A 122995-nucleotide genomic window follows, 5' to 3' on the forward strand; every position below is an offset into this window, starting at 1 on the left:
AGAATTTGTTCTTTACTGACTTGCCTAGTTAAATAAAGGTTAAATAAAATAAATAAAAATGCAGCTCTAATCCTTTTCACAGTTCAGTAATTCTGGTGGCTGGTGAAGTTTGAAGGCCTGTCCACTAATCAGTGTGTTGTCACTGGGTCAGAGACAGGCCATGTAATGGACTCCTAATGACAGTATTGAGCTAAAATTAGGGCTGGTAATTGCCAGGGTCCCAATGGTATGATATTATCATATATGATATGTATTACGATTCTCACAATTTTCTATGTAGTACAATTTGTTGTTCCAAACATATCTGCTACTCTGCTGCAGAGAGACAAAATAGTTTGGATTAATCATGGAAATAAAAGTACTGAAAACATGTTGGCTCACTTTTTAAAAAGAAGATGGAGAACAGCCTATAGGGATGTAAAATACTGTAGTTTTGGTACAGATACAGCCGACTGCTGCTAACGCTACCTAGCAAAAATATATACATGACCACGTACAGCACCAGTCCAAAGTTTAGACTACTCATTCAAGGGTTTTTGTTTATTTTTTACTATTTTCTACATTGCAGAATAATAGTGAAGACATCAAAACTATGAAATAACACATTAATCATGTAGTAACCCCAAAAAAAGTGTAGATTTGAGATTCTTCAAAGTAGCCACCCTTTGCCTTGATGACAACTTTGCACTCTCTTGGCTCAACACTTTTTTGGTTACTACCATGATGTGTTATTTCATAGTTTTGATGTCTTCACTATTATTCTGCAATGTAGAAAATGGTAAAAATAAAGAAAAACCCTTGAATGAGCAGGTGGGTCTAAACTTTTGACTGGTACAGTATATGTATTTATTTCATGTATTTATTTTTTGCAAATCAATACTTACAGTCAAAGTATCAATATAATATAGTCCAAAATAATTTGGCGATATGTACAGTAATCTCCCTCCATCACTACCAGAATTCACTGCGCTAATAGGACTTTAATGTTAGAGCTGCGAAGGTATGACAGACGATTAGCCCAGTTGTGTTTGGGACTAATTCATGTTTAATGAGCTTGACGCAGGCACGGTGTGTGTGTGTGTGTGTGTGTAAATAACAATTCTAATTAAGTGAATGATTAGCTTCATTATACAATACACCTCGACAAACTTGACCGGAAAAACAAAAGGAATGGGAGATATGATTTCCCCCTAATTAATTTCTGACATCTGAAATGGACTGATAAATATATGATAATTATGTGTTTACATTACATCATCTTTTGTTACGTTCGATTGTTTTTTCATGAGGTTTAAGGAGCTACAGCTACTGATCTAGGATCAGTTTATGCTATCTGAATAACCTTTTGGAGTAGGGTACTCTGATTTTAGATCTGTCGCTGGAGACAACTTCTACCTCGAGCTGAGGAAAGCAAGCTACAGCTGCCATTTTGGACATAGAGAGTGCTTTCTCATATGCCATTCGGGATCTTGGCTAGTTTCCCTCATTCCCAGTGAAGAGAGGGTGATATTTAGAGCCAATTAAAGTAGTGAGATATATGCTGATTTAAAGGTGTGATCAGGACTGGAGCCAGGACTGATCTGTTCACACTCTGTCTGTACTGCTAGTACTGCTTGTACTGGGCTGGTCTGTCTACTGCTAGTACTGCCAGGACTACACTAATGACCTGGTGTATTTAACCAGTGACAGATGGATTCACAACCAATACAACATCATCAACTCATCTCTCTCTCTCTCTCTCTCTGTCTCTCTCTGTTGTTCTCTCTCTCTCTCTCTCCCCGTCGCTCTCTGTCTCTCTCTGTCTCTCTCTGTCTCTGTCTCCCTGTCTCTCTCTGTCGTTCTCGCTCTGTTGTTCTCTCTCTCTCTCTCTCTCTCTCGCTCTCTCTCTCTCTCTCTCTCTCTCTCTCTCTCTCTCTCTCTCTCTCTCTCTCTACTCTCTCTTTCTGTCTCTCTCTCTCTCCCTGTCTCTCTCTGTCACTCTCCCTGTCTCTCTCTGTTGTTCTCTCTCTCTCTCTCTCCCCGTCGCTCTCTGTCTCTCTCTGTCTCTCCCTGTCTCTTTCTCTCTTTCTGTCTCTCTCTCTCTCCCTGTCTTGCTCTGTCACTCTCTCTCTTTCTCTCTCTGTCGTTCTCTCTCTCTCTTTCTCTCTCCCTCCCCTCGTCTCTCTCCTTCCCTCTCTCCTCCCTTCTTCAGAGTAATGGTAACCACCAAGTGGAAAGTTACATCAGGAAGAAGCTGGACTCTCTGTTGAAGGAGTCTCAGATTGGAGACAAGGAGGACACAGACAGCTCCAGCATCAGAGCTCTGCTCAGAGCCACACACGTGGGCCTGCAGAAGAACCTACCGGTACAGACACACACACACACACACACACACACACACACACAGCTGATCCCAAAGGGAACTTCTCACCCGAGCTGGTAGGTCTTTCATTGAATGCAGAGAAATAATACATTGTTAGTGAGAGAAAAATGTCTGCAGTGTCTCTTTTATTAATATTTAATTTCCTCTGCTGATTGTATTTTCAGATGAACAGGTCTCTAAACATCCATTTTAATGCAGTGTGTCCAACAGTATGAGCAGGGAGTTCCTATACTCCTCTCCCTCTCCCTCTCTCCCTCTCTCCCCTCTCTCTCTCTCTCCCCCTCAACCTCTCTCTCTCTCTCTCTCTCTCTCCCTCCCTCTCTCTCTCTCTCTCTCTCTCTCTCTCTCTCTCTCTCTCTCTCTCTCTCTCTCTCTCTCTCTCTCTCTCTCTCTCTCTCTCTCTCTCTCTCTCCCTCTCTCTCGCTCTCTCTCTCTCTCTCTCCCCCTCTCCCTCTCTCTCTCCCTCTCCCCCTCTCCCCTCTCTCCCTCTGCCCCCCTCCCCCTCTTCCCTCTCACTCTCTCTCTCTCTCTCTCTCTCTCTCTCTCTCTCTCTCTCTCTCTCTCTCTCTCTCCCCCTCTCTCTCTCTCTCTCTCCCCCTCTCCCCCTCTCCCCTCTCTCCCTCTCCCCCCCTCCCCCTCTTCCCTCTCCCTCTCTCACTCTCTCTCCCCCTCTCTCTCTCTCTCTCCCTCGCTCTTCCTCTCTCCCTCTCCTTCTCCTTCTCCTTATCCCTTCCTCCGTCCCCCTCTCTCCCTCCTTCACAGATGTACCAGTTTATTGCTTGGTGTCTGTCAAGGGTTCTCTAGCTCCAGGCTAAGAATGAGGCTGTGATGAATCGAGAGACACACACACAAAAATCCAAATAAAATATGTTGCATACACATATTTTGCTAAATGTTATTGTGAGTGTAATGACATGCTTATTTTGCAACCGTGCAGTAATAGATAACAATACACTCAACAACAAGGAATTAAGAAATATACAAATATTAGAACAAGCAATGTCAAAAATAGTGTACATGACATGTGTGTTTGAATGTTATGGTCATCATTTGAAAGGTGTTTCCTCATTGGTGCAGCTGGCTTCCGGGTTAAGCGGGCGAGTGAATATGCATATCAAGAATATGCATATCCTTGCTTCAGGTCCTGAGCTACAGGCAGTTAGAAAAAGGCCATACTTTCAAATAGAAGTCTAGGTGTCATTTAGATTTTGGCCACCAGATGGCACCAGTGTGTGTACAAAGTTTCAGACTAATCCAGTGAAGAATTACATTACTGCACAATATGTTCTATCAAGTCTGCCAGGTGTTTGCCAAAATCTGCCAAATTGGTCATTTGATACTTGTTCAAGTACTTAACTATAGAGAACATACAACAATGCTATGGTAATGTATATTTTTTAGTTTACACACTCCCATAAATGTCATACATGATGGATCATACACTAACTTTCACACATTTAGATGGCCGGGCGGGGTGGGTGTGGAGCCAGAGACAGCAGTGGGGTCAAACTGTAGAACCCAGTTTCTACATTTGAACATAAACATGTATTTTATCAAACAAAACTATGTGACATTGTATCTCTGGGACCCTCAAGATGACAAATCAGAGCAAGGTTACTGAATGTAAGTACATTATTTACCTTCAGAGGTGAATGTATCAAACCAGTTGCTATGATAAAAGTTGTTGTTGTTGTACACTCTCCTCAAACAATAGCATGGTATTTTCTCACTGTAATAGCTACTGTAAATTGGACACTACATTTAGATTAAGAATAATTTAAGCTTTCTGCCCATATCAGATATGTCTATGTCCTGGAAAGTTGGCTGTTGTTTACAAAGTCATTCTAGTTACATTAGCTCACGTTAGCATCAACCGTCCAGGTTTAGCGACACCCATCGTGTAGAGGTTTAAGAAGAGTGGTTTGGCGTGTACATTTTTTGGGAGGACACATGCCTCTACATTCACCTCTCCTAAGCCCGTCGGGGAGATGCAGGATAAAATAAACAATCAAGATATAATGGTGTGTACAGGACGGTGTGTGTATAGACATTATGGACAGTATATGAATATAAAAGGTGTGTACTGCACTAGTCTCTCAGCTCATCTTGTGTATTTTTTTTGTCCCTCTAGAATCCCAAAGAGGGACTTAAAAAATCCCAAAGTCGATCATTCATCAGCAACATCAAACAAAAGGTGAGATCATCTCTGCTCTTTCACTATAATCTTTGTTCGTTACAGAAATCAAGATGTCCTACTCCGATGGGCATGTCTCTATTGCTTGTCAAATAACTTTGTCCACAATGTCCAGATCGTAACTCAGCAATGTTTGTATTGTCTCAGGTCTGCCAATGGGAAAAGTCCTTTCTATGTCAAACTAAACCGTTGGTTTACTAGTGATGGCGTTTAGATGTCGAGCTTTAGAAGTCAGGATAGTGATCTGTTGACACAGGGTCCAGTTTGTGAGGCTGAAGAAAGTCTGTCTGTCTGTCTGTCTGTCTCTTCTCCTTGAAGAGCACTTCTCATGTCTCATCTCCCTCTCTTACATTGGTCCAGTCTCAGATAGATTTAATTAATATTGTTTTACTTATTTAGAGACAATCGGAAAGGTTTAATTGTCTAGTTGGTGTGTGTGTGTGTGTGTGTGTGTGTGTGTGTGTGTGTGTGTGTGTGTGTGTGTGTGTGTGTGTGTGTGTGTGTGTGTGTGTGTGTGTGTGTGTGTGTGTGTGTGTGTGTGTGTGTGTGTGTCACGCTGTTGCTAATCCCCACCACATGGAGGAAATGGCTTTTTCATGTTAACAGTCATACATGTTGCTACTAGTGGTGTGTGTGTGCACTGTCTGTACTACCCACTGAGCAGCCTAAAGACTGTAATTACTGGCAACATTATCCTCCACTCCTCCACTTGAACTTTCATAGATATGTTATGCTACCTCTTCCTCTACCACACACACGCACACGCATGCACGCACACGCACAAGCACACGCACACGCACACACACACACTCACACACGCACACACACACCACTAGTAGCTTATGTTTTGAGCGTGCAGAATCACATGCTAAATGTGGGACTGCTAAATGTCAGACTGCTAAATGTGGGACTGCTAAATGTGGGACCGCTAAATGTGGGACCGCTAAATGTGGGACTGCTAAATGTGGGACTGCTACATGTCAGACTGCTAAATGTGGGACTGCTAAATGTGGGACTGCTAAATGTGGGACCGCTAAATGTGGGACTGCTACATGTCAGACTGCTAAATGTGGGACTGCTAAATGTGGGACTGCTAAATGTGGGACTGCTAAATGTGGGACTGCTAAATGTGGGACTGCTACATGTCAGACTGCTAAATGTGGGACTGCTAAATGTCAGACTGCTAAATGTCAGACTGCTAAATGTCAGACTGCTAAATGTCAGACTGCTAAATGTCAGACTGCTAAATGTCAGACTGCTAAATGTCAGACTGCTAAATGTCGGACTGCTAAATGTGGGACTGCTAAATGTGGGACTGCTAAATGCGGGACTGCTAAATGCGTGACTGCTAATTCCGGGACTGCTAAATGCGGGACTGCTAAATGCGGGACTGCTAAATGCGGGACTGCTAAATGCGGGACTGCTAAATGTGGGACTGCTAAATGTGGGACTGCTAAATGTCAGACTGCTAAATGTGGGACTGCTAAATGTGGGACTGCTAAATGTGGGACTGCTACATGTGGGACTGCTAAATGTGGGACTGCTAAATGTGGGACTGCTACATGTGGGACTGCTACATGTGGGACTGCTACATGTGGGACTGCTAAATGTGGGATTGCTAAATGTGGGACTGCTAAATGTCAGACTGCTAAATGTAGGACTGCTAAATGTCAGACTGCTAAATGTGGGACTGCTAAATGTGGGACTGCTAAATGTGGGACTGCTACATGTGGGACTGCTAAATGTGGGACTGCTAAATGTGGGTCTGCTAAATGTGGGACTGCTAAATGTGGGACTGCTAAATGTGGGACTGCTAAATGTCAGACTGCTAAATGTCAGACTGCTAAATGTCAGATTGCTAAATGTGGGACTGCTAAATGTGGGACTGCTAAATGTGGGACTGCTAAATGTGGGACTGCTAAATGTGGGACTGCTAAATGTGGGACTGCTAAATGTGGGACTGCTAAATGTGGGATTGCTAAATGTGGGACTGCTACATATGGGACTGCTAAATGTGGGACTGCTACATGTGGGACTGCTAAATGTCAGACTGCTAAATGTGGGACTGCTACATGTGGGACTGCTAAATGTGGTACTGCTAAATGTGGGACTGCTAAATGTGGGACTGCTAAATGTCAGACTGCTAAATGTCAGACTGCTAAATGTGGGACCGCTAAATGTCAGACTGCTAAATGTCAGACTGCTAAATGTCGGACTGCTAAATGTCGGACTGCTAAATGTCGGACTGCTAAATGTCGGACTGCTAAATGTGGGACTTCTAAATGTGGGACTGCTAAATGTCAGACTGCTAAATGTGGGACTGCTAAATGTGGGACTGCTAAATGTCGGACTGCTAAATTTGGGACTGCTAAATGTCAGACTGCTAAATGTGGGACTGCTAAATGTGGGACTGCTAAATGTCGGACTGCTAAATGTGGGATTGCTAAATGTGGGACTGCTAAATGTGGGACTGCTAAATGTCAGACTGCTAAATGTGGGATAGCTAAATGTGGGACTGCTAAATGTGGGACTGCTAAATGTGGAACTGCTAAATGTGGGACTGCTAAATGTGGGACTGCTAAATGTGGGACTGCTAAATGTGGGACTGCTAAATGTGGGATTGCTAAATGTGGGACTGCTACATGTGGGACTGCTACATGTGGGACTGCTAAATGTCAGACTGCTAAATGTCAGACTGCTAAATGTCAGACTGCTAAATGTGGGACTGCTACATGTGGGACTGCTAAATGTGGGACTGCTAAATGTCAGACTGCTAAATGTCAGACTGCTAAATGTGGGACTGCTAAATGTCAGACTGCTAAATGTGGGACTGCTAAATGTCAGACTGCTAAATGTGGGACTGCTAAATGTCAGACTGCTAAATGTCAGACTGCTAAATGTGGGACTGATAAATGTGGGACCGCTAAATGTCGTACTGCTAAATGTGGGACCGCTAAATGTGGGACCGCTAAATGTGGGACCGCTAAATGTGGGACTGCTAAATGTGGGACTGCTAAATGTCAGACTGCTAAATGTGGGACTGCTAAATGTGGGACTGCTAAATGTGAGACTGCTAAATGTGGGACTGCTAAATGTGGGACTGCTAAATGTGGGACTGCTAAATGTGGGACTGCTAAATGTCAGACTGCTATATGTGGGACTGCTAAATGTGGGACTGCTAAATGTGGGACTGCTAAATGTCAGACTGCTAAATGTCAGACTGCTTAATGTTGGTCTGCTAAATGTGGGACTGCTAAATGTGGGACTGCTAATGTGGGACTGCTAAATGTGGGACTGCTACATGTCAGACTGCTAAATGTGGGACTGCTAAATGTCAGACTGCTAAATGTCAGACTGCTAAATGTCAGACTGCTAAATGTCAGACTGCTAAATGTCAGACTGCTAAATGTCAGACTGCTAAATGTCAGACTGCTAAATGTCGGACTGCTAAATGTGGGACTGCTAAATGTGGGACTGCTAAATGCGGGACTGCTAAATGCGTGACTGCTAATTCCGGGACTGCTAAATGCGGGACTGCTAAATGCGGGACTGCTAAATGCGGGACTGCTAAATGTGGGACTGCTAAATGCGGGACTGCTAAATGTGGGACTGCTAAATGTGGGACTGCTACATGTGGGACTGCTACATGTGGGACTGCTACATGTGGGACTGCTAAATGTGGGATTGCTAAATGTGGGACTGCTAAATGTCAGACTGCTAAATGTAGGACTGCTAAATGTCAGACTGCTAAATGTGGGACTGCTAAATGTGGGACTGCTAAATGTGGGACTGCTACATGTGGGACTGCTAAATGTGGGACTGCTAAATGTGGGTCTGCTAAATGTGGGACTGCTAAATGTGGGACTGCTAAATGTGGGACTGCTAAATGTCAGACTGCTAAATGTCAGACTGCTAAATGTCAGACTGCTAAATGTCAGATTGCTAAATGTGGGACTGCTAAATGTGGGACTGCTAAATGTGGGACTGCTAAATGTGGGACTGCTAAATGTGGGACTGCTAAATGTGGGACTGCTAAATGTGGGACTGCTAAATGTGGGATTGCTAAATGTGGGACTGCTACATATGGGACTGCTAAATGTGGGACTGCTACATGTGGGACTGCTAAATGTCAGACTGCTAAATGTGGGACTGCTACATGTGGGACTGCTAAATGTGGTACTGCTAAATGTGGGACTGCTAAATGTGGGACTGCTAAATGTCAGACTGCTAAATGTCAGACTGCTAAATGTGGGACCGCTAAATGTCAGACTGCTAAATGTCAGACTGCTAAATGTCGGACTGCTAAATGTCGGACTGCTAAATGTCGGACTGCTAAATGTCGGACTGCTAAATGTGGGACTTCTAAATGTGGGACTGCTAAATGTCAGACTGCTAAATGTGGGACTGCTAAATGTGGGACTGCTAAATGTCGGACTGCTAAATTTGGGACTGCTAAATGTCAGACTGCTAAATGTGGGACTGCTAAATGTGGGACTGCTAAATGTCGGACTGCTAAATGTGGGATTGCTAAATGTGGGACTGCTAAATGTGGGACTGCTAAATGTCAGACTGCTAAATGTGGGATAGCTAAATGTGGGACTGCTAAATGTGGGACTGCTAAATGTGGAACTGCTAAATGTGGGACTGCTAAATGTGGGACTGCTAAATGTGGGACTGCTAAATGTGGGACTGCTAAATGTGGGATTGCTAAATGTGGGACTGCTACATGTGGGACTGCTACATGTGGGACTGCTAAATGTCAGACTGCTAAATGTCAGACTGCTAAATGTCAGACTGCTAAATGTGGGACTGCTACATGTGGGACTGCTAAATGTGGGACTGCTAAATGTCAGACTGCTAAATGTCAGACTGCTAAATGTGGGACTGCTAAATGTCAGACTGCTAAATGTGGGACTGCTAAATGTCAGACTGCTAAATGTGGGACTGCTAAATGTCAGACTGCTAAATGTCAGACTGCTAAATGTGGGACTGATAAATGTGGGACCGCTAAATGTCGTACTGCTAAATGTGGGACCGCTAAATGTGGGACCGCTAAATGTGGGACCGCTAAATGTGGGACTGCTAAATGTGGGACTGCTAAATGTCAGACTGCTAAATGTGGGACTGCTAAATGTGGGACTGCTAAATGTGAGACTGCTAAATGTGGGACTGCTAAATGTGGGACTGCTAAATGTGGGACTGCTAAATGTGGGACTGCTAAATGTCAGACTGCTATATGTGGGACTGCTAAATGTGGGACTGCTAAATGTGGGACTGCTAAATGTCAGACTGCTAAATGTCAGACTGCTAAATGTGGGACTGCTAAATGTGGGACTGCTAAATGTGGGACTGCTAAATGTGGGACTGCTAAATGTGGGACTGCTAAATTTCAGACTGCTAAATGTGGGATTGCTAAATGTGGGACTGCTAAATGTGGGACTGCTAAATGTGGGACTGCTAAATGTGGGACTGCTAAATGTGGGACTGCTAAATTTCAGACTGCTAAATGTGGGATTGCTAAATGTGGGACTGCTAAATGTGGGACTGCTAAATGTGGGACTGCTAAATGTGCGACTGCTAAATGTGGGACTGCTAAATGTCAGACTGCTACATGTCAGACTGCTACATGTGGGACTGCTACATGTGGGACTGCTAAATGTGGGACTGCTAAATGTGGGACTGCTAAATGTGGGACTGCTAAATGTGGGACTGCTAAATGTGGGACTGCTAAATGTGGGACTGCTAAATGTGGGACTGCTAAATGTCAGACTGCTAAATGTGGGACTGCCAAATGTGGGACTGCTAAATGTGGGACTGCTAAATGTGGGACTGCTGAATGTCAGACTGCTAAATGTGGGACTGCTAAATGTGGGACTGCTAAATGTCGGACTGCTAAATGTCAGACTGCTAAATGTCAGACTGCTAAATGTGGGACTGCTAAATGTGGGACTGCTAAATGTATGACTATGACTGCTACATGTATGGGCTTGGGCAATGCTAATGGGAATTATCTGTAAATTTGTGTGTGTGTGTGGTGTGTGTGTGTGTGTTTCTCTCCCCCTGCAGAGACACTCTAAATCCAGGCTGAAGTCCCAGAGTACGGATGGAGAGGAGGAAGGACAGGAGACCTCTGGGAGAGAGGCGGGAGGACAGATCACCAGGTCAGCTCTCAATGGCTCTCTCGTCATATTGACCCTCCCACCTTGAGATTGGCATGGAGATCTCAAACATTCACACATAAATCATGTGTTATGTCATAGTGAAATTACGTGCATGGATTTTAAATGAGGATTAATGAGTTAGGTTCTTCTGTTCTGTCAGCTCAAATCCTGCTATACCTGACAGAACAGCAAGCTGCAGCCTGGAGCATCTTCCACTCATGTGTTTAAAGGGCCCTAAACCATTTTTACGCGCCCTTAATCTTCTTTGAAGTGCCCTAAGTGTCTATTTATTTACACCCTGTCTGTGTGTGTCCCATCTTCTTCAAATAGTTGATTACGTCTGTTTGTCCCCCATCTTCTTCAAATAGTTGATCATGTCTGTGTGCATCCCATCTTCTTCAAATAGTTGATCACGTGTGTGTGTCCCATCTTCTTCAAATAGTTGATCACGTCTGTGTGTGTCCCATCTTCTTCAAATAGTTGATAATGTCTGTGTGCGTCCCATCTTCTTCAAATAGTTGATCACGTGTGTGTGTCCCATCTTCTTCAAATAGTTGATCACGTCTGTGTGTGTTCCATCTTCTTCAAATAGTTGATAATGTCTGTGTGTGTCCCATCTTCTTCAAATAGTCGATCACGTGTGTGTGTCCCATCTTCTTCGAATAGTTGATCACGTGCGTGTGTCCCATCTTCTTCAAATAGTTGATCACGTGTGTGTCCCATCTTCTTCAAATAGTCGATCACGTGTGTTTGTAAAGTGTGAAATGTTAATACATTATGTACAGTGGGGAGAACAAGTATTTGATACACTGCCGATTTTGCAGGTTTTCCTACTTACAAAGCATGTAGAGGTCTGGAATTTTTATCATAGGTACACGTCAACTGTGAGAGACAGAATCTAAAACAAAAATCCAGAAAATCACATTGTATGATTTTTAAGTAATTGATTAGCATTTTATATCATAACATAAGTATTTGATCACCTACCAACCAGTAAGAATTCCGGCTCTCACAGACCTGTTCGTTTTTCTTTAAGAAGCCCTCCTGTTCTCCACCTGTATTAACTGCACCTGTTTGAACCCGTTACCTGTATAAAAGACACCTGTCCACACACTCAATCACACAGACTCCAATCTCTCCACAATGGCCAAGACCAGAGAGCTGTGTAAGGACATCAGGGATAAAATTGTAGACCTGCACAAGGCTGGGATGGGCTACAGGACAATAGGCAAGCAGCTTGGTGAGAAGGCAACAACTGTTGGCGCAATTATTCGAAAATGGAAGAAGTTCAAGATGACGGTCAATCACCCTCGGTCTGGGGCTCCATGCAAGATCTCACCTCGTGGGGCATCAATGATCATGAGGAAGGTGAGGGATCAGCGCAGAACTACACGGCAGGACCTGGTCAATGACCTGAAGAGAGCTGGGACCACAGTCTCAAAGAAAGCCATTAATAACACACTACGCCGTCATGGATTAAAATCCTGCAGCGCATGCGGTCCCCCTGCTCAAGCCAGCGCATGTCCAGGCCTGTCTGAAGTTTGCCAATGACCATCTGGATGATCCAGAGGAGGAATGGGAGAAGGTCATGTGGTCTGATGAGACAAAAATAGAGCTTTTTGGTCTAAACTCCACTCGTCGTGTTTGGAGGAAGAAGAAGGATGAGTACAACCCCAAGAACGCCATCCCAACCGTGAAGCATGGAGGTGGAAACATCATTCTTTGGGGATACTTTTCTGCAAAGGGGACAGGACGACTGCACCGTATTGAGGGGAGGATGGATGGGGCCATGTATCGCGAGATCTTGGCCAACAACCTCCTTCCCTCAGTAAGAGCATTGAAGATGGGTCGTGGCTGGGTCTTCCAGCATGACAACGACTTGAAACACACAGCCAGGGCAACTAAGGAGTGGCACCGTAAGAAGCATCTCAAGGTCCTGGAGTGGCCTAGCCAGTTTCCAGACCTGAACCCAATAGAAAATCTTTGGATGGAGCTGAATGTCCGTATTGCCAAGCGACAGCCCCGAAAACCTGAAGGATCTGGAGAAGGTCTGTATGGAGGAGTGGGCCAAAATCCCTGCTGCAGTGTGTGTAAACCTGGTCAAGAACTACAGGAAACGTATGATCTCTGTAATTGCAAACAAAGGTTTCTGTACCAAATATTAAGTTCTGCTTTTCTGATGTATCAAATACTTATGTCATGCAATAAAATGCAAATTAATTACTTAAAAATCTTACAATGTGATTTTCTGGATTTTTGTTTTAGATTCCATCTCTCACAGTTGAAGTGTACCTATGATAAAAAAAATACAGACCTCTACATGCTTTGTAAGTAGGAAAACCTGCAAAATCGGCAATGTATCAAATACTTGTTCTCCCCACTGTATGTGTCTTCAGGAACAGTCAAGGTGGATGTAAGGCTCTTCCTGTGTGTGCGTTGTTGGCCTGCCTCCATAACCCTTTAGTGTGTCAATGAAAGCTGTTTGATCTGCTCTGTGTTAGGTATTTCCCTGTGATGCTGTGGGGTGTAAACTGTGATGCTGTGGGGTGTAAACTGTGATGCTGTGTGGTGTAAACTGTGATGCTGTGGGGTGTAAACTGTGATGCTGTGGGGTGTAAACTGTGACACTGTGGGGTGTAAACTGTCACTTTTATGGACACTCCGCTTTACTTCCCATGCTGTTGTCACTGTGCATGTTTCCATCCTACTTTCTCAATTCTACTCAATTCTATCCATTCAACTCTCTCTTTATCCATTCTACTCTGCCTCTTCCTCCATTCTACTCTGCCTCTTCCTCCATTCTACTCTCTGCCTCTTCCTCCATTCTACTCTCTGCCTCTTCCTCCATTCTACTCTCTGCCTCTTCCTCCATTCTACTCTCTGTCTCTTCCTCCATTCTACTCTGTCTCTTCCTCCATTCTACTCTCTGTCTCTTCCTCCATTCTACTCTCTGTCTCTTCCTCCATTCTACTCTGTCTCTTCCTCCATTCTACTCTATGTCTCTTCCTCCATTCTACTCTCTGTCTCTTCCTCCATTCTACTCTCTGTCTCTTCCTCCATTCTACTCTGTCTCTTCCTCCATTCTACTCTCTGTCTCTTCCTCCATTCTACTCTCTGTCTCTTCCTCCATTCTACTCTGTCTCTTCCTCCATTCTACTCTGCCTCTTCCTCCATTCTACTCTCTGTCTCTTCCTCCATTCTATTCTCTGCCTCTTCCTCCATTCTACTCTGCCTCTTCCTCCATTCTACTCTGCCTCTTCCTCCATTCTACTCTGCCTCTTCCTCCATTCTACTCTATGTCTCTTCCTCCATTCTACTCTCTGCCTCTTCCTCCATTCTACTCTGCCTCTTCCTCCATTCTACTCTGCCTCTTCCTCCATTCTACTCTCTGCCTCTTCCTCCATTCTACCCTCTTCCTCTTCCTCCATTCTATTCTCTGCCTCTTCCTCCATTCTATTCTCTGCCTCTTCCTCCATTCTACTCTCTGCCTCTTCCTCCATTCTACTCTGCCTCTTCCTCCATTCTACTCTCTGCCTCTTCCTCCATTCTATTCTCTGCCTCTTCCTCCATTCTACTCTCTGCCTCTTCCTCCATTCTACTCTCTGCCTCTTCCTCCATTCTACCCTCTGCCTCTTCCTCCATTCTATTCTCTGCCTCTTCCTCCATTCTACTCTCTGCCTCTTCCTCCATTCTACTCTCTGCCTCTTCCTCCATTCTACTCTATGTCTCTTCCTGTATTCTACTCCATGTCTCTTCCTCCATTCTACTCTATGCCTCTTCCTCCATTCTACTCTGCCTCTTCCTCCATTCTACTCTGCCTCTTCCTCCATTCTACTCTGCCTCTTCCTCCATTCTACTCTCTGCCTCTTCCTCCATTCTACTCTCTGTCTCTTCCTCCATTCTACTCTCTGCCTCTTCCTCCATTCTACTCTATGTCTCTTCCTCCATTCTACTCTCTGCCTCTTCCTCCATTCTACTCTATGCCTCTTCCTCCATTCTACTCTCTGTCTCTTCCTCCATTCTACTCTCTGCCTCTTCCTCCATTCTACTCTATGTCTCTTCATCCATTCTACTCTGCCTCTTCCTCCATTCTACTCTGTGTCTCTTCCTCCATTCTACTCTGCCTCTTCCTCCATTCTACTCTATGTCTCTTCCTCCATTCTACTCTCTGCCTCTTCCTCCATTCTACTCTATGCCTCTTCCTCCATTCTACTCTCTGCCTCTTCCTCCATTCTACTCTCTGCCTCTTCCTCCATTCTACTCTGCCTCTTCCTCCATTCTACTCTATGTCTCTTCCTCCATTCTACTCTATGCCTCTTCCTCCATTCTACTCTGCCTCTTCCTCCATTCTACTCTCTGCCTCTTCCTCCATTCTACTCTGCCTCTTCCTCCATTCTACTCTATGTCTCTTCATCCATTCTACTCTGCCTCTTCCTCCATTCTACTCTATGTCTCTTCCTCCATTCTACTCTGCCTCTTCCTCCATTCTACTCTATGTCTCTTCATCCATTCTACTCTGCCTCTTCCTCCATTCTACTCTATGTCTCTTCCTCCATTCTACTCTCTGCCTCTTCCTCCATTCTACTCTGTCTCTTCCTCCATTCTACTCTGCCTCTTCCTCCATTCTATTCTCTGCCTCTTCCTCCATTCTACTCTATGCCTCTTCATCCATTCTACTCTCTGCCTCTTTCTCCATTCTACTCTCTGCCTCTTCCTCCATTCTACTCTCTGCCTCTTCCTCCATTCTACTCTCTGCCTCTTCCTCCATTCTACCCTTTGCCTCTTTCCCCATTCTACTCTGTCTCTTTATCCATTCTACTCTCTCTTTTCCTCCATTCTACTCTCTGCCTCTTCCTCCATTCTACTCTCTGCCTCTTCCTCCATTCTACTCTCTGCCTCTTCCTCCATTCTACTCTCTGCCTCTTCCTCCATTCTACTCTCTGCCTCTTCCTCCATTCTACTCTCTGCCTCTTCCTCCATTCTACTCTCTGCCTCTTCATCCATTCTACTCTCTGCCTCTTCCTCCATTCTACTCTCTGCCTCTTCATCCATTCTACTCTCTGCCTCTTCATCCATTCTACTCTCTGCCTCTTTCTCCATTCTACTCTCTGCCTCTTCCTCCATTCTACTCTCTGCCTCTTCCTTCATTCTACTCTCTGTCTCTTCCTCCATTCTACTCCATGTCTCTTCCTCCATTCTACTCTCAGCCTCTTCCTCCATTCTACTCTGCCTCTTCCTCCATTCTACTCTGCCTCTTCCTCCATTCTACTCTCTGTCTCTTCCTCCATTCTACTCTGCCTCTTCCTCCATTCTACTCTCTGTCTCTTCATCCATTCTACTCTGCCTCTTCCTCCATTCTACTCTCTGTCTCTTCCTCCATTCTACTCTCTGTCTCTTCCTCCATTCTACTCTATGCCTCTTCCTCCATTCTACTCTGCCTCTTCCTCCATTCTACTCTCTGTCTCTTCCTCCATTCTACTCTGTCTCTTCCTCCATTCTACTCTGCCTCTTCCTCCATTCTACTCTGCCTCTTCCTCCATTCTACTCTCTGTCTCTTCCTCCATTCTACTCTCTGCCTCTTCCTCCATTCTACTCTGTCTCTTCCTCCATTCTACTCTCTGTCTCTTCCTCCATTCTACTCTGTCTCTTCCTCCATTCTACTCTCTGCCTCTTCCTCCATTCTACTCTATGTCTCTTCCTCCATTCTACTCTCTGCCTCTTCCTCCATTCTACTCTATGTCTCTTCCTCCATTCTACTCTCTGCCTCTTCCTCCATTCTACTCTATGTCTCTTCCTCCATTCTACTCTGCCTCTTCCTCCATTCTACTCTGTATCTTCCTCCATTCTACTCTATGCCTCTTTCTCCATTCTACTCTATGCCTCTTCCTCCATTCTACTCTGCCTCTTCCTCCATTCTACTCTGCCTCTTCCTCCATTCTACTCTGTATCTTTCTCCATTCTACTCTATGCCTCTTCCTCCATTCTACTCTGCCTCTTCCTCCATTCTACTCTGCCTCTTCCTCCATTCTACTCTGTATCTTTCTCCATTCTACTCTATGCCTCTTCCTCCATTCTACTCTGCCTCTTCCTCCATTCTACTCTGCCTCTTCCTCCATTCTACTCTGTATCTTTCTCCATTCTACTCTATGCCTCTTCCTCCATTCTACTCTGCCTCTTCCTCCATTCTACTCTGTATCTTTCTCCATTCTACTCTGCCTCTTCCTCCATTCTACTCTGCCTCTTCCTCCATTCTACTCTGTATCTTTCTCCATTCTACTCTATGCCTCTTCCTCCATTCTACTCTGCCTCTTCCTCCATTCTACTCTGCCTCTTCCTCCATTCTACTCTGTATCTTTCTCCATTCTACTCTATGCCTCTTCCTCCATTCTACTCTGCCTCTTCCTCCATTCTACTCTGTATCTTTCTCCATTCTACTCTATGCCTCTTCCTCCATTCTACTCTGCCTCTTCCTCCATTCTACTCTGCCTCTTCCTCCATTCTACTCTGCCTCTTCCTCCATTCTACTCTGCCTCTTCCTCCATTCTACTCTGCCTCTTCCTCCATTCTACTCTGCCTCTTCCTCCATTCTACTCTGCCTCTTCCTCCATTCTACTCTGCCTCTTCCTCCATTCTACTCTGTATCTTTCTCCATTCTACTCTATGCCTCTTCCTCCATTCTACTCTGCCTCTTCCTCCATTCTACTCTGCCTCTTCCTCCATTCTACTCTGTATCTTTCTCCATTCTACTCTATGCCTCTTCCTCCATTCTACTCTGCCTCTTCCTCCATTCTACTCTGCCTCTTCCTCCATTCTACTCTGCCTCTTCCTCCATTCTACTCTGTATCTTTCTCCATTCTACTCTGCCTCTTCCTCCATTCTACTCTGCCTCTTCCTCCATTCTACTCTGTATCTTTCTCCATTCTACTCTATGTCTCTTCCTCCATTCTACTCTGTATCTTTCTCCATTCTACTCTGCCTCTTCCTCCATTCTACTCTGCCTCTTCCTCCATTCTACTCTGTATCTTTCTCCATTCTACTCTGCCTCTTCCTCCATTCTACTCTGCCTCTTCCTCCATTCTACTCTGTATCTTTCTCCATTCTACTCTGTATCTTTCTCCATTCTACTCTATGTCTCTTCCTCCATTCTACTCTGTATCTTTCTCCATTCTACTCTGCCTCTTCCTCCATTCTACTCTGCCTCTTCCTCCATTCTACTCTGTATCTTTCTCCATTCTACTCTGCCTCTTCCTCCATTCTACTCTGCCTCTTCCTCCATTCTACTCTGCCTCTTCCTCCATTCTACTCTGTATCTTTCTCCATTCTACTCTATGTCTCTTCCTCCATTCTACTCTCTGCCTCTTCCTCCATTCTACTCTGTATCTTTCTCCATTCTACTCTATGTCTCTTCCTCCATTCTACTCTCTGCCTCTTCCTCCATTCTACTCTGTATCTTTCTCCATTCTACTCTATGTCTCTTCCTCCATTCTACTCTCTGCCTCTTCCTCCATTCTACTCTGTATCTTTCTCCATTCTACTCTATGTCTCTTCCTCCATTCTACTCTCTGCCTCTTCCTCCATTCTACTCTGCCTCTTCCTCCATTCTACTCTGTCTCTTCCTCCATTCTACTCTCTGCCTCTTCCTCCATTCTACTCTATGTCTCTTCCTCCATTCTACTCTCTGCCTCTTCCTCCATTCTACTCTGCCTCTTCCTCCATTCTACTCTGTCTCTTCCTCCATTCTACTCTCTGCCTCTTCCTCCATTCTACTCTCTGTCTCTTCCTCCATTCTACTCTGCCTCTTCCTCCATTCTACTCTGCCTCTTCCTTCATTCTACTCTCTGCCTCTTCCTCCATTCTACTCTGTCTCTTCCTCCATTCTACTCTCTGCCTCTTCCTCCATTCTACTCTCTGTCTCTTCCTCCATTCTACTCTGCCTCTTCCTCCATTCTACTCTGCCTCTTCCTTCATTCTACTCTCTGCCTCTTCCTCCATTCTATTCTCTGCCTCTTCCTCCATTCTACTCTGCCTCTTCCTTCATTCTACTCTCTGCCTCTTCCTCCATTCTACTCTCTGCCTCTTCCTCCATTCTACTCTCTGCCTCTTCCTCCTTCATACTCTTTGTGTCTTTTCTTCTTGCTGTAGGGGAGGGAGGAAGAGGAAGACGATGAAGCTGAGTAGAGATCTGTCAGACCTGGTTGTTTTCACTAACTCTGTGGCCTCTCAGGAGGGACTGGACGACAGTAAGAAAACACACACTCTTAAAGACAGTATCTCTCTCTGCTAAGCCCTTAACCAATCCAAAAACAACCCCCACCCCACCCATCAGGCTCTCTCTCTCTTTCTCTTCTCCTTCTCTCACTTCCATACCCCCTCTCTCTCGCTCTCGCTCTCTCTCTGTCTCTCCCTCTCTCTCTCTCTCTCTGTCTCTCTCTCTCTCTCTCTCCCTATTCTCCTTCTCTCACTTCCATACCCTCTCTCTCTTTCATCTATCCATCTCCTTTTACACTCACTGCTCAGCTTTTTACTCTCCTCCAATTCCTCTCTCATCCCTCTTCTTTCGTCTGTCAGGTACTCCGGGGAATGTTCTGTCGTTCAGTGAGACTCGTGCCCAGCAGCTAGTGAACCACAGAGCTGAGCGCTTCCTGTGTGTCAACCAGCGACAGCTGTCTAGAATCTACCCGTCAGCCTACCGTATAGACTCGTCCAACTTCAACCCTCAGCTCTACTGGAACGTGGGCTGTCAGCTGGGTCAGAAACAACACGTCTGAACGATCTTATTGTCATGTTTTGCTGATACTTGTTAAGTAATGCATGTCATGCAAATTCAGACTCTCTCTCAAAATCCAATTCCATTCAAATGACTTGAAATACACAATAAAAAATGAACAGTAAACATTAGACTCACAAAAGTTCCAAAGGAATAAAGACATTTCAAATGTCATATTATGTCTATATATAGTGTTGTAATGATGTGGAAATAGTTAACCTGTCTAGCCCCGGGGTGCCGCTAGCGGCACTCCTCCCACATTCCACTGAAAAGGCAGAGCGCGAAATTCAAAAAAAAAATATTTTTTAAATATTTAACTTTCACACATTAACAAGTCCAATACAGCTAATGAAAGACACAGATCGTGTGAATCCAGCCAACATGTCCGATTTTTAAAATTGTAACGTTCCTGACCTGTTTTATGTTGTTTTTGTATGTGTTTATGGTCAGGGCGTGTGTTTTGGGTGGGCAGTCTATGTTTTCTGTTTCTATGTTGGTTTTGGGTTGCCTGGTATGGCTCTTAATTAGAGGCAGGTGTTTTACGTTTTCCTCTAATTGAGAGTCATATTTAGGTAGGGTGTTCTCACTGTTTGTTTGTGGGTGATTGTCTTCCGTATCTGTGTTATGTCTTGCACCATACGGGACTGTTCGGTTGTTCGTTTCGTTTCGATGTAGTCTGTTCCTGTCCGTGAGTTTTACGTTTTAGTTAAGTAAGTTCATGTTCAGGTTTTTTCGTCTACGTCGTTTTCTTGTTTTGTAATTTTGAAAGTGTTTTGTTTTTCGTGTTGCCATCGTCGTTTATAATAAAGATATGGCTTATTTCCCGAATGCTGCATTTTGGTCTGATGATCCTTCTCTCCTCTCCTCGTTCGAGAAAGAGGAGAACGACAGCCCTCACAAAAATGTTTTACAGGGAAGACACAATATGTAAATCTATTAGCTAAACACCTTAGCAAAAGACACCATCTTTTCTTTGTCCACCAACACCAGTAGCTATCACCAATTCGGCTAAACTAAGATATTGATAGCCACTAACCAAGAAAAAACCTCATCAGATGACAGTCTGATAACATATTTATGGTATAGGATAGGTTTTGTTAGAAAAATGTGCATATTTCAGGTAGATATCATAGTTTACAATTGCACCCACCGTCACAACTAGACTAGAATAAATACATAGAGCAAAGTGTATTACCTAATTACTAATCATCAAACATTTCGTAAAAATACACAGCATACACTAATCGAAAGACACCGATCCTGTGAATACAGACAATATTTCAGATTTTCTAAGTGTCTTACAGCGAAAACACAATAAATCGTTATATTAGCATACCACATGTGCAAACATTACCAGAGCATTGATTCTAGCCAAAGAGAGCGATAACGTAAACATCGCCAAAATATATAAATTTTTTCACTAACCTTCTCAGAATTCTTCAGATGACACTCCTGTAACATCATATTACAACATACATATACAGTTTGTTCGAAAATGTGCATATTTAGCCACCAAAATCATGGTTAGACAATGACAAAAGTTGCCCAGCTGGTCAGACAATGTCGTGCGCCATATTAGACAGTGATCTAGTCGTATACATAAATACTCATAAACGTGACTAAAAAATATAGGGTGGACAGCGATTGATAGACAATTTAATTCTTAATACAATCGCTGATTTACATTTTTTAAATTATCCTTACTTTTCAATACAGTTTGCGCCAAGCGAAGCTACGTCTAACAAAATGGCGTCATAAGCGATTAACATTTTTCGACAGAAACACGATTTATCATAATAAATTGTTCTTACTTTGAGCTGTTCTTCCATCAGAATCTTGGGCAAAGAATCCTTTCTTGGGTCTAATCGTCTTTTGGTCGAAAGCTGTCCTCTTTCCATGTGGAAATGCCCACTGCGTTCGGCATGAACTGGAAACGTGTCCAGAGATTCAAAGTGTCTCAGAAATAAATGTCCCAAAATCGCACTAAACGGATATAAATTGCTATGAAACGGTTTAAATTAACTACCTTATGATGTCTTTAACACCTATTACAAGTAAAAACATGACCGGAGAAATATTACTGGCTACACTAATGCTTGGAAAAAGAGCAGGTCGGTGTCCACCGCGCGTCCGGCGCAGCTGGAAAAGAGTTACTACCTACACGTTGATCTGATTTATAGAGGCTGTGATTGCGCAATCGACTCCATTCAAATCGTCATCACGTAAAGACATCCAGGGGAAGACGTAAGCAGTGTTAGTATCCTCATAGCATTCACAGCGACCTTTAAACTGACTCCAGATCAGGGGCCAAGATGTGTGAAATCTGACTCCATGTCAGGGAAATTGCTGTAGAATGAGTTCTGTTCCACTCAGAAACAAAATTTCAACGGCTATAGAAACTAGAGACTGTTTTCTATCCAATAATAATAATAATATGCATATTGTACGAGCAAGAATTGAGTAGGAAGCCGTTTAAAAATTACACGATTTCCAGAAAAAGTGACAACAGCACCCCCTATCCTAAAGAGGTTTTAAAGTACAAAAATAAATATAGATTGATTTTACAATGGTGTTTGTTCTTCAATGTTTGCCCTTTTCTTGTGGCAAAAGGTCACGAATATTTCTGCTGTGATGGCCCACTGTCTCTCTCTTTCTCTCTCGCTCTTTCTCTCTCTCTTTCTCCTACTGTCAACAACAAGAGTTTGTGAAGAATAGGTTTTGATTGCCAGGTCCCATTGAGGACCTTTGACCTCTACTGTGAACTCTTGTCTACTGGAATCTCCTCTCCTTTTCTGTGTTTTCCCCCTAATCCCTTAACACAGTGTTCTGTGGTGGGATTATTGCCACATTCATTGAGATCACATTTCTCGGTCTAGTTGTGTTGTTCAGACCAGACTGACCATCAGTGGAAGTGGAAATGGGGAAACATTGTCTGGTCTGTCTGTCTGGTCTGTCTGGTCTGTCTGGTCTGGTCTGTCTGTCTGTCTGTCTGTCTGTCTGTCTGTCTGTCTGTCTGTCTGTCTGTCTGTCTTCCCAGACAGAACCCCTGTGTGTATTTGATCAGAGGATCAACAGACAGATAAATGCTAAATGCGTTTTCCTCAGTGGCTCTGAACTACCAGACGGAGGGAAGGATGATGCAGCTGAACAGAGCCAAGTTCATGGTGAACGGTGGCTGTGGTTACGTCCTCAAACCTCCACCCATGTGTAAAGGTACTGACACACACACACACACACACACACACACACACACACACACACACACACACACACACACACACACACACACACACACACACACACACACACACACACACACACACACACAGGGAGAGATGAGGAGTTAATGTGATTCTAGGCTATTGAGGATACACTCTGTCGTAGTACTGTTCTGATTGGTTGTTTTACTCAGGCTCGTTCAACCCGTTCAGTGACGACCCCCTCCCTGCCTACCCCAAGAAACAGCTGGTGCTGAAGATCATCAGTGGACAGCAGCTTCCCAAACCACCAGACTCTATGCTGGGGGACCGAGGAGAGGTACACACACACTCATTTTCTGCCAACATAATGGATAGTTTGCTCAATAATCTCTTTGTCTTATAAATGTGTTGCCACCTGTTAGCATAGTGTTGCTAAACCCCAATGCTGCTGTAACTCTGTTCCCTCTTCTGCTTCAGATCATTGACCCGTTTGTAGAGGTGGAGATCATCGGCCTGCCAGTGGACTGCTGCAAGGAGCAGACTCGAGTAGTGGACGACAATGGTAAAACACCCACACGCACACACGCACACACGCACACACACACACACGCACACTATACAATTTATCATACAGACACTCCACTCATCCATAGAACCAGATATGACATTCAGTCAAGTCATCTCTGCACCATGTCATGGATCAGTGCCTCCACACAGTGATCTAATAGTACTACCACCACCTCCAGAGATCCATAACCTTTCCCTCCTCTCTCTCTCTCTCTCTCTCTCTCTCTCTCTCTCTCTCTCTCTCCCTGCTGAACCCTCCTCTCTCCCTGCTAACCCTCCTCCCTCTATCTCTCTCCCTGCTAAACCCTCCTCTCTCTCTCTCTCTCTCCCTGCTAAACCCTCCTCTCTCTCTCTCTCTCTCTCCCTGCTAAACCCTCCTCTCTCTCTCCCTGGTAAACCCTCCTCTCTCTCTCTCCCTGCTAAACCCTCCTCTCGCTCTCTCCCTGTTGAGTCCTCCTCTCTCTCCCTGTTGAGTCCTCCTCTCTCTCCCTGTTGAGTCCTCCTCTCTCTCCCTGCTGAGTCCTCCTCTCTCTCCCTGCTGAGTCCTCCTCTCTCTCCCTGCTGAGTCCTCCTCTCTCTCCCTGCTGAGTCCTCCTCTCTCTCCCTGCTGAGTCCTCCTCTCTCTCCCTGCTGAGTCCTCCTCTCTCTCCCTGCTGAGTCCTCCTCTCTCTCCCTGCTGAGTCCTCCTCTCTCCCTGCTGAGTCCTCCTCTCTCTCTCTCCCTGCTGAGTCCTCCTCTCTCTCACTCCCTGCTGAGTCCTCCTCTCTCTCTCTCCCTGCTGAGTCCTCCTCTCTCTCTCTCCCTGCTGAGTCCTCCTCTCTCTCTCTCCCTGCTGAGTCCTCCTCTCTCTCTCTCCCTGCTGAGTCCTCCTCTCTCTCTCTCCCTGCTAAACCCTCCTCTCTCTCTCTCCCTGCTGAGTCCTCCTCTCTCTTCCTGCTGAGTCCTCCTCTCTCTCCCTGCTGAGTCCTCCTCTCTCTCTCTCCCTGCTGAGTCCTCCTCTCTCTCTCTCCCTGCTAAACCCTCCTCTCTCTCTCTCCCTGCTGAGTCCTCCTCTCTCTTCCTGCTGAGTCCTCCTCTCTCTTCCTGCTGAGTCCTCCTCTCTCTTCCTGCTGAGTCCTCCTCTCTCTCCTGCTGAGTCCTCCTCTCTCTCCCTGCTGAGTCCTCATCTCTCTTCCTGCTGAGTCCTCCTCTCTCTCTGTGTGTGAGAGTCAGTGTGACTGTGACCTGACCCGACCTGCCATCCAGACCCAGTCATCTATTATAAACATAGATGGCAGGCAGCAGGGCAGTACTGGGCCAAACACACCATAGACACATGACCATTGGACTTGAATCAATGTTGTATTTGTCACTCAGTTTGTTAGATCCTGTTGTGAGTGTGTGTTCCCACAGAGACAGTACCCTTTGCATATGCCCCAAACATAGCTGAGGCATGTGCGTGTGTGTGTGTGTGTACTCTGACGCAGTGTGTGTTGTCCAGGTTTTAACCCCGTGTGGGAAGAGAACCTGTCCTTTACCCTCCACATGGCGGAAGTGGCTCTGGTGCGTTTCCTCGTCTGGGACCACGACCCCATCGGGCGGGACTTTGTGGGCCAGAGGACAGTCGCCTTCAGCAGCCTGATGCCAGGTTAGTGAGTGAGTGTGTGTGTTTGTGAGCGTGTGTGTGTGTGTGTGTGTGTGTGTGTGTGTGTGTGTGTGTGTGTGTGTGTGTGTGTGTGTGTGTGTGTGTGTGTGTGTGTGTGTGTGTGTGTGTGTGTGTGTGTGTGTGTGTGTGTGTGTGTGCAGCATGCCTGTAGTTGTGTTGTAATAAAGCAGAATACTGTATTGTAGAAGCCAGCATGTTGTCTTTAATGAATGAGTGTATCATGTCACTTTGTATCACATCATTGGAAGTGCCAGAGGCTCCTGGGCAAGTGTCTGTACATATAGGCAACAGTGTCTTACATTTACATTTAAGTTATTTCTTCTCTTGTGAACTATGATACATGGACCGTATGTATGACTTACTGCTTATTCTGGTCCACTCACATGTCTGTCTGTGACAGAGTTGTCCCTGAACTCCCTCACACTCGCCTCTCTCTCTCTCTCTCTCTCTCTCTGCACCTCCATCTCTCTCTCTCCCTCTGTCCCTCTCTCTCTCCCCCTCTCTCTCTCTCTGCCCCTCCATCTCTCTCTCTCCCTCTGTCCCTCTCTCTCTCCCCCTCTCTCTCTCTCTCTCTGCCCCTCCATCTCTCTCTCTCCCTCTCCCTCTGTCCCTCTCTCTCTCTCCCTCTCTCTCTCTGTCCCTCTCTCTCTCTCTCTGTCCCTCTCTCTCTGTCCCTCTCTCTGTCCCTCTCTCAATTCAATTCAATTCAAGGGGCTTTATTGGCATGGGAAACGTGTTAACATTGCCAAAGCAAGTGAGGTAGACATTACACAAAAGTGAAACAAACAATACAAATTAACAGTAAACATTACACATACAGAAGTTTCAAAACAATAAAGACATTACAAATGTCATATTATATATATACAGTGTACAAATGGTTAAAGCACACAAGTTAAAATAAGTAAGCATAAATATGGGTTGTATTTACAATGGTGTTTGTTCTTCACTGGTTGCCCTTTTATTGTGGCAACAGGTCACAAATCTTGCTGCTGTGATGGCACACTGTGGAATTTCACCCAGTAGATATGGGAGTTTATCAAAATTGGATTTGTTTTCGAATTCTTTGTGGATCTGTGTGATCTGAGGGAAATATGTGTCTCTAATATGGTCATACATTGGGCAGGAGGTTAGGAAGTGCAGCTCAGTTTCCACCTCATTTTGTGGGCAGTGTGCACATAGCCTGTCTTCTCTTGAGAGCCATGTCTGCCTACGGCGGCCTTTCTCAATAGCAAGGCTATGCTCACTGAGTCTGTACATAGTCAAAGCTTTCCTTAAGTTTGGGTCAGTCACAGTGGTCAGGTATTCTGCCACTGTGTACTCTCTGTTTAGTGCCAAATAGCATTCTAGTTTGCTCTGTTTTTTTGTTAATTCTTTCAATGTGTCAAGTAATTATCTTTTTGTTTTCTCATGATTTGGTTGGGTCTAATTGTGCTGTTGTCTCTTGGGGCTCTGTGGGGTGTGTTTGTGTTTGTGAACAGAGCCCTAGGACCAGCTTGCTTAGGGGACTCTTCTCCAGGTTCATCTCTCTCTAGGTGATGGCTTTGTTATGGAAGGTTTGGGAATCGCTTCCTTTTAGGTGGTTGTAGAATTTAACGGCTCTTTTCTGGATTTTGATAATTAGTGGGTATCGGCCTAATTCTGCTCTGCATGCATTATTTGGTGTTCTACGTTGTACACGGAGGATATTTTTGCAGAATTCTGCATGCAGAGTCTCAATTTGGTGTTTGCCCCATTTTGTGAAATCTTGGTTGGTGAGCGGACCCCAGACCTCACAACCATAAAGGGCAATGGGCTCAATGACTGATTCAAGTATTTTTAGCCAGATCCTAATTGGTATGTTGAAATTTATGTTCCTTTTGATGGCATAAAATGCCCTTCTTGCCTTGTCTCTCAGATCGTTCACAGCTTTGTGGAAGTCACCTTAGGTGCTGATGTTTAGGCCGAGGTATGTATAGATTTTGTGTGCTCTAGGGCAACGGTGTCTAGATGGAATTTGTGGTCCTGGCAACTGGACCTTTTTTGGAACACCATTATTTTGGTCTTACTGAGATTTACTGTCAGGGCCCAGGTCTGACAGAATCTGTGCAGAAGCTCTAGGTGCTGCTGTAGGCCCTCCTTGGTTGGTGACAGAAGCACCAGATCATCAGCAAACAGCAGACATTTGACTTCGGATTCTAGTAGGGTGAGACCGGGTGCTGCAGACTGTTCTAGTGCCCGCGCCAATTCGTTGATATATATGTTGAAGAGGGTGGGGCTTAAGCTGCATCACTGTCTCACCCCACGACCCTGTGTGAAGAAATGTGTGTGTTTTTTGCCAATTTTAACCGCACACTTGTTGTTTGTGTACATGGATTTTATAATGTCGTATATTTTTCTCTCGACACCACTTTCCATCAATTTGTATAGCAGACCCTCATGCCAAATTGAGTCGAAGGCTTTTTTGAAATCAACAAAGCATGAGAAGACTTTGCCTTTGTTTTGGTTTGTTTGGTTGTCAATTAGGGTGTGTAGGGTGAATACATGGTCTGTTGTACGGTAATTTGGTAAAAAGCCAATTTGACATTTGCTCAGTACATTGTGTTCATTAAGGAAATGTACGAGTCTGCTGTTAATGATAATGCAGAGTATTTTACCAAGGTTACTGTTGACGCATATTCCACGGTAGTTATTGGGGTCAAATTTGTCTCCACTTTTGTGGATTGGGGTGATCAGTCCTTGGTTCCAAATATTGGGGAAGATGCCAGAGCTAAGGACGATGTTAAAGAGTTTTAATATAGCCAATTGGAATTTGTTGTCTGTATATTTGATCATTTCAGTAAGGATACCATCAACACCACAGGCCTTTTTGGGTTGGAGGGTTTTTATTTTGTCCTGTAACTCATTCAAGGTAATTGGAGATGATTGAAATTAGTGGAGGTGAGGATTAGAACAAGAAGGCTAGATAGGATCTATGTCAGTAAGGGGAGCTGGAACGGGGTTCTGGAGCTGGAACGGGGTTCTGGAGCTGGAACGGGGTTCTGGAGCTGGAACGGGGTTCTGGAGCTGGAACGGGGTTTTGGAGCTGGAACGGGGTTTTGGAGCTGGAACGGGGTTCTGGAGATGGAACGGGGTTCTGGAGCTGGAACGGGGTTCTGGAGCTGGAACGGGGTTCTGGAGCTGGAACAGGGTTCTGGAGCTGGAACGGGTTCTGGAGATGTAACGGGTTCTGGAGATGTACCGGGTTCTGGAGATGTAATGGGGTTCTGGAGATGTAACGGGGTTCTGGAGATGTAACGGGGTTCTGGAGATGTAACGGGGTTCTGGAGCTGGAGCAGGGTTTTGGAGCTGGAACAGGGTTTTGGAGCTGGAACGGGGTTCTGGAGCTGTAACAGGGTTCTGGAGCTGGAACAGGGTGCTGGAACAGGGTGCTGGAGCTGTTACGGGGTTCTGGAGCTGTAACGGGGTTCTGGAGCTGTAACGGGGTTCTGGAGCTGGAATGGGGTTCTGGAGCTGGAACGGGGTTCTGGAAATGGAAGAGGGTTCTGGAGATGGAAGAGGGTTCTGGAGCTGGAACGGGGTTCTGGAAATGGAAGAGGGTTCTGGAGATGGAAGAGGGTTCTGGAGATGGAAGGGGCTTCTGGAGCTGGAAGGGGCTTCTGGAGCTGGAAGGGGCTTCTGGAGCTGGAAGGGGCTTCTGGAGCTGTAACGGGGTTCTGGAGCTGTAACGGGGTTCTGGAGCTGTAACGGGGTTCTGGAGCTGTAACGGGGTTCTGGAGCTGTAACGGGGTTCTGGAGCTAGAACGGGGTTCTGGAGCTAGAACGGGGTTCTGGGCTGCTAGTGGTTTATCAGGACCAATGACAGTAAGGGGAGCTGGAACAGGGTTCTGGGCTGCTAGTGGTTTATCAGGATCTATGTCAGTAAGGGGAGCTGGAACAGGGTTCTGGGGTCCTAGTGGTTTATCAGGATCTATGTCAGTAAGGGGAGCTGGAACAGGGTTCTGGGCTGCTAGTGGTTTATCAGGATCTATGTCAGTAAGGGGAGCTGGAACAGGGTTCTGGGCTGCTAGTGGTTTATCAGGATCTATGTCAGTAAGGGGAGCTGGAACAGGGTTCTGGAGCTGGAACAGGGTTCTGGAGCTGGAACAGGATTCTGGAGCTGGAACAGGGTTCTGGGCTCCCAGATCTGCCACAGTGTGCTCAGGAGATTCTACAGAGACTGTCTAAGCTCAGGCCTGAGCAGAGTGCTAGGCTGGAGGGGGATCTTAAGCTTCAGGAACTAACAGCGGCTGTGCAGCAGGTCTCCCCAGGTTGTGCTCTGGGGGTCGATGGACTGACAGCTGAGTGTTCTAAATATTTCCTGGGTGAATTGGGGAGGGACCTCTTAGAGGTCTTTTGGGAGTCCTTTGAGAACTCTATACTACCAGTCAGCTTGCAGTGCTGTCACTACTGCCGAAGAAGGGGCACTTAGCTCTATTGAAGAACTGGAGGCCAGTATCATTTCTCTTAGAGGTCTTTTGGGAGTTCTTTAAGAACTCTGCCCTACCAGTCAGCTGCCAGCTGGCAGTGCTGTCACTACTCCCGAAGAAGGGGCACTTAGCTCTATTGAAGAACTGGAGGCCAGTATCATTGTTCTTCTTGGATTACAAAATACTGTCGAAGTGTCGGCTGAAAGGTTGTTTGGACACAATAGTTCACATGGCGCAGGCATACTGTGTGACTGGGCAAACAATAATGGACAACTTGTTTCTTTTGAGAGATGTGATAGACATCACTAGGATGTGTGATCAGGACCTGGGACTCATTTAGATAGACATCACTAGTGCTGTGACGTATTAGTTAATGTGACGACAGCTGCTCATCGAATGAACTCATTGGTTTTGCCTGAGACAGTAAACCATTAACCTCTACCACTTGCTCCCTGCCTGACAAGTAGGACTTTACCCAGCCTTGAGGGATACTGCTTAACCCCAGTGCCTCAAGTTTGGAGATTAGGAGACAGTGGTTAACTGTATCAAAGGCCTTCTGTAGGTCAAGCAGTACCATTCCACACAGATTTCCCTCATCAATCTCTTTCCTGATGAAGTCAGTCAAGTAAAGAAGACATGAATCAGTTGTAGGCTGAGGGAGAGGTTGCACGGGGTTGTAGGCTGAGGGAGAGGTTGCACGGGGTTGTAGGCTGAGGGAGAGGCTGCATGGGGTTGTAGGCTGAGGGAGGGGCTGCATGGGGTTGTAGGCTGAGGGAGGGGCTGCATGGGGTTGTAGGCTGAGGGAGAGGCTGCATGGGGTTGTAGGCTGAGGGAGGGGCTGCATGGGGTTGTAGGCTGAGGGAGGGGCTGCATGGGGTTGTAGGCTGAGGGAGAGGCTGCATGGGGTTGTAGGCTGAGGGAGAGGCTGCATGTGGTTGTAGGCTGAGGGAGTGGCTGCATGTGGTTGTAGGCTGAGGGAGAGGCTGCATGTGGTTGTAGGCTGAGTGAGGGGCTGCATGTGGTTGTAGGCTGAGGGAGAGGCTGCATGGGGTTGTAGGCTGAGGGAGAGGCTGCATGTGGTTGTAGGCTGAGGGAGAGGCTGCAGGGGTTGTAGGCTGAGGGAGAGGCTGCAGGGGTTGTAGGCTGAGGGAGAGGCTGCATGGGGTTGTAGGCTCAGGGAGTGGCTGCATGTGGTTGTAGGCTGAGGGAAGGGCTGCATGTGGTTGTAGGCTGAGGGAGAGGCTGCATGGGGTTGTAGGCTGAGGGAGAGGCTGCATGGGGTTGTAGGCTGAGGGAGAGGCTGCATGTGGTTGTAGGCTGAGGGAGGGGGTTCATGTGGTTGTAGGCTGAGGAAGTGGCTGTATGGGGTTGTAGGCTGAGGGAGAGGCTGCATGTGGTTGTAGTTGAGGGAGAGGCTGCATGGGGTTGTAGGCTGAGGGAGAGGCTGCAGGGGTTGTAGGCTGAGGGAGAGGCTGCATGGCGTTGTAGGCTGAGGGAGAGGCTGCATGTGGTTGTAGGCTGAGGGAGAGGCTGCATGGCGTTGTAGGCTGAGGGAGAGGCTGCATGGCGTTGTAGGCTGAGGGAGAGGCTGCATGGCGTTGTAGGCTGAGGGAGAGGCTGAGGGATAGGCTGCATGGGGTTGTAGGCTGAGGGAGAGGCTGCATGGGGTTGTAGGTGGGGAGTTAGTTTGCTGATGATATCACAGTGTTTGGTAGAGGGGAGGGAGATGTAGAAGAGGCTGGCTTTAATGTTGTTCATAAGCTGAGGTGAACTGGGAGATGAGTGCGTGTCTGATGGCGAGATGGGTCAGTGCAGGATCTCCTAGTCTTCCTGGGGGGCTACAGTGGGGCAGAGGATCTCCTAGTCTTCCCGTGGGGCTACAGTGACTCAGAGCAGGATCTCCTAGTCTTCCTGGGGGGCTACAGTGGGGCAGATCAGGATCTCCTAGTCTTCCTGGAGGGTTACAGTGTGGCAGAGCAGGATCTCCTAGTCTTCCTGGGGGGCTACAGTGTGGCAGAGCAGGATCTCCTAGTCTTCCTGGGGGGCTACAGTGACTCAGAGCAGGATCTCCTAGTCTTCCTGGGGGGCTACAATAACTCAGAGCAGGATCTCCTAGTCTTCCTGGGGGGCTACAATAACTCAGAGCAGGATCTCCTAGTCTTCCTGGAGGGTTACAGTGGAGCAGAGCAGGATCTTCTAGTCTTCCTGTGGGGCTACAGTGGGGCAGAGCAGGATCTCCTAGTCTTCCTGGGTGGCTACAGTGTGGCAGAGTAGGATCTCCTAGTCTTCCTGGGGGGCTACAGTGGGGCAGAGTAGGATCTCCTAGTCTTCCTGGGTGGCTACAGTGTGGCAGAGTAGGATCTCCTAGTCTTCCTGGGGGGCTACAGTGTGGCAGAGTAGGATCTCCTAGTCTTCCTGGAGGGTTACAGTGACTCAGAGCAGGATCTCCTAGTCTTCCTGGAGGGTTACAGTGACTCAGAGCAGGATCTCCTAGTCTTCCTGGGGGGCTACAGTGACTCAGAGCAGGATCACCTAGTCTTACTGGGGGGCTACAGTGACTCAGAGCAGGATCTCCTAGTCTTCCCGGGGGGCTACAGTGACTCAGAGCAGGATCTCCTAGTCTTCCTGGGGGGCTACAGTGTGGCAGAGCAGGATCTCCTAGTCTTCCTGGGGGGCTACAGTGACTCAGAGCAGGATCTCCTAGTCTTCCTGGGGGGCTACAATAACTCAGAGCAGGATCTCCTAGTCTTCCTGGGGGGCTACAATAACTCAGAGCAGGATCTCCTAGTCTTCCTGTGGGGCTACAGTGGGGCAGAGCAGGATCTCCTAGTCTTCCTGGAGGGTTACAGTGGAGCAGAGCAGGATCTTCTAGTCTTCCTGTGGGGCTACAGTGGGACAGAGCAGGATCTCCTAGTCTTCCTGGGTGGCTACAGTGTGGCAGAGTAGGATCTCCTAGTCTTCCTGGGGGGCTACAGTGGGGCAGAGTAGGATCTCCTAGTCTTCCTGGGTGGCTACAGTGTGGCAGAGTAGGATCTCCTAGTCTTCCTGGGGGCTACAGTGTGGCAGAGTAGGATCTCCTAGTCTTCCTGGAGGGTTACAGTGACTCAGAGCAGGATCTCCTAGTCTTCCTGGAGGGTTACAGTGTGGCAGAGTAGGATCTTTTTGTCTTCCTGGAGGGTTACAGTGGGGCAGAGTAGGATCTCCTAGTCTTCCTGGAGGGTTACAGTGTGGCAGAGCAGGATCTCCTAGTCTTCCTGGAGGGTTACAGTGTGGCAGAGTAGGATCTTTTTGTCTTCCTGGAGGGTTACAGTGGGGCAGAGTAGGATCTCCTAGTCTTCCTGGAGGGTTACAGTGTGGCAGAGCAGGATCTCCTAGTCTTCCTGGAGGGTTACAGTGTGGCAGAGCAGGATCTCCTAGTCTTCCTGGAGGGTTACAGTGTGGCAGAGCAGGATCTCCTAGTCTTCCTGGAGGGTTACAGTGGGGCAGAGCAGGATCTTCTAGTCTTCCTGGGGTGCTACAGTGGGGCAGAGTAGGATCTCCTAGTCTTCCTGGAGGGTTACAGTGGGGCAGAGTAGGGGTGACATTTTTAGGGTTGTTCTTTAGGGGAGTTTCAGGAGAAAACCTGGACGTTCTGGTGGATAACGTTGCGGCTAAGTTGTCTAGATGGCGGTGGTTGTCAACCATTACGGCGTTCTACCACGCTGTGCTTTGGGCTCTGTTTGTTCACTCAGTATAGTGTAGCCAATTGGTCTAGTGTTGGGGTTGTCTGTGAACCTTTATGTTGGGGGGCCTCAGTATAGTGTAGCCAAAAGGAGTAGGGACTGCCTGGTAAACTACCTGGTGGGGCAGGTAAACATGTCAATATGGAAGACCGGGAAACATGAGATGCTGGGGTGTAGGGACCCCTGAGCTGTGTTGCTGGGGCTGCTGCAGGATGAAACTGGAGCATGTATATGGGGGGGCTGGTGAACTGTCTGGGGGAATTTGTTGGGGTTTAGGGCATCAGGGGTGTTCTATGTGCTGGATGTAACTTTCTAGTCTGTTAAAATGAAATAAAGTTTGTTTTAATGATGTAAGTATTTGGGTCATAAAAATTCTCTCTTTCTCCCTCTCTCAATTTATTTTTTCAATTTAATGGCTTTATTGGCATGGGAAACATGTTTACATTGTGTCACGATCGTGTTGACATGAATGAGAGGACCAAGGCGCAACATGATATGAATACATCTTCTTTATTTACAATGATGAAGATGAACACGAAACACTTATTCAACACTAACAAAACAACAAACGATCGTGAAACTTCAAACGCAAGTGCACACACAAACTACTTACGTCGACATATACATATACAATGACCCACAAACAGCTAAAGCCCATGGCAGCCTTAAATATGGCTCCCAATTAGAGACAACAGAAATCAGCTGTCTCTAATTGAGAACCCATTCAGGCCACCATAGACTTTCCTAGAAAACTACACACCCATAGACACAGCTAGATACATACACTCAACACAAAACCATACACTACAACCAACACCCCCTCTACCATATAATACCCCAAACACACACATACCCCATGTCACACCCTGACCTAACTAAAATAATAAATAAAACAAATAATACTAAGGCCAGGGCGTGACACATTGCCAAAACAAGTGAAATAGACAACACAAAATTAACAGTAACCATTACACTCACAAAAGTTCCAAAATAATAGACATTTCAAATGTCATATTATGTTTATATACAGTGTTGTAATGATTTTCAAATTTCCAAAAGGAAAATAAATAAAGCATGTATTTATAATGGTGTTTGTTTTTCACTGGTTGCCATTTTGTTGTCGCAACAGATCACAAATCTTGCTGCTGTGATTGCACACTGTGGTATTTCACCCAATAGATATGGGAGTTTAGCAAAATTGGGTTTCTTTTCAAATTCTTTATGGATCTGTGTAATCTGAGGAAAATATGTGTCTCTAATATGGTCATACATTGGGCAGGAGGTTAGGAAGTGCAGCTCAGTTTCCACCTCATTTTGTGGGCAGTGCGCACATTGCCTGTCTTCTCTTGAGAGCCAGGTCTGCCTACGGCGACCTTTCTCAATAGCACGGCTATGCTCACTGAGTCTGTACATAGTCAAAGCTTTCCTTAAGTTTGGGTCAGCCACTGTGTACTCTGTTTAGGGACAAATAGCGTTCTAGTTTGCTCTGTTTTTTGGTTAATTATTTCCATTGTGTCAAGTAATTAACTTTTTGTTTTCTCATGAATTGGTTGGGTCTAATTGTGTTGCTGTCCTGGGGCTCCGTGGGGTCTGTTTGTGTTTGTGAACAGAGCCCCAGGACCAGCTTGCTTAGGGGACTCTTCTCCAGGTTCATCTCTCTGTAGGTAATGGCTTTGTTCTGAAAGGTTTGGGAATCGCTTCCTTTTAGGTGGTTGTAGAATTTAATAACCTCTACCGCTTCTCTCTCCCGGATCCGGGATCCTCCTCATCAAAAAAGCTGACTAGGATAGCCTAGCCTAACGCGACAGGGATATCATATAATATAATTTTCATGAAATCACAAGTCCAATACAGCAAATGAAAGATAAACATCTTGTGAATCCAGCCATCATTCCCGATTTTTTAAATGTTTTACAGCGAAAACACAATATGTATTTCTATTAGCTAACCACAATAGCAAAAGACTCAACCGCATATTTTCACCATTTTTCTACCGCATAGGTAGCTATCACAAAACCGACCAAATAGAGATATAATTAGTCACTAACCAAGAAACAACTTCATCAGATGACAGTCTTATAACATGTTATACAATACATTTATGTTTTGTTCGAAAATGTGCATATTTGAGGTATAAATCTTAGTTTTACATTGCAGCTACCATCAAAAATATCACCAAAGCAGCCAGAATAATTACAGAGAGCAACGTGAAATACCTAATTACTCATCATAAAAAATTTATGAAAAATACATGGCGTACAACAAATGAAAGATAAACATCTTGTGAATCCAGCCAATATTTCAGATTTTTTAAGTGTCTTACAGCGAAAACATAATATAGCATTATATTAGCTTACCACAATAGCCAAACAGACAAATGCAGTTATAAGCAGCAAAAGGTAGCAATCGCAAAAACCAGCAAAAGATATAAAATTAATCACTAACCTTGACCAACTTCATCAGATGACAGTCTTATAACATCAGGTTATACAATACACTTATATTTTGTTCGAAAATGTGCATATTTTGAGCTGAAAACCGTGGTTATACATTGTGAATATATAGCATCGATTCACCAAATTGTCCGGAGCTAATTTGGACACTCACCTAATCTGACCAAAGAACTCATCATAAACTTTACTAAAAAATACATGTTGGACAGCAAATGAAAGATACACTAGTTCTTAATGCAATCGCCATGTTAGATTTTTAAAAATAACTTTACCATAACAAACAGCTTACATTATAGCGAGACAGCGCCCGCAAAAAGGGCGGAAATGAGGACTCAACATTTTACACAGAAATACGAAATAACATCATAAATTGTTCTTACTTTTGCTGAGCTTCCATCAGAATCTTGTACAAGGAGTCCTAGGTCCAGAATAAATTATTGTTTGGTTTTAGAATGTCCTTCTCTCCTGTCGAATTAGCAACCTTAGCTAGCCATGTGGCACGAACATGCCCATCTTCTCCTGACGCAAAGAAAGGAAAATTCCAAAAGTCGCAATAAACGTTGAATAAACTGATACAACTCGGTTGAAAAAAACGAATTTATGATCTTTTTATCACATCTATCAAATAAAATCAGAGCCGGAGATATCCACCATGTATTCCGAACGCTTTTCAGAAGCCAATGTCGATCTACTTCGCGCGCCAGAGAAGACAAAGAAATTTCCAGACCTCCCACTCCAAGAACTCTTGTTCAACCTCAGATCAAGCTAGACACCCCATTCCACCTTCCACTGCCTGTTGACATCTAGTGGAAGGCGTATGCAGTGCATGCAAATCCATAAATATAAGGCAATTGAATAGGCAGGCCCTGGAACAGAGCATCGTTTTCAGATTTTTCACTTCCTGTTTGGAAGTTTGCTGCCAAATGAGTTCTGTTTTACTCACATATATAATTCAAACAGTTTTAGAAACTTGAGAGTGTTTCCTATCCAATAGTAATAATAATATGCATATTGTACAATCTAGAATAGAGTACGAGGCCGTTTAAATTGGGCACGATTTTTTCCCCAAAATGAAAACAGTACCCCCTATTCACAGAAGCTCTTTTCTGGATTTTGATAATTAGTGGGAATCGGCCTAATTCTGCCCAGCATGCATTATTTGGTGTTTTACGTTTTACACTGAAGATATGTCTGCAGAATTCTGTATGCAGAGTCTCAATTTGGTGTTTGTCCCATTTTGTGAATTCTTGGTTGGTGAGTACACCTCAGACCTCACAACCATAAAGGGCAATGGGTCCTATAACTGATTCAAGTATTTTTAGTCAGATTCAAATTGGTATTTCGAATTTTATGTTCCTTTTTATGGCATTGAAGGCTCTTCTTGCATTGTCTCTCAGATCGTTTACAACTTTGTGGAAGTTACATATGGAGCTGATGTTTAGGCTGAGGTATAGTTTTTTGTGTGCTCTCGGGCAATGGTGTCTAGATGGAATTTGTATTCGTGGTCCTGGCAACTGGACCTTTTTTTGGAACACCATTAGTTTTGTCTTACTGAGATTTACTGTCATGGCCCAGGTCTGGCAGAATCTGTGCAGAAGATCTAGGTGTTGCTGTAAGCCCTACTTCGTTGGGGATAGAAGCACCAGATCATCAGCAAACAGTAGACATTGGACTTCAGATTCTAGTAGGGTGAGGTTGAGTGCTGCAGACTGTTCTAGTGCCCTCGCTAGTTCGTTGATATATATGTTGAAGAGGGTGGGGCTTAAGCTGCATTTGTGTGTTTTTTGCCCATTTTAACCTCACACTTGTTTGTGTACATGAATTTGATAATGTTCTATTTATTTCCCCCAATACCACGTTCCATCAATTTGTATTGCCCTCATGCCAAATTGAGTCTAAACATTTTTTAAATCAACAAAGCATGAGAAGACTTTGCCTATGTTTTAGTTAGTTTGTTTGTCAGTTAGGGTGTGCAGGGTGAATATGTGGTCTGTCACACAGGATAATTTGGTAAAAAGCCAATTTGACATTTGCTCAGTACATTGTTTTCGCTAAGGTAAGGGAAGACCCCCATGAAATGGACAAAATTAATGGCAACTTATTGCCATTGGGCGAACCATATATACAATCGCAAATAGCACTCAAATGGAAGGCAGTTCATCCGAACCATATGGCAAGTGGAACATGGCAAATGCCAAGTGTCATACCCCCAAAATCACAAAGATGGCGAGCACGCTCAACTTTAGATTTTCATATGGAAAATGGTCAAAGTCAAGACACAAGGGTAAAATTATGAAAATCTCAAAATGTTTTCAAAATTTTAAAACCTCTAAAAAAGTGCTTTTTGGACTGTTTTTCGATGTATTAATTTTTTGGGTCAATTATACATATGTAATAACCATATGAACACAATATGTTTTATTTTATTGAGTTTGTCCATTAGGACCATGTATTGTCCATTTGCAGTATATGTTTATAGGAAGTCGGCTTCTGAACCAAAAAGTCAGTGAACCATGTCCAAATGGCATAAGAAATGTCCAAATGGCATTTATACTGACCAAAAGATAACATATATCACTATATTAAGCCCAGAATCAACCTAAAAGTTATATTTGTCATGTTTCATCATAGGAAGTCATAGGAAGTAAGAATTTGGTGCAATAAGAGAGCAGTAGGACTCAGTTGTTTTTTACAATATATTTTTTTAAACGTCCAAAATAACCAGGGGTGCCCCCTATTGGATGGGCACGGATGGGGGGTGCTCTCTACCCAGCCATGGACCCCTTGCACCCCCTAAAGACATTAAAAAATATTTTACAAATTTGCTCCCAGTAACCCGTTCAGATTACCAAGTGCACGGCTGTCCATTTGCGATGTCTGACGATGGGCATTTACCATCACGAATTTGACATGCTCTAATATACTGCAGAAATGCCCAATTGACTAGCCCGTTGAACTCCGGATGGCCGGGCAGTGATAGTGGTGCCTCTCCATCGCTTGTTGGTGTTGATTTCAACCTGTCAATTTGGTGATGGTTCATCACTGTTTAACTTCACTAGGGTAGGGGGCACTATTTTCACTTCTGGATGAAAAGCGTGCCCAAAGTAAACTGCCTGCCACTCAGGCCCAGAAGCTAGGATATGCATATAATTTGTAGATTTGGATAGAAAACACTCTAAAGTTTCCAAAATCCATCCAGGAAGTGGGATTTTTTAACGTTTGTAGTTTTCTATTGAATGCCATTACAGTATCCATTGACTTAGGACTCAAATTGTACCTCCTATGGCTTCCACTAGATATCAACAGTCTTTAGAAATTGATTCAGACTTGTATTCTGAAAAATGACGGAGTAAAACCACTCTGAATGAGTGGACACTGCAGTGTCCCAGAGTTTTTTCATGCGTGCGACCGAGAGCGCGCCTTTCTTGTTTACCTTTTATATTGACGATGTTATTGTCCGGTTGAAATATTATCGATTATTTAGGCTAAAAACAACCTGAGGATTGATTATAAGCATCGTTTGAAATGTTTCTACAAACTTTACGGATACTATTTGGATTTTTTGTCAGCCTGTTGTGACTGCGTTTGAGCCTGTGGATTACTGAACAAAACGCACAAAAAAAAACAAGGTTTTTGGATATAAAGAGGGACTTTATCGAACAAAACTAACATTTATTGAGTAAATAGGAGTCTTGAGAGTGCAACCATATGAAGATCATCAAAGGTAAGTGCTTAATTTTATCTCTATTTCTGACTTGTGTAACTCCTCTACTTTGCTGGTAACTGTTTGTAATGATTTGTCTGCTGGGGGCAGTTCTCATATAATTGCATGGTATGCTTTCGCCGTAAAGCCATTTTGAAATCTGACACCGTGGTTGGATTAACTAGCGTCCCACGTACCCTAGTGAGGTTAAACTTATTGCAAATGGACCAAAGTCAGCCATCAAGTCAGCGTCCATCAGTCAATAAGATATCATTCTGACACCAAACGGACACAGACTGACACCAAACCCCCTTTGTCCAACACGTTTAGAAGCCAACTATCACAGTTCAGAGCAGGCCCAAAATTCACAGCGCCTTCTGTTTTAACCATAATAAAAACTTAAAACACATAGTTACATTCTAGCTGCGGGTCCAGTTCTGACATTATGTGTAGGCCTAGCTGAGGCAACCTCAAATCCCAAGTTTCAGTTCGATAGTAATTCGGAGCCCGAGCAGCGACCTTAATTAGTGCTGAAAATCTACTTTTTCTGGGCGTTGCTATGGGGTCCCTGAATGAGCTATTGTACAGAAACTTTAGGGTCTGTCTCTATGGGCCCAGGCGGTTTCAATGCACCTAGTCCTGTGATTCTGGGACTTATCTAAATGTCATTTTCACGACATTCATAATTAATTGACGTCATTGCAAATGGACGAGGCTGCTGCTGGTTCTTTTTTTCCTTACACCATAGGTTCATGTACTTTGATGTGAAGCGGTCAAATTTCGCTCTATTACCGTTTTTGACCTTTAATCCCAGAAAATGGGCCTTAACTCAAAAAGCGTTGAGGACTCGATGCCATCTTGTTTCTGGGCTAAAAGCTAATTTGGCCAAACCCGTGCTCACCGAGTTTTGTCTTCGAAGTCTTTTCCATTTAGGAGAAATGGCCATGTCCGTTTGGTGAAGTTTTGTCCATTTGCAATAAGCAGCCAGTCACCATCTGGTGGAATCTTCTGGAACAGCGGAAAAATAACCAAAAATAAATGTAAAAAATATAAAGGAAAATTGTGCGAGAGACTTTATTTGATGACTTCCCGGAAGATCCGGCACTGGGGCACGACCTGAGCCCATCGGCCTATTTTAATAGCACTTGCAGACATCTAGTAATGGACCATCCATTTGCAAAATGGAGATCCTCATCAACCATACGGGTAATGCCATCGGCGTCCCTTATGTAGGAAATGTACGAGTCTGCTGTTTATGATAATGCAGAGGATTTTCCCAAGGTTGCTGTTGAAGCATATCCCACGGTAGTTATTGGAGTCAAATTTGTCTTCACTTTTGTGTATTGGAGTGATGAGTCCTTGGTTCCAAATATTGGGGAATTTTCCAGAGCAGAGGATGATGTTAGAGTTTAAGTATAGCCAATTGGAATTTGTGGTTTGTATATTTTATCATTTCATTTAGGATACCATCAAGCCCACAGGCCTTTTTGGGTTGTTAGGGATTGTATTTTGTCTTGTAGTTCATTCAGTGTAATTGGAGAACCCAGTGGGTTCTGGTAGTCTTTAATAGCTGAATCTAAGATTTGTATTTGAGTCAAAAGTTTGGACACACTTACTCATTCAAAGGTTTTTGTTTCTTTTTGCTATTTTTCTACATTGTAGAATAGTGAAGTGAATAGTGAAGACATCAAAGCTATGAATAAACACATGAATCATGTAGTAACCTAAAAAGTGTGAAACAAATAAAAATATATTTTATATTTGAGATTCTTCAAAGTAGCCACTCTTTGCCTTGATGACAGCTTTGCACACTCTTGGCATTCTCTCAACCAGCTTCATGAGGTTTGATTTTCCAACAGTTCCCACATATGCTGAGCACTTGTTGGCTGCTTTTCCTTCACTCTGCGGTCCAACTCATCCCACACCATCTCAATTGGGTTGAGGTTGGGTGATTGTTGAGTCCAGGTCATCTGATGAAGCACCATCACTCTCCTTCTTGGTCAAAAGCCCTTACACAGCCTGGAGGTGTGTTTTGTCCTGTTGAAAAACAAATGATAGTCCCACTAAGTGCAAACCAGATGGGATGGCGTATCACTGCAGAATGCTGTTTTAGCCATGCAGGTTAAGTGTACCATGAATACAAAATAAATCAAAGAGTGTGTCACCAGCAAAGCACCCCCACACCATCTCACCTCCTCCTCCAGGCTTCACGGAGGGAACCACACATGCAGAAATCATCCATTCACCTACTCTGTGTCTCGCAAAGACCATGTGTTTGCACCCATCATCAGACCAAAGTACAGATTTCCACCGGTCTAATGTCCATTGCTTATGTTTCTTTGCCCAAGCAAGTCTCTTCTTATTTCTGGTGTCCTTCAGTTGTGGTTTCTTTGCAGCAATCCAACCATGACGGCTTGATTCACACAGTCTCCTCTGAACAGTTGATGTTGAGATGTCTGTTACTTGAACTCTGTGAAGCATTTATTTGGGCTGCAATCTGAGGTGCAGTTAACTCTAATGAACATATCATCTGCAGCAGAGGTAACTCTGTATCAGTGCAGACTGTGTTGAAGTAACAATGTTTATTGCAACAACAGGGGCAGGTAAACGACAGGTCAAGGCAGGCAGGGGTTGATATTCCAGAGCAGTTGGGCCAAGGTACAGGACGGCAGTGTCACGATCGTCTTCGTGAGAGAGAGAGGACCAAAGCGCAGCGTTTGCAAAATACATCTCTTTATTTTGGAAGAGAGAAAAACACGAAAACGAACAATATACACAAACTAACAAAACAACAAACGACCGTGAAGCTAAATAACGTAAGTGCACAGACAAGCAACAAACGTTCAACATAGACAACACCCCACAAAAGCCTACTGCCTATGACTGCCTTAAATATGGCTCCCAATCAGAGACAATGAATGACAGCTGTCTCTGATTGAGAACCAATCTAGGCAGCCATAGACATAACTAGACAACACTACTCTAACTCTGCCCCATACACATACAACACCCCTAGACTTACAAAACACATACCTTCCCCATGTCACACCCTGACCTAACTAAAAAACATAAAGAAAACAAAGAATACTAAGGCCAGGGCGTGACAGGCAGGCAGGCCCAGGGTCAGGCAGAGGTTGTTACTCCAGAGTAGGGGCAAAGGCACAGGATGTTAGGCAGGCTCAGTCAAGACAGGTAAGGGTCAAAACCAGGAGGTCGAGAAAATAGATAGACTTGGGAAAAGCAGGAGCTGAGACAAAACACTGGTTGACTTAGAGCAGCCAGCTCTCTCAGACAGCCGTCCATCTCCACCTTCTGCCCTCTGGGTCTTGTTGGGGGGAATTGTTATGTCTGTATTGTGTGGACTAGTTCTCTGAGCTCGACCATGTCTCTCCAGCTTTGTCAATGTATCCCTATCAATGATGGAGGAGCAGTGCAGTTGTGGGACCTGGGTGTGTTCAGTGCTGGGGGGGTGACTATCTATGTCTACAGGACAGTTTAAAGAGGTGTGATCAGACTCCCTCAGGATGGGGGAGTTGTCACAGAGAGAGAACCTTTCCTGCTGTGCTCTCTCTCTTTGATCCCGTAAAAGTCCTGCTGGAACTGCATGAGGAGGCCCTGCACCATTACTGTCCCAGACTTGTACATGTTGACAGAGGTTGTTTCAATTTCCTCAATGTCTGGTATTCTGAGTTTCCACCCTGGGCCAATACCCTCTCTCTTGCCATAGGGGTAGTGTGCTCTTATAGCACTGTGCCATGCCAGGGGATGGTCTGTGTTAATATACCACTGTGCCATGCCAGGGGATGGTCTGTGTTAATATACCACTGTGCCATGCCAGGGGATGGTCTGTGTTAATATACCACTGTGCCATGCCAGGGGATGGTCTGTGTTAATATACCACTGTGCCATGCCAGGGGATGGTCTGTGTTAATATACCACTGTGCCATGCCAGGGGATGGTCTGTGTTAATATACCACTGTGCCATGCCAGGGGATGGTCTGTGTTAATATACCACTGTGCCATGCCAGGGGATGGTCTGGTTAATATACCACTGTGCCATGCCAGGGGATGGTCTGGTTAATATAGCACTGTGTCATGCCAGGGGATGGTCTGTGTTAATATACCACTGTGCCATGCCAGGGGATGGTCTGGTTAATATACCACTGTGCCATGCCAGGGGATGGTCTGTGTTAATATACCACTGTGCCATGCCAGGGGATGGTCTGGTTAATATAGCACTGTAACATGCCAGGGGATGGTCTAGTTAATATAGCACTGTGCCATGCCAGGGGATGGTCTGTGTTAATATACCACTGTGCCATACCAGGGGATGGTCTGTGTAGAAAGTGAAGTTGCTTACGTTCCCCTCTTTGTTGCAGTCAGCAAATAGAGTCTCTAGATTGTCCCTAAGGAGCTTTTTTGTACTTATTCCAGTGTTGTTTTTAATGTACATGGGGTACTGCATTGTAATGACCTCTCCACAACGATAACTCTCTGTCTCTCTCCATTTCTCTCTCTTCAGGTTATAGACATGTGTACTTGGAGGGGTTGACTGAGGCGTCAATCTTTATCCACGTATCAGTTCATGACATCTATGGGAAGGTAGGTACAATACATTGCAGTGAGATAACCCTTCTATGGTAAGATAGGTACAGTACAGTCTGAGACATTCCTAGTATCCCTGGTCCTCTTCTCCACGTGTCATCACTGACCCTAGCCTGGGTACCAGTCTGTTTCTAGTCTCTTTAATAAAGCCTGGGTACCAGTCTGTTTCTGGTCTCTTTAATATAGCCTCGGTACAAGTCTTTTTCTAGTCTCTTTAATATAGTCTGGGTACCAGTCTGTTTCTAGTCTCTTTAATATAGCCTGGGTACCAGTCTGTTTCTAGTCTCTTTAATAAAGCCTGGGTACCAGTTTGTTTCTAGTCTCTTTAATATAGCCTGGGTACCAGTCTGTTTCTGGTCTCTTTAATATAGCCTCGGTACAAGTCTTTTTCTAGTCTCTTTAATATAGCCTGGGTACCAGTCTGTTCCTAGTCTCTTTAATATAGCCTGGGTACCAGTCTGTTTCTGGTCTCTTTAATATAGCCTGGGTACCAGTCTGTTTCTAGTCTCTTTAATATAGCCTCGGTACCAGTCTGTTTCTGGCCTCTTTAATATAGCCTGGGTACCAGTCTGTTTCTGGTCTCTTTAATATAGCCTCGGTACAAGTCTTTTTCTAGTCTCTTTAATATAGCCTGGGTACCAGTCTGTTCCTAGTCTCTTTAATATAGCCTGGGTACCAGTCTGTTTCTAGTCTCTTTAATAAAGCCTGGGTACCAGTCTGTTTCTGCTCTCTTTAATATAACCTGGGTACCAGTATGTTTCTGGTCTCTTTAACATAGCTTGAGTACCAGTCTGTTTCTTGTCTTTTTAATATAGCCTGGGTACCAGTCTGTTTCTGGCCTCTTTAATATAGCCTGGGTACCTTTCTGTTTCTGGTCTCTTTAATATAGTCTGGGTACCAGTCTGTTTCTGGTCTCTTTAATATAGCCTGTGTACCAGTCTGTTTCTAGTCTCTTTAATATAGTCTGGGTACCAGTCTGTTTCTGCTCTCTTTAATATAGCCTGGGTACCAGTCTGTTTCTGCTCTCTTTAATATAGCCTGGGTACCAGTCTGTTTCTGGCCTCTTTAATATGGCCTGGGTACCAGTCTGTTTCTGGCCTCTTTAATATAGCCTGGGTACCAGTCTGTTTCTACTCTCTTTAATGTAGCCTGGGTACCAGTCTGTTTCTGGCCTCTTTAATATAGCCTGGGTACCCGTCTGTTTCTAACCTCTTTGATATAGCCTGGGTACCAGTCTGTTTCTGGTATCTTGCCATGTCCTTATGGAACTGCAAAACATGATTTGCTTGACAATGCCAATGGAGTAGGCAAACGCACAAACAGCTTTGGGACCAGGCTAGTGAGATCAGATCTGGATACCAGGCTAGTGAGATCAGATCTGGATACCAGGCTAGTGAGATCAGATCTGGGTACCAGGCTACCAGGCCAGTGCTACTCTGACCCTATAGAAAAGTAGTGGTCTGAAGGGGAAAAATCTGTTTCAGCTTTTACATACACGTATTTATTACAGTTCATTGTCATCTATATAATTCTCCCAAGCTAAGCTGATACATTCTTCCTTTCCAGTGGAGTCCACTAGTCCTGAACCCCAGCTTTACCATAATGCACTTTCTAGGAGCCAGCAAGGTATCCTGGGTAGACTATGTATGCTGCATGGCATCTGCACGACTGTCAACTGTTTCCACTGTGTGTGGTGGAGTGTATATGGTTTCAGATGTATTTCTTTGTGTATGCTACTGTACATCTCAGATTGGTGTATTGTGTGTATTGTGGATGTGTTTTCTTGTTAGGTGATTTTCTATGCATTTTATCAGTAATTATTGGGTTCATAAAATCAGAGCTCATGGCATTACTAACTACACAGATAATGGTAAAAAGAGGGACTATGTGCAAGGATTGTGAGTGAGAGAATGAGATGGTTGTTTGTCTGTGGTTAGTAGTTTACCGTTATGCTATAGTGCCATCTAAGGGCATGTCTTTGGCCACGGGAGAATCTCAATTGCATTGCCTTGATTCCCCATGTCCGCTCTCCTCGCCTCCTTCTCGAGACCTATTGGATGAGGAGGTTAGACGGGACGGACCTCTAACCTAAAGGGTTTTGAGAAGGAGACGAGGAGAGACGATGCAAGCAATCAAGGAAATGCAATTGAGATTCTCCCCATGCCTGTGATGAACCTGAGTGGGAGTGGCAATGACAGCTCAGCACTTAATTAATGTAAAGAAGTGTTGATTTGCTGAAAATATTTTGTTTTGTGTAGAGTGAAGTGTGTTAATGTTTTCAGTCTATATTGTTTCTCAGGCATGTTTGCATTGTGGTGGGAAGACTGTGATGTGATTGAAAAGCATGACACATCTTATCTAACCTTCCTCACACGATGCAATTCATATTTTCATGCAAAATACTAAACACTATTTCTCTCTCTCACCCCTCCCTCTTCATTCTTATTTCCTCTCCCCTCCTTCTCTCCCCCTCCCTCTCTCCACCCACCAGGGTCGTCAGCTGCGAGGCATCAGAGGCTTGTTCAACAGGTCCTCTAAGTCGTCAGTAGACACCAGCTGTGGTTCGGCCCTCAGGAAACGCTCCGTCAGTGACCACCTCCTCCGACGCACCGCCAGCGCCCCTGCCAACCGACGCAAGAAAACCAAGATGAAGCTCGCTGAGTCCTCCACCTCCATATCGGACCGCAAGGCCTCCATATCAGACAGCAAGGACAGAGTGTGGGCCGGGGCAGGGGCTGGGGGGGAGGGGTCCCGGAACAGGGAAAGGGACATGGAGGGGGTAATGGTGGAAAGATGCCCAACACCCCTCACCCACAGGCCCATCTCCATGCCCCTGGAGAGACTACTGCAGGGACAGCTCTCCCTCTGCTCCCCCAACCAGGAGCAGACTGACCTGGGTGCAGACACACTCATCGGTGGGTAGACTTCCTCAGTAGACCTCACACACTCTTACATCAACCATAACAATTAACGATATGCCATGTAACAAGCAATATGTTATAATAGATATCTAACATGTAAGAAGAAACCAACGCAAGAAACCAACCGACAGTGTAACAGCATCATGGTGCCTATTTCTCAGCGCAATACATGACTATAGGCTTACCTGTAAAGGCAGAACAACTGGCTTTGTTTGCTATATGTGACACGATGCTTAGAGTGGTTGTCCTGCGTTCTCAGTGAAACAGTGGGTCTTCTGTGAAATGTAAACCGTTGCCTTGTTTCTCACTTGTCATTTTCTAAAATATAGAAATAAAAATGTGTTTTCATGTCAATTGGCACATCCAGGTTCTCTATTCTTCCTCACTACTTTAACTTGCCTTTTCTGTTCCTTCTTCACTCTGTAGTAGAGAACTGACTAGGATATCCCGCCAGGTAAACCAAAACACCTCCTAAGGTTGCCTCATCCTAAAACATCCCAGTATTACATCATGCCACTGATGTAACTTTGTAAACAATACTATTTCAAAATGTACATTTTCCATTTTTTTTATTTTTTATTTTTAAATTGATCCCATTTGACCATCTGTTATGAAATTTGAAGTTCCCCCTAAAAAATGGATGTTCCTTCTGTTACCTGCACAGCCTCATTCTCCAACACCCCTCTCACAGTCGTATTTGGTGGTACATTCCATTGGTCTCTGTGTTTTGCTATTGGCTCGTATTGGACGGAATGTGTCGGTTGGTTGTTGGTTGGCTTGGTGTTCTACGTACGGCTGTGATATGTTTGAACCTTTACTGACTGTCTAACTTGTCTGTTTCCATAGGAACCTCCCCCTTTAACCAGCCCAGGTCCCACTCTGTGGAACTCATCGTCGAATCCTTCGCCTCACTTGAGCACAAAGTGTCCACCCCTTCCACCAATCACAACAACGCACAGGATAACACCACAGAGTCTGACCAATCCGATGAGACCTACCTGGTCATTGGCCGAGGAGGAGGAACTGTAGAAGATGACTCCAAAGACCAATCACAGGACAGAGTCAACCCACCCAGTAAAGCTGAGGATGTTTCTTCTCGCCAAAGGACGTTGTGTCACCTCAGCAGCTCAACAGAGACAGAGAGCAACTGTTTACACATACCTACTGAGAGCAGACCAGAGACAACATTACTTAGTACAACAAACACACCAGCTACTTCCTCATCTCCTTCATCCTCTTCCCCTGAGCCCCCCATCTCCCTACTGAATGTGGACCTGTCCGATCTGCAGAGCCCCGTCCCCCTACAGGACAGCATCATCTCACAACTCATTGACACCGTATCCCTTGGCAACGACACCACCTACGGGTCTATTTCCGCTCTGATTGGTCAGTTTGACATCACCGGCGACCAGAATGATTTCACAATGAACTCTGACCCCCACGCCCTCAGTGTCATGTCCTGTCTGTCCCATCATGCTGTCTGGGACTCCAGCACACCCTATAAGGTCACCATAGACTATGCCACCCGATATAATGACCCACAGACCACCACCTCCCCCCGCAAGGCAATGAACGGACCTATCACTCCTCGAAAGGCAAGCCAGACCCCTAACCACGCGAACCAGAACCTACTCCCACCCCACCCCAAGACCTCCCACACAGACCCCTCTGCCCCCCTTCTCTTCTCCAGTCCTGAGACCACGGAGCTGGAGGAGGTCTATACCATCCTGGATGAGGAGGTCTTGTCTCCAGTCTCTGTCTACAACCTGAGGAAGCAGACCATCGGCAACATCCAGGCTGACTCTGAGGAGAGCACACCCATGGGAAGCCTGGAGCCTTCCCCAGCCAAGGTGCCGCCTCTCCTGGGGGTAGAAGGCAATGGCAGCTGGGTGGGCTCATGGAGGGGTGTGGTGGAGGAGACAGGAGAGGGTTACGGGGGTGACTGTGATCCTAAAGGGTTGGGGTCAGTGGGAGAGTGGGGGTTGTCGTGGGGTTACGGGTTCCCGTCCAACAACAGCACAGTATCTGACCAATTCCTGTTGTGCCATGACACGGAAGGAAGTAGTCTGATGGAGGTGGAAATTAACGTGGACGAGGATCCACTGGAGACGACCCTGACATTACCGAGACACAACCATACCTGGGGCGCTACCAGCCCAACCAAATGCTACACTGCTCCCCAAAGCCAGCTTACCCAACTATACCCCTATCCCCGGCATGCACCCCAACTCCAGCTCTCCCAGTGTCCTTCACCCCTCAAACAGCCATCAGACCAGCCCTCCCCTCGCCAAGCCCCATCAATAACCCCTCAAACTCAGCCCTCCCCGTGCAAAGGGCCCCCCCTCCCCAGCCCCCTCCTCCTGAACAGCCACTCCTCCACCCATTGCAAACACATTACCAGAGCCTTCACCCAGCAGCACAGTTACAGTGGTCCCACCCAGTCCCAGACCAGGGGCTACCAGGGTGGGACAGGGGAAGGACATGGTCAGGGAGAAGCGTCAGCCTGCTTCCAGAATGTGTTCTCCTCCTCAGGGTGTCTGTCTGTTGTGTCTGGTCCAAGGTCTGTTAGCCTCCCCAGAGACAGAGGCCTGTACTCCCTCAGCTCAGACTGTAGTGTGGACTACAGCCAGCAAGACTACGACTGCTTCAGACCCTCCACTGCCTCGGCCTCCCATTACACCCAGCCCCAACCCCAGCCCCAATCACACACCCAGCCCCTTCCCCAGGCCCAACCCCAACCCAAATCGGACACCCAGCCCCAACCCCAGCCCCAATCACACACCCAGCCCCTTCCCCAGGCCCAACCCCAACCCAAATCAGACACCCAGCTCCAACCCCAACCCCAATCATATACCCAGCTCCAACGCCTGACCCAAGCCCAACCCCAATCAGACACCCAGCCCAAGCCACAAACCCAGCTCCAACCCCAATCTGGTCGCCCATCACTGCCCCTTTTGGGCTCCACCCTCACCCCTCCTCTACCTATCCTCAGACCATCCACAGCCCCCAGCCCCTGCAAGTCCAAGTCTCTGGGTGACCTGACATCAGAGGACATCTCCTGCAACTTCCACAGCAAGTACAACATTATCAGCCGCAGCTTTATCACCCCCTGTATGAAGGAGCGGAGGAGGATGAGGGGCCTGGGGGGTCTGTCTCAACGGCTGCAGTCTGCAGACCCCCTCACTGAGCAGTTACGCAAACTAGTCACCCTAGAGGGGGATGACAGAGACCGGGACAGACCCCAGTCTCCCCAGCTTACCCAGTTACCTCAGTTACAGATACCTCCCAAACCTTTCATACCCCCATCAGGCTCCTGCCGCTCCTCAAACTTTGTCCCTGACTCCCAGGAGGACTCCCCGCCCCTCCTCCAGCGCCGTCTCTCCTCTCGGAGCCAGAGCCGTGTGCGTCACATCAACAATCGCGCTCGAGAGAGGCAGCGGGAGGCTCTGAAGTCCCGGGACATGAGCGCCCCCTCCAGCGTGGGAGGGGTAGTGCTGCGTGCTAAAGTAGCAGCAGGTCAGAACCCCCCAGCTAACAGACACTCCACAGGCTCCTACATAGCGGGCTACCTGGACCAGCTGGAGGACAGGGGGCTGCCTGAGGGGGGGTGCACCACACTGGGGTATGGATTTGGAGATCACTATGGTGATCATTATCATGATGACTCTTTGCTGCCCACAGACTTCTGTATACAATCAGAACCGGAGGTCTACTTCCTGCTCAGACTCTGAACCCACTTCCTGGTTATCACCTACATAGAATGATGTATAATGTACTTCCAAAATGCAGCAAATCAGCTTCCTGCTTAGGACAGAGGAAAAAAACATATATCCTGGTTGGGCTGTCCAATAATACTTTCAGATATAAAGTCAACTACCTGATTGGGTCTGACAGTCTTGACTGTAAATGTAAATGTTTTTTGTTCTTCTTCATGTCCTGATCAGAATGTTCTTTAAATGTAGTTTGGAACAGACTGTTATTAAACTACTTCTTACTTTGATTGTACCCATTTCCTGTCCTGTCTGTTCCTGTAATTCTACTTCCTATTCAAGCTAACGCCATCTACTATAAAGCAGAAAATAAGGGAACTTTACAAATGTGTTTAACTCTGAAGGGAAGTGTTGTCTTGGTCTTTGTACATTTTAAATGTGTATTAGTATTATCAGAGGCCCACAGACATCAATGCAATGTCTATTCCACGTTAGTTCAACATTGAAATAACGTGGAGACAATGTTGATTCAACCAGTGTGTGCCCAGTGGGGGACGGACAACTTTTAGGTGATGGGATCTGTTTCATCAAAGATCTTCCTCAAGTGTTCCTTCTCCTCTGACTGTCCTCTGTGTGCTGGTGTTGTTGGTACTTATTCTACTGTAGATTCGTTTTTAATTTAAGGTGTTGTCATTTAGTTGTGCTGTTTTCTGCATGTTAAATGTCCAGCATGACTATGCATCGATCTGTAGACATCACAGTGTACTACTATCTTTTCACAGAATAAGTAATAGTGGGATTGGATGAAATACTCTGACTTCTTGCTTTCTAAGCTCTTAAACATGATCACATATTTTTAACTTTTTTGAGTTTAAATGCTTGAATTGTTTTTACAGTTAATTTCATACAGGCTGCAAAAAAAAGGGGGGAAATTGGGGGCTGGTTATTAAAAAAATGAGAAATGTTTACAAGAACTGAAACACACAGTGGAATAGGTAGATAAGGGTTTTTCGACTGGCCCAAGTTGCATGTTTTTATTCTTCTTTTCAGTGTTAAACGCATCCTTTTTTCTTTGTATGGTCACATGGAACATTACTGTGAGCATTTTCCTACTGATGTAATAAAATTCATAAAACATTTGACTTGAATGCAGCATGTCGTCTGTTTGATTACTGGTCTTCTATTTGCTTATCTTGATGTTTGTTTTTGGTCTCTTTCCTTCTCTCTATTTTCCACCATCTTTCTCTCCATTTCTCTCACTCTATTTTCCACCATCTTTCTCTCCATTTCTCTCACTCTATTTTCCACCATCTTTCTCTCCATTTCTCTCACTCTATTTTCCACCATCTTTCTCTCACCGACACACTCTCTAATTGTATTCTACTTTTATCGGTGTTGTAGTCACTGGGGTATGCAACTGCTCTTGCCATAGCATGTCCACACACACACACACACACACACACACACACACACACACACACACACACACACACACACACACACACACACACACACACACACACACACACACACACACACACACACACACACACACACACGTACATACATGCACACACACACACGTACATACATACACACACACACACACACACACACACACACACACACACACACACACACACACACACACACACACGTACATACATGCACACGCACACACACACACACACACACAGACGTACATACATGCACACACACACACACACACACACACGTACATACATGCACACACACACACACACAGTCCCCCCTCCTTGCCTGTGTTTTTGTATCTTGCTGTGTGTGGATAATGGGATGTAATTGTTTGTGAAATGAGCAGTAAGGGAGATGAGAGAAAGAGCAGCTGTGACCATCTAAATTCTCAAACTATCATTTGGAGATTAAGTCACACTATCCCTTTAGTCCTGGTCCTTGTACCCCCATCACCCTCCTTCCTCACCCCTCCATACTTCCATGATTGGTGCAACACAAAACTAAAAACATATTTTTCAAAATGTGAAGTACCCCTGTCACCCTTACTTGTCTCTAATCGTTTTGTGTCAAGCCATTATCCCTAACAGCAACACTCAGGAGACCTGTGATTTAGGGTCTGAGTGTGTCATCTTGTTTACTCCATGTATTCTCTATGATCTCTGGTCATTATAAATGCCCTCCCTTACCCTGCACTGGGCCAGATCAGAGAAGGCTGCTGCCAGACCAAACGCTGGGAGATAGAGACTGGTCGACCACCCAAGCAGCTCAAGCTTGTGTTCACCTGACGGAGAACCACTGAGGCTGATCTGTGCTACAGAAATCATCTGGGCGCATCTTAACAGGTAGGAAGTCTATGAACTTTCCCCCACCAGGCTGGATGTAAAGACAGGGAGGATTTCTGATCATAATCTTAACACTCTTTTGACTCATCTGTATGTTTCATCATTACAACTGTGCTGTAGTTGTTCATGTTTTTATCAGTATTTATAAATTACATTGGGACAGGTTTTGGGCTGGTCTGGTCAACTTCCTGCCTGCCTGTGCATCCAGAGGAGCTCCCCCCATGTCCCCCTGGTTCAGCTGGCTGACACCGGCCATTCCCCTGCTACTGCCCTGGCTGGGCAGGGATTGGTCAGGGATGGTTCAGGCAACTGTGTGTTCACGGTGGGATCGTTCGGTTGGTCTGGATGACCGTGGTCTCTCCCAGGAAGGTGAAGTCGTGATCGGGGGTCTCATCCCCTTCCATAACCTCGCTCCTGCTCCAGACCTGAGCTTCAGCCAACCCCTTGACCTGAAGTCCTGTGTCAAGTAAGTTCCTTAGTTTACATCCCCCTGACCTGCAGTCCTGTGTCAAGTAAGTTCTTTTGTTTATTTCTGTTCTCTAACTTTTTTTTATCGCACTTTGATAATTTCTTGCGTCTTTCTTTTTAAAGCTTGTTGAAATGAGATTTTAATCCTTGTTCATTCTTTTGATGTAAGTATTTTTTTTTCATTTTGGAACAGCATTTAATTTTAGCAGGACACTTTTCTTTATTTATTTTCAAAGCCTTATTTTTGTTTCATGTCAGATTTTATCTAAATGTTGTTCTCTTCCGAAGACTGTTAGGTACTGTACTGGAAAATGGAACATTGGTCTTTTACTTTTTACACAGAATCTTAATCAAGTCAAATTGAAATGTTAAATGTTTTGCTTTTTACACAGAATCTTAATCAAGTCAAATTGAAATGTTAAATATTTTGCTTTTTACACAGAATCATAATCACTTCAAAATGAATTGTTAATTGTTTTGCAGACAATTTCAAATCTGAGTTTTTGTCCAACAATTTTTGTCCAACAATTTCCATCTTTGTTTTTGTCCAACTTCTCACCTCAATACTACTGTGTATCATCTCAGAGAGACTGTATTTACTGTAGTACAACGCTCTATTTCTCTGAGTACAATGAGGCACGGCATATTTATTGTAAATGCAAACACCGAAATAATATTCCTGGGGTATTTTTCCGTCGTGTTAAGCATGAAATATATTTTTGTTGGGCTGTTTTATGTTGAATGTTGTTTCTCCTCACAATAACTTACATTCATCTGATTACAGGCTTACATCATGCTCAATTACACATGTTGAATGTTTCTCTGTCATTCTCACTCTCTCTCTCCTTTCTCATGTTTCACATCCCTGCTCTCAGTTTCCAAGAGGAACCATTGCAATGGGCACATGCGCTGGTGTTTGCGGTGGACGAGATTAACCGTAACCCCTTCCTGCTGCCGGGGGTCCGGCTGGGCTACCGTATCCTAGACAGCTGTAGTTTGCACCCCTGGAGCCTGCGAGGGGCACTGTCCCTGGTGTCAGGGGGGAACATCAGATGTGAAACTACAGAGCTTTCTAACCTCAAATGTGATTTTAACCACTAACCTCAACCTCATCTTTACCTAAAATTAAAATGTTTTGAAATGTATTTGCCAAATAGCCAATAATATTGTGGAGATCCTACACTAAATTATTAACAAATACTGTAGCTTATGTACTTGGTATCATGTAGGTTCTGATTAAACAACCCTGTTATGTGTATTCTGCCCTGTCCAGCACGGACATCTAGTGACTGCCCTGTACCTCTGGTCATTGGTGATGCATCGTCCACTCAGACCATCATCCTGGCTAGGACCCTGGGGCCGCTCTCTGTGCCTGTGGTCAGTCTCTCTCCACACAACCAGGAAGTGCAATGGCTAGAACAATTGCCATAATACGTTAATTCATCATATTTCAGATAGTCTAGTATTTACTGAGATATTTTTTGAGGGTATTTAGTACTTCATAAAAAAAAAGATTGATGTGATTGTGTCCTTAGTCGCTCTCTCAACAACCAGGTTACATACTGAGTGGACAAAACATTAGGAACACCTGCTCTTCCATGACATAGACTGACCAAGTGAATCCAGGTGAAAATTAAGATCCCGTCTTGATGTCACTTGTTAAATCCACTTCAATCGTTGTAGATGAAGGGGGAGGAGACCGGTTAAAGAAGGATTTAAAATCAGTTTATTAGGCCTTGATAAAATTGAGACATGGATTGTGTATATTGACCATTCAGAGGGTGAATGTGCAAGACAAAATATTGTGAACGTGATATGGTAGTAGGTGCCAGGCACACCCGTTTGTGTCAAGAACTGCAATGCTGCTGGGTTTTTCACACTCAATAGTTACCTGTGTGTACCAAGAATGATCCACCACTCAAAGGACATCCAGCCAACTTGAAACAACTGTGGGAAGGAGTCAACATGGACCAGCATCCCTGTGGAAACGCTTTCGACACCTTGTAGAGTCCATGCCCCCAACGAATTGAGGCTGTTTTGTGGGCGAAGGGGGGTGCAACTCAAGGTGTTCTTAATGTTTTGTACACTCAGCTAGAAGGATTGCGATAATGCTTTAACTAATTATAATTCATCTGGTCTGGTATTTAGTGAGAAATGATTGATTCAATGGCGGTGTCCTCAGATCAGTTACCAGGCCAGCTGTGGCTGTCTCAGTGACAGACAGGAGTTCCCTAACTTCTTCAGGACCATCCCCAGTGATGTCTACCAGGCCCTCACCATGGCCCGGCTCACCTGGCTCTTGGGATGGACCTGGGTCGGGGCTATCGCTGTAGACAATGACTACGGTCGTCTAGCCATACAGGTCTTTCTTTATTTTACTTTGAATTTTGTCGACGATATTTATAAATTCTTGCTCAGTTTACAGAAAAAGAAATGCAGAATTGAAGTTACATTATGAAACAATTGTATAGAAAACTGAATTTTGTTCATTTACATTATTTCTAATACTGGATACTTAAAAAATATATTTTCATCAACTTAATATCAGTATTGTGACCATTTCTCAAGCTCCCTGTGCTTCATATTTGATCCCAAGGTGTTTGAGGAGGAGATTCGGGGAACGGGGGTGTGCCTGGCGTTCTTTGAGACCGTCAACCGGGCCAACCTGGTGAGGGATGTGGTGCGAGCAGCAGACACGGTCCAGGCCTCGACAGCACGGGTGATCCTAGTCTTCCTCTGGTACACTGACATGGGGGCGTTACTCCTGGAGCTGGGGAGGAGAAACGTGACGGACAGGCAGTTCCTGGCCAGTGAGGCATGGAGCACCAGCGGACAACTCCTACGAAACCCCGCCCTCTTTAACGTCGCTCAGGGCGTCGTGGGTGTGGCTATCCGCAGTGCACCTATTCCTGGCTTTGAGGCCCACCTTCGAAGTCTCCACCCCTCTCGTCGTCCCGGAGATGTCCTGTTGAAGGAACTCTGGGAAAAGGAGTTTGGGTGTAGCCCTGGAGCAGCACATGGACACAGCACGTCTCTGCTCCCCTCTACCCTTCCTCCAACCCCCTCTGTGTCACTACCACACACCCCTCCTCCCACCTCCAGTGCCCCTCGTCCACGCCTGGCCTCCTGCAGTGGGGCAGAGACTCTGGAGGGGGTACAGAGCCCTTTCACAGACACATCCCAGCTGAGAATAACCTATAACGTGTACCTGGCTGTGTATGCTGCAGCCCACGCCCTCCACAGCCTGCTGTCCTGCTCCCAGAGAGACAGCCCTACCTGGGGCAGCAGCTTCACCTGCTCCCCTCCTCACAACATCAGCCCAGCGGAGGTACTCTCATCTATTGCCCGTGTTAATTAGAGATGATTTGCAAACAATTCAATAAGTCAGGAGGGGATTTGGTCATGCCAATGTAATCTTTTTTGTTATTTAATATCATTAAATATTCATGTCCACTTAATAGTCACTATGGGGATATGTTTTGAGTTATTACATCATATTAACAGTGTGATGGTCATGTTTGTGTCTCCTCTCCTCCAAGCTGTTGCAGCACCTGAACCAGGTTAACTTCACCACTCCACTTGGGGAGCCGTTCTACTTCCGAGGCGCGGACGTCCCTGCTGTGTACGACCTTGTGAACTGGCAGGCCACGCCCCAGGGGTTGCTCAAACTTGTCACGATTGGCCGTGTAGACGGGTCCAATCTCCACATCAACCAATCAGCCATCCAGTGGAACACAGGATCTAAAACGGTAAGAAATACAATTTTTATAACATCAACTGAATGGTTTTGTTCAATTGAAAGTAATTTCATGGCATGTACAGGTGCCTGTGTCAGTGTGCAGTGAGAGCTGTCCCCCAGGCACCCGTGTAGCCAGGAAGAAGGGGGAGCCTGTCTGCTGCTTCGACTGCATCTCCTGTGCTGAGGGAGAGGTCAGCAACACCACAGGTCAGTGAACTGAATATCATCGGCCTTCTCACATCACTGAGGTGTATGGTTATTCCCACAGTCTGTTTTGTGTTAATGCTTACTTAAGACGTATTAGACTGAATAATGAATGATGCTTTTCAATCATTATACTAATGAGTTCCATCTCCCAGGCTCTATGCAATGTGACCGCTGTCCTCTGGAGTTCTGGTCCAACAGCCATCGGACCGCCTGCGTCCCTCGTCAGCTCGAGTTCCTCTCTTTCAACGACGTCATGGGCGTCACCCTGACCACTGTTGCCGTGTGCGGCACTGTGACAACAGTGGCTGTGTTTATGTTCTTTGTGTACCACCGCCACACCCCTCTGGTAAGAGCTTTAATAAAGTGTTGAATGGGATCAAATTGAGAATTCTTCTATGGTACCATGTATGTGTAACCCTTCCAGGTGCGGGCCAACAACTCGGAGCTGAGTTTCCTGCTTCTCCTGTCACTCAAGTTCTGCTTCCTGTGTTCGTTGGTGTTCATTGGGCATCCCTCTGTGTGGGCGTGTCGGATCCGCCAGGCGGCGTTTGGGGTCATCTTCGTGCTCTGCCTCTCCTGCCTCCTGGTCAAGACCATCGTGGTTCTGGCTGCGTTCCGCTCAGCCAGGCCCGGTGCTGGGCAGCTGATGAGGTGGTTTGGACCCGGCCAGCAGAGAGGGAGTGTCTTCCTCTTTACCACTGTTCAGGTGAGAGCTTTAACATTGAAATAAATTCAAGTCACCTATCTGAATTAATCAATCATTTATAAGATAAGTAAATTGTGTTTGTAATTGTGTTTGTAAACGCAGGTGATCATCTGTGCCGTGTGGCTGTCCGTGAGCTCTCCTCTGCCTTACCGTGACCTAGGCCTCAAGGGGTCAAAGGTCATACTGGAGTGTGAGATTGGCTCTGTGGTCGGTTTCTCTCTGGTGCTGGGCTACATCGGCCTGTTAGCCTCCCTCTGTCTCCTTTTAGCCTTCCTGGCCAGGAAACTACCAGACAACTTCAACGAGGCCAAGTACATCACCTTCAGCATGCTGATATTCTGTGCCGTGTGGATCTCCTTCATCCCTGCCTACATCAGCTCTCCTGGGAAGTACGCAGACGCTGTGGAGATATTCGCCATCTTAGCTTCCAGCTTTGGGTTACTGCTCTGCATCTTCGCGCCAAAATGTTACATCATCCTCCTGAGACCAGAGAGAAACACCAAGAAACACATGATGTCAAAATAGAAACCACCAAGAAACACATGATGTCCAATTAGAAACCACCAAGAAATGCATGATGTCCAATTAGAAACCACCAAGAAATGCATGATGTCCAATTAGAAACCACCAAGAAACACATGATGTCCAATTAGAAACCACCAAGAAATACATGATGTCCAATTAGAAACCACCAAGAAATACATGATGTCCAATTAGAAACAACCAAGAAACACATGATGTCCAATTAGAAACCACCAAGAAACACATGATGTCCAATTAGAAACCACCAAGAAAAACATGATGTCCAATTAGAAACCACCAGGAAACACATGATATCCAAATATAGTTTTCATTGTGTTTAGTTAATCACACCATCTCACTATTGTTTTGTATATTAAATACTTAACAAAGAATGACATGATATATTGTTTAATATTTACAAGCAAGTTATTTATTTAACAGACAATACCTAATGAACAGAACATTCCTACCCTGCTGTAATTGTATGTTTCTAATGATTCAATAGTGAGTCAACAGTGAGTCTACATTGAATCAACAGTGAGTCACCACTTAGTAAATCTTCCTCTGAATCACAACATGACTCTTCTTTACCATCATCAAAAGACTTTAATGACATCCATTTCTCCCCTTTAAGTCAGTTCTGAAAACCAATCATTTTAATTAGATATGGTTAATTAAAAATGTTGTTCATTCTTTTCAAATTTTATAAGGTGTGTAATTCTCTTTTCCAATATGACACAGTTTCCTGAAATTGTAATAAAATATAGTTGTAAATTTCAACTGTTCAATAAAAACACATTCAAGCAACTCCTTTCAAGTCAGAATGTTTTATTAAATTAAAATGTGCATTAATGAATAATTAATTCATTGGTGAATGAGTGTGACAGCAGAATTCTTTAGAAGGAACAGGGAAGTTATGATGTTCCACAACATGTGAGGATTCAATCGAAAGCTTTTCGATGCAGAAACCCACTCATTGGGGATAACCTATCCCTTAGAAGATTAAAGCCACACACATAGACAAATGAAATCAATCAAAAGCCTACTTAACAGCCCAAGGAAAGAAATCATTTATTATGTGATTAATATTTAGTCACAGAACATCATAATTATAATCAATTACACATCACCAGGGTACTAACAGAACGATAAAATCTCTTTGATTTGATTTAATGCCATCAAACTACAAACAGAAGTGGAAACTAAAAGGAGCTACTTCAAACTATTTGAGACCATCATACTCCCTTACTATACACGGCTCCTTTCCTTTCTTTGCATGAAAGAGTGTGAAGCAAATCCCTAGCAGGCATTGTACCTCCACCTAGTGTTCACATATCAGATCAGCGCAGAGGACGTGAAGAAGACAAGGAGAGGAATCCACTGTAAACTGTTGTTATGGTATTGAGCCTATGGGAGAATCTCAATTTAATTTCCGTGATTCCTCGTGTCCTCTCACCTCGGTCTCCTTTTCAAAACCCAATGAATGAGAAGGTTAGATATCTCGCCCCTCCTGACCTTCTAAACTAATGGGTATTGAGATGAAAGCGAGGAGAGAGGACGTGATGAATCAATGAAATTGAATGAAGATTCTCCCTATGTCTTGGTTGTGGCCCGGCCCATCAGAGCCTTCTTGGTGTTCCTCTCTGGCCTCAGCAGGATGATGTAACACTTTGGGCCGAACAGCGCCACCAGGATGCCAAAGCTGGAAGCTAAGATGGCGAATATCTCCACAGCGTCTGCATACTTCCCAGGAGAGCTGATGTAGGCAGGGACGAAGGAGATCCACACGGCACAGAAGTTCAGCATGCTGAAGGTGATGAACTTGGCCTCGTTGAAGTTGTCTGGAAGATTCCTGGCCAGGAAAGCCAAGAAGAAGCTAAGGAACGCCAGGAGGCCGATGTAGCCTAACAACGCTCCGAACCCTGCTACCGACCCCACCACACACTCATATACAATCTTATCATTATGGTAGCGCGTGTTTTTGTGTGGAGTTGGAGAGGCTGAAACCAGCCAGGCTGTGCAGATAGCAGCCTGGAATGAGGTGAGAACCAGGACTGTTCCTCTCTGCTGCCCAGCACCAAACCACTTCAGGCTGGCATTGCCCCCGGGCTTAGAGGTCCTAAACACAGCCAGCACCACCATTGTCTTCACCAGTATACAGGAGACACAGAGAACAAAGCTGATACCAAATGCTGCATGCCTCAGCTGACACGTCCACAGCCGGGGCCGGCCAATGAACAGCAGCGAGCACAGGAAGCAGAGTTTGAGTGACAGCAGAAGCAGGAAGCTCAGCTCAGAGTTGTTGGCCTTGACAACAGGCGTGTTCCGGTAGTGGGTGAAGATTCCGAGGACCACTGCACAGATGAGGGCTCCTAGCAACGAAGCGGTCATCAAGGAGATGCCCAGTGAGTCCTGGTAGGAGAGGAACTCAACCCTCTTAGGGACGCAGAGGTCACGCTCCGGGCTGGACCAGAAGTCCTCTGGACATCTCGAGCACTTGGCCGAGTCTGACAGGAAGACAGACAAAGCAAATGTGGAAAACCTTTTCATCAGCCCCAAACCACCCTCAAATTCTTTAAATTATATTCAGTTCACTGACCTGTTGTGTTGCTGACCTCTCCCTCAGCACAGGAGATGCAGTCGAAGCAGCAGACAGGCTCTCCCTTCTTCCTGGCTACACGGGTGCCTGGGGGACAGCTCTCACTGCACACTGATCGTGGGGGCTATAAGGACGAAGGTGAGGGGGAATTTAAGCTTTATTTAACTATGCAAGTCAGTTAAAAAAAAACTTATTTACAATGACGGCCTAGGAGGGAGAATTTCAGACTTTAATACACTCATATTTATACACCCATATTTATACACCCATGTTAAATACTTCTTTGCCCTCCACTGGTATAACTTTACACTGTTTCTGTTGCAGTAGTGAAATATGCTATATAACTACAGTTGAAGTCAGGAAGTTTAGGTTGGAGTCATTCAAACTAATTTTTCAACTACTCCACAAATGTCTTGTTAACAAACTATAGTTTTGGCAAGTCGGTTAGGACATCTACTTTGTGCATGACACAAGTCATTTTTTCCAACAATTGTTTACAGACAGATTATTTCATTTATAATTCCCTGTATCACAATTCCAGTGGGTCAGAAGTTTACATACACTAAGTTGACTGTGCCTTTAAACAGCTTGGAAAAATCCAGAAAATTATGTCATGGCTTTAGAAGCTTTTGAATGGCTAATTGACATAGTTTGACTCAATTGGAGGTGTACCTGTGAATGTTTTTCAAGGCCTACCTTCAAACTCAGTGCCTCTTTGCTTGACATTATGGGAAAATCAAAATAAATCAGCCAAGACCTCAGACAAATAATTGTAGACCTCAACAACTCTGGCTTCCAAACAACTCTGGTTTTCAAACGCCTGAAGGTACCACCTTCATCTGTACAAACACTAGTTCGCAAGTATAAACACCATGGGACCACGCAGCCGTCATACCGCTCAGGAAGGAGACGCGTTCTGTCTCCTAGAGATGAGCGTACTTTGGTGTGAAAAGTGCAAATCAATCCCAGAACAACAGCAAAGGACCCTGTGAAGATGCTGGAGGAAACAGGGACTGGTGCACTTCACAAAATAGATGGCATCATGACGCAGGAAAATTATGTGAATATATTGAAGCAACAGCTCAAGACATCAGTCCGTAAGTTAAAGATTGGTTGCAAATGGGTCTTCCAAATGTACAATGACCCCAAGCATACTTCCAAAGTTGTGGCAAAATGGCTTAAGGACAACAAAGTCAAGGTATTGGAGTGGCCATCACGAAGCCCTGACCTAAATGCCATAGAAAATTTGCAGGCAGAACTGAAAAAGCATTTGCGAGCAAGGAGGCCTACAAACCTGACTCAGTTACACCAGCTCAGTCAGGAGGAATGGGACAAAATTCACCCAACTTATTGTGGAAAGCTTGTGGGAGGCTACCCGAAACGTTTGACCGAAGTTAAACAATTTGAAGGCAATGCTACCAAATACTAATTGAGTGTATGTAAACTTCTGCCCCATTGTGAATTTGATAAAAGAAATAAAAGTTGAAATAAATAATTCTCTCTACTATTACTCTGACATTTCACATTCTTAAAATAAAGTGGTGATCCTAACTGACCTACAACAGGGTTTTTTTTACAATAATTGAATGTCAGGAATTGTGAAAAACTGAGTTTAAATGTATTTGGATTAAGGTGTATGTTAACTTCTGACTTCAACTGTATATAACTTTCTAAATAACCTTTTTTGACTCAAAGTTCCAGAAAATTCTGTCCTCGTCCAGTGTGAGCTCTTGTCCTGCGGGGGCTGATTCGTCGATCACACCCACATTCTCCACCTGAACGCTCCCGTCCTGGAGCCACGCCCAATTCATGATGTCATAGATGGCCAGGGCGTCCCCTTTGTCATCAAAAGAAACGCGATCACCAAACCCTGTGGTGAAGTTAACCCTCTCCAGGTAATGGACCAGCTGGTAAGAGGAGGGGGATGGAGGGATGGAGGGAAGAGAGGAAAGAGGAGGAGATTATGTAGACAAAAGACAGTATATAGTCAGGGGACCTTGACTAAGAAAACAGGAAACAGAAGTAAACAGTTGGCAAAGTGTACGTCTGCATCTTTTTGTGTGTGTGTGTCCCACCTGCCAGGGCTCCAGTCTCTGTAGGCTGGCACAGCGGTGCCCACTGAAAGGTCCTCTCCCTGGCACACACTGCAGTAGGTCATGCAGGGCATGGGCCAGGGCGTACACTGCCTTATATGCGTTATACTCCGGCCTGAGCTCAGACACGTCCCCATAGTTAGTCTCCACATCCCTGAGGTCCTCCTGACCTGTACATACATCACCCCCAGCCTCCACCCAACCTGCTGGGGGCTCCAACCTGCACCCAAACACAGCCTCCCAGAACTGTCTCACCTTACCAGAACAGAGAAGGAAATGTTATAGATGAAAACTAGTATTTTTCTTCAGTATTGTAGTATTTATAGGCAAAGTAGCCTTTTAAATGTTTTAAACATAATTTATAAAGTAATTAAATGGTTAGAGTTAAAAGACAACAAACTACTTCACCATATTTTTTCCGGGGTTATTGGCAGGTTGGTCATCGGGTCGGATTCTAAGCAGGTAGTCCCTGAGTCCGGGTATCTCTCCACGACGGATGGCGATACCCAGGGTACCCCCTAGGTAGGGCATGAGACGGGGGGTGTGAAACACAGTGGAGGAGGTCCAGGCTTCACTGGCAATCCACTGGAGACCCTTCACATTCTGCACCACCACCTTGTAAAACGGGTTTTCTATTTTATAATCTTGGTATCAAGAACACCACAATGGTAATATGCTGTAATACTTTTATACACTGCTGTTTGTGTTTGAGGGGTAACATCCTACAGCTATTTTGGCTGTATTTAGGGCTGTAGAATGTATTTGCTGATACTTTATTCAGGATAAAATGTACTTACTATGACTGTGATATGTGATCCCCTCCCACCCCCCCTATTTAACTTAGTATGGATGCACTAACTGTCCAGGGCCACCCATACGTAAAATATATGCACACATCACTGACTGTAAGTGGCTTTGGATAAAAGCATCTGCTAAATGGTATTACTAATATTATTATTATAAACTGTAAATCTCTCTGGATTAAAGCCTCTGATACTAAAATGTGAATGTATTGTAAGTGTTATTTTAGATGAACCGTCAAGATAAAATCATCTCTGAACCTCGTCCACCAGAGGGAGCAGGTAGGCCTCAACGGAGAACACCACCACCACACGAGCAGAGGAGCTCTTGATCTCTCCCACGATCCTCTGCAGCTCTGTGGGGCGGTTGTCTTTGGGCAGGACCTGGGAATAAGCCACACAGCCCCCTGACTCGGACAGGCTTGAGTGGAAGGACCGGGCAGCGTGAAATCCGTAGTCATCATCACTGAACACCAGTCCCACCCAGGTCCAACCCAACCGACGTAGGATCTGGATCATGGCTCGCACCTGAGATCACATCAACAGAGATTAGACATTACTGATGTTATTACAGAGACTGGTGAGTATAGAGTGATCAACATAAATTAGATACATTCGTTTTGTCACCTTTTATTTAACCTTATCTAGGCTTTTTATTTTATTTACCCTTATATTTAACAGTAAATGCCGTTACACAGTATAAAGTGTATAGTGAGTACACATGGGAGCTGACTGTTCACTGTGTAATCATGTCAATGTAGCCTTCTTAGAGACAGACCTGGAAGGAATCACTGGGGATGGTTCTGAAGAAGGATGGGTACTTGCTCCGGTCGCTCAGACAGGAACACGTGGCGTAGTGACTCACCTGAGGGAGTGAAATATACAATGATACATTTTTATTCTTCAATGAATTAATGAAATAGAAAGGTTTCATGCCTGGACACATTAAGACCTAAACATGCTGTTTCTCACTCAAAGTGGGGATTTGGAATACAAGAAGGACATTTACAACAGTGTTGTCATCTTTCTATTCTTTCTGATTTACCATGGGAACCCGGAACAGCCCTAGGACACTGGAGATGGCGATGGAGTGTGTGGACCCTGGGTCTCCCACAATCCCTAGCACCGGGGGTGGCCCAGAACAAGTCTCATCCAATAAGAACTCTTCCTCTGTCCCACTGGCCAAAGACATGGCAGCACGGAGCGATACTCCCAGCTTCTGGCAGTTGTCGTAGAGTTGGTATCCGAGTGTGATGTTTGGCAGAAGGTCAGGGTCTCTGTTGATCTCATTTACAGCAAACGCCATAGTCTGGGCCTGCTGGAAACCAAAACTGGTAAAACTGAAAAGGAACATTCAATAAATTTCTAAATGTTTTAAATCGCTCTAGAGGTGTTGAACCCTGTGCACCTCTTAAGGGGTGTGTGTGAGAGAGTGTTGTATTAAGGGGTTAAGAGGAGAAAACAAATTACTTCTTTAAACGATATATAATAAATAGCTTTATCTTAAAGGTAATTTTGCTTAGAAAACAGGAATAATGATTGAAAACAATGGAATACACACAATTTATAAACAGATATTTTGAGACCGCAATGTACTATTCACCAATGTACATTTCAAATGTACTATTCACCAATGTAACAAGAACCCAGTAGGTCTCCGGGACCAGGGTTGGTTAACACTGATCATAATGAGGCATCTTATAGTAGGGATGTCTATCTGTCCTTTTTAGGAGAGGTGCAGACACACATCCAGTCCAGTCCAGTCCAGTAGATGAATACTCACCCCTCACAGTGGAGCTGCTGGGGTTCTGATGTGAAAGATAGCTCAGGGAACACAGTGAAGTAGTGGACCTCAAACAGACCTCCCAGAATCACATCACCCTTCTGGTACATCCCATTCAGACTGAACTGCTCCCGCAGACGACAGGACGAGGAGGAGGATGAGGCAGAGGAGTAGTTCAATAGAAGGCTCAGAGATGAGGAGTTCAGTATCATGATTATAGATAGGTAAAGGTTCATATATTTCCTGACCCTCATAGCTGTACTCTGTCTCTCCCCTCTCTCTCTTGCTTACTCTCTATCCCTCTCTTTTATAGTGTCAGTGGAGGTTGACACTATAAGGCGGGGAGAGGGGTGGCAGGGGGTTGCAGGGGGAGGGTTGGGGAGGGAGTTGGAGGGAGGAGGCGGGGGAATGCAGGGGGGATAGATTGCAGGGGGAGGGGGCAGGGGGAGGGGTGTTAGGGGGAGGGGGGGGGTCAGAGTTGCAGGTAGGAGATGAGATGTGGGAGTGTTAAACACGATATGTGAACTGTTGCCACACGAAAAGGGCAACCAGTGAAGAACAAACACCATTCTTGTCACGTTCCTGACCTATTTATGTTAGTTGTTATGTGTGTTAGTTGGTCAGGACGTGAGGTTGGGTGGGCATTCTATGTTTTCTGTTTCTGTGTTGGTTTTGGGTTGCCTGGTATGGCTCTTAATTAGAGGCAGGTGTTTGGCGTTCCTCTAATTAAGAGTCATATTTAGGTAGGCGTTGTCACAGTGTTCGTTGTGGGTGATTGTCTTCCGTGTTTGTGTTATGTCTGCACCATACGGAACTGTATACGGTTTGTTCGGTTTATGTAGTCTGTTTCCTATTCGTGCGTTCTTCGTGTTTATGTAAGTTCTCATGTTTAGGTCAGTCTACGTCGTTTGTTATTTTGTATCATTTCAAGTGTAGTTCGTGTTCGTTTTTCGTCTTGTCATTAAATTCATTATGTGTTCAAACTTCGCTGCGCCTTGGTTCAATCCCTGCTCCTCTTCGGATGAAGAAGAGGAGGACAGCCGTTACAGAATCACCCACCACTCCAGAGCCAAGCAGCGGAGTCAACGGAGAAAGGGACAGGAAAAGAAGGAGCAATGGACATGGGACGATGTATTGGACGGAAAGGGTTGCTACACTTGGGAGGAGATCCTGGCTGGGAGGGATCGCCTCCCATGGGAACAGCTGGAGGCACTGAGGAGAGCAGAGGCTACCGGGGAGAGGAACCGGAGCTATGAGGGAACGCGTCTGGCACGGAAGCCCAAAAAGCCCGTAAGTAATTCCCAAAAATTTCTTGGGGGGGGGGGCTAAGAGGTAGTGGGCCAAGGGCAGGTAGGAGACCTGCGCCCACTTCCCAGGCTTACCGTGGAGAGCGGGAGTACGGGCAGGCGCCGTGTTACGCAGTAGAGCGCACGGTGTCTCCTGTACGAGTGCATAGCCCAGTGCGGGTTATTCCACCTCCCCGCACTGGTAGGGCTAGATTGGGTATTGAGCCAGGTGTCATGAGGCCGGCTCAACGCGTCTGGTCTCCAGTGCGTCTCCTCGGGCCGGCATACATGGCACCTGCTTTACGCATGGTTTCCCCGGTTCGCCTACATAGGCCGGTGCGGGTTATTCCACCTCCCCGCACTGGTCGGGCAACCGGGAGCATTCAACCAGGTAAGGTTGGGCAGGCTCAATGCTCAAGAGTGCCAGTACGTCTCCACGGTCCGGTATTTCCGGCACCACCTCCCCGCCCCAGCCTAGTACCTACAGTGTCTACACTACGCACTAGGCTACCAGTGTGTATCCTGAGCCCTGTTCCTCCTCCACGCACTCTCCCTGTAGTGCGTGTATCTAGCCCGGTGCCTCCAGTTCCGGCCCCACGCACTAAGCTACCAGTGCGTCTCCAGAGCTCTGTACAAACTGTATCTTCTCCCCCTACTAATCCTGATGTGCTTGTCCTCAGCCCGGCGTCACCAGTGCCGGTACCACGCATCAGTTATAGAGTGGGCTTTGAGAATACAGTGTGCCCTGTCCCTGCTCCCCGCACTAGTAGGAAGGTGCTTATCCTTAGCCCGGTGCCTCCAGTTCCGGCACCACGCACCAGGTCTACAGTGCACCGTATCCGGCCAGAGCCATCCGTCTCCCCAGCGCCATCTGAGCCATCCGTCTCCCCAGCGCCATCTGAGCCATCCGTCTCCCCAGCGCCATCTGAGCCATCCGTCTCCCCAGCGCCATCTGAGCCATCCGTCTCCCCAGCGCCGTCTGAGCCATCCGTCTGCCAGGAGCCTGCAAAGCCGCCCGTCTGCCATGAGCCTGCAAAGCCGCCCGTCTGCCATGAGCCTACAGAGCCATCCGCCAGACAGGAGCCGCTAGAGCCGTCAGCCAGACAGGAGCCGCTAGAGCCGTCAGCCAGACAGGATCTGCCAGAGCCGCCAACCAGACAGGATCTGCCAGAGCCGCCAACCAGACAGGATCTGCCAGAGCCGCCAACCAGACAGGATCTGCCAGAGCCGCCAACCAGACAGGATCTGCCAGAGCCGCCAACCAGACAGGATCTGCCAGAGCCGCCAGCGAGCCATGAGCAGCCAGAGCCGTCAGAGAGCCATGAGCAGCCAGAGCCGTCAGAGAGCCATGAGCAGCCAGAGCCGTCAGAGAGCCATGAGCAGCCAGAGCCGTCAGAGAGCCATGAGCAGCCAGAGCCGTCAGAGAGCCATGAGCAGCCAGAGCCGTCAGAGAGCCATGAGCAGCCAGAGCCGTCAGAGAGCCATGAGCAGCCAGAGCCGTCAGAGCACCATGAGCAGCCAGAGCCGTCAGAGCGCCATGAGCGTCGAGAGCCGTCAGCCTGCCATGAGCGTCGAGAGCCGTCAGCCTGCCATGAGCGTCGAGAGCCGTCAGCCTGCCATGAGCGTCGAGAGTCGTCAGCCTGCCATGAGCGTCGAGAGCCGTCAGCCTGCCATGAGCGTCGAGAGCCGTCAGCCTGCCATGAGCGTCGAGAGCCGTCAGCCAGCCATGAGCGTCGAGAGCCGTCAGCCAGCCATGAGCGTCGAGAGCCGTCAGCCAGCCATGAGCGTCGAGATTCGTCAGTCAGCCATGAGCTGCCCTTCAGCCTGAAACGGCTAGATACCCAGAACTGCCCATCAGTCCAGAGCTGTCTCTCTGTCCGGAGCTGCCTTTCAGTCCGGAGTTGCCCCTCTATCCTGATCTCCCTCTCTATCTTGATCTACCTCTATATTCTTATCTATCCCTCTGTCTTGATTTATCTCTCTGTCCCGGTGCTGTAATTATTAGTGATGTTATTAAGAGGATTTTGTGGGGGTAAAAAGAGGGTGGACATTCTTAGAGGGAGGAAGCTAGGATGGATTATGGTGGGGTGGGGACCTCGCCCGGAGCCTGAGCCACCACCGTGGTTAGATGCCCACCCAGACCCTCCCCTAGACTTTGTGCTGGTGCGTCCGGAGTTCGCACCTTATGGGGGGGGGTAATGTCACGTTCCTGACCTATTTATGTTAGTTGTTATGTGTGTTAGTTGGTCAGGACGTGAGGTTGGGTGGGCATTCTATGTTTTCTGTTTCTGTGTTGGTTTTGGGTTGCCTGGTATGGCTCTTAATTAGAGGCAGGTGTTTGGCGTTCCTCTAATTAAGAGTCATATTTAGGTAGGCGTTGTCACAGTGTTCGTTGTGGGTGATTGTCTTCCGTGTTTGTGTTATGTCTGCACCATACGGAACTGTATACGGTTTGTTCGGTTTATGTAGTCTGTTTCCTATTCGTGCGTTCTTCGTGTTTATGTAAGTTCTCATGTTTAGGTCAGTCTACGTCGTTTGTTATTTTGTATCATTTCAAGTGTAGTTCGTGTTCGTTTTTCGTCTTGTCATTAAATTCATTATGTGTTCAAACTTCGCTGCGCCTTGGTTCAATCCCTGCTCCTCTTCGGATGAAGAAGAGGAGGACAGCCGTTACAGAATCACCCACCACTCCAGAGCCAAGCAGCGGAGTCAACGGAGAAAGGGACAGGAAAAGAAGGAGCAATGGACATGGGACGATGTATTGGACGGAAAGGGTTGCTACACTTGGGAGGAGATCCTGGCTGGGAGGGATCGCCTCCCATGGGAACAGCTGGAGGCACTGAGGAGAGCAGAGGCTACCGGGGAGAGGAACCGGAGCTATGAGGGAACGCGTCTGGCACGGAAGCCCAAAAAGCCCGTAAGTAATTCCCAAAAATTTCTTGGGGGGGGGGGATAAGAGGTAGTGGGCCAAGGGCAGGTAGGAGACCTGCGCCCACTTCCCAGGCTTACCGTGGAGAGCGGGAGTACGGGCAGGCGCCGTGTTACGCAGTAGAGCGCACGGTGTCTCCTGTACGAGTGCATAGCCCAGTGCGGGTTATTCCACCTCCCCGCACTGGTAGGGCTAGATTGGGTATTGAGCCAGGTGTCATGAGGCCGGCTCAACGCGTCTGGTCTCCAGTGCGTCTCCTCGGGCCGGCATACATGGCACCTGCTTTACGCATGGTTTCCCCGGTTCGCCTACATAGGCCGGTGCGGGTTATTCCACCTCCCCGCACTGGTCGGGCAACCGGGAGCATTCAACCAGGTAAGGTTGGGCAGGCTCAATGCTCAAGAGTGCCAGTACGTCTCCACGGTCCGGTATTTCCGGCACCACCTCCCCGCCCCAGCCTAGTACCTACAGTGTCTACACTACGCACTAGGCTACCAGTGTGTATCCTGAGCCCTGTTCCTCCTCCACGCACTCTCCCTGTAGTGCGTGTATCTAGCCCGGTGCCTCCAGTTCCGGCCCCACGCACTAAGCTACCAGTGCGTCTCCAGAGCTCTGTACAAACTGTATCTTCTCCCCCTACTAATCCTGATGTGCTTGTCCTCAGCCCGGCGTCACCAGTGCCGGTACCACGCATCAGTTATAGAGTGGGCTTTGAGAATACAGTGTGCCCTGTCCCTGCTCCCCGCACTAGTAGGAAGGTGCTTATCCTTAGCCCGGTGCCTCCAGTTCCGGCACCACGCACCAGGTCTACAGTGCACCGTATCCGGCCAGAGCCATCCGTCTCCCCAGCGCCATCTGAGCCATCCGTCTCCCCAGCGCCATCTGAGCCATCCGTCTCCCCAGCGCCATCTGAGCCATCCGTCTCCCCAGCGCCATCTGAGCCATCCGTCTCCCCAGCGCCGTCTGAGCCATCCGTCTGCCAGGAGCCTGCAAAGCCGCCCGTCTGCCATGAGCCTGCAAAGCCGCCCGTCTGCCATGAGCCTACAGAGCCATCCGCCAGACAGGAGCCGCTAGAGCCGTCAGCCAGACAGGAGCCGCTAGAGCCGTCAGCCAGACAGGATCTGCCAGAGCCGCCAACCAGACAGGATCTGCCAGAGCCGCCAACCAGACAGGATCTGCCAGAGCCGCCAACCAGACAGGATCTGCCAGAGCCGCCAACCAGACAGGATCTGCCAGAGCCGCCAGCGAGCCATGAGCAGCCAGAGCCGTCAGAGAGCCATGAGCAGCCAGAGCCGTCAGAGAGCCATGAGCAGCCAGAGCCGTCAGAGAGCCATGAGCAGCCAGAGCCGTCAGAGAGCCATGAGCAGCCAGAGCCGTCAGAGAGCCATGAGCAGCCAGAGCCGTCAGAGAGCCATGAGCAGCCAGAGCCGTCAGAGCGCCATGAGCAGCCAGAGCCGTCAGAGCGCCATGAGCGTCGAGAGCCGTCAGCCTGCCATGAGCGTCGAGAGCCGTCAGCCTGCCATGAGCGTCGAGAGCCGTCAGCCTGCCATGAGCGTCGAGAGTCGTCAGCCTGCCATGAGCGTCGAGAGCCGTCAGCCTGCCATGAGCGTCGAGAGCCGTCAGCCTGCCATGAGCGTCGAGAGCCGTCAGCCAGCCATGAGCGTCGAGAGCCGTCAGCCAGCCATGAGCGTCGAGAGCCGTCAGCCAGCCATGAGCGTCGAGATTCGTCAGTCAGCCATGAGCTGCCCTTCAGCCTGAAACGGCTAGATACCCAGAACTGCCCATCAGTCCAGAGCTGTCTCTCTGTCCGGAGCTGCCTTTCAGTCCGGAGTTGCCCCTCTATCCTGATCTCCCTCTCTATCTTGATCTACCTCTATATTCTTATCTATCCCTCTGTCTTGATTTATCTCTCTGTCCCGGTGCTGTAATTATTAGTGATGTTATTAAGAGGATTTTGTGGGGGTAAAAAGAGGGTGGACATTCTTAGAGGGAGGAAGCTAGGATGGATTATGGTGGGGTGGGGACCTCGCCCGGAGCCTGAGCCACCACCGTGGTTAGATGCCCACCCAGACCCTCCCCTAGACTTTGTGCTGGTGCGTCCGGAGTTCGCACCTTATGGGGGGGGGTAATGTCACGTTCCTGACCTATTTATGTTAGTTGTTATGTGTGTTAGTTGGTCAGGACGTGAGGTTGGGTGGGCATTCTATGTTTTCTGTTTCTGTGTTGGTTTTGGGTTGCCTGGTATGGCTCTTAATTAGAGGCAGGTGTTTGGCGTTCCTCTAATTAAGAGTCATATTTAGGTAGGCGTTGTCACAGTGTTCGTTGTGGGTGATTGTCTTCCGTGTTTGTGTTATGTCTGCACCATACGGAACTGTATACGGTTTGTTCGGTTTATGTAGTCTGTTTCCTATTCGTGCGTTCTTCGTGTTTATGTAAGTTCTCATGTTTAGGTCAGTCTACGTCGTTTGTTATTTTGTATCATTTCAAGTGTAGTTCGTGTTCGTTTTTCGTCTTGTCATTAAATTCATTATGTGTTCAAACTTCGCTGCGCCTTGGTTCAATCCCTGCTCCTCTTCGGATGAAGAAGAGGAGGACAGCCGTTACAATTCTAAATACAACCCATATTCGTGTTTATTTATTTTCCCTTTTGTACTTTAACTTTTAGCACATCGTTACAACACCGTATATAGACATAATATGACATTTGAAATGTCTCTGTTCCTTTGAAACTTTTGTGAGTTTGTCTTATTTTTTATTTCATTTGCTTTGGCAATGTGATCACATGATTCCCATGCCAATAAAACACTTTGAATTTAATTGAAAGAACTATTACACACCTCCAAGTTATTCCACCATGTGTCCTGTAGGTGAGCTGTTCTTCTCCCTCTCCCGCTTCCTCTCCCTCTCTCTCCCTCTTTCTCTCTCTCTCTCTCTCTATCTCCCCCACTCCCTTTCCCTCTCTCTTACTCTCTTTCTTTCTTTCTTTCTTTCGTTCTTTCTTTCTTTCTTTCTTTTTTTCTTTCTTTCTTTCTTCCACAGATGTACCAGTTTATTGCTTGGTTTCTGTTAAGGGGTCTTTAGCTCCAGGCTAATAATGAGGCTGTGATGAATCAAGAGACACACACACAGAAATCTAATTTGATTGGTTGCGTACACATATTTTGCAAAATGTTATTGTGGGTGTAATGAAATGCCTATGTTCCAACAGTGCAGTAATAGATAACAATACAAAACAATACACGCAACAACAACAAGGAATTAAGAAGTGGTCTAAGGCATGACAGAGATGGTCACCTCGATTCGCATTCTTAGGAAACTATGCAGTATTTTGTTTTTTTAATGTATTATTTCTTACACTGTTACCCCAGGAAATCTTAAGTCTTGTTACATACAGCCGGGAGGAACTATTGGATATAAGAGAAATATCAACTTACCAACATTATGAGCAGAAATATGACTTTCCCGAAGCAGATCCATACCTTAAGGGACATCTGAGACGGGAGCCATATGGTTAGTGAAGAAAGTCCCATTGCAAATGTACGGTCCCTTACCTGACGTCCGGCGACGTTTCAGAAAATCGCGGACGGCGTCGGGCCGTAGGCGGGGGAGAGATCTTTCGGGAAGTCATCGAAAAAAACGTCTCGGACTTTCGGTTTCCGTTTTATAAAAATAACAAATTTTGGTCATTTTTCCGCATTCTCGAAAATTCCCACAAGTGGGAAAATAAATCATATTGCAAGCGCACGTGCACGTGGCAAACGCGCGCAGCCTTTTTTCCTAAACGGAAAATATTTCGAAGACGAAACTCGGCGAGCGTAGGTTTGGAGCAATGGGCGGTTGGCCCCGAACGAGACGGAGTCGAGGCCTCGGCGCTTTTTGAGTTATGGCCATTTTTCTGGGGCTAAAGGTCAAAAAAGCAAAGTAGGGTGCTATTTGACCGCTTCACGTCAAAGTACATAAGCATACTGTGTCAGGAAAAAAAGAACCAGCCATTTATCTATCGTAATTTAATTTAAGAGAAATCGTACATTGACCGTTTGGTGATGTTCACAAAGAGGATTTTTTTTAATCCCAAAAATCACAGATCCAGTTGCAGTGTGTTCAGACGTACATTTTTAAAGTGGGTTTCGAAGCTCTGCGAGAATCCTGTGATTTTATGTGATTTTATGAAATAACACACACTCATTTAACCCTCTTTAAATAAGTCAGTTCTTAACATAAAGACTTAAAACTCAATATTATATAAGAGCCTACCCCAAGGCGGGTATGTGTTCACTTTCAGCTTCCTATGTCAACTGGAAGTGCCTTAAAATGGTGCCATAGGGTCAGGTTTGAAGGGTAATAAGGTCAGATCTTTTCAAAACTTCACTTGTGTGATTAGACAACCCTCATGAACTGTAATCAGTCATTTTTCCCAACAGATGTCAAAGAAAAGCTCTCTCACACAAACACACAAAAGGAAGGATGGAGTGAAAAAGTACGGTGCTTAAAGACACACAAAGCCTGCAAAGGCATTACTATTATCTCCAGGCCGTGCCGAGTTCAACGAGATGCCCCGCTTGACCGTAGCTCGCTCGTTCTGAGCGCAGCGACCGTTACAAGAAGACGGACACGGATGACCCTTTGACCTCAATGTCAATTTATTTGCTTTTGGGAGACAGAGAGAGAACCGTTAAGGTTAGAAGCACAATTTCACCTCAGGAACAATCCTAAGATCCTCCCGAACTGTGCAAGCCTAACCTTGACCTTGTGGCATTAACCCTTGACAGTTAAAAGAAGGTGTTTACATCAAACAGTTTACTATGACATGTCTCCCCATTGGAATACATTGACTGCACCTCTAAATTCACCCTGAAGCCTATGTGGGTTATGAATGTCTTATGAACCTGTCTTTGATGTCAGTCCATCAGGCCACCATGAGGTCTACTTGTGTCGATTCTAAGCTTCCTAGAGCAACCGGAAGTGGTTAAATCACCCTAAAAAGTGTCCAGATATACATGACTTGCAATTTTGAAAATCACTGCATTCAACCCTATGTAGATCAGTCAATTTTTAACATAAAGACTTAAAACTCAGGATTCTGTAAAAGCCTACTTCAGTGATAATAAGTCTTTACTTTTGCCGAGTTCAACGGGATGCAACGCTTGACCGTAGCTCGCTCGGTCTGAGCGCAGCGACCGTTACAAGAGAACGGACACAAATGACCTTTTGACCTCAATGTCAATTTCATTTGCTTTTGGGAGACAGAGAGAGAACCGTTAAGGTTAGAAACACATTTTCACCTCAGGAATGTTCTTATCAGACTGTCATCTGATGAGGTTGTTTCTTGGTTAGTGGCTATTTATATCTTTATTTGGCCGAATTTGTGATAGCTACTGATGGAGTCATAAACTGAAGGAGTAAGAATATTGGTGTCTTTTGCTAACGTGATTAGCTGATAGATTTACATATTGTGTCTTCCCTGTAAAACATTTTAAAAATCGGACATGTTGGCTTGATTCACAAGATGTGTACCTTTCATCTGGTGTCTTGGACTTGTGATTTCATGAACATTTTATTTTATGATATCCCTGTAACTTTAGGCTAGGCTATGCTAGTCAGCTTTTGTGTTGGGGGGGATCCCGGATCCGGGTTAGGGAGGCGTTAGAGGTTAACCCTCGCAAGGCTGCCGGCCCAGACGGCATCTCTAGATGCGTCCTCAGAGCATGCGCAGACCAGCTGGCTGGTGTGTTTACGGACATATTCAATCAATCCCCATCCCAGTCTGCTGTTCCCACATTCTTCAAGAGAGCCACCATTGTTCCTGTTCCCAAGAAAGCTAAGGTAACTGAGCTAAACGACTATTTCCCCGTAGCACTCACTTCCGTCATCATGAAATGCTTTGAGAGACTAGTCAAGGATCATATCACCTTCACCCTACCTGACACCCTAGACCCACTCCAATTTGCTTACCACCCCAATAGGTCCACAGACGACACAATCATACTGCCCTAACCCATCTAGACAAGAGGAATACCTATGTAAGAATACTGTTCATTGACTACAGCTCAGCATTTAACATCATAGTACCCTCCAAACTCGTCATTAAGCTCGAGACCCTGGGTCTCGACGCGCCCTGTGCAACTGGGTCCTGGACTTTCTAAAGGGCCGCCCCCAGGTGGTGAGGGTAGGTAACAAAATCTCCACCCCGCTGATCCTCAACACTGGGCCCCACAAGGTTGCATTCTCAGCCCTCTCCTGTACTCCCTGTTCACCCATGACTGCGTGGCCTTGCACGCCTCCAACTCAATCATCAAGTTTACAGACGACACTACAGTGGTAGGCTTGATTACCAACAATGACGAGACAGCCTACAGGGAGGAGGTGAGGGCCCTCGGAGTGTGGTGTCAGGAAAGTAACCTGACACTCAACGTCAACAAAACAAAGGAGATGATTGTGAACTTCAGGAAACAGCAGAGGGAGCACCCCCCCTATCCACATTGACGGGACAGTAGTGGAGAAGGTGGAACGTTTTAAGTTCCTCGACGTACACATCACACACAACCTTGACTGAAATGGTCCAGTCACACAGACAGCGTGGTGAAGAAGGCGCAACAGCGCCTCTTCAACCTCAGGAGGCTGAAGAAATTTGGCTTGTCACCAAAAACACTCAGAAACTTTTTCAGATGCACAATCGAGAGCATCCTGTCAGGCTGTATCACCTCCTAGTACGGCAACTGCTCTGCCCACAACCGTAAGGCTCTCCAGAGGGTAGTGAGGTCTGCACAACGCATCACCGGGGGCAAACTACCTGCCCTCCATGACACCTACAGAACCTGATATCAAAGAAAGGCCAAAAAGATCATCAAGGACAACAACCACCCGAGCCACTGCCTGTTCACCTCACTATCATCCAGAAGGTGAGGTCAGTAGAGGTGCATCAAAGCTGGGACCGAGAGACTGAAAAACAGCTTATATCTCAAGGCCATCAGACTGTTAAATCACACATATAAGATACCAAATTAAAGCTACACTCATTGTGAATCCAGCCAACATGTCAGATTTCAAAAAGGCTTTTCGGCGAAAGCATAAGAGGCTATTATCTTATGATAGAACAATGTCAACAAAGAGAGTGTAGCCTATTTCAAAACGCAGATATAAAATATAAAACATGCATTACCTTTGACGAGATTCTTTTGTTGGCACTCCAATATGTTCCATAAACATCACAAGTGGTCCTTTTGTTCGATTAATTCCGTCCATATATGTCCAAATTGTCCATTTATTTGGCGCCTTTGTACCAGAAAAAAACAGCTTCCAATAAGCGCAAAGTCACTACAAAATATCTAAAAAATTACCTCTAAACTTTGCCAAAACATTTCAAAGTACTTTTGTAATACAACTTAAGGTATTTGTAAACGTTAATAATCGATCAAATTGAAGACGGGTCAATCTGTTTTCAATACAGGAGATCAACAAACTAACGCTACTTTTCTAGTCTTGTGCAACTCTCAAACAGTACACAAGACATTACTCTACTTCCTGGTGTCCTTCTTCTTCATTTCACAAATGAATAACCTCAACCTATTTCCCAAGACTGGTGTCACCAGTGGAAGCAGTAGGAACTGAGAGTAGAGTGATTAGAAATCTGGCCTGCTCATAAAACCTCATTGAACAGACAGTGACTTAAAAAAAAAAAGGTTAGTCCTCAGGGTTTTGCCTGCTACATAAGTTCTGTTATACTTACAGATATGATTCAAACAGTTTTAGAAACTTCAGAGTGTTTTCTATCCAAATATATTAATAATATGCATATCTTATATTCTGGGGATGAGTAGAACGAAGTTGAAATTGGGCACGCTATTTTTCCCTAAGTGAAAACTCTGCCCCCTATCCTAGAGAAGTTTTAAAGTGGCTGGAGATTTGAGTCAGTATGTTGGCAGCAGCCACTCAATGTTAGTGAGGGCTGTTTAACCTGTCTAGGATGAGGGTGCCGCTAGCGGCACTCCCCCCCCCCCCCCCACTGAAAAGGCAGAGCCGCGAAATTCAAAAAAAATATTTTTTTTAAATATTTAACTTTCACACATTAAAGTCCAATAAAGCTAATGAAAGACACAGATCTTGTGAATCCAGCCAACATGTCCGATTTTTAAAATGTTTTACAGGGAAGACACAATATGTAAAGATGTAAATCTATTACCTAAAAACACATTAGCATAATCCACCATCTTTTATTTGTCCACCAACACCAGTAGCTATCACCAATTCGGCTAAACTAAGATATTTATAGCCCCTAACCAAGAAAAAAACTCATCAGATGACAGTCTGATAACATATTTATGGTATGGGATAGGTTTTGTTAGAAAAATGTGCATATTTCAGGTAGATGGCATAGGTTACAATTGCACCCACCGTCACAAATGGACTAGAATAACTACATAGAGCAACGTGTTTACCTACTTACTAATCATCAAACATTTCGTAAAAATACACAGCATACACTAATCGAAAGACACAGATCCTGTGAATACAGACAATATTTCAGATTTTCTAAGTGTCTTACAGCGAAAACACAATAAATCGTTATATTAGCATAGCACATGTGCAAACATTACCCCAGCATTAATTCTAGCCAAAGTGAGCGATAACGTAAACATCGCCAAAATATATTATTTTTTTCACTAACCTTCTCAGAATTCTTCAGATGACACCCCTGTAACATCACATTACAACATGCATATACAGTTTGTTCGAAAATGTGCATATTTAGCCACCAAAATCATGGTTAGACAATGGGGAAAGTAGCCCAGCTGGTGAGAAAATGTCCTTGCGCCATATTAGACAGTGATCTACTCGTATACATAAATACTCATAAACGTGACTAAAAAATATAGGGTGGACAGCGATTGATAGACAATTTAATTCTTAATACAATCGCAGAATTACATTTTTTAAATTATCCTTACTTTTCAATACAGTTTGCGCCAAGCGAAGCTACGTCAAAAAACATGGCGTCCTAAGCCACTAACATTTTTCGACAGAAACACGATTTATCATAATAAAAATTTCCTACTTTGAGCTGTTCTTCCATCAGTATCTTGGGCAAAGGATCCTTTCTTGGGTCTAATCGTCTTTTGGTGGAAAGCTGTCCTCTTGCCATGTGGCAATGCCAACTGCGTTCAGCATGAACTGGAAGCGTGCCCAGCGATTCACAGCGTTTCAGAAATAAATGTCCCAAAATCGCACTAAACGGATATAAATTGCTATAAAACGCTTTAAATTAACTACCTTATGATGTTTTTAACTCCTATAACGAGTCTTAACATGACCGGAGAAAGATTACTCCCAACACTAATGCTTGGAACAGGTGCGGGTCGGTGTCCTCCAGGCGCATGACGCAGCTCCATAAGAGTGACTAGCTACAGGGTTTTTTAATTTATAGTGCCTGTGAACGCGCAATCGACCCCATTCAAATCGTCATCACGTAAAGGCATCCAGGGGAAGACGTAAGCAGTGTCCGTATACTCATAGCAATAACAGTGGCCTTTTAACTGACTCCAGATCAGGGGCCAACATTTCTGAAATCTGACTCCATCTCAGGGAAATTGCTGTAGAATGGGTTCTGTTCCACTTAGAGACAAAATTTCAACTCCTATAGAAACTATAGACTGTTTTCTATCCAATAATAATAATAATATGCATATTGTACGATCAAGAATTTTGTAGGAAGCCGTTTCAAAAATTACACGATTACCATAAATAGTGACAACAGCGCCCCCAGCCTCAACAGGTTAACCTGTCTAGGATCAGCGTGGCGCTAGCGGCACACCCCCCCCCCCCCACTGAAAAACCAGTGCCGCGAAATTAAAAAAAAATATTTTTTTAAAATATTTAACTTTCACACATTAAAGTCCAATACAGCTAATGAAAGACACAGATCTTATGAATCCAGTCAACATTTCCGATTTTTAAAATGTTTTACAGGGAAGACACAATATGTAAAGATGTACATCTATTACCTAAAAACACATTAGCATAATCCACCATCTTTTATTTGTCCCACAACACCAGTAGCCATCACCAATTCGGCTAAACTAAGATATTTATAGCCCCTAACCAACAAAAAAACTCATTAGATGACAGTCTGATAACATATTTATGGTATGGGATAGGTTTTGTTAGAAAAAAGTGCATATTTCAGGTATATGGCATAGTTTACAATTGCACCCACCATCACAAATGGACTAGAATAATTACAATGAGCAACGTGTTTACCTAACTACTAATCATCAAACATTTCGTAAAAATACACAGCATACACGAATCGAAAGACACAGATCCTGTGAATACAGACAATATTTCAGATTTTCTAAGTGTCTTACAGCGAAAACACAATAAATCGTTATATTAGCTTAGCACATAGCAATTAGCAGCCCAGCATTGATTCTAGCCAAAGTGAGCGATAAAAGTCAACATCGCCAAAAGATATTAATTTTTTCACTAACCTTCTCAGAATTCTTCCGATGACACTCCTGTAACATCACATTACAACATGCATATACAGTTTGATCGAAAATGTTTATATTTAGCCACCAAAATCATGGTTAGACAATGTGAAATGTAGACAAGCTGGTAAAGAAAACGTCCTTGCGCCACTTAGACAGTGATCTACTCTTATACATAAATACTCATAAACGTGACTAAAAAATATAGGGTGGACAGGGATTGATAGACAATTTAATTCTTAATACAATTGCGTTATTACATTTTTTAATTTATCCTTACTTTTCAATACAGTTTGCGCCAAGCGAAGCTACGTCAAAAAACATGGCGTCCTAAGCCACTAAAATGTTTCGACAGAAACACGATTTATCATAATAAAAATGTCCTACCTTGAGCTGTTCTTCCATCAGTATCTTGGGCAAAGGATCCTTTCTTGGGAGAAATCGTCTTTTGGTGGAAAGCTGTCCTCTTGCCATGTGGAAATGTCAACTACGTTCGGGATGAACTGAAAAGCGTGCCCAACTTTTCACATCGTTGCAAAAATAAATGTCCCAAAATCGCACTAAACGGATATAAATTGCTATAAAACGCTTTAAATTAACTACTTTGTGATGTTTGTAACTCCTATAACGAGTGAAAAGATGACCGGAGAAATATAACAGGCTAAACTAACGCTTGGAACAGGAGAGGGTCGGTGTCTTCCACGCGCGTTACGCAGCAAGAAAAGACTTGCTAGCTAAAGGTTTTTTTCATTTGTAGGGCCTGTGAACGAGCAATCGAGCCCGTTGGAATCGTCATCACGTAAAGGCATCCAGGGGAAGACGTAAGAAGTGTCCGTATAGTCATAGCAACGACAGTGCCCTTTTAAATGACTTCAGAAAAGTGGCCAACGTTTCTCAAATCTGACTCCATGTCAGGGAAATTGCTGTAGAATGGGCTCTGTTCCACTTAGAGACAAAATTTCAACTCCTATAGAAACTATAGACTGTTTTCTATCCAATAATAATAATAATATGCATATTGTACGATCAAGGATTTTGTGGGAAGCCGTTTAAAAAATTAGCCACATTAGCATAAATAGTCTAAACAGCGCCCCCATCCCCAACAGGTTAATGAAAGTTTGATTTTATATAATTTTTTTGAATCTGGGGCTCTACATTTTCCCTGGCTATTGGCCAGTTGGGACGCAAGCGTCCCACTATCCCAGAGAGGTTAATAATACAAAATGTGATGTAATAAATGTATCACTAATCACTTTAACCTTTCTAGGACATGCGTTCCGCTAGCGGAACATGTGACAACATTCCACTGAAAAGGCAGCGTGGGAAATTCAATTATTGTTTTTTTAAATATGTAACTTTCACACATTAACAAGTCCAATACAGCAAATGAAAGATAAACATCTTGTTAATAACTGTGATGCTGTGGGGTGTACCTGTGATGCTGTGGGATGTAATCTGTGACACTGTGGGGTGTAAACTGTCACTTTGATGGACACTCCCATTTACTTCCCATGCTGTTGTCACTGTGCGTTAGTTTCTGTGCATGTTTCCTCTTCCTCCATTCTACTCTCTGCCTCTTCCTCCATTCACCTCTGCCTCTTCCTCCATTCTACTCTGCCTCTTCCTCCATTCTACTCTGCCTCTTCCTCCATTCTACTCTGCCTCTTCCTCCATTCAACTCTGCCTCTTCCTCCATTCAACTCTGCATCTTCCTCCATTCTACTCTGCCTCTTCCTCCATTCAACTCTGCCTCTTCCTCCAGTCAACTCTGCATCTTCCTCCATTCAACTCTGCCTCTTTCCCCATTCTACTCTGCCTCTTCCTCCATTCTACTCTGTCTCTTCCTCCATTCTACTCTGTCTCTTTATCCATTCTACTCTCTGCCTCTTCCTCCATTCTACTCTCTGTCTCTTCCTCCATTCTACTCTCTGTCTCTTTATCCATTCTATTCTCTGCCTCTTCCTCCATTCTACTCTGCCTCGTCCTCCATTCTACCCTCTGCCTCTTCCTCCATTCTACTCTCTGCCTCTTCCTCCATTCTACTCTCTGCCTCTTCCTCCATTCTACTCTCTGCCTCTTCCTCCATTCTACTCTCTGCCTCTTCCTCCATTCTACACTCTGCCTCTTCCTCCATTCTACTCTCTGCCTCTTCCTCCATTCTACTTCTCCTTCCTCCTTCACACTCTTTCTGTCTTTTCTTCTTGCTGTAGGGGAGAGAGGAAGAGGAAGACGATTCTAAGATGTTCCCAAATGAGCTATCGTACAGGAACTTTAGGGTCCGTCTCTATGGCCCGAGACAGTTTCAGTGCACCTACTCTTGTGATTCTGGGACTTTTCTAAATGTCGTCATTTTCGCGTTGATCAAAAAGAATTGAAGTCATTGCAAATGTACAAGGCTGTTTATCGGCCTGAGAACCTTCTAGAGCCACATAGCTCACTATGCACTATCAACTTAAGCTCTAGAACATGTATATAAAGTTTCAGAGCTATAGGTCTGACGAACAGGTTAATAGTTTGAACGCAGGTAACTATTGCAGGCTCTGTGTATCGGTAAGCCTCACACTGTGTCACTCCGCATTGACTGTGTGTGTGTGTGTGTGTGTGTGTGTGTGTGTGTGTGTGTGTGTGTGTGTGTGTGTGTGTGTATGTGTGTGTGTGTGTTTGTGTGTGAGTTCAGAAAATCACAGACATCACATAGAGCTCCAAAACCCGCCTTAACGGATTCGTCTGAACATGCTGCAGCTTGATCTATAACTTTGTTGAAACACCATCGGCGTTCCTTATGTAGGAAATGTAGGAGTCTGCTGTTTACGATAATGCAGAGGATTTTCCCAAGGTTGCTGTTGACGTATATCCCGCGGTAGTTATTGGGGTCAAATTTGTCTTTACTTTTGTGGATTGGAGTGATCATTCCTTGGTTCCAAATATTGGGAAATTTTCCAGAGCAGAGGATGATGTTAGAGTTTAAGTATAGCCAATTTGAATTTGTGGTTTGTATATTTTATCATTTCATTTAGGATACCATCAACCCCACAGGCCTTTTTGGGTTGTTAGGGATTGTATTTTGTCTTGTAGTTCATTCAGTGTAATCGGAGAATCCAGTGGGTTTTGGTAGTCTTTAATAGCTGAATGTAAGATTTGTATTTGAGTCAAAAGTTTAGACACACCTACTCATTCAAAGGTTTTTGTTTCTTTTTGCTATTTTTCTACATTTTAGATGTCACGCCCTGGCCTTAGTTATATTTGTTTTCTGTAATATTTTGGTTAGGTCAGGGTGTGACAGGGGGGATGTTTGTGTATAGTTGTCTCGTCTGGGGTGGTTGTATGGTATAGGGGGTTTTGGTAGAGTGTATGGGTTTGTGTTGAGTGTAGGTGTCTAGGTAAGTCTATGGTTGCCTGAATGGTTCTGAATCAGAGACAGCTGTCATTCATTGTCTCTGATTGGGAGCCATATTTAAGGCAGCCATAGGCAGTAGGCTTTTGTGGGTAATTGTCTATGTTGAACGTTAGTAGCTTGTGTGTGCACTTTCGTTTATAGGTTCACGGTCGTTTATAGTTTTGTAAGAGTGTTTCGTTTCGTGTTACGTCTTCGTCAAATAAAAAGGAAGATGTATTTCCCTCACTCATGTATTTCCCTTGGTCCACTCATTCACGTAAAGACGATCGTGACAGTAGAATAATAGTGAAGACATCAAAATTATGAATAAACACATGAATCATGTAGTAACCAAAAAATTGTTAAACAAATCAAAATATATTTTATTTTTGAGATTCTTCAAAGTAGCCACTTTTTCCAATGATGACAGCTTAAATATTTTTTAAGCCTTGAGAAAATTGAGACATGGATTGTGTATATTGGCCATTCAGAGGGTGAATGTGCAAGACAAAAGATTGTGAACGTGGTATGGTTGTAGGTGCTAGGAACACCCGTTTGTGTCAAGAACTGCAATGCTGCTGGGTTTTTCACGCTCAATAGTTACCCGTGTGTATCAAGACTGATCCACCACTCAAAGGACATCCAGCCAACTTGACACAACTGTGGGAAGCGTTGGAGTCAACATGGACCAGCATCCCTGTGGAATGCTTTCGACACCTTGTAGAGTCCATGCCCCCAACGAATTGAGGCTGTTTTGAGGGTGAATGCAGTGCTTTTAATGCTTTTGTATGTGGGGTGCTGTCCTCAGATAATCGCTTTTGCCATAAAGAATTTCGCGCTCTGCAATTTCACCGGAAGTTGTCGAGATCCTCAAAAAGTTTAAAGACTTATTAGACTGAATAATGAATGATACTTTTCAGTCATTATAGTAATTAGTTCAATCTCCCAGGCTCTATGCAATGTGACCGCTGTCCTTTGGAGTTCTGGTCCAACAGCCATCGGACCGCCTGCGTCCCTCGTCAGCTCGAGTTCCTCTCTTTCAACGACGTCATGGGCGTCACCCTGACCACTGTTGCCGTGTGCGGCACTGTGACAACAGTGGCTGTGTTTATGTTCTTTGTGTACCACCGCCACACCCCTCTGGTAAGAGCTTTAATAAAGTGTTGAATGGGATCAAATTGAGAATTCTTCTATGGTACCATGTGTGTGTAACCCTTCCAGGTGCGGGGGCCAACAATTCGGAGCTGAGCTTCCTGCTTCTCCTGTCACTCAAGTTCTGCTTCCTGTGTTTCTTGGTGTTCATTGGCCATCCCTCTGTGTGGGCGTGTCAGATCCGCCAGGCAGCATTTGTGGTCATCTTCGTGCTCTGCCTCTCCTGCCTACTGGTCAAGACCATTGTGTTTCCGCTCAGCCAGGCCCGGTGCTGGGCAGCTGATGAGGTGTTTTGGACCCGGTCAGCAGAGAGGGAGTGTCTTCCTCTTTACCAGTGTCACCTAACTGAATTAATCAATAATTTATAAGATAAGTAAATTGTGTTTGTATACGCAGGTGATCATCAGCCGCGTGGCTGTCCGTGAGCTCTCCTCTGCCTTACCGTGACCTAGGCCTCAAGGGGTTAAAGGTCGTCCTGGAGTGTGAGGTTGGCCCTGTGGTCGGTTTCCCTCTGTCTCCTTTTAACCTTCCTGGCCAGGAAACTCCCAGATAACTTCAACGAGGCCAAGCTCATCACCTTCAGCATGCTGATCTTCTGTGCCGTGTGGATCTCCTTCGTCCCTGCCTACATCAGCTCTCCTGGGAAGTACGCAGACGCTGTGGAGATATTCGCCATCTTAGCTTCCAGCTTTGGGTTACTGCTCTGCATCTTCACGCCAAAGTGTTACATCATCCTCCTGAGACCAGAGAGAAACACCAAGAAACACATGATGTCAAAATAGAAACCACCAAGAAACACATGATGTCCAATTAGAAACCACCAAGAAACACATGATATCCAATTAGAAACCACCAAGAAACACATGATATCCAATTAGAAACCACAAAGAAACACATGATGTCCAATTAGAAACCACCAGGAAACACATGATGTCCAATTAGAAACCACCAAGAAACACATGATGTCCAAATATAGTTTTCATTGTGTTTAGTTAATCACACCATCTCACTATTGTTTTGTATGTTAAATACTTAACAAAGAATGACATGATACATTGTTTAATATTTACAAGCAAGTTATTTAGTTAACAGACAATACCTAATGAACAGGACATTCCTACCCTGCTGAAATTGTATGTTTCTAATGATTCAATAGTGAGTCAACAGTGAGTCTACATTGAATCAACAGTGAGTCACCACTTAGTAAATCTTCCTCTGAATCACAACATGACTCTTCTTTACCATCATCAATAGACTTTAATGACATCCATTTCTCCCCTGAAATTCAGTTCTGAAAACCAATCATTTTAATTAGATATGGTTAATTAAAAATGTTGTTATTCCTTTCACATAATATGAGGTAATTCTGTAATCTCATATGACACATTTTAATAAAATATCTAATAAAATATAAATTTCAACAGTTCAATTAAAACACATTCAAGCAACTCCTTTAAAAGCCAGAATATTTTATTAAATGAATATTTGTATTAATTAATTATTAATTCATGGTTGAATGAGTGTGGCAGCAGAATCCCTTTGAAGGAACAGAGAAGTTACGATGTTCCACACCATGTGAGGATTCAATCAAAAGCCTTTCGATGCAGAAACCCACTTATCTGGGATAACCTATCCCTTAGAAGATTTAAGCCACACACATAGACAAAGTAAATAAATCAAAAGCCTACTTTTAACAGCCCAAGGAAAAAAATAATTTATTATGTGATTAATATTTAGTCACAGAACATCATGATTATAATCAATTACACATCACCAGGGTACTAACAGAACGATAAAATCTCTTTGATTTGATTTGATTTAATGCCATCACACTACAAACAGAAGTGGAAACTAAAAGGAGCTACTTCAAACTATTTGAGACCATCATACTCTGTTACTATACATGTCTCCTTTCCTTTCTTTGCATGAAAGAGTGTGAAGCAAATCCCTAGCAGGCATTGTACCTCTACCTAGTGTTCATATATCAGATCAGCGCAGAGGACGTGAAGAAGACAAGGAGAGGAATCCACTGTAAACTGTTGTTATGGTATTGAGCCTATGGGAGAATCTCAATTTAATTTCTATGATTCCTTGTTTCCTCTTACCTCGGTCTCCTTTTCAAAACCCAATGAATGAGAAGGTTAGATATCCCGCTCCCCCTAACCTTCTCATCCAATGGGTTTTGAGAAGAGTGCCAGGAGAGAGGACGTGAGGAATCAAGGAAATTAAATTGAGATTCTCCCTATGTTTTGGTTGTGGCCCGGCCCATCAGAGCCTTCTTGGTGTTCCTCTCTGGCCTCAGCAGGATGATGTAACACTTTGGGCCGAACAGAGCCACCAGGAGGCCAAAGCTGGAAGCTAAGATGGCGAATATCTCCACAGCGTCTGCGTACATCCCAGGAGAGCTGACGTAGGCAGGGACGAAGGAGATCCACACGGCACAGAAGATCAGCATGCTGAAGGTGATGAACTTGGCCTCGTTGAAGTTGTCTGGAAGGTTCCTGGCCAGGAAAGCCAAGAAGAAGCTAAGGAACGCCAGGAGGCCGATGTAGCCTAACAACGCTCCGAACCCTGCTACCGACCCCACCACACACTCATATACAATCTTATCATTATGGTAGCGCGTGTTTTTGTGTGGAGTTGGAGAGGCTGAAACCAGCCAGGCTGTGCAGATAGCAGCCTGGAATGAGGTGAGAACCAGGACTGTTCCTCTCTGCTGCCCAGCACCAAACCACTTCAGGCTGGCATTGCCCCCGGGCTTAGAGGTCCTAAACACAGCCAGCACCACCATTGTCTTCACCAGTATACAGGAGACACAGAGAACAAAGCTGATACCAAATGCTGCATGCCTCAGCTGACACGTCCACAGCCGGGGCCGGCCAATGAACAGCAGCGAGCACAGGAAGCAGAGTTTGAGTGACAGCAGAAGCAGAAAGCTCAGCTCAGAGTTGTTGGCCTTGACAACAGGCGTGTTCCGGTAGCGGGTGAAGATTCCGAGGACCACTGCACAGATGAGGGCTCCTAACAACGAGGCGGTCATCAAGGAGATGCCCAGTGATTCCTGGTAGGAGAGGAACTCAACCCCCTTAGGGACGCAGAGGTCACGCTCCGGGCTGGACCAGAAGTCCTCTGGACATCTCGAGCACTTGGCCGAGTCTGACAAAAAGACAGACAAAGCAAATGTGGAAAACCGTTTCATTAGCCCCAAACCACCCTCAAATTCTTTAAATAATATTCAGTTCACTGACCTGTTGTGTTGCTGACCTCTCCCTCAGCACAGGAGATGCAGTTGAAGCAGCAAACAGGCTCCCCCTTCTTCCTGGCTACACGGGTGCCTGGGGGACAGCTCTCACTGCACACTGATCGTGGGGGCTATAAGGACGAAGGAGAGGGGGGATTTAACCTTTATTTAACTAGACAAGTCAGTTAAAGAACAAATTCTTATTTACAATGATGACCTAGGAGTGAGAATACCAGACATTTATACGCACATATTTATACTCCCATATTTACTGCTTCTTTGCCCTCCACTGATATAAGTTTACACTGTTTCTGTTGCAGTAGTGAAATATGCTATATAACTGTATAACTTTACAAATAACCTTTTTTGACTCAAAATTCCAGAAAATTCTGTCCTCGTCCAATGTCAGCTCTTGTCCTGCTGGGGCTGATTCGTCGATCACACCCACAGTCTCCACCTGAACGCTCCCGTCCTGGAGCCACGCCCAGTTCATGATGTCATAGATGGCCAGGGCGTCCCCGTTATCATCGAAAGAAATGCGATCGCCAAACCCTGTGGTGAAGTTAACCCTCTCCAGGTAATGGACCAGCTGGTTAGAGGAGGGGGATGGAGGGATGGAGGGAACAGAGGAAAAGAGGAAAGAGGAGGAGATTATGTAGACAAAAGACAGTATGAAGTCAGGGGACCTTGACTAAGAAAACAGGAAACAGAAGTAAACAGTTGGCAAAGTGTACGTCTGCATCTGTTTGTGTGTGCGTGTGTGTGTGTGTCCCACCTGCCAGGGCTCAAATCTCTGTAGACTGGCACAGCGGTTCCCACTGAAAGGTCCTCTCTCTGGCACACACTGCAGTAGGTCATGCAGGGCATGGGCCAGGGCGTACACTGCCTTATACACGTTATACTCCGGCCTGAGCTCAGACACGTCCCCATAGTTAGTCTCCACATCCCTCAGGTCCTCCTGACCTGTACATACATCACCCCCAGCCTCCACCCAACCTCCTGGGGGCTCCAACCTGCACCCAAACACAGCCTCCCAGAACTGTCTCACCTTACCAGAACAGAGAAAGAAATGTTATAGAGGAAACTAGTTTTTTTCTTCAGTATTGTAGTATTTATAGGCAAAGTAGCCTTTTAAATGTTTTAAACATAATTTATAAAGTAATTAAATGGTTAGAGTTAAAAGACAACAAACTACTTCACCATATTTTTTCCGGGGTTATTGGCAAGTTGGTCATCGGGGCGGATGCTAAGCAGGTAGTCCCTGAGTCCGGGTATCTCTCCACGACGGATGGCGATACCCAGGGTACCCCCCAGGTATGGCATGAGACGGAGGGTGTGAAACACAGAGGAAGTGCTCCAGGCTTCACTGGCAATCCACTGGAGACCCTTCACATTCTGCACCACCACCTTGTAAAACGGGTTTTATATTTTATAATCTTGGCATCAAGAACACCACAATCGTAATATGCTGTAATGCTGTGTTTGTGAGAGGGGTAACATCCTACAGCTGTTATGGCTGTAATAATGTTTGTAGAATGTATTTGAGGAAAACATTTACTTACTATGACTGTGATATGTGATTTCCCCCCCTAGATAACTTAGGATGGATGCAGTAACTAATTGTCCAGGGTCACCCATACGTAACATATAATCACACATCACTGACTGTAAGTTGCTTTGGATAAAAGCATCTGCTAAATGGTATTACTAATATTATTATTATAAACTGTAAATCTCTCTGGATTAGAGCCTCTGATACTAAAATGTGAATGTATTGTGAGTGTTAGTTTAGATGAACCGTCAAGATAAAATCATCTCTGAACCTCGTCCACCAGAGGGAGCAGGTAGGCCTCATTGGAGAACACCACCACCACACGAGCAGAGGAGCTCTTGATCTCTCCCACGATCCTCTGCAGCTCTGTGGGGCGGTTGTCTTTGGGCAACACCTGGGAATAGGCCACACAGCCCCCTGACTCGGCCAGGCTTGACTGGAAGGACCGGGCAGCATGAACTCCGTAGTCATCATCACTGAACACCAGTCCCACCCAGGTCCAACCCAACCGACGTAGGATCTGGATCATGGCTCGCACCTGAGATCACATCAACAGAGATTAGACATTACTGATGTTATTACAGAGACTGGTGAGTATAGAGTGATCAACATAAACTACATACATTATTTTTGTCACCTTTTATTTAACCTTATCTAAGCTTTATTTATTTTTTATTATTGAACCTTTTATTTAACTGTTATGCCATTACACAGTATAAAGTGTATAGTGAGTATACATGGGAGCTGACGGTTCACTGTCTAATCATGTCATTGTAGCCTTCTTAGAGACAGACCTGGAAGGCGTCACTGGGGATGGTTCTGAAGAAGGATGGGTATTTTCCCCGGTTGCTTAGACAGGAACAAGTGGAGTAGTGACTCACCTGAGGGAGAGAAATATACAATGATTATTTATTTTTTCTTCAATGAATTAATGAAATAGAAAGGTTTCATGCCTGGACACATTAAGACCTAAACATGCTGTTTCTCACTCAAAGTGGGGATTTGGAATACAAGAAGGACATTTACAATAGTGTTGTCATCTTTCTATTCTTTCTGATTTACCATGGGAACCCGGAACAGCCCTAGGACACTGGAGATGGCGATGGAGTGTGTGGACCCTGGGTCTCCCACAATCCCTAGCACCGGGGGTGGCCCAGAACAAGTCTCATCCAATAAGAACTCTTTCTCTGTCCCACTGGCCAATGACATGGCAGCACGGAGCGATACTCCCAGCTTCAGGCAGTTGTCGTAGAGCTGGTATCCGAGCGTGATGTTTGGCAGAAGGTCAGGGTCTCTGTTGATCTCATTTACAGCAAACGCCATAGTCTGGGCCTGCTGGAAACCAGAACTGGTAAAACTGAAAAGGAACATTCAATCAATTTGTAAATGTTTTAAATCGCTCTAGAGGTGTTGAACCCTGTGCACATTTTAAGGGGTGTGTGTGAGAAAGTGTTGTCTTAAGGGGTTGAGAGGAGAAAACAAATTACTTTTGTCAAGGATAGATAATAAAATAGCTTTATCTTAAAGATACATTTGCTTAGAAAATATGAATAATGATTGAAAACAATGGAATACACACAATTAATTCACATATATTTTGAAACGCAATGTACTATTCAACAATGTACTATTCACCAATGTAACAAGAACCCAGTAGGTCTCCGGGACCAGGGTTGGTTAACACTGATCATAATGAGGCATCTTATAGTAGGGATGTCTATCTGTCCTTTTTAGGAGAGGTGCAGACACACATCCAGTCCAGTCCAGTAGATGAATACTCACCCCTCACAGTAGAGCTGCTGGGGTTCTGATGTGAAAGATAGCTCAGGGAACACAGTGAAGTAGTGGACCTCAAACAGACCTCCCAGAATCACATCACCCTTCTGGTACATCCCATTCAGACTGAAATGCTCCCGCAGACGACAGGACGAGGAGGAGGATGAGGCAGAGGAGTAGTTCAATAGAAGGCTCAGAGATGAGGAGTTCAGTATCATGATTATAGATAGGTAAAGGTTCATATATTTCCTGACCCTCATAGCTGTACTCTGTCTCTCCCCTCTCTCTCTTTCTTACTCTCTATCCCTCTCTTTTATAGTGTCAGTGGAGGTTGACACTATAAGGCGGGGAGAGGGGTGGCAGGGGGAGGGAGTTGGGGGGGAGGAGGCGGGGGTCTGCAGGGGGGAGGGATTGCAGGGGGAGGAGTGGCAGGGGGAGGCGTGTTAGGGGGAGGGGGCGGGGGGGGGGTTCAGAGTTGCAGGTAGGAGATGAGACATGGGAGTGTCAGAGAAAGACGATATGTGAACTGTTGCCACACGAAAAGGGAAACTAGTGAAGAACAAATACCATTCTAAATAAATATTCAAGTTTATTTATTTTCCCTTTTGTACTTTAACTATTAGCACATCGTTACAACACCACATATAGACATAATATGACATTTGAAATGTCTCTGTTCCTTTGAAACTTTTGTGAGTTTGTCAGATTTTTTATTTGACTTTTGTTTATTTCACTTGCTTTGGCAATGTGATCTTATGATTCCCATGCCAATAAAACACTTTGAATTTAATTGAAAGAACTATTACACACCTCCAAGTTATTCCACCATGTGTCCTGTAGGTGAGCTGTTCTTCTCCTTCTCCCGCTTCCTCTCCCTCTATCTCACTCTCTCCCTCTCCCTCTCCCTCCCTCTCTCTCTCTCTCTCTCTCTCTCTCTCTCTCTCTCTCTCTCTCTCTCTCTCTCTCTCTCTCTCTCTCTCTCTCACTTCCTCTCTCCCCCTCTGCCCCCTCTCTCCGTCCTTCACAGATGTACCAGTTTATTGCTTGGTGTCTGTTAAGGGGTCTCTAGCTGCAAGCTAATAATGAGGGTGTGATGAATTGAGAGACACACAAATACATAAAAACATCTAATTTGATTGGTTGCATACACATATTTTGCTAAATGTTGTTTTGGGTGTAATGAAATGCTTATGTTGCAACCGTGCAGTAATAGATAACAATACACTCTACAACAAGAATTAAGAAATAGACACATTTTAGAACAAGCCATGTCAAAAATAGTGTACATGAAATGTGTGTTTGGATGAAATGTACAATATATTAATAAAAAAGGTGTGTACAGGCCTCCTGAGTGGTGTAGTGGTCTAACGCACCGGATTGTAGTGCTTGTGGCGTCACTACAGACCCGGGTTCGATCCCAGGCTGTGTCTCGAATGGCCGTGACTGGGAGTCCCATAGGACAGGGCACAATTGGCCCTGCGTCATCCGTGTTAGGGAACTGTTAGGCCCGGGGGGGTCTTTACTTGGCTCATCGTGCTGTAGCAACTCCTTGTGTTAGGCTGGGTGACTGCAGGCTGACCAGGATATCAAGTGAATGGTGTTTCTTGCTGTACATTGGTGCAGCTGGCTACTGGCTTAAGCAGGCGAGAGAATATGCATATCAAGAATAATTGAAAAAATGGGTACGATCCTTAAGAGGTTTAAAATATGCATATTCATATTCTTGTTACCATTTGAAAGGAAACACTTTGAAGTTTGTGGAAATATGAAATTAATTTAGGAGATCTGGTAAAAGAGATTACAAAGAAAAACATGCATCTTTGAAATGCAAGAGAAAGGCCATACTTTCAAATAGGATTCTAGGTGTCATTTAGATTTTTTGCCACCAGATGGCACCAGTGTGTGTACAATGTTTCAGACTAATCCAGTGAAGAATTTCATTACTGCACAATATGTTGTATCAAGGCTGCCAGGTGTTTGCCAAAATCTGCCGAATTGGTCATTTGATACTTGTTAACCTGTTGGGGATGGGGGCGCTGTTTAGACTATTTATGCTAATGTGGCTAATTTTTTAAACGGCTTCCCACAAAATCCTTGATCGTACAATATGCATATTATTATTATTATTGGATAGAAAACAGTCTATAGTTTCTATAGGAGTTGAAATTTTGTCTCTAAGTGGAACAGAGCCCATTCTACAGCAATTTCCCTGACATGGAGTCAGATTTGAGAAACGTTGGCCACTTTTCTGAAGTCATTTAAACGGGCACTGTCGTTGCTATGACTATACGGACACTTCTTACGTCTTCCCCTGGATGCCTTTACGTGATGACGATTCCAACGGGCTCGATTGCTCGTTCACAGGCCCTACAAATGAAAAAAACCTTTAGCTAGCAAGTCTTTTCTTGCTGCGTAACGCGCGTGGAAGACACCGACCCTCTCCTGTTCCAAGCGTTAGTTTAGCCTGTTATATTTCTCCGGTCATCTTTTCACTCGTTATAGGAGTTACAAACATCACAAAGTAGTTAATTTAAAGCGTTTTATAGCAATTTATATCCGTTTAGTGCGATTTTGGGACATTTATTTTTGCAACGATGTGAAAAGTTGGGAACGCTTTTCAGTTCATCCCGAACGTAGTTGACATTTCCACATGGCAAGAGGACAGCTTTCCACCAAAAGACGATTTCTCCCAAGAAAGGATCCTTTGCCCAAGATACTGATGGAAGAACAGCTCAAGGTAGGACATTTTTATTATGATAAATCGTGTTTCTGTCGAAACATTTTAGTGGCTTAGGACGCCATGTTTTTTGACGTAGCTTCGCTTGGCGCAAACTGTATTGAAAAGTAAGGATAAATTAAAAAATGTAATAACGCAATTGTATTAAGAATTAAATTGTCTATCAATCCCTGTCCACCCTATATTTTTTAGTCACGTTTATGAGTATTTATGTATAAGAGTAGATCACTGTCTAAGTGGCGCAAGGACGTTTTCTTTACCAGCTTGTCTACATTTCACATTGTCTAACCATGATTTTGGTGGCTAAATATAAACATTTTCGATCAAACTGTATATGCATGTTGTAATGTGATGTTACAGGAGTGTCATCGGAAGAATTCTGAGAAGGTTAGTGAAAAAATTAATATCTTTTGGCGATGTTGACTTTTATCGCTCACTTTGGCTAGAATCAATGCTGGGCTGCTAATTGCTATGTGCTAAGCTAATATAACGATTTATTGTGTTTTCGCTGTAAGACACTTAGAAAATCTGAAATATTGTCTGTATTCACAGGATCTGTGTCTTTCGATTCGTGTATGCTGTGTATTTTTACGAAATGTTTGATGATTAGTAGTTAGGTAAACACGTTGCTCATTGTAATTATTCTAGTCCATTTGTGATGGTGGGTGCAATTGTAAACTATGCCATATACCTGAAATATGCACTTTTTTCTAACAAAACCTATCCCATACCATAAATATGTTATCAGACTGTCATCTAATGAGTTTTTTTGTTGGTTAGGGGCTATAAATATCTTAGTTTAGCCGAATTGGTGATGGCTACTGGTGTTGGTGGACAAATAAAAGATGGTGGATTATGCTAATGTGTTTTTAGGTAATAGATGTACATCTTTACATATTGTGTCTTCCCTGTAAAACATTTTAAAAATCGGAAATGTTGACTGGATTCATAAGATCTGTGTCTTTCATTAGCTGTATTGGACTTTAATGTGTGAAAGTTAAATATTTAAAAAAAATATTTTTTTTGAATTTCGCGGCACTGGTTTTTCAGTGGGGGGGGGGGGGGTGTGCCGCTAGCGCCACGCTGATCCTAGACAGGTTAAAGTACCTAACTATAGAGAACATATAAAAATGCTATGGTAATATATATCTTTTAGTTTACACACTCCCAGAAATGTCATACATGATGGATCATTAGCTTATACATTAACTTTCACACATCTAGATGGCCGGGTGGGATGGGTGTGGAGCCAGAGACAGCAGTGGATTCAAACTGTAGAACCCAGTTCCTACATTTGAACATAAAAATTGATTTTATCAAACAAAACTATGCGACATTGTATCTCTGGGACCCTCAGGTTGACAAATCAGAGCAAGATTACTGAATGTAAGTACATTATTTACCTTCAGAGGTGAACGTATCAAACCAGTTGCTATGATTACAGTTGTTGTTGTTGTACACTCTCCTCAAACAATAGCATGGTATTTTCTCACAGTAATAGCTACTGTAAATTGGACACTACATTTAGATTAAGAATAATTTCAGCTTTCTGCCCATATCAGACATGTCTATGTCCCGGAAAGATGGCTGTTGTTTACAACGTCATTCTAGTTACATTAGCGCACGTTAGCAACAACCGTCCAGGTAACCTCTACAGAGTACCTAACCCGGATCCGGGAGCACCCCGCACGTTAGCAACAACCGTCCAGGTAACCTCTACAGAGTACCTAACCCGGATCCGGGAGCACCCCGCACGTTAGCAACAACCGTCCAGGTAACCTCTACAGAGTACCTAACCCGGATCCGGGAGCACCCCGCACGTTAGCAACAACCGTCCAGGTAACCTCTACAGAGTACCTAACCCGGATCCGGGAGCACCCCCCACGTTAGCAACAACCGTCCAGGTAACCTCTACAGAGTACCTAACCCGGATCCGGGAGCACCCCCCACGTTAGCAACAACCGTCCAGGTTTAAGGACACTCATCCTGTAGAGGTTTAAGAAGAGTGGTTTGGCGGGTCATTTTGTGGAGGTGTGTGTTGTGTGTGTCTGTGTGTGTGTTATGGCCTGCCTCCAAAACCCTTTAGAGTGTCAGTGAAAGCTGTTTGATTGGGTTTGTATTGTATTATGTGATGTTCTTCCGTGTGGGGTGTAAACTGTGATGTTCTTCCCTGTGGGTGTAAACTGTGATGACCTTCCCTGTGGGTTTTAAACTGTGATGCTGTGGGATGTAAATTGCGATGCTGTGGGATTTAAACTGTAATACTGTGGGGTGTAAACTGTGATGATTTTCCTATTGTGGGGTGTAAACTGTGATGCTGTGGGGTGTAAACTGTGATGCTGTGGGGTGTAAGCTGTGATGCTGTGGGGTGTAAGCTGTGATGCTGTGGGGTGTAAACTGTGATGCTGTGGGGTGTAAACTGTGATGCTGTGGGGTGTAAACTGTGATGTTGTGGGTTGTAAACTGTGATATATGGGGTGTAATATTGTGTTGCTGTGGGGTGTAAATAATGCCACTGTGGGGAGTAAACTGTGATTGTGTGGGGTGTAAACGGTGACACTGTGGGGTGTAAACTGTCACTTTGATGGACACCCACATTTACTTCCCATGCTGTTGTCACTGTGCGTTTTTTTTCTGTGCAAGTGTTTCTGTCCTCTTCCCCATTTAACTCTATGTCTCTTTCCCCATTCTACTCTATGTCTCTTTCCCCATTCTACTCTATGCCTCTTTCCACATTCTACTCTATAAATCTTTCCCCATTCTACTCCTTTGCCTCTTTCCCCATTCTACCCTATGCCTCTTTCCCCATTCTACTCTATGCCTCTTTCCACATTCTACTCTATAAATCTTTCCCCATTCTTTCCTTTGCCTTTTTCCCCATTCTTCCCTTGCCTCTTTCCCCATTCTTCCCTTTGCCTCTTTCCCCATTCTACCCTATGCCTCTTTCCCCATTCCACCCTATGCCTCTTTCCCCATTCTACCCTATACGTCTTTCCCCATTCTTCCCTTGCCTCATTCCCCATTCTTCCCTTTACCTCTTTCCCCATTCTTCCCTATGCCTCTTTCCCCATTCGTCCCTTTGCCTCTTTCCCCATTCTTCCCTATGCCTCTTTCCCCATTCTACTCTGCCTCTGTTGTCACTGTGCATTTTTTTTCTGTGCATGTGTTTCCGTCCTCTTCCCCATTTAACTCTATGTCTCTTTCCCCATTCTACTCTATTCCTCTTTCCCCATTCTACTCTATGCCTCTTCCCCATTCTACCCTATACCTCTTTCCCCATTCTACCCTATGCCTCTTTCCCAAATCTACCCTATGCCTCTTTCCCCATTCTACCCTATGCCTCTTCCCCATTCTACTCTATGCCTCTTTTCCCATTCTACCCTATGCCTCTTTCCCCATTCTACCCTATACCTCTTTCCCCATTCTACCCTATGCCTCTTTCCCAAATCTACCCTATGCCTCTTTCCCCATTCTACCCTATGCCTCTTTCCCCATTCTACTCTATGCCTCTTTCCCCATTCTACCCTATGCCTCTTTCCCCATTCTACCCTATGCCTCTTTCCCCATTCTACCCTATGCCTCTTTCCCCATTCTACCCTATGCCTCTTTCCCCATTCCACCTATGCCTCTTCTCCATGCTACTCTTTGCCCCATTCCACCATCTATGCCTCTTCTCCATTCTACTCTTTGCCTCCTTCCCCATTCTACCCTATGCCTCTTTCCCCATTCTACCCTATGCCTCTTTCCCCATTCTACTCTATGCCTCTTTCCCCATTCTACCATATGCTTCTTCCTCCATTCTACCCTAAGCCTCTTTCCCCATTCTACTCTTTGCCTCTTTCCCCATTCTACTATATGCCTATTTCCCCATTCTACTCTATGCCTCTTTCCCCATTCTACCATATGCCTCTTCCTCCATTCTACCCTAAGCAACTTCCCCCATTCTACCCTCTGCCTCTTTCCCTATTCTACACTCTGTCTCTTCATCCATTCTAATCTCTGTCTCTTCATTCATTCTACTCTCTGCCTCTTTCTCCTATCTACTCTGCCTCTTCCTCCATTCTACTCTGCCTCTTCCTCCATTCTACTCTGCCTCTTCCTCCATTCTACTTCTCCTCCTTCATACTCTTTCTGTCTTTTCTTCTTGCTGTAGGGGAGGGAGGACGAGGAAGATGATGAAGCTGAGTAGAGATCTGTCAGACCTGGTTGTTTTCACTAACTCTGTGGCCTCTCAGCAGGGACTGGATGGCAGTTAGAAAAACACACTCTTAAAGATGTCTTACAACGGGCATTTACCATCACGAGTTTGACATGCTCTAATATACTGCAGAAATGCCCAATTGACTTGCCCGTTGAACTCCGGATGGCCTCGCAGTGATAGTGGTTCCTCTCCATCGCTCGTTGGTGCAATGTGAGAGAAGTGAGACTGTCATTTTTTAAAGATTTTGTGAAAAACGTCCAAAATGACCAGGTGTGCCCCCTATTGGATGGGGACGGGTGGAGGGTGCTCCCTACCCAGCCATGGACCTTTCACCCCTCTAAAGGCATTAAAAAACATTTTTAAAATGTGCTCCTTGTAACCCGTTCACATTACCAGGTGCACAGCTGTCCATTTGCAATGACTTGCAATGGGCATTTACCATCACGAATTTGACATGCTCTAATATACTGCAGAAATGCCTAATTGACTGGCCCTTTGAACTCGGGATGTCCAGGCAGTGATAGTGGTTCCTCTCCATCGCTCGTTGGTGTTGATTTCAACCTGTCAATTTGGTGATGGTTCATCACTGTTTAAACTTATTGCAAACGGACAAAAGTCAGCCATCAAGTCAACGTCCATCAGTCAATAAGATATCATTCTGACACCAAACTGACACAGACTGACACCGAACCCACTTTGTCCAACTTGTTTAGAAGCCAACTATCTCATGTTTCAGAACCAGCCAAAATTCACTGCGCCTTCTGTTGAAACCATAATAAAAACTTAAAACACGTTCTAGCTGCAGGTCCAGTACTGACATTATGTGTAGGCCTAGCTGAGGCGACCCTGAGTTTTGGCTCGATTGGTCATTTGGAGCCTGAGCAGCGACCTTAATTAGTGCTGAAAGTTCACTTTTTCCCGGCGTTGCTACGGGGTCCCGGAATGAGCTATCAGACAGAAACTTTAGGCTCCGTCTCTATGGGCCGAGGCAGTTTCAATGCACCTATTCTTGTGATTCTGGGACATTTCTAAATGTCATCATTTTCGCATTGATCAAAATGAATTGAAATCATTGCAAATGGACAAGGCTTTTTCTCGGCCTGAGAACCTTCTAGAGCCACATAACTCACCGTGCACTATCGACTTAAGCTCTAGAACATGTACAGTGGGGAGAAGAAGTATTTGATACACTGCCGATTTTGCAGGTTTTCCTACTTACAAAGCATGTATAGGTCTGTAATTTTTATCAAAAACCAGAAACTCACATTGTATGATTTTTAAGTAATTAATTTGCATTTTATTGCATGACATAAGTATTTGATACCTCAGAAAAGCAGAACTTAATATTTGGTACAGAAACCTTTGCTTGCAATTACAGAGATCATACGTTTCCTGTAGTTCTTGACCAGGTTTGCACACACTGCAGCAGGGATTTTGGTCCCCTCCTCCATACAGACCTGCTCCAGATCCTCCAGGTTTCGGGGCTGTCGCTGGCCAATACGGACTTTCAGCTCCCTCCAAAGATTTTCTATTGGGTTCAGGTCTGGAGACTGGCTAGGCCACTCCAGGACCTTGAGATGCTTCTTACGGAGCCACTCGTTAGTTGCCCTGGCTGTGTGTTTCGGGTCGTTGTCATGCTGGAAGACCCAGCCACGACCCATCTTCAATGCTCTTACTGAGGGAAGGAGGTTTTTGGCCAAGATCTCGCGATACATGGCCCCATCGATCCTCCCCTCAATACGGTGCAGTCGTCCTGTCCCCTTTGCAGAAAAGCATCCACATGATGAATGATGTTTCCACCTCCATGCTTCACGGTTGGGATGGGGTTCTTGGGGTTGTACTCATCCTTCTTCCTCCAAACACGGCGATTGGAGTTTAGACCAACAAGCTCTATTTTTGTCTCATCAGACCACATGACCTTCCTCCCATTCCTCCTCTGGATCATCCAGATGGTCATTGGCAAACTTCAGACGGGCCTGGACATGCACTGGCTTGAGCAGGGGGACCTTGCGTGCGCTGCAGAATTTTAATCCATGACGGCGTAGTGTGTTACTAATGGTTTTCTTTGAGACTGTGGTCCCAGCTCTCTTCAGGTCATTGACCAGGTCCTGCCGTGTAGTTCTGGGCTGATCTCTCACCTTCCTCATGATCATTGATGCCCCACGAGGTGAGATCTTGCATGGAGCCCCAGACCGAGGGTGATTGACCGTCATCTTGAACTTCTTCCATTTTCTAATAATTGCGCCAACAGTTGTTGCCTTCTCACCAAGCTGCTTGCCTATTGTCCTGTAGCCCATCCCAGCCTTGTGCAGGTCTACAATTTTATCCCTGATGTCCTTACACAGCTCTCTGGTCTTGGCCATTGTGGAGAGGTTGGAGTCTGTTTGACTGAGTGTGTGGACAGGTGTCTTTTATACAGGTAACGAGTTCAAACAGGTGCAGTTAATACAGGTAATGAGTGGAGAACAGGAGGGCTTCTTAAAGAAAACTAACAGGTCTGTAAGAGCCGGATTTCTTACTGGTTGGTAGGTGATCAAATACTTATGTCATGCAATAAAATGCAAATTAATTACTTAAAAATCATACAATGTGATTTTCTGGATTTTTGTTTTAGATTCTGTTTCTCAGTTGAAGTGTACCTATGACAAAAATTACAGACCTCTACATGCTTTGTAAGTAGGAAAACCTGCAAAATCGGTAGGGTTTCAAATACTTGTTCTCCCCACTGTATATACAGTTTCAGAGCTCTAGGTCTGACGGTTCTTTGATAGTTCGAACGCAGGTAACTTTTGCAATCTAAGTAAGTCTCTAGATTTTGCTCGCCTAAAGTACAGTATATTGTGATAAATTGTAGGCTACACTACTTGCTTAGAGTTTTCAGCTATACTTTTCTGTTTATTTATCACCACAGACAGATGCCGGCAATAATTCCACACTCAGTCAGCTGTATAAGGAAATAAGCAAACAGCAAACAACTCACCCAGAGGCGGCGCTCCTAGTGGCCGGAGACATTAATGCAGGGAAACATAAATAATTTCTACCAAATTTCTATCAACATGTTAACCTGTTGGGGATGGGGGCGCTGTTTAGACTATTTATGCTAATTTGGCTAATTTTTTAAACGGCTTCCCACAAAATCCTTGATCGTACAATATGCATATTATTATTATTATTGGATAGAAAACAGTCTATAGTTTCTATAGGAGTTGAAATTTTGTCTCTAAGTGGAACAGAGCCCATTCTACAGCAATTTCCCTGACATGGAGTCAGATTTGAGAAATGTTGGCCACTTTTCTGAAGTCAGTTAAAAGGGCACTGTCGTTGCTATGACTATACGGACACTTCTTACGTCTTCCCCTGGATGCCTTTACGTGATGACGATTCCAACGGGGTCGATTGCGCGTTCACAGGCCCTACAAATGAAAAAACCCTTTTGCTAGCAAGTCTTTTCTTGCTGCGTAACGCGCGTGGAAGACACCGACCCTCTCCTGTTCCAAGCGTTAGTTTAGCCTGTTATATTTCTCCGGTCATCTTTTCACTCGTTATAGGAGTTACAAACATCATAAAGTAGTTAATTTAAAGCGTTTTATAGCAATTTATATCCGTTTAGTGCGATTTTGGGACATTTATTTTTGCAACGATGTGAAAAGTTGGGCACGCTTTTCAGTTCATCCCGAACGCAGTTGACATTTCCACATGGCAAGAGGACAGCTTTCCACCAAAAGACGATTTCTCCCAAGAAAGGATCCTTTGCCCAAGATACTGATGGAAGAACAGCTCAAGGTAGGACATTTTTATTATGATAAATCGTGTTTCTGTCGAAACATTTTAGTGGCTTAGGACGCCATGTTTTTTGACGTAGCTTCGCTTGGCGCAAACTGTATTGAAAAGTAAGGATAAATTAAAAAATGTAATAACGCAATTGTATTAAGAATTAAATTGTCTATCAATCCCTGTCCACCCTATATTTTTTAGTCACGTTTATGAGTATTTATGTATAAGAGTAGATCACTGTCTAAGTGGCGCAAGGACAAATTCTGACCAGCTGAGTTACATTTCACATTGTCTAACCATGATTTTGGTGGCTAAATATAAACATTTTCGATCAAACTGTATATGCATGTTGTAATGTGATGTTACAGGAGTGTCATCGGAAGAATTCTGAGAAGGTTAGTGAAAAAATTAATATCTTTTGGCGATGTTGACTTTTATCGCTCACTTTGGCTAGAATCAATGCTGGGCTGCTAATTGCTATGTGCTAAGCTAATATAACGATTTATTGTGTTTTCGCTGTAAGACACTTAGAAAATCTGAAATATTGTCTGTATTCACAGGATCTGTGTCTTTCGATTCGTGTATGCTGTGTATTTTTACGAAATGTTTGATGATTAGTAGTTAGGTAAACACGTTGCTCATTGTAATTATTCTAGTCCATTTGTGATGGTGGGTGCAATTGTAAACTATGCCATCTACCTGAAATATGCACTTTTTTCTAACAAAACCTATCCCATACCATAAATATGTTATCAGACTGTCATCTAATGAGTTTTTTTGTTGGTTAGGGGCTATAAATATCTTAGTTTAGCCGAATTGGTGATGGCTACTGGTGTTGGTGGACAAATAAAAGATGGTGGATTATGCTAATGTGTTTTTAGGTAATAGATGTACATCTTTACATATTGTGTCTTCCCTGTAAAACATTTTAAAAATCGGAAATGTTGACTGGATTCACAAGATCTGTGTCTTTCATTAGCTGTATTGGACTTTAATGTGTGAAAGTTAAATATTTTAAAAAAATATTTTTTTTGAATTTCGCGGCACTGGTTTTTCAGTGGGGGGGGGGGGGGGTGTGCCGCTAGCGCCACGCTGATCCTAGACAGGTTAAAGGTGCAACCAGAGGGAAACATTTTTTTTCAGCATGTCCCCGATTGAGTCTGTAATATCAACATGTTTCAAGCAGACCACCATAGTCCCTGTGCCCAAGAACACAAAGGCCACCTGCCTAAATGACTACAGACCCATAGCACTCACGCCTGTAGCCATGAAGTGCTTTGAAAGGCTGGTAATGGCTCACATCAACACTGTTATCCCAGAAACCCTAGACCCACTCCAATTTGCATACCCCCCAGGTGGTGAGGGTAGGTAGCAACACTTCTGCCATGCTGATCCTCAACACTGGAGTTCCCCAGAGGTGCGTGCTCAGTCCCCTCCTGTACTCCCTGTTCACCCACGACTGCATGGCTAGGCACGACTCCAACACCATCATTAAGTTTGCAGATGACACAACAGTGGTAGGCCTGATCACCGACAACGACGAGACAGCCTATAGGGAGGTGGTCAGAGACCTGGCGGTGGTGCCATAATAACAACCTATCCCTCAACGTAACCAAGACCAAGGAGATGATTGTGGACTACAGGAAAAGGAGGACCGAGCATGCCCCCATTCTCATCGACGGCTGTAGTGGAGCAGGTTGAGAGCTTCAAGTTCCTTGATTTCCACATCAACAACAACCTAGAATGGTCCAAACACACCAAGACAGTCGTGAAGAGGGCACAACAAAGCCTATTCCCCCTCAGGAAACTAAAAAGATTTGGCATGGGTCCTGAGATCTTCAAAAGGTTCTACAGCTGCAACATCGAGAGCATCCTGACTGATTGCATCACTGACTGGTACAGCAATTGCTCGGCCTCCGACCACAAGGCACTACAGAGGGTAGTGTGTACGGCTCAGAACATCACTGGGGCTAAGCTGCCTGCCGTCCAGGACCTCTACACCAGGCGTTGTCAGAGGAAGCCCTAAAAATTGTCAAAGACCCCAGCCACCACAGTCATTGACTGTTCTCTCTACTACCGCATGGCAAGCACTACCGGAGTGCCAAGTCTAGGACAAAAAGGCTTCTCAACAGTTTTTACCCCCAAGCCATAAGACTCCTGGAACAGGTAATCAAATGGCTTCCCTGACTATTTGCATTGTGTAACCCCCTCCCACCTCAACCCCTTGTTTACGCTGCTTCTACTCTCTGTTTATCATATATGCATAGTCACTTTAACTATACATTCATGTACATACTACCTCAATGGGCCCGACCAACCAGTGCTCCCGCACATTGGCTAACCGGGCTATCTGCATTGTGCCCCGCCACCTACCACCCGCCAACCCCTCTTTTACGCTACTGCTACTCTCTGTTCATCATATATGCATAGTCACTTTAACCATATCTATATGTACATACTACCTCAATCAGCCTGACTAACCGGTGTCTGTATGTAGCCTCACTACTTTTATAGCCTCGCTACTGTTATTTTTCACTGTCTTTTTACTGTTGTTTTATTTCTTTACTTACCTATTGTTCACCTAATAACTTTTTTGCACTATTGGTTAGAGCCTGTAAGTAAGCATTTCACAGTAAGGTACCTGTTGTATTCGGGGCACATGACAAATAAACTTTGATTTGATTTGATTGCAAGCTCTTTGTGTCTGTAAGCCTCACACTGTGTCACTCCCCACTGACTGTGTGTGTGTGTGAGTTCATAAAATCACATAAAATCACAGAAATCAAGGAGAGCTCCGAAATCTGCCTTATCAGATTCTTCTGAACTCGCTGCAGCTGTGTCTATAACTTTTTGAGATTTTTTTGTTCTTTAACCATCAATCAACAGACATTGAATTATTTCTCGTAAATTACGTTAGATAAATGGTTGGTTCTTTTTTTCCTTACACCATAGGTTCATGACCATTAACAGTAAAAACAGTTTTTTTTCATCTCACAGATTACAATGACATCTCTCCCCATAGGAATACATTGCCTGCTCCCCTAAATTCAACCTGAAGCCTATGTGGGTTATGAATTCCTTATGAACCTGTCTTTGATGACAATCCATCAGGCCACGATGAAGTCTACCTGTGTCAATTCTAAACTCCATGGAGCAACCGGAAGTGGTTAAAATCACCCTAAAAGTGTTTTGCCATACCAAACCTGCAGTTTGTGAGAAATAGTGCATTCAACCCTGTGTAAATCAGTCAGTTCTTTACGTAAAGACTTACAACTCAGGATTCTGTGAAAACCTACCCCAATCAAGATATGTGTTTACTTATAGCTTCCTGTGTCAATCGGAAGTGACATAATTGGGGTCAAAGGTGCTGTTTCGAAGAGTTAAAAAAGTCAGATCTTTCCAAAACTTCATATGTGTGATTAGGCAACCCTCATGAACTGTAAATCAGTCATTCATCCCATCAAATTTCCAAGAAAATCTCACAGACTTACACAGCAAGGATGGAGTGACAGAGTGTGGGGCTAAGAGACACACAGATCCTGCAATAGTTACCTTTGTTCGAACTATCAAAGAACCGACAGACCTAGAGCTCTGAAACTTTAGAAAACTGTTATAGAGCTCAAGTTGATAGTGCACGGTTAGTTAGGTGGCTCTAGAAGGTTCTCAGACCAAGAAACAGCCTTGTATATTTGCAATAACTTCAATTAATTTTGACCATTATGAAAACGACAACATTTAGAAAAGTCCTAGAGTCGTAAGACTAGGTCCATTGAAACCGCCTTGGCCCATAGAGACGGACCGCAACGTTTCTGTCCGATAGCTCAGTCAAGGACCCCGTAGTAACGCCCAGAAAAAGTGGATTTTCAGCACCAATTAAGGTCGCTGCTCGGGCTCCAAATGACCTATTGAGTCAAAACTTGGGATTCGAGGTCGCCTCAACTAGGCCTAAACATAATGTCTGAAATGGACCCGCAGCTAGAATGTAACTACGTGTTTTAAGTTTTTATTATGGTTTAAACAGAAGGCGCTGTGAATTTTGGGCCTGCTCTGAAATATGTGATAGTTGGCTTTTAACAGAGTTGGACAAAGTTTGGTGTCAGTTTGTATCAGTTTGGTGTCAGAATGATATCTTATTGACTGATGGACGTTAAAAAATATATTTCTATATTGTGTTTTTGCTGTAAAACACTTAAAAAATCGGAAATATTGGCTGGATTCACAAAATGTTTATCTTTCATTTGCTGTACACCATGTATTTTTCATAAATGTTTTATGATGAGTATTTATGTATTTCACGTTGCTCTCTGTAATAATTCTGGCTGCTTTGGTGCTATTTGTGATGGTGGTTGCAATGTAAAACCAGGATTTGTAGTTATAAATATGCACATTTTCGAACAAAAGATACATGTATTGTATAACATGATGTTATAAGACTGTCATCTGATGAAGTTGTTCAAGGTTAGTGATTCATTTTATCTCTATTTGTGGGTTTTGTGAAAGCTACCTATGCGGTGGAAACATGGTGAAAACATGCCGTTGTGTGTTTGGCTATTGTGGTTAGCTAATATATATATATATTGTGTTTTCGCTGTAAAACATTTAAAAAATCGGAAATGATGGCTTGATTCACAAGATGTTTATCTTTCATTTGCTGTATTGGACTTGTGATTTCATGAAATTATATTATATGATATCCTTGTCCCGTTAGGCTAGGCTATGCTAGTCAGCTTTTTTGATGAGGATGCTCCCGGATCCGGGATGGTATCACTGAAAGGTTAATGAATGCTCCATCAGTCTTCCAATCCCTTGTAGATGAGATTTTCAGGGACCTGCACGGGCAGGGTGTAGTGGTGTATATAGATGACATTCTAATATAGTCCGCTACACGCGCCGAGCATGTGTCCCTAGTACGCAGGGTGCTTGGTCGACTGTTGGAGCATGACCTGTACGTCAAGGCTGAGAAATGTCTGTTCTTCCAACAGTCCATCTCCTTCCTAGGATACCGCTTTTCAGCGTCAGGGGTAGAGATGGAGAATGACCGCATTTCAGCTGTGCGTAATTCGCCGACTCCAACCACGGTAAAGGAGGTGCAGCGGTTTTTAGGGTTTGCCAACTACTACCAGAGATTTATCCGGGGTTTTGGTCAGGTAGCGGCTCCCATTACCTGACTGCTGAAGGGGGGACCGGTGCGACTGCAGTGGACAGCTGGGGCAGACAGGGCTTTTGGTCACCTTAAGGCTCTGTTTACCTCGGCTCCCGTGCTGGCTCATCCTGATCCCTTCTTAGCATTCATAGTTGAGATGGACGCGTCCGAGGCAGGGATAGGGGCTGTGCTGTCTCAGCGCTCGGGTATGCCACTAAAGCTCTGCCCCTGTGCATTCTTTTCGAAGAAGCTCAGCCCGGCGGAGCGAAACTATGATGTGGGGGACCGGGAGTTGCTGGCTGTTGTCATGGCTCTGAAAGCGTGGAGACGTTGGCTTGAGGTGGCTAGACACCCTTTTTTCATTTGGACTGACCACCGCAATCTGGAGTACATCTGGGCGGCGAGGAGAATGAAGGGGTCTCGTCAGCCTTACCTCAGGTTTCCTCCCCGAGAGTAACGGGCAGGTGGAAAGAGTCAACCAGCGTGTGGGTAGGTTTCTGCGGTCCTATTGCCAGGACCGGCCGGGGGAGTGGGCGGTTTACATCCCCTGGGCAGAGATGGCCTAAAACTCCCTCCGCCACTCCTCTACCAACCTAACACCTTTTCAGTGTGTGCTGGGTTATCAGCCGGTCCTGGCACCATGGCATCAGAGCCAGATTGAGGCTCCTGCGGTGGATGAATGGTTTCGGCACTCAGAGGAGACATGGAACAATGCCCATGTGCGGCTACAACGGGCCATCAGGAGGCAAAAGGCGAGTGCCGACCGCCACCGCAGTGAGGCCCCGGTGTATGGACCGGGGGATCGGGTCTGGCTCTCGACCCGAAACTTGCCCCTTCACCTGCCCTGTCGGAAGCAGGGTCTGCGGTTTGTGGGGCCATAAAGTCCTGAGGAGACTGACCGAGTTTTGTTATAGGTTACAACTCCCCCCTGATTATCACATTAACCCCTCGTTCCATGTGTCTCTCCTCAAGCCGGTGGTGGCTGGTCCGCTCCAGCAGTCTGAGGTGCGCGAGATTCCTCCGCCCCCTCTGGACATCGAGGGGGTCCCGGCGTATACCGTACGAGCCATCATGGACTCAAGGCGTCGGGCGAGGGGCCTTCAGTACCTCGTGGAGTGGGAGGGGTACGACCTGGAGGAGAGATGCTGGGTACCGGGGGAGGACATTCCCCGATCCTTCAATGTTACAGGAGTTTCACAATCTCCACCCGGGTCGCCCTGCACCTCGCCCTCCGGGTCTTCCCCGAGGCCGGTGTCATCGCGCTGCTGGAGCCGCGCGTCAAGGGTGGGTACTGTCACGGCTTCCCCCGAAGTCGGCCCTTCTCCTTGTTCGGGTGGTGTTCGGCTGTCGACGTCACCGGCTTTCTAGTCACCACCGATCCATGTTTCAGTTTCGTTTTGTTTTGTCTGTATTACACACACCTGGTTTCAATCCCCCTATCATGTTCCCTATTTAACCCTCTGGCATACATTTCTGTTCTGTCCGTGATTGTTTGTGTCGTTAGTGTTGTTGTATGTGCTAGTGTGTTTGTTATTATCCCTATGTTATTATCCCTATTTGTTCCAAGCTGGCGTAGCAGTGTAGACGTCTTTGTCCTGTCGTGTCCCGTGTCCCTTGTATATATCTTTTTACATCTTTTTCTTCGCATATCTTTTAAAAATACTTTCTTAAACCTCAACTTCTAAATACTCTCCTGCAACCCGCCTCACCCAATGTGGCGTGGATCTGCTTTTTTCTAAAGTATTTCTATTTACTTCTGATCTGGAATCCATCTACTGAAGATAGCCAGCTAACTGCCTACCAGCTATCAGTTAGCAAACCATTGCTAGCGGTCATCAGCTAACCTTTAGCTCGGAAAGCTCTCGCTAGTTCGAACAACGTGACTAAAACCAGAGCATAACGGACCTATTTCTCTCCATATCCCCGGATTCCTACCGCAAACTCTGAACATTTTCATCTGGATCTTCGCAACTAGCAAACCACAATCCCGGGTGACCACTCCTGGCTAGCGTTTACATCCCGGAGCAAGCACCAATTAGCCTGAAGCTAGCCCGGCTAGGGCTCCTGTGCTACCACTGAAGCCCACTCCTGGGGTACAATATCCGGACCCCTTTACTGCCGGTACGGAGCACGGAACCCCGCCGATCCTCTACGACTGGAATACCGACATAATCTGCCCGAGGACTCCAACAGGCCCCTCAGGCGTGACGCCCGCTGAAGGCCCATCCTGCTAACCTACTAGGCCTGTTAGCTACCAAGAGCTACCTGGAATCCTGCTAATTCCACGACTGGTCTATCGACGTCACCGCACGAAGAGGCAAAAACAGACTTCCCCCCCATCGCGACGTCCCCCAAAGGCTAACTTGCCTGCCCCGGTCTGCTAACTGCTAGCTTATCTTGCAGCTAGCGCAGCCAGGAAGCTAGCACCAGTTAGCAAACACAATTCTACAATTCACAACCTCTCTTTCGCCATCGCTATCCGGCTTGGATTCTCTGTCGACACGACCACGTCTGGTCTGCAGACGTGCCCTCAACCGGCCTCCGTCTGATCAGACCCCCTCCGTCTGAGCAGACCACCCCCCGGGCTACTAACTTTAAACGCGTGCTAGCTTAGTGGAGGCCTCTGCTCCATCTACGGCTGCCCCCTGGACAGTATGATCACTTGGCTACATAGCTGATGCCTGCTTGACTGTCCATTAATTCATGGTACTCCATTCTGTTTATTTGTGTTTTATCTGTCGGCTCTGTGCCTTAGCTCAGGATCTGTGTGTAGTTAATCCGACCCTCTCTGCCTAGTCGTCGCCATTTTTACCTTCTGTTGCTGTGTTAGCTGACTAGCTGCTGTTATCTCACCTGTTGTTTTAGCTAGCTCTCCCAATCATGACCTGCAATCACTTTATGCCTTAATGTATGTCTCTCTCAAATATCAATATGCCTTGCATACTGTTGTTCAGGCTAGTTATCATTGTTTTGGTTTGCAATGGACCCCGTAGTTCCACTCTCCGTACCTCTGATACCTCCTTTGTCCCACCCCCCACACATGCGGTGACCTCACCCATTGAGACCAGCATGTCCAGAGATACAACCTCTCTTATCATCACCCAGTGCCTGGGCTTGCCTCCGCTGTACCCGTGCCCCACCATACCCTGGTCTGCACATTATGCCCAGAATCTATTCTACCACGCCCATAAATCTGCTCCTTTTATTCCTTGTCCCCAACGCTCTAGGCGACCAGTTTTGATAGCCTTTAGCCACACCCTCATCCTACTACTCCTCTGTTCCTCAGGTGATGTGGAGGTAAACCCAGGCCCTGCATGTCCCCAGTCACCCTCATTTGTTGACTTCTGTGATCGAAAAAGCCTTGGCCTCATGCATGTCAACATCAGAAGCCTCCTCCCTAAGTTTGCCTTACTCACCGCTTTAGCACACTCTGCCAACCCTGATGTCCTTGCCGTGTCTGAATCCTGGATTAGGAAGGCCACCAAAAACTCTGAGATTTCCATACCCAACTATAACACTTTCCGTCAAGATAGAACTGCCAAAGGGGGAGGAGTTGCAATCTACTGCAGAGATAGCCTGCAAAGTTCTGTCATACTTTCCAAGTCTATGCCCAAACAGTTCGAACTTCTAATTTTAAAAATTAATCTCTCCAGAAATAAGTCTCTCACTGTTGCCACCTGCTACCGACCCCCCTCAGCTCCCAGCTGTGCCCTGGACACCATCTGTGAATTGATCGCTCCCCATCTAGCTTCAGAGTTTGTTCTGTTAGGTGACCTAAACTGGGACATGCTTAACACCCCGGCAGTCCTACAATCTAAGCTTGATGCCCTCAATCTCACACAAATCATCAAGGAACCCACCAGGTACAACCCTAAATCCGTAAACAAGGGCACCCTAATAGACATTATCCTGACCAACTTGCCCTCCAAATACACCTCTGCTGTCTTCAATCAAGATCTCAGCGATCACTGCCTCATTGCCTGTATCCGCCACGGGTCCACGGTCAAACGACCACCCCTCATCACTGTCAAACGCTCCCTAAAACACTTCTGCGAGCAGGCCTTTCTAATCTACCTGGCCCGGGTACCCTGGTAGGATATTGACCTCATCCCGTCAGTTGAGGATGCCTGGTCATTCTTTAAAAGTTACTTCCTCACCATATTAGACAAGCATGCTCCGTTCAAAAAATGCAGAACCAAGAACAGATATAGCCCTTGGTTCACTCCAGACCTGACTGCAGTCGACCAGCACAAAAACATCCTGTGGCGAACTGCAATAGCATCGAAGAGCCCCCGCGATATGCAACTGTTCAGGGAAGTCAGGAACCAATACACGCAGTCAGTCAGGAAAGCAAAGGCCAGCTTTTTCAAGCAGAAATTTGCATCCTGTAGCTCTAACTCCAAAAAGTTCTGGGATACTGTAAAGTCCATGGAAAACAAGAGCACCTCCTCCCAGCTGCCCACTGCACTGAGGCTAGATAACACGGTCACCACTGATAAGTCCGTGATAACCGAAAACTTCAACAAACATTTCTCAATGGCTGGCCATGCCTTCCACCTGGCGACTCCAACCTTGGCCAACAGCCCCGCCCCCCCCCCCCCATGCTACTCGCCCAAGCCTCCCCAGCTTCTCCTTTACCCATATCCAGATAGCAGATGTTCTGAAAGAGCTGGAAAACCTGGACCCATACAAATCAGCTGGGCTTGACAATCTGGACCCCTATTTCTGAAACTGTCCGCCGCCATTGTCGCACCCCCTATTACCAGCCTGTTCAACCTCTCCTTCGTGTCATCTGAGATCCCCAAGGATTGGAAAGCTGCCGCTGTCATCCCCCTCTTCAAATGGGGAGACACCCTGGACCCAAACTATTACAGACCTATATCCATCCTGCCCTGCCTAGCTAAGGTCTTCGAAAGCCAAGTCAACAAACAGATCACTGACCATCTCGAATCCCACCGTACCTTCTCCGCTGTGCAATCCGGTTTCCGAGCCGGTCACGGGTGCACCTCAGCCACGCTCAAGGTACTAAACGATATCATAACCGCCATCGATAAAAGACATTACTGTGCAGCCGTCTTCATCGACCTGGCCAAGGCTTTCGACTCTGTCAATCACCATATTCTTATCGGCAGACTCAATAGCCTCGGTTTTTCTAATGACTGCCTTGCCTGGTTCACCAACTACTTTGCAGACAGAGTTCAGTGTGTCAAATCGGAGGGCATGTTGTCCGGTCCTCTGGCAGTCTCTATGGGGGTACCACAGGGTTCAATTCTCGGGCCGACTCTTTTCTCTGTATACATCAATGATGTTGCTCTTGCTGCGGGCGATTCCCTGATCCACCTCTACGCAGACGACACCATTCTGTATACTTCCGGCCCTTCCCTGGACACTGTGCTATCTAACCTCCAAACGAGCTTCAATGCCATACAACACTCCTTCCGCGGCCTCCAACTGCTCTTAAACGCTAGTAAAACCAAATGCATGCTTTTCAACCGTTCGCTGCCTGCACCCGCACGCCCGACTAGCATCACCACCCTGGACGGTTCCGACCTAGAATATGTGGACATCTATAAGTACCTAGGTGTCTGGCTAGACTGCAAACTCTCCTTCCAGACTCATATCAAACATCTCCAATCCAAAATCAAATCTAGAGTCGGCTTTCTATTCCGGAACAAAGCCTCCTTCACTCACGCCGCCAAACTTACCCTAGTAAAACTGACTCTCCTACCGATCCTCGACTTCGGCGATATCATCTACAAAATAGCTTCCAATACTCTACTCAGCAAACTGGATGCAGTTTATCACAGTGCCATCCGTTTTGTTACTAAAGCACCTTATACGACCCACCACTGCGACCTGTATGCCCTAGTCGGCTGGCCCTCGCTACATGTTCGTCGTCAGACCCACTGGCTCCAGGTCATCTACAAGGCTATGCTAGGTAAAGTGCCGCCTTATCTCAGTTCACTGGTCAAGATGGCTACACCCACCCGTAGCACGCGCTCCAGCAGGTGTATCTCACTGATCGTCCCTAAAGCCAAAACCTCATTTGGACGCCTTTCCTTCCAGTTCTCTGCTGCCTGCGACTGGAACGAATTGCAAAAATCTCTGAAGTTGGAGACTTTTATCTCCCTCAACAACTTTAAAAATCTGCTATCCGAGCAGCTAACCGATCGCTGCAGCTGTACATAGTCCATCTGTAAACTACCCACCCAATTTACCTACCTCACCCCCATACTGCTTTTATTTATTTTACTTTTCTGCTCTTTTGCACACCAGTAACTCTTCTTGCACATGATCATCTGATGATTTACCACTCCAGTGTTAATCTGCTAAATTGTAATTATTCGATTTATTGCCTACCTCATGCCTTTTGCACACATTGTATATAGATTCTCTTTTCTCTACCATGTTATTGACTTGTTTATTGTTTACTCCATGTGTAACTCTGTGTTGTTGTCTGTTCACACTGCTATGCTTTATCTTGGCCAGGTCGCAGTTGCAAATGAGAACTTGTTCTCAACTAGCCTACCTGGTTAAATAAAGGTGAAATAAAAAAATAAAATAAAAAAATAAAAATATGGAATTTTGCTTGTATTTTGAGTAAACTCCGTTGTGTTGCTCAACACCTGTGTCCTGCGCCTGACTCCGCTACATATCTGCACACAATCGCTGACATCCTATGACATCATGTTACACAATACATTTATGTTTTGTTCGATAATGTGGATATTTATATCCACAAATCTCGGTTTACATTGGCGCCATGTTCAGAAATGCCTCCAAAATATCCGGAGTAATTACAGAGAGCCATGTCAAATAACAGAAATACTCATCATAAACTTTGATGAAAGATACATGTTTTACATATAATAAAAGATACACTGGTTCTTAATGCAACCACTGTGTCAGATTTTTTTTAAACTTTAGGAAAAGCATACCATTAAATAATCTGAGACGGCGCTCAGAAATACACAACATTTCTCCGCCATGTTGGAGTCAACAGAAATACGGAATTACATCATAAATATTCCCTTACCTTTGATTCACTTCATCAAAATGCAGTGCCAGGAATCCTAGTTCCACAATAAATCGTTGTTTTGTTCAATAATGTCCATTACTTATGTCCAATTAGCTAATGTTGCTAGCATGTGTAGTACACGTGTCCAAACCCTCGCGCAGATGCAGGCAAACGTCGGACGAAAACTTCAAAAAGTTATATTCCAGGTCGAATAAACTGGTCAAATTCAGTAGAGAATAAATCTTCAGGATGTTGATATCATTTATATCCTAAAACGTTCCAATCGAAGCATTCTTTCATGTCTGTATAAGTAATGGAACGCAAGGTGACAACATGAGGAAAGAGCGAGACCAAGAACTGGCAATCTGCCAGACAACTGACTCATTCCCCTCCCATCCGGTCCCACAACATGGCATAAACTTCATTCCACGTTCTACTGACTGTTGACATCTAGTGGAAGGCGTATGAAGTGCAAACAGATCCATATATTACAGGGAATTGAATAGGCGATGACTTTAACCTGTTGAGGATGGGGGCGCTGTTGTGACTATTTATGCTAATCGTGTAATTTTTGAAACGGCTTCCCACAAAATCCTTGATCGTACAATATGCATATTATTATTATTATTGGATAGAAAACAGTCTATAGTTTCTATAGGAGTTGAAATTTTGTTTCTAAGTGGAACAGAGCCCATTCTACAGCAATTTCCCTGACATGGAGTCAGATTTCAGAAATTTTGGCCACTGTTCTGGAGTCAGTTAAAAGGGCACTGTTATTGCTATGACTATACGGACACTGCTTACGTCTTCCCCTGGATGCCTTTACGTGATGACGATTTGAATGGGGTCGATTGCGCGTTCACAGGCACTATAAATTAAAAAACCCTGTAGCTAGCAAGTCTTTTCTTGGTGCGTAACGCGCGTGGAGGACACCGACCCGCTCCTGTTCCAAGCGTTAGTGTTGGGAGTAATCTTTCTCCGGTCATGTTAAGACTCGTTATAGGAGTTAAAAACATCATAAGGTAGTTAATTTAAAGCGTTTTATAGCAATTTATATCCGTTTAGTGCGATTTTGGGACATTTATTTCTGAAACGCTGTAAATTGCTGGGCACGCTTCCAGTTCATCCCGAACGCAGTTGGCATTTCCACATGGCAAGAGGACAGCTTTCCACCAAAAGACGATTGGACCCAAGAAAGGATCCTTTGCCCAAGATACTGATGGAAGAACAGCTCAAAGTAGGACATTTTTATTATGATAAATCGTGTTTCTGTCGAAAAATGTTAGTGGCTTAGGACGCCATGTTTTTTGACGTAGCTTCGCTTGGCGCAAACTGTATTGAAAAGTAAGGATAATTTAAAAAATGTAGTTCCGCGATTGTATTAAGAATTAAATTGTCTATCAATCCCTGTCCACCCTATATTTTTTAGTCACGTTTATGAGTATTTATGTATAAGAGTAGATCACTGTCTAAGTGGCGCATGGACATTTTCTGACCAGCTGAGCTACATTTCACATTGTCTAACCATGATTTTGGTGGCTAAATATAAACATTTTCGATCAAACTCTATATGGATTGTGTAATATGATGTTACAGGAGTGTCATCTGAAGAATTCTGAGAAGGTTAGTAAAAAAATTAATATATTTTGGCGATGTTGACTTTTATCGCTCACTTTGGCTAGAATCAATGCTGGGCTGCTATGTGCTATGTGCTATGCTAATATAACGATTTATTGTGTTTTCGCTGTAAGACACTTAGAAAATCTGAAATATTGTCTGTATTCACAGGATCTGTGTTTTTCGATTCGTGTATGCTGTGTATTTTTACGAAATGTTTGATGATTAGTAAGTAGGTAAACACGTTGCTCTAAGTAGTTTTTCTATTCCATTTGTGACGGTGGGTGCAATTGTAACCTATGCCATCTACCTGAAATATGCACTTTTTTCTAACAAAACCTATCCTATCCCATACCATAAATATGTTATCAGACTGTCATCTGATGAGTATTTTTCTTGGTTAGGGGCTATAAATATCTTAGTTTAGCCGAATTGGTGATAGCTACTGGTGTTGGTGGACAAATAAAAGATGGTGGATTATGCTAATGTGTTTTTAGGTAATAGATGTACATCTTTACATATTGTGTCTTCCCTGTAAAACATTTTAAAAATCGGACATGTTGGCTGGATTCACAAGATCTGTGTCTTTCATTAGCTGTATTGGACTTTAATGTGTGAAAGTTAAATATTTTAAAAAAATATATTTTTTGAATTTCGCGGCTCTGCCTTTTCAGTGGGGGGGGGGGGAGTGCCGCTAGCGGCACCCTCATCCTAGACAGGTTTAACTTCTTATGGCTGCAAGGGGCAGTATTGAGTAGCCTGGATAAAAGATGCCCATTTCAAACGGCCTCGTACTCAATTCTTGCTCGTACAATATGCATATTATTATTACTATTGGATAGAAAACACACTCTAGTTTCTAAAACCGTTTTTGAATTATTTCTCTGAGTGAAACAGAACTCATTATGCAGCACATTTCCTGACCAGGAAGTGGAATGTCTGAAATCGATGCTCTGTGTCAACTTCCGGCCTATACATGGGCATGATACGTAAGAGTCTACGTGCACTTCATAGACCTTCCTCTGGATGTCAAGAGGCTGTGAGAGAAGAAATGTTGTGTTTATCTTGATCTGAATTTGAATACAAGCTCTTTGTATGACGTGTCCCTCATTTCCGGTACTCTTGGCAGCGCCAGGTGGACAGTGGGATTGCCTTCTGTTTAGCTGCCGTTATGGATGACTACTTTCTCCGGCTCTGATTTTATTTGATACATGTGACCATATCATCGTAAAGTATGTTTTTTCAATATAGTTTAATCAGATTATTGAATTTTTTTCTGGAGTTTTGCCGTGTTCCGTTCTCTGACTTTGTTGACGTTGGAGAGATCCGTGCCACTTGGCAAGTGCCCATGCTAAATCAAGAGGGAAATTTGCCGTTCCAGATCCAAACAACGACTGTTCTGGATAAAGGACACCTTGTCCAACATTCTAACGGAATATCACCAAAAGTAAGAAACATTTTATGATGCTATTTCTAATATCTGTCGTGCATGTGAACTGGTCGTCGGCGCCCAAGTGTTTCTGGCTATTGTGGCTACGCTAATATAACGCTACATTTTGTTTTCGCTGTAAAACATTTAATAAATCGGAAATATTGTCTGGAATCACAAGATGCCTGTCTTTCAATTGCTGTACACTATTTATTTTTCAGAAATGTTTTATGATGAGTAATTAGGTATTTGACGTTGGTGTCTGTAAATATTATGGCTGCTTTCGGTGCAATTTCTGATTGTAGCTGAAATGTAAACTATGATTTATACCTGAAATATGCAAATTTTTTGAACAAAACATATGCTATACAATAAATATGTTATCAGACTGTCATCTGATGAAGTTGTTTCTCGGTTTGTGGCTATTTATATCTTTATTTGGTCGAATTTGTGATAGCTACTGATGGAGTAAAAAACTGGTAGAGTAAAATAGTGGTGTCTTTTGCTAACGTGGTTAGCTAATAGATTTACATATTTTGTCTTCCCTGTAAAACATTTTAAAAATCGGACATGTTGGCTGGATTCACAAGATGTGTACCTTTCATATGCTGTATTGGACTTGTAATGTGTGAAAGTTAAATATTTAAAAAAAATATATTTTGAATTTCGCGCCCTGCACTTGAGCTGGATGTTGTCATAAGTGTACCGACGTCGGACTTGCACGCCAAACAGGTTAACAACGACCACTCTCAGAATTTTTACTTCCTGTTTGGATTTTTCCTCAGGTTTTTGCCTGCCATATGAGTTCTGTAAAATAATATGATATAATATGCATATATTAGCATGTGGGACAGAGTAGGAGGCAGTTCACCCTGGGCACGAAATTCATCCAAAAGTGAAAATGCTGCCCCCTATTCCAAATAAGTTAATAGCTGAATCTAAGATTTGTATTTGACTCAAAAGTTTGGACACCTACTGGGGGTGCTTCATTTCTCCCCTGAAATTCAGTTCTGAAAACAAATCAATTAAATTAGATACGGTTAATGAAAAATGTTGTTATTCCTTTCACATAATATGAGGTAATTCTGTAATCTCATATGACACATTTTAATAAAATATCTAATAAAATATAAATTTCAACAGTTCAATTAAAACACATTCAAGCAACTCCTTTAAAAGCCAGAATATTTTATTAAATGAATATTTGTATTAATTAATTATTAATTCATGGTTGAATGAGTGTGGCAGCAGAATCCCTTTGAAGGAACAGAGAAGTTACGATGTTCCACACCATGTGAGGATTCAATCAAAAGCCTTTCGATGCAGAAACCCACTTATCTGGGATAACCTATCCCTTAGAAGATTTAAGCCACACACATAGACAAAGTAAATAAATCAAAAGCCTACTTTTAACAGCCCAAGGAAAAAAATAATTTATTATGTGATTAATATTTAGTCACAGAACATCATGATTATAATCAATTACACATCACCAGGGTACTAACAGAACGATAAAATCTCTTTGATTTGATTTGATTTAATGCCATCACACTACAAACAGAAGTGGAAACTAAAAGGAGCTACTTCAAACTATTTGAGACCATCATACTCTGTTACTATACATGTCTCCTTTCCTTTCTTTGCATGAAAGAGTGTGAAGCAAATCCCTAGCAGGCATTGTACCTCTACCTAGTGTTCATATATCAGATCAGCGCAGAGGACGTGAAGAAGACAAGGAGAGGAATCCACTGTAAACTGTTGTTATGGTATTGAGCCTATGGGAGAATCTCAATTTAATTTCTATGATTCCTTGTTTCCTCTTACCTCGGTCTCCTTTTCAAAACCCAATGAATGAGAAGGTTAGATATCCCGCTCCCCCTAACCTTCTCATCCAATGGGTTTTGAGAAGAGTGCCAGGAGAGAGGACGTGAGGAATCAAGGAAATTAAATTGAGATTCTCCCTATGTTTTGGTTGTGGCCCGGCCCATCAGAGCCTTCTTGGTGTTCCTCTCTGGCCTCAGCAGGATGATGTAACACTTTGGGCCGAACAGAGCCACCAGGAGGCCAAAGCTGGAAGCTAAGATGGCGAATATCTCCACAGCGTCTGCGTACATCCCAGGAGAGCTGACGTAGGCAGGGACGAAGGAGATCCACACGGCACAGAAGATCAGCATGCTGAAGGTGATGAACTTGGCCTCGTTGAAGTTGTCTGGAAGGTTCCTGGCCAGGAAAGCCAAGAAGAAGCTAAGGAACGCCAGGAGGCCGATGTAGCCTAACAACGCTCCGAACCCTGCTACCGACCCCACCACACACTCATATACAATCTTATCATTATGGTAGCGCGTGTTTTTGTGTGGAGTTGGAGAGGCTGAAACCAGCCAGGCTGTGCAGATAGCAGCCTGGAATGAGGTGAGAACCAGGACTGTTCCTCTCTGCTGCCCAGCACCAAACCACTTCAGGCTGGCATTGCCCCCGGGCTTAGAGGTCCTAAACACAGCCAGCACCACCATTGTCTTCACCAGTATACAGGAGACACAGAGAACAAAGCTGATACCAAATGCTGCATGCCTCAGCTGACACGTCCACAGCCGGGGCCGGCCAATGAACAGCAGCGAGCACAGGAAGCAGAGTTTGAGTGACAGCAGAAGCAGAAAGCTCAGCTCAGAGTTGTTGGCCTTGACAACAGGCGTGTTCCGGTAGCGGGTGAAGATTCCGAGGACCACTGCACAGATGAGGGCTCCTAACAACGAGGCGGTCATCAAGGAGATGCCCAGTGATTCCTGGTAGGAGAGGAACTCAACCCCCTTAGGGACGCAGAGGTCACGCTCCGGGCTGGACCAGAAGTCCTCTGGACATCTCGAGCACTTGGCCGAGTCTGACAAAAAGACAGACAAAGCAAATGTGGAAAACCGTTTCATTAGCCCCAAACCACCCTCAAATTCTTTAAATAATATTCAGTTCACTGACCTGTTGTGTTGCTGACCTCTCCCTCAGCACAGGAGATGCAGTTGAAGCAGCAAACAGGCTCCCCCTTCTTCCTGGCTACACGGGTGCCTGGGGGACAGCTCTCACTGCACACTGATCGTGGGGGCTATAAGGACGAAGGAGAGGGGGGATTTAACCTTTATTTAACTAGACAAGTCAGTTAAAGAACAAATTCTTATTTACAATGATGACCTAGGAGTGAGAATACCAGACATTTATACGCACATATTTATACTCCCATATTTACTGCTTCTTTGCCCTCCACTGATATAAGTTTACACTGTTTCTGTTGCAGTAGTGAAATATGCTATATAACTGTATAACTTTACAAATAACCTTTTTTGACTCAAAATTCCAGAAAATTCTGTCCTCGTCCAATGTCAGCTCTTGTCCTGCTGGGGCTGATTCGTCGATCACACCCACAGTCTCCACCTGAACGCTCCCGTCCTGGAGCCACGCCCAGTTCATGATGTCATAGATGGCCAGGGCGTCCCCGTTATCATCGAAAGAAATGCGATCGCCAAACCCTGTGGTGAAGTTAACCCTCTCCAGGTAATGGACCAGCTGGTTAGAGGAGGGGGATGGAGGGATGGAGGGAACAGAGGAAAAGAGGAAAGAGGAGGAGATTATGTAGACAAAAGACAGTATGAAGTCAGGGGACCTTGACTAAGAAAACAGGAAACAGAAGTAAACAGTTGGCAAAGTGTACGTCTGCATCTGTTTGTGTGTGCGTGTGTGTGTGTGTCCCACCTGCCAGGGCTCAAATCTCTGTAGACTGGCACAGCGGTTCCCACTGAAAGGTCCTCTCTCTGGCACACACTGCAGTAGGTCATGCAGGGCATGGGCCAGGGCGTACACTGCCTTATACACGTTATACTCCGGCCTGAGCTCAGACACGTCCCCATAGTTAGTCTCCACATCCCTCAGGTCCTCCTGACCTGTACATACATCACCCCCAGCCTCCACCCAACCTCCTGGGGGCTCCAACCTGCACCCAAACACAGCCTCCCAGAACTGTCTCACCTTACCAGAACAGAGAAAGAAATGTCATAGAGGAAACTAGTTTTTTTCTTCAGTATTGTAGTATTTATAGGCAAAGTAGCCTTTTAAATGTTTTAAACATAATTTATAAAGTAATTAAATGGTTAGAGTTAAAAGACAACAAACTACTTCACCATATTTTTTCCGGGGTTATTGGCAAGTTGGTCATCGGGGCGGATGCTAAGCAGGTAGTCCCTGAGTCCGGGTATCTCTCCACGACGGATGGCGATACCCAGGGTACCCCCCAGGTATGGCATGAGACGGAGGGTGTGAAACACAGAGGAAGTGCTCCAGGCTTCACTGGCAATCCACTGGAGACCCTTCACATTCTGCACCACCACCTTGTAAAACGGGTTTTATATTTTATAATCTTGGCATCAAGAACACCACAATCGTAATATGCTGTAATGCTGTGTTTGTGAGAGGGGTAACATCCTACAGCTGTTATGGCTGTAATAATGTTTGTAGAATGTATTTGAGGAAAACATTTACTTACTATGACTGTGATATGTGATTTCCCCCCCTAGATAACTTAGGATGGATGCAGTAACTAATTGTCCAGGGTCACCCATACGTAACATATAATCACACATCACTGACTGTAAGTTGCTTTGGATAAAAGCATCTGCTAAATGGTATTACTAATATTATTATTATAAACTGTAAATCTCTCTGGATTAGAGCCTCTGATACTAAAATGTGAATGTATTGTGAGTGTTAGTTTAGATGAACCGTCAAGATAAAATCATCTCTGAACCTCGTCCACCAGAGGGAGCAGGTAGGCCTCATTGGAGAACACCACCACCACACGAGCAGAGGAGCTCTTGATCTCTCCCACGATCCTCTGCAGCTCTGTGGGGCGGTTGTCTTTGGGCAACACCTGGGAATAGGCCACACAGCCCCCTGACTCGGCCAGGCTTGACTGGAAGGACCGGGCAGCATGAACTCCGTAGTCATCATCACTGAACACCAGTCCCACCCAGGTCCAACCCAACCGACGTAGGATCTGGATCATGGCTCGCACCTGAGATCACATCAACAGAGATTAGACATTACTGATGTTATTACAGAGACTGGTGAGTATAGAGTGATCAACATAAACTACATACATTATTTTTGTCACCTTTTATTTAACCTTATCTAAGCTTTATTTATTTTTTATTATTGAACCTTTTATTTAACTGTTATGCCATTACACAGTATAAAGTGTATAGTGAGTATACATGGGAGCTGACGGTTCACTGTCTAATCATGTCATTGTAGCCTTCTTAGAGACAGACCTGGAAGGCGTCACTGGGGATGGTTCTGAAGAAGGATGGGTATTTTCCCCGGTTGCTTAGACAGGAACAAGTGGAGTAGTGACTCACCTGAGGGAGAGAAATATACAATGATTATTTATTTTTTCTTCAATGAATTAATGAAATAGAAAGGTTTCATGCCTGGACACATTAAGACCTAAACATGCTGTTTCTCACTCAAAGTGGGGATTTGGAATACAAGAAGGACATTTACAATAGTGTTGTCATCTTTCTATTCTTTCTGA

At 45.0% G+C, this 122995-nt stretch overlaps 5 protein-coding genes across 5 annotated transcripts; 2 read left to right on the forward strand and 3 right to left on the reverse strand.

Moving 5' to 3' along the window:
- Nucleotides 1–1953: 1953 nt before the first annotated feature.
- Nucleotides 1954–51606, forward strand: LOC129846580 (1-phosphatidylinositol 4,5-bisphosphate phosphodiesterase eta-1-like; the record flags this gene model as incomplete). The annotated part of the gene is made up of 13 exons (XM_055914524.1): nucleotides 1954–2344; nucleotides 4494–4556; nucleotides 10623–10717; nucleotides 18860–18957; nucleotides 19286–19465; nucleotides 22590–22697; nucleotides 22897–23021; nucleotides 23162–23246; nucleotides 24732–24878; nucleotides 43745–43824; nucleotides 45394–45453; nucleotides 46319–46742; nucleotides 47595–51606. Coding segments are annotated over 13 exons (4741 nt in total), but the record flags the coding sequence as incomplete, so codon positions are not given.
- A 1409-nt stretch (nucleotides 51607–53015) lies between these two features.
- On the forward strand, nucleotides 53016–59165 carry LOC129846578 (extracellular calcium-sensing receptor-like). The gene is made up of 11 exons (XM_055914522.1): nucleotides 53016–53260; nucleotides 54138–54316; nucleotides 54536–54639; nucleotides 55445–55624; nucleotides 55859–56259; nucleotides 56395–56590; nucleotides 56802–57011; nucleotides 57085–57208; nucleotides 57361–57554; nucleotides 57633–57914; nucleotides 58017–59165. The coding sequence occupies exons 1-11, from the start codon at nucleotides 53016–53018 to the stop codon at nucleotides 58437–58439; spliced, it is 2538 nt and encodes an 845-aa protein (XP_055770497.1). The 3' UTR covers nucleotides 58440–59165.
- Nucleotides 59166–59294: 129 nt separating this feature from the next.
- On the reverse strand, nucleotides 59295–65951 carry LOC129846576 (extracellular calcium-sensing receptor-like). The gene is made up of 9 exons (XM_055914521.1): nucleotides 65712–65951; nucleotides 64974–65268; nucleotides 64707–64793; nucleotides 64190–64456; nucleotides 63537–63743; nucleotides 63111–63383; nucleotides 62715–62942; nucleotides 61036–61159; nucleotides 59295–60943 (listed from the first exon to the last, which is right to left on the reverse strand). The coding sequence occupies exons 1-9, from the start codon at nucleotides 65945–65947 to the stop codon at nucleotides 60030–60032; spliced, it is 2631 nt and encodes an 876-aa protein (XP_055770496.1). The 5' UTR covers nucleotides 65948–65951; the 3' UTR covers nucleotides 59295–60029.
- A 21229-nt stretch (nucleotides 65952–87180) lies between these two features.
- On the reverse strand, nucleotides 87181–91743 carry LOC129846579 (extracellular calcium-sensing receptor-like). Its single transcript, XM_055914523.1, has 9 exons — nucleotides 91514–91743; nucleotides 90794–91088; nucleotides 90526–90612; nucleotides 90003–90269; nucleotides 89380–89586; nucleotides 88955–89233; nucleotides 88541–88768; nucleotides 88187–88310; nucleotides 87181–88094 (listed from the first exon to the last, which is right to left on the reverse strand). The coding sequence occupies exons 1-9, from the start codon at nucleotides 91723–91725 to the stop codon at nucleotides 87181–87183; spliced, it is 2613 nt and encodes an 870-aa protein (XP_055770498.1). The 5' UTR covers nucleotides 91726–91743.
- Nucleotides 91744–119387: 27644 nt separating this feature from the next.
- On the reverse strand, nucleotides 119388–122825 carry LOC129846575 (extracellular calcium-sensing receptor-like; the record flags this gene model as incomplete). The annotated part of the gene is made up of 7 exons (XM_055914520.1): nucleotides 119388–120301; nucleotides 120394–120517; nucleotides 120748–120975; nucleotides 121162–121434; nucleotides 121587–121793; nucleotides 122210–122476; nucleotides 122733–122825. Coding segments are annotated over 7 exons (2106 nt in total), but the record flags the coding sequence as incomplete, so codon positions are not given.
- Nucleotides 122826–122995: the final 170 nt, after the last annotated feature.

The sequence above is a fragment of the Salvelinus fontinalis genome, unplaced genomic scaffold (genome assembly GCF_029448725.1).
Source record: "Salvelinus fontinalis isolate EN_2023a unplaced genomic scaffold, ASM2944872v1 scaffold_0590, whole genome shotgun sequence".
Taxonomy (NCBI): domain Eukaryota; kingdom Metazoa; phylum Chordata; class Actinopteri; order Salmoniformes; family Salmonidae; genus Salvelinus; species Salvelinus fontinalis.

Excerpts from the sequence above, each read along its gene's own strand:
- LOC129846578 (XM_055914522.1), top strand. The coding sequence starts at position 53,016 with ATGTCCCCCTGGTTCAGCTGGCTGACACCGGCCATTCCCCTGCTACTG. Across the intron at positions 54,640-55,444 it reads GGCCGCTCTCTGTGCCTGTG|ATCAGTTACCAGGCCAGCTG; the intron begins GTCAGTCTCTCT and ends CGGTGTCCTCAG. Across the intron at positions 57,915-58,016 it reads TCCTCTTTACCACTGTTCAG|GTGATCATCTGTGCCGTGTG; the intron begins GTGAGAGCTTTA and ends TTGTAAACGCAG.
- LOC129846576 (XM_055914521.1), bottom strand. The coding sequence starts at position 65,947 with ATGAACCTTTACCTATCTATAATCATGATACTGAACTCCTCATCTCTG. Across the intron at positions 64,794-64,973 it reads GGCTGTTCCGGGTTCCCATG|GTGAGTCACTACGCCACGTG; the intron begins GTAAATCAGAAA and ends TCACTCCCTCAG. Across the intron at positions 63,384-63,536 it reads ATAACCCCGGAAAAAATATG|GTGAGACAGTTCTGGGAGGC; the intron begins GTGAAGTAGTTT and ends TGTTCTGGTAAG.
- LOC129846579 (XM_055914523.1), bottom strand. The coding sequence starts at position 91,725 with ATGATACTGAACTCCTCATCTCTGAGCCTTCTATTGAACTACTCCTCT. Across the intron at positions 88,311-88,540 it reads GGAATTTTGAGTCAAAAAAG|CCCCCACGATCAGTGTGCAG; the intron begins GTTATTTGTAAA and ends TCGTCCTTATAG. Across the intron at positions 88,095-88,186 it reads AGAGGTCAGCAACACAACAG|ACTCGGCCAAGTGCTCGAGA; the intron begins GTCAGTGAACTG and ends TCTTTTTGTCAG.